At 46.9% G+C, this 144,179-nt stretch overlaps 1 protein-coding gene across 2 annotated transcripts; it reads right to left on the reverse strand.

Annotated features, from left to right (window-relative positions):
• Positions 1 to 9,254: 9,254 nt before the first annotated feature.
• CBX6 (chromobox 6) lies at positions 9,255 to 117,743 on the reverse strand. Of its 2 annotated transcripts, none has more exons than XM_063940492.1 (5): positions 117,554 to 117,743; positions 26,257 to 26,300; positions 25,316 to 25,381; positions 16,616 to 16,682; positions 9,255 to 15,250 (listed from the first exon to the last, which is right to left on the reverse strand). In XM_063940492.1, exons 1-5 carry the CDS (start codon positions 117,620 to 117,622, stop codon positions 14,405 to 14,407), a joined length of 1,092 nt encoding a protein of 363 aa, XP_063796562.1. In that variant the 5' UTR covers positions 117,623 to 117,743; the 3' UTR covers positions 9,255 to 14,404. The 2 variants fall into 2 exon arrangements, with proteins under 2 accessions (XP_063796562.1, XP_063796563.1); XM_063940493.1 differs by lacking the exon at positions 117,554 to 117,743 and adding an exon at positions 116,814 to 117,242.
• Positions 117,744 to 144,179: the final 26,436 nt, after the last annotated feature.

A 144,179-nucleotide genomic window follows, 5' to 3' on the forward strand; every position in this document is an offset into this window, starting at 1 on the left:
GAAAGGACTGTACCTGAAAAAACAGTGCTTTCTTAGGCTGTGAGGAAACCTGAGGTAAAAAATTTTCTTCCCAGCTGTTGCTGTGGATACGAGGTCCCAGAGACCATCCCCAAACAATTCCTCACCCTTATAAGGCAGAATCACCATGTGCCTTTTATAGGCAGCATCACCTGTCCACTGCCGGGTTTCTAATACCTTCCTGGCAGAATGGACATTGCATTAATTCTGGATGCCAGCCGGCAAATATCCCTCTGTGCATCCTTTATATCTAAGACGACGTCTTTTATATGCTCTATGTTAGCAAACTATTATGTCTTAGAGTATTAATATTATCTGACTGGGTATCAGACCACGCTGCAGCAGCACTATTTATGCTGAGGCAATTGCAGGTCTCAGTATATAACCTGAGTGTGTATATACAGACTTCAGGATAGCCTCCTGCTTTTTATCCGCAGGCTCCTTCAAGGTGGCCGTATCCTAAGACGGCAGTGCCACCTTTTTTGACAAACGTGTGAGCGCCTTATCCACCCTAAGGGATATCTCCCAACGTGACCTATCCTCTGGCGGGAAAGGGTACGCCATCAGTAACTTTTTAGAAATAACCAGTTTCTTATCGGGGGAACCCACGCTACTTTACACACTTCATTCATTCATCTGATTGGGGAACAAAACACTGGCTGCTTTTTCTCCCCAAAAATAAAAACCCCTTTTATGTGGTACTTGGGTTCATGTCAGGAATGCGTAACACATTTTTCATTGCCGAGATCATGCAACGGATGTTCCTAGTGGATTGTGTATATGTCTCAACCTCGTCGACACTGGAGTCAGACTCCGTGTCGACATCTGTGTCTGCCATCTGAGGTAACGGGCGCTTTTTTGAGCCCCTGATGGCCTTTGAGACGCCTGGGCAGGCGCAGGCTGAGAAGCCGGCTGTCCCACAGCTGTTTTACGTCTTCCAGCCTTCTATGTAAGGAGTTGACATTGTCGGTTAATACCTTCCACCTATCCATTCACTCTGGTGTCGGCCCCACAGGGGGCGACATCCCATTTATCGGCCTCTGCTCCGGCTCCACGTAACCTTCCTCATCCAACATGTCGACACAGCCGTACCGACACACCGCACACACACAGGGAATGCTCTGACTGAGGACAGGACCCCACAAAGTCCTTTGGGGAGACAGAGAGAGAGTATGCCAGCACACACCAGAGCGCTATGTATTGCAGGGATTAACACCATAACAGAGTGATTTTTCCCCCAATAGCTGCTTGTATAAACAATATTGCGCCTAAATTTGGTGCCCCCCCCTCTCTTTTTAACCCTTTGAGCCTGAAAACTACAGGGGAGAGCCTGGGGAGCTGTCTTCCAGCTGCACGGTGAAGAGAAAATGGCGCCAGTGTGCTGAGGGAGATAGCTCCGCCCCTTTTTCACGGACTTTTCTCCAGCTTTTTAATTATTTCTGGCAGGGGTATTTATCACATATATAGCCTCTGGGGCTATATATTTTGATATATTTGCCAGCCAAGGTGTTTTTATTGCTGCTCAGGGCCCCCCCCCCCCCAGCACCCTGCACCCTCAGTGACCGGAGTGTGAAGTGTGTATGAGGAGCAATGGCGCACAGCTGCAGTGCTGTGCGCTACCTTGGTGAAGACTGATGTCTTCTGCCGCCGATTTTCCGGAACACTTCTTGCTTCTGGCTCTGTAAGGGGGCCGGCGGCGCGGCTCCGGGACCGAACATCAATGGCCGGTTCCATGCGGTCAATCCCTCTGGAGCTAATGGTGTCCAGTAGCCTAAGAAGCCCAAGCTACCACCAGTTAGGTAGGTTCGCTTCTTCTCCCCTTAGTCCCTCGCTGCAGTGAGTCTGTTGCCAGCAGATCTCACTGTAAAATAAAAAACCTAAAATATACTTTCTTTCTAGGAGCTCAGGAGAGCCCCTAGTGTGCATCCAGCTCAGCCGGGCACAAGAATCTAACTGAGGTCTGGAGGAGGGTCTTAGTGGGAGGAGCCAGTGCACACCAGGTAGTCCTAAAGCTTTCTTTAGTTGTGCCCAATCTCCTGCGGAGCCGCTAATCCCCATGGTCCTTACGGAGTCCCAGCATCCACTTAGGACGTCAGAGAAATTTATATATATATATATATATATATATATATATATATATATATATATATATATTCCATCTATCGTGATAATTGTTCTTCCCCTTTGGGGTCACAGCAAACATCACAGACAGATAACCTGGGGTATCTGTCCGATGTTTGCTGTGACCTCCAAAGCGGAAAAACAATTATTGTGCCATCAATCTTTTAAGAACATTTTAATAATTTACATTGGACTTTTAATTGTGTTTGTATCATCATACAAGGACCGAGAAGAGGGCAACTAAGATTGTGACCCTGGTACCGGCGCCATACCACTATTGTTTCTATACTCTACCTTGTGATTCCCACCAACAGGGAATTGAAGTGGTAATAGGCTGCCTATCTTAATATTTTGAATTAGCGTGAGCAGGGGTATTGTATTGCTATTAATAGATGTAATAAACCTTTTAAATAAAACAAAACAAAAATGATATGCAATGTCAACATGAGGTTTAGTACCTGTCCAAATGCCCAATAAGTTGAATGTTACATAGTAACATAGTAACGAAGGTTGAAAAAAAAAAAAAAAACACAATTGTCCATTGAGTTCAACCTATTTGTGGTCTCCTATGCAGTCTTATTATAGGACTAGTTATTTTTATGTTAGGACTTGGTATATTAACTATAATGCGTGCTTACGCACCATAACCCTGAATATTTTTACCCAATAGGAATTTATCTAACCCATTCTTTAAGGTGTTGACTGAGTCCACCATTACTACTCTCTCAGGCAGGGAATTCCAAACACATTATCCTTACTGTGAAAAAACCTTTTCACCTTAATGTGCGGAAACTCCTCTCCTCTAAGCTAAGCGAGTGACCACGTGTCCTGATCTTATAGAAAACAGATCCCTCCCAAGCTCGGTGTATTGCCCCTTATATATTTGTAGATGTTGATCATGTCCCCTCTTAGTCTCCTCTTTTCCAATGTAAACATGCCTAGCCTTGCAAGCCTTTCCTCGTATTCCAGCGTCTACATGCCTTTGATTAGTTTGGTCGCCCGCCTCTGAAACTTTTCTAGCTCCAGGATATCCTTTTTGTAATATGGTGCCCAAAATTGCACACAGTATTCAAGATGTGGCCTCACTAGTGATTTATATAATGGGAGTATAACACTCTCGTCCCTTGCGTCAATTCCCCGTTTTATGCATGCTAATATCTTAGCAGCCTTCTTTGCTGCACTCCTACTTAATTTGTTATCTATGTGAACCCCTAGTTCTTTTTCCAGTACAGAATCCCATCAGCTTTTAACTCTCAGTGTACAGGATGTGTTTCAAAAATGACAATTATTTTTCTCCACTTTATCCAAATATTCCCCCTAAGCTTAAGGGCACCAACATATTGATGAAACAATAAAAGACTTCCTACTCATTTGTTTTTGGAATGTAATTTTATTTAGATTCTTTATCCTGAAAACCAATAAAACACTGAGTGCAGCAGATAATGTATAGATATATTTATATATATATTTATATGCAGTATAACAGATATATAAAATCCAGAAAACACAGGCAAAATACATAGATGCAGGCTTGGCCTGCTAATATCAAACCCACAAGACTATTATTGCCAGCTAGGCACCAAATTCTGACACACAATATTAATTTCTTTGTTATACACATACCATTGAAAAGACAAAAACAACCCCTGTTCCATGCAAGAAAACAAAATAAAAAAAATATATATATTAAACATGGTAATTACAAAATACATTTTATCATCATTTGTTTTTAAAATGGATTAATCCTTCATTCGCATCATAACATTTGTATAGGGTATCCAAGTGTAAAAAATAAACGGCAAGAAAATATATAATTGAAAAGGAATTAAAAGTTTTTTCATCTTCAGTGTATATGTTCGTTTTTTAGATCTGGTACCATCTTTGCAAACAAAATTAAGCTTAATTGCAGGTTTACAGAAAAGAAGGAAAGCGTATGTAATTATATACACACTAAATATGGTAAATGTAACAGATTATTAGATGCGTATATCACTATTAGAGAAACATGAAATCATATTAAAATGCAGGTCTACCAGAAATGACCGAGAGGGAGGGATCTAAAAGCATTGCTTTCTGGCTTTCAAGTTGTACAAGGCATCTTGACTGTCTGTAGTAATGCTGGCCATACACTTGTGCGATTGCTTTCGACGCAAGATCGGGCCCGATTTCCCTTGAAGCTCACTTTGAGACAAATCTCATCGAAAGTGCATTTTTACTGCATTCGATGCGCATACAATCCTGAGATTTAGCTCATGCCCCTTATGACCGGAAATAGAGTGAGGGGAAGAGGAGTGGCCAGGAAGTCATCTCCTGTCTTCACATATCGCACATCGCGATGTGATAAATCGAAAGTTGTAAAAAACAGCATGCGATCACGCCCCGATTCGATAAATATTAAGTGCAGCACATAATATCTTGAGACGCGGCATTCGGCCGGCGTGCCCGCGCATCGCGTCAAAAGGTACCTTAACTGTGCATACAATCCCCCGATTTCTCTGACAGATGTGGTCGAAATCGAAGGATAGTACCGATAATCTCACAAGTGTATGGGCACCATTACCGTTACAGTTTGAGATTTATAAAGACAGGCTTTAAGATAACAAAATGTTAAAAAATACTTACAGGAAATAGAATGTACTTGATTCACAAAATCTGGGACTGTTGGGCAATACTTCTACAGAGATCAGATAAAAATAGGCTGTGTAGAGGGATTTTAAAAATACACAAGTCTTTTTATATATGTGTACAGTCGATCAGCTACTGTACTACATATACAGAACAGTTTTCTTGCACGTTTTACTACTTAAGACTCATTTATAAGTTTGTGACAAGATTTAAATGAACAGATGATCCTCCCTTGAAAGAAAAAAATAAATAAATAAACTTATTTTCCTTCACCAGTTGTCTCTGACAGAATACAAACTGTGTCAGAATCAGCACCATCACGGCAGTAACTACCGGTGTACAATATATAACAAAACAGAAAACACAGGCAATATGTATGTATGTATGTATGTATGTATGTATGTATATATATTTATTTATTTTATGTCTAACTATTTGGGTTTCAATATTCTTCCAGGCCAAACAGCCGGGTTTCCCCTTTTCTGTAACTTATAATAGTTCACACAGCACCAACATGGAGAGATATTATAAATAGCAACATAAATATTGCAGAGTCCCATTTGCATCTGAAAAGAAACAGATAAGGTCAAAAGACTGGCTACATTTCCAGGGGATCGGCAGTCCTGGCCACAGGATTTAATAGAGCAATAAAACTAAATGCAAAACCAGGAGTGCATTGCTTGTACTGCCCTTTCAAATCCTGCAGACAGAACCAGCGGCGCTTAGTAAATATACCCCCAAAAGGTGAACAGAGCCTACACAAATGTTCATAAATGGTAGAGTGCAATAGGAATAAAGGACAGTTATTTCCTTTAAAGCACAGTAAACCCGAATACATCTAGATGAACAAGATATATTGTTAGCTACATTTCTGCAATACTTTGCACTACTAGGACATGACATTACTTGGACATATTTCATAATATCCAACAAAAATCTCAGTTTAAAAAGAGAGCACAAGCAAAGCAGGCCATATCTGTTACTATACATGGAGCCTCCCAATACATTCTTATTGTAAACTTTCAAGATGAACACAATCACTTGCAGATAGAGAAGGTATGTAGGCCAGCGAAAAGGTTTGGTTTTTCATATGCTAAAAAGTGTATCTCAGACACTCCTAAAATAAAACTAATCTTGTTACAGCTTCTACATACAGCACTGTTATTACAATGTGACCAGCCCAGTGCAGCATTTCATTGTAGTTGCACTAAAATTGTACGAATATAGGCTGCTGGTTGGCATGTGAGTGACCATGGACCCATGAATCACAGGCCAAGCTACAGACAGTGAAAACTACAAGCAGCCTAAGCTATGTAATGGAATGCCAGAGCACGCTAGCAGCAACTGCCTGCTGCTTGTACAATATAGGGGATCCGGTCTGAAGATCGACAGTATCTAGGTCGACAATGTTTAGGTCGACATGGATGGAAGGTAGACAGGGTTTCTAGGTAGACATGTGCTAGGTCGACAGGTCTAAAGGTCGACATGAGTTTTTCAAATTTTTTCATACTTAACGATCCACGTGGACTACGATTGGAACGGTAATCTGTGCCGAGCGAAGCGAAGGCACCATGCCCGAAGCATGGCGAGCCATGCGAGGGGACGCGGTGCACTAATTTGGGATCTCGGTCACTCTACGAAGAAAACGACACAAAAAAAAAATCCTCATGTCGACCTTTAGACCTGTCGACCTAGAAACCCTGTCGACCTTCCATCCATGTCGACCTAGTGACTGTCTACCTATAGTGGTCGACCTAAACATTGTCGACCTAGATACTGTCGATTTGATGAACCACACCCCAATATCGACCCAAAACAAATACATTTCCAGATCAGCCCACTATATGCTTACAACCTTCAGATCTGTGGCTGCTGTTCTGTTTTCAGCTAATTGAAATTTGAATAACTTAAAATTTTCTTTCTGCGTATTTTCTTAAACTGTAGCGCACAAAAAGTCGGTATTGCCCTTCTCAATACACAAAGCTTCTCTAAATCATAAACACCACTAGGCATCTTAAACAGTGGGAAAGATACATATCTATTACTTTAAACAAATCTATTTGGTAAACGTAAAAATTCCTGCAGACATGTTCTCATGTTGTATTTTGCATTGGTCATCTCCACACTATAAAGGGACCACAAAAACCATGTCAATTTGTAACATAATTGAAAGTTCAGCTAGATCTTACAATTACCACTATATATGTGACTAAATAAACAGAAGTGGAATAATATTGTTGTTAGGGGGGAAACCCCCCCGGAAACCCCCCCCCCTCAAAAAAAAAAAAAACCCGAACATGAGGAAAGCATAAATGCAAACTAAGCTATAACTAAAATGGGGAAATGGACGCCACAGGCCCTGCTTACATTGTCCTGTATTATTTTGCCTAACAGTTATTACATTCTGTGCATTTCACTTTTCATTTGCAATCTTATTTTTGAGTTCTAACATCAAAGCCTAAAAGACATCCAATGTAAGTTCTAAGCCAACATGCAAGGGTTGCATATAATTCATGATATTTTAAATATTTTTATTCTATATGACTATTATTTGAGTTAAACAAAGGACTCCCATATTGCATAATTTTAGACCAACTGACAATTATCTTTTGGCTGATAAAGCTTCATGCTGCAGTCCCTTCTAATAACCTGCAAGGGGCGACAGGTTGGTCATCACAAGCAATAATACAATTGGACAATGTGAATGCTCCAGACTGCAGAATGTAGGTCCCAAAAGGTTGATACTGTCCAGGATAAAAATCTGATAGTTGATGATAACAATGTAGGATTTATATCTGCTTCTGGTAGAGAAAGGTATAAAGTCTAAAATGGTTCTCCAATTAGTCACTCTGGGAACAGCTTTTGTCCATGATTAAGAACGCTGCATTCACGAGTGCCTGCTAAAATAAGACTTACAGTTATGGCTTCCTAAATCTACAGTAGGACAGTCATTACTGTCAATCTTATACCTAACAAAGGATTACAGTATATAAACAGCACCAGGAAATATGCCCCATTTTTGTGATTGGTACATTCAGTCCATATAATCTGGCACTGTGTGTGTCAGTTGCTAATAGGACAGGACTGTACTGGTGTTAATAGCTAGCGAATTCAGAGCAATCAATTTTATTTTAACTGTCATTCTTCTAGTAGTTTGAAAAATGTAAAAAAAAAAAAAAAAAAAAAGACAAATATGTTGTAATAAATTACTGTACCACCTGTGCACCAATTCTCAAACCTATTCCATCAATAGGTGCCTAATTAATTACTGAGATGCAGCTACCACAACCATTTTTAGCAAAAACTGTTGAGGCAGCAAAGCACATTCTTCATGATGTAGACAAAAAATAAGCCCCCAACAATATAGTCCACATTCAAGTAGCAGTAATGTGTGTCGTGATGGCACATATCATTGCTTAATACGGTATCCGTAGTTTCTGCTGTGCAACTATATGTGATATGATGAAAATCTGCGAAAATCTGCTGACAACACAGATGAGAAGATGGAACCTCATGAACATCATTGCTAACTGAATACATCCCTTAAAAGTCTTCCCATAAACATAGCACAAAAGCATCAAATTAAACGGACAATGCCATGTATTACTAGAATTACATAGAATTATCTTTTTAAATTATGGAGGTCACATGCCACCTACTTAATTTTGCATTACATATGCATTTGGAAATAATGTGCATTGTTAAAAGTGTTAAAAGATTATTTATGTATTCCAAGGGGGGCATTCAATTGTTTGAAAAGTCAGTTGGGTGTCTTCCCCCCCCCGTCTATTAGATAGGAAAAAAACAGAGACATCCAACCGACTCTTCAAACAACTGAATACTACCCAAAGTGTCTTCAAAACATACATAACTGGGAATTCAGTACTAGTATTAACAACCAAGCACACACTAAAAAACAAAACAAAAACCACACACAAACAATAGTTGATATGATGACACAAAAAGTGTTAGACCAATCTGCATGAGTTTTACTAGCATCTAATTATATGGATGTTTATTAAAAAAAAAAAAAAAAAAAAAAAAAAAAAAAGATATATAGATATAGTCTATATGTCTGCTGCAGTGCCCGGCACTCCTGGTACTAAGTGGGTCAATCTTTAAACGTATATATAAAAAAAAACACAATTCCATTTCCCAACGTTTCGGGGCCCGTAGCCCCTTTGTCAAGGTGTGAATTGTGATATATATTTTTTTTATACACTTTTAAGATTTTACCATTTTACAAGACCTGGAGTGACACCGCCTCTTTATTACTATACTAAATCTCGCTGCGGAGGGCACCCAGGCTATTGACCCACTTAGTACCAGGAGTGCCGGGCACTACAGCAGATAGAGATATATATATATATATATATATATATATATATATATATATATATATATATATATATATATATATATATATATATATATAGAGAGAGAGAGATATATATATATATATATATATATATATATAGAGATATATATATAGAGATATATATATTTATTTTATATATATTTATATATATATTTTTTTTTTCAAGCAGAGACTCGGCACTACCATATATAATCAGCAAAACTTGGTCCGGTGCCCTCATAATAATATAGAATCCTCACCAGCGGCACACAGGATACAATCACAGAGACATTGGATCACAATGTCTCTGATTGTGTCCTGTGTGCCGCTGGTGAGGATTATATTATATAATTTTTTTTTTGACCATGACAAATAAAGGCAGCAATGAAAACTCAATACAAATTGGTTGCATATTGTCATCTGCTACTTTTAGTCCTATTTTGGTACATCCCCATCAACACCAGGGCAGCCAAATTGGTTGATGACTCCTAATGTGAAAGGAAATCAAGCCCAATACTGCACTTTCAGAAAACTTGGTGTTCTGAAGCAGGTGTAAAGCAATGGCTGCCTAAGGATTTGATTCCGATTTGTATGGTATTGTGCAGCCACATGGAAGTGGCTGTGCAAAATGTAGCAGGAGGAGGCATCTGTAGGAAAAAGAAACCTCTTGCCAGCATCTGCAATCTGAGCACTGTGTCTCCATCTACATAAGGCGAAGCTTATTCAGACTGGCAATCGGAAATGGTCAGTCAGATGACACAGACACTGGGCACAGTACACCTACAAATTAGCGTTTTGTAGAACGGTCTAAGACACCGTACCCCAAACGCTGTATGTCAATCATGCTACGGCTACGGGGACTAGGAGCGATCACACAGGACTCATTCTGCACATGTGCAGTCCATACACCATTGAGTTTGTATGTAAGTCACTGTGTTTACATACAGTTTTGAATCTAGCCCTAAGCTCGCAGTTCATAGTCAACCATAGATTACGGTTCTGCGAAGACTGAAAATTTTCATTTAAAAATACATCAACTTCAGAGAAGAACTGGAAATATCTTAAATATATATTTGGACATTTTGTGCAAATCATCTCAAATACAGCATCTGTTCTTTTCTCTTAGTTTATGTCTACCTATCGGCTGTATGCCTGTCTAAATTGTCTATCTGCACCGTGTCACTCATTTACAAGAAAAGTGTCCAATGCACAAGTGCATATTGAATATAAGCTATTCAGTTTTTCCTTGTGCAATTTCTAAATCTTTGTACACACATTTAAAACATAATATATTACATATCGAAAGTGCACTGTAGGTTCCTGCTCTTCAGTCTGACAATTATTCAGATGAAATGGAAAGAACATTATCACACTTTTCTGCAGACCAGAAGGAGGAAGAGCAGGGCCAGATAAGAATCTGCCGACTGTGGACGGAAACATAAGTGCAATGTTTGAACATTAACCCTTTAGAACTTCTTCTGATAAGATACGGGATGTTAATACAGTACAACTCTTTTAAAACGCAACTGTGTCGTTTTTACACCTGCTAAATATAATGAATATGAAAGCAGCAACAAAAATGGAGCTGTACAAAGTGTGCAAGGCTTTTGTTTGTTGGTTTACCTTTTATCTTTTCTAAGAGACTTTTTAGGAAGTCACAGTAATGCAGAATATTAATTCTGACAAGTCAGTCGCTATGTTACAAATGTCCTCAGAGTCAAGGTATCAATCTAAAAGAGATAACATACATACTGAGTGAAAAACTATGTTTGGCTTAGCAAAATAAAACTAATATCTGAATGGACTATATTGAACACACCTAAGCTTATGTGCCATTCAATAATTCAAGTTTGCTTAGAGGTGCTAAAAAAGCACTTTACCATGAGCTCAGCCACAATCTATGTGTAACCAAGAGTAATCCTGTGCTAGACAAAGAAAGAAAAAGTACATTAGGGTTCTTATTGCACCTCAAACCAGGAAATAGCTTTTCTGTCCTGTTCAGTATTACACATTTCATTTTACTTCCAACACAAGTACTGGGTGTGGAAAGGACACAATATAGAAGTTACTGACAGAATAGGTCACCTTGCCCCATAGTTTAGCTAGCCATTTTCTTCTGACCCATTAACCCTTCAAATCCCATCCAAAAACAAATACATTATACTAAAATAGCTTTCAGGCTATAGCACCAAGAGAAGCCAAGGGTATTAAAACTTCATTCCCGTGGCAAAACCATTCAATTAATTTGCAGTTAGGATAGAAGACTAACCATTAGGTATCATCATCTTCTAAGTCACGCGTGTGTCCATTAAGAAGTATAAGTGGGTAAACTATATAATTTACCACTCTGTTTACTAGGCAGATGCATTATGGAAGTTTTTCCTCTGTAAATGTAAAAGTACATTGGGATGTTAGCACCAGGTGTCTTCTTAACTTCCGATAGCTGAGAAGTGTAGGAAACATTGCAAAGCGGTGACTGCTTGTGGCACCAGGCAAATCTTAATTGGCTAACCACTTTACCCATGCTGTGATACATTACAAACACCCCTTTATCTGTAAAAGGGACAATAATAGGTGTTAGCACCAGTGAATTATATAACACCATATAGACCTCAAATGTATTCCAGAGATTACATTTTTCCAGGTCCTGAACTAGCTTTCCATAACAAACTTTAAATAGTTAAAAGTGCATTCACTCAAAAGATGATTTTTCAAGTTTTGGCCTAAAAATAAGAATTAATCTTTTAGCCAATAAAAATAGTTCAGCATTTCATCAAAAAGCAATTACCTACCCCACCCTTTCCAGAAACATCTACTTTTTCTCTTTTTCTTTCCTTTGTAATTGCAACTCATTCCTGTTCGTGTGCTTACATTTTGTAAGTATACATGTTGCATCATCCAATTCCCAACAGGAACATAGTGCAAATGTGATGGCAGAGAGGTAACTGTCTTGGTCTCTTTCATTGAAACCACTTTCTATGGACATGTAAGAAATCTAAATTTACACATATGCTACATTACTAACACACAATTACATTTCTAATTCCAAACTTTGGAACCTAGATTTCTGTATTTATAGGGGCTCTTCACTTTTATGAATAGTCAGTATAATCTGAGGGGTGCTGTACAACACATTTTTTTTTGCATATCTGAATTTATTAATATAGAAGCGATCCATTCAAATTGCAAAGAGGTTTGTTATGCCAAAAAATAAACAAACTTGTTTTATTGTATAAATGTCACTGGTCAGAACACATCTTGAATACAGATGTGCCCACCTTCATAGGTGTTGCAATCACATTAAACAGCCCTTCTAGTCGCGTTCTCATTTACTAACGCCGGTCATCATTTTGTGCATTTTTCCCCAAAAATGTCTTATTATACAAAAATTATGCAGAAGCAGACTGAAATGATATGTGGCATGCTTATATTCGGTGTGCACCTGCAGCTCTATCTGCATACTAAATGCAATGTTACAACGTATTCCTGGAAAGCTCTAACGTAGCATTTCATATGCAGATACAGTCACAGTCGCACAGAATATAGGCATGCCGCATATTATTTTAATCAGCAGAGTCTGCTTGTGCGTCTTATTAGAACTTTGATGCAAATAAGATGCATTCTCTGCAATTAAAGGATGCCCGATGTTAGCAGAGTTGCATGGACCTGTGACGGTGGCATATTGAGGCTAGATGTATGAGGACACATCTGTATGGCACAGTTTAGGCCACCTCACTCCAATAAAAAAAACAGACAAACTTAGAAGAGTTCAGAGGCAGACACCCTTATTAATAAAGGAAAAGTAGGGGAAATTATTACAAAAGTTAATAAAAACGAGGATTGCTGCAGTTTATAAATTTGATGGTGGCTTTTTCATCCTTACAGAGTTAAGAATTACGGGGAATTTAGAGGTAGACGCAGGTAAAGCATCAGGCGCTCTGTGACTGCATACAAAATACATTGTGCATGTGTACCGATAGTTACAACCGGGGGATGCAGATCAAAATTGCATGTATTACATTTTGCTGGGCATTAACAGGGGCGGTGCTTAATCGTTAAAGATGTGATGGGGTCAGTTACTGCATCACGCAGTTGAACAGACACCGGCGGCCATGGGCACTCGGACATTCTCTGCTATGGCAAAGGCGCAATGTCTGCTGGTGCGCCAATAGTACATCTTTGTACGCATATCGGCGGATACTAGCCTCAGCCACTGGCCGTCTTAATAGGACGCCCATCGCATTAACATAAAGACGCAGGAGCGCAAAAAAGGCAAAGCTGCTACTACAACTATGTCCACCTCTGAATCATTTTAAAGAGCGCTCACATAATCAGGGAGCAAAATTATGCATAAATGCAAATATGCAAACAAAATAAATGCTGTGAGCATGTCTTCGAATTTTTTTTTACTTGTATACAAATTTCCTTTTTAAATAAATAATTTATCATTCATATTTTAAAATGTGTAAAAGTATTAACCACAGATTGTATAAAATGTATGTTCTATAGATTAAGTATGCCATTACAATATGTGCTTTACAGCTTTGATAATTCAGTTTAAAACGTATATATGCCAATAACTTAACTTTCATATTGCTGTTTTGCTAAATATTATAAAGACGTCAAAACAAAGCCACAATGGATGACGAAGACACTTACTGATTGTGCCAAATGACTGCCATCACATTCTTAAGGTGGGTACACGCTTGCCGATAAAGTAAACAACGTCGCTTATTTTTGTCCTTCCTAAGCGACGTTGTTTACCATAATTACTAGTGTGTATGCTGCCAAGCGGCGAGCGATGCGCGGCCCTGAGGATAGTTTAACGACCCTCGCTGTCGGCTGTGCATGCAGCTCAATTTGAACGGTCGTCCAAAAACTGCATGCACGGCCCGGCCGCGGCATGATGTCACTGAGCGATATCGTTTGCATATTGTTCAGTGTGTATGCACTGCCAACGACCGCCCCGGCATGAAAGGGAACACACAAGGCTACGTCGCTCAAAGCACATCGCCTAGTGTGTACCCACCTTTAGTTTAGATTGTACCATTGTAAGCAAGATAAATAGAGCCTACACTTAATAAGTGTAGCTATTTCTAAGTACATCAATTATCCTAACAGTCAATTCAAGACATGATGTCCACTATCTTACAAAACAGGACCACATATAAATCATGAACTTAAAGAGCTAGCAAATGGATAGGGTGGTGTAGCAATAGCTTAAGAGTGAATTAACCTTTAAATAGTTGAACATTTTTTGTTCCTATAATTCATTATTCTCCTCTATTTGCCAGCAGCTGCTACTTTCTCGAAGTCTTGTGCATTGCAGAACTCCTTTATGGTGACTGTCAACAGGTTGCTGGTGACATCTGTCACTACCACATTGGAGCATGGCGACATTTCTGGACGCCAGTCTCCAGCCTCTTCCTCGGGATCAGATTCATCAGGCTCACCTTGCCCACGCTTGCTTGCTGAGGACTCTGGTGGAATAGAGAGATCCAGTGCCTCAGATTCACGCCAGTCAGGAACAGCAGGACTGAGAGTCTCAGGCAGCAACTTAGGAGGCCGGTCATCTGATGGAGCTGGGGAAGGACAGCCAGAGGTACTGGAACTATCATCGCCACGACGCTGGTGAGCGGTTTCATCTTTGGCCTTCTCTTCATCTGGTCCTCGAAGGGATGGCTTGTTGTACAATGAGAAGCTTCCATATTTCAGATGGCGAATCTGATTGCGAAGCATGCTCTCACTGTACTTCTTGCTTTTGCCAATCACTCTGTTTCGCGATGGTATTTTGGGGCGTCCTAGAGGTGGTTTTGCTCCTTTATCAATCACCTTCAGATTGAGAATGATTCGGTTACGCTTTGGCTCTCGAGGTTTGGCTTTACGGTTGATGATTCGCACAGTCTCTGAAAAAGGCGATACAGGGGGACGGAGGCCAGAACTAGTTCCAGATGGTGCTGTAGGGTCTGGACGGGGAAGGGGGCGACGAGACATACTATGACAGCGCCGGATGTCCTTCTTTAAACGATGCACAGCAGCACTGGAGTGCAATTTAGGGGAACAGCTGGAACCTGGCTTAATGCCAAAGTGGACATCACTAATACGAAGAGCTTCAGCCTGGGCTCTGGCCTGTAAATTAGGACAGATTACAATAATTAGAGGCAGTAGCACTTCTTTGTACCCTACAAAATAATTGAACTTGCAAAAAAAAAAAAAAAAAAAAAAAAGGTGTTGGACAAAATAATTTGATTTGGACTGGACCACCAACCTGTGGCACTCATGCAAGTGTCCTGCGGCACCATCCTGAGGCAATCATTTACATGGCAAAACCAGGCTGATTGTGCCATGTAAATGATTACCACTTTAAAACAAACAAAAAAAAAAAACAGGAGAACTCACAAAATCTCTTATTTTCTGATTCTCAAACCCTATTCCATACCACCCCCCCACACCCCCCCCCCAATATATTAGAAATGTTTTCCTATGGGTGCCATAAAAATAAACAAACATTCTCTGAGAGCATTTAGGAATCACTGGTTTAATGAATATCAGTGTAAAGAAACAAAAACAAAAAAAAAACAGCGAGTGTGATGCACGAGACCAGCGTTTGGGAAGCCGGTGGACCAACACCGGTATCCTGATGCTGGGAACCTCCTCCATTCCACCCCTCTGTTCCCGCAGTTTTACCCTAACCCCCCCCCCCCCGCAGCCTAACCTAAACTCTCCCTAGTGGTGTCTAACCCCAACCCCCCTCCTCAGAGCCTAACCCTAACTTCCCACTTCCGCGGTCTAACCTTTACGGTCAGGATTTCAATCACCAGCATCCCGATCGCTGGCATCCTGACCACATCAAGTAACAGCATCACAGTCTAAAAGGTTAATTCAATCAGAGGGGAGTGAGTTGCTGTCGTAATGGCATGGAGACATTATCAATGGCCTTGAAACTTGCCCACCTCACGGGCCAATCTCACGACTCATGAATTTTTGTGTGTGGTCCCATTAAGAGAAATAGTCAGTACTGTAGGTGTGGCATACACCTGCACTTATTTGTGGACACGACTATTTTGCACTTAATGAAATGGACTCATAAATCTGAGATTTTTTTTTTTTTTTTAATAGGATCATTCTTTCACTCAAATGTATTCTTTGGATTTCACACATTTTGCTCTCATTTTTTATCACAACAAATAAAGCAATCCCACTTAGAGGGTAAACTGGGGTGGGGGTGGTCTTGTTGCAATAGCGTGTAGGCAAAGGCATCGGAACTTGCCCTTTTGCGGCTCTCTCTCATCCCAGATTTGTGGGTTTTTGTAAAGCAGGGCTGCAAACAAAAATATGCAAATCCAGCGGTACTGTAAGCGTGACATATAGCCGCACTTAATCGTGGGGATGAGAACATTGTTGCCAATAGGTTTGACCCCAGAGTTTTACCTTTAGATGGTTAGAGAAAGAATTTAAAAAAAAAAAAAAAAAAAAAAGGAAGGCTTTATTTACCTTTAAAAGGAATGTTTTTGGTTTTGGGCCCCTTTTTTTCGGTCCATAAATTTCTTGTTCCCTCTCTCTAAATATATATACATAAAAAGAATATATGTGCAAACAGAGCAAAGGGGCTTTGGTTAGTACATACTGTAAGCAAGTTGTGAGAGCAACATTATGCACACAAATACAGAGCACCCAATACAAGTATGTTGGGTTTTTCCAAACCAAATTAACACAGGTTTCAAAGACAGTTTAAGATTGTAATGAAATTTCGTATAATAAATGCTGCCATGGGCGTACAGAAAACCCCCAAGTCTTAGGCTGATATGCACACTGCTTTTGAAGTTATATGACCTTAAAACTGCATTTTTTTTTTTAAATGGAAAATGTCCTATTAACATTTTCTAAAGTTGCACTTGCAGCTCACCTAATTGAGCTAGAGAGTTGGACAAGTTCTTTTAAACCTCCTTTTATGTGCTTCTATATGATATAACACAGCAGTATGTTTCCATTAAAAAAAAATAAAAAAAAACTTTTTTTTTTGATCAAAAAGCCAATTTTACATTTTTGTACAATATAATCTCAAAATGTGTCCATACTGTTGTTAATAAATCCCCAAAGTTTTATTTTAGGATCATGTTGGGATGATTTGCTACAAGAGATTTCATTTTTGAGTGACTCAAGAAAATTGCATTAAAAAATAAAAAATAAATAATAATATTTTTTCACTATATTAGAGGAATGCACATTCCTCTTCTGGTATGTTTGGGGGCAATATTCTAGACAGCGCCTGCTCCCACTTCTGCGCAGGCGCATGAACTTTAGTGGAAAGATGCTTCAATTGTGCCTTTTATATTTCCTTGGACCACTACAACTGGTCCAAGGACAGGGTGGGCTTTAAATAGTGAAGGAATTGTTGCTATGTTTTTGAAGCGATCATCCAGAAATATTGTTGTCTCAATACGTTCCTTTTGTGTTAAGAAAGTAAAATGCATTCCTGTAATGATTTCCTCTGGCCAGTCAAAAAGTTGTTGTAGTGTAAGAATCTGATCATCATATGGACGTTGCAGGCTTGCTCGAGATGCTAACCTCTTCACTGTGCCACCTACATCATGGCAAGGCCCTTTGCCATGAGCAGTTGTGGAAAAATGCCACTTTGCTTCTGTACAAAAATCATCTTTATGAAAACATACGCTGGAAAAGTCGTTAAATTATGCAGCTGACCCATCAGAGAAGTTGAAAATCTTTTATGGTGATTTTCCAAATTTTACTTCAAGGAGGTTTGAATTTCCTCGGGAAGCAGTAGACTGCAACTGTGTTGTGTTCCCAACAGTGGGGGTAATTCCAAGTTGATCGCAGCAGGACATTTTTAGCAGTTGGGCAAAACCATGTGCAGTGCAGGGGAGGCAGATATAACATTTGCAGAGAGAGTTAGATTTGCGTGGGTTATTTTGTTTCTGTGCAGGGTAAATACTGGTTGCTTTATTTTTACACTGCAATTTAGATTGCAGATTTAACTCCCCACACCCAAATCTAACTCTCTCTGCACATGTTATATCTGCCTCCCCTGCAGTGCACATGGTTTTGCCCAATTGCTAACAGAATTCCTGCTGCGATCAACTCAGAATTACCCCCAGTCTGCAATAACAGCATAGCTAAAATGCTCAGTTTTTGTTTTCCCCTTGTAATACACCACAAATGGGAGAATTGCAGCTTGAGCACTGGTCCAATGATAGCCAAATGACTGAGGCTTCTTCTTGTGAGTATAGTGCTACTCCCAGTCTACCGTGTCTCTCCCTCCCAGCACTCCTCCAAGTTGCTGTTCCTTCCTGCTCCCAGCACACATTCTCCCAGTCAGATACTCCTCTGTAATTAAAACACACCACTTTTTCAAAAGTGACACAAATGATCCAGGGACAGGTTAGGTTTGGGTGGGCCTAAAAAAAAAAAAAAGTGACCAATGGGCTTTTCTTCACTATTTAAAGCCCACCCAAACCTATCCTGTCCCTGGATCACTTGTAGTCCCGGGAAATGTAAAAAGGCGGCCTATTTAAGACAACTGACTTTCCACATAGAGTATCTTTCCACTTAAGTATGTGCGCCTGCGCAGAAGTGTGAGCAGGTGCTGTTTGCAGAAACTCATCCCAAAACACAACTGAACAGGACCAAGCATTTCTCCAATTTGATTTTTTCCAAAATAAAAAAAATATGTTTTGAGAAAAGAAACAATTTGATTTTGAAAATATTTAAAATGTTTTATTTTTATGGAAACATACTGCTGTGCTATATATCATACAATATAGCAATAAAAAAATGAGATTTTACTCACCGGTAAATCTATTTCTCGTAGTCCGTAGTGGATGCTGGGAACTCCGTAAGGACCATGGGGAATAGACGGGCTCCGCAGGAGACTGGGCACTCTAAAAGAAAGATTAGGTACTATCTGGTGTGCACTGGCTCCTCCCTCTATGACCCTCCTCCAGACCTCAGTTAGGATACTGTGCCCGGAAGAGCTGACACAATAAGGAAGGATTTTGAATCCCGGGTAAGACTCATACCAGCCACACCAATCACACCGTATAACTCGTGATACTATACCCAGTTAACAGTATGAAATATAACTGAGCCTCTCAACAGATGGCTCAACAATAACCCTTTAGTTAGGCAATAACTATATATACACAAGTATTGCAGACAATCCGCACTTGGGATGGGCGCCCAGCATCCACTACGGACTACGAGAAATAGATTTACCGGTGAGTAAAATCTTATTTTCTCTGACGTCCTAGTGGATGCTGGGAACTCCGTAAGGACCATGGGGATTATACCAAAGCTCCCAAACGGGCGGGAGAGTGCGGATGACTCTGCAGCACCGAATGAGAGAACTCAAGGTCCTCCTCAGCCAGGGTATCAAATTTGTAGAATTTAGCAAACGTGTTTGCCCCTTACCAAGTTGCAGCTCTGCAAAGTTGTAAAGCCGAGACGCCTCGGGCAGCCGCCCAAGATGAGCCCACTTTCCTCGTGGAATGGGCTTTTACTGATTTAGGATGCGGCAATCCAGCCGCAGAATGCGCCAGCTGAATTGTGCTACAAATCCAGGGAGCAATAGTCTGCTCAGAAGCAGGAGCACCTAGTTTGTTGGGTGCCTACAGGATAAAAAGCGAGTCAGTTTTCCTGACTCCAGCCGTCCTGGAAACAAATTTTCAAGGCCCTGACTACGTCCAGTAACTTGGAATCTTCCAAGCCCCTAGTAGCCGCAGGCACTACAATAGGTTGGTTCAAGTGAAAAGCTGATACCACCCTTAGGGAGAAACTGGGGACGAGTCCTCAATTCTGCCCTATCCATATGGAAAATCAGATAAGGGCTTTTACATGACAAAGCCGCCAATTCTGACACACGCCTGGCCGAAGCCAAGGCCAATAACATGACCACTTTTTTCCACGTGAGATATTTCAGATCCACAGTTTTAAGTGGCTCAAACCAATGTGATTTCAGGAAACTCAACACCACGTTGAGATCCCAAGGTGCCAAAGGAGGCACAAAAGGGGCTGAATATGTAGCACTCCCTTTACAAATGTCTGAACTTCAGGCAGTGAAGCCAGTTCTTTCTGGAAGAAAATCGACAGAGCCGAAATCTGGACCTTAATGGAACCCAATTTTTAGGCCCATAGTCACTCCCGACTGTAGGAAGTGCAGAAAACGACCCAGCTGAAATTCCTCTGTAGGGGCCTTCCTGGCCTCACACCACGCAACATATTTTTGCCAAATACGGTGATAATGGTTTGCGGTTACTTCTTTCCTGGCTTTTATCAGCGTAGGAATGACTTCCTCCGGAATGCCCTTTTCCTTTAGGATCCGGAATTCAACCGCCATGCCGTCAAACGCAGCCGCGGGAAGTCTTGGAACAGACAGGGCCCCTGCTGTAACAGATCCTGTGTGAGCGGTAGAGGCCATGGGTCCTCTGATATCATTTCTTGAAGTTCTGGGTACCAAGCTCTTCTTGGCCAATCCGGAACCACGAGTATCGTTCTTACTCCTCGCCTTCTTATTATTCTCAGTACCTTTGGTATGAGAGGCAGAGGAGGGAACACATAAACCGACTGGTACACCCACGGTGTCACTAGAGCGTCCACAGCTATCGCCTGAGGGTCCCTTGACCTGGCGCAATATCTCTTTAGCTTTTTGTTGAGGCGGGACGCCATCATTTCCACCTGTGGCCTTTCCCAACGGTTTACCAACAGTTTGAAGACTTCTGGATGAAGTCCCCACTCTCCCGGGTGTAGGTCGTGTCTGCTGAGGAAGTCTGCTTCCCAGTTGTCCACTCCCGGAATGAACACTGCTGACAGTGCTAAGACGTGATTTTCCGCCCATCGGAGAATCCTTGTGGCTTCTGCCACGCCATCCTGCTTCTTGTGCCGCCCTGTCGGTTTACATGGGCGACTGCCGTGATGTTGTCTGATTGGATCAGTACCGGCTGGTTTTGAAGCAGAGGTCTTGCCTGACTTAGGGCATTGTAAATGGCCCTCAGTTCCAGAATATTTATGTATAGGGACGACTCCTGACTTGACCAAAGTCCTTGGAAATTTCTTTTTTTTTTTTTTTTTCCTTGTGTGACTGCCCCCCAGCCTCGAAGGCTGGCATCCGTGATCACCAGGACCCAGTCCTGTATGCCGAATCTGCGGCCCTCTAGAAGATGAGCACTCTGCAGCCACCACAGCAGAGACACCCTGGTCCTTGGAGACAGGGTTATCAGCCGATGCATCTGAAGATGCGATCCCGTCCAAGAGGTCCCACTGAAAAGTTCTTGCATGGAACCTGCCGAATGGAACTGCTTCGTAGGAAGCTACCATTTTTTCCAGGACTCGCGTGCAGTGATGCACCGACACCTGTTTTGGTTTCAGGAGGCCTCTGACTAGAGATGACAGCTCCTTGGCTTTCTCCTGCGGGAGAAACACTTTTTTCTGTTCTGTGTCCAGAACCATCCCCAGGAACAGTAGATGCGTCGTAGGAACCAGCTGCGACTTTGGAATATTCAGAATCCAGCCGTGCTGTTGTAGCACTTCCCGAGATAGTGCTACTCTGACAAACAACTGCTCCCTGGACCTCGCCTTTATAAGGAGATTGTCCAAGTACTGTATAATTCTTTCGGCCATTACCTTGGTAAATACCCTCGGTGCCGGGGACAGACCAACGGCAACGTCTGGAATTGGTAATGACAATTCTGTACCACAATTTTGAGGTACTCCTGGTGAGGAGGGTAAATAGGGACATGCAGGTAAGCATCCTTGATGTCCAGTGATACCCTGAAATTCTCCAGGCTTGCAATAATCGCCCTGAGCGATTCCATTTTGAACTTGAACCTTCGTATATAAGTGATCAAGGATTTCAATTTTAGAATGGGTCTCACCGAACCGTCTGGTTTCGGTACCACAACATTTTTGGAATAGTAACCCCGGCCTTGTTGAAGGAGGGGTACCTTGATTTCACCTGCTGGAAGTACAGCTTGTGAATTGCCGCCAGTACTAACTCCCTATATCCGAGGGCAGCAGGCAAGGCTGATGTGAGGTAATGGCGAGGGGGAGTCGCCTCGAACTCCAGCTTGTATCCCTGTGATACTACTTGCAGAACCCAGTGATTCACCTGTGGGCAAGCCCACTGGTCCCTGAAGTTCCCGAGACGCGCCCCCACCGCACTTGTCTGTGGAGCCCCAGCGTCATGCTGTGGACTCAGAGGAAGCGGGGGAAGATTTTTGATCCTGGGAACTGGCCGTCTGTGCAGCTTTTTCCTTCTTCCCTTGTGCAGAAAGGAAGCGCCTTTGGCCCCCTTGCTTTTCTGAAGCCGAAAGGACTGTACCCGATAATACAGTGCTTTCTTAGGGTGTGAGGAAACCGGAGGTAGAAATTTTTCTTCCCAGCTGTTGCTGTGGATACAAGGTCCCAGAGACCATCCCCAAACAATTCCTCACCCTTATAAGGCATAATCTCCATGTGCCTTTTAAAGTCACATCACCTGTCCACTGCCGGGTCTCTAATACCCTCCTGGCAGAATGGACCTTGCATTAATTCTGGACGCCAGCCGGCAAATATCCCTCTGTGCATCCCTCATATATAAGACTACGTCTTTAGTATGCTCTATGTTAGCACCATATTCTCCCTGTCTAGGGTATTAATATTATCTGACAGGGTATCAGACCCTGCTGCAGCAGCACTATTCATGCTGAGGCAATTGCAGGTCTCAGTATAATACCTGAGTGTGTATATACAGACTTCAGGATAGCCTCCTGCTTTTTATCAGCAGGCTCCTTCAAAGTGGCCGTATCCTAAGACGGCAGTGCCACCTTTTATGACAAACGTGTGAGCGCCTTATCCACCCTAAGGGACATCTCCCAACGTGACCTATCCTCTGGCGGGAAAGGGTACGCCAGCAGTAATTTTTTGAAATTACCAGTTTCTTATCGGGGGAACCCACGCTTCTTCACACACTTCATTCACTCATCTGATGGGGGAACAAAACACCGGCTGCTTTTTCTCCCCAAACATAAAACCCCTTTTATGTGGTACTTGGGTTAATGTCAGAAATGTGTAACACAATTTTTATTGCCGAGATCATGCAACGGATGGTCCTAGTGGATTGTGTATATGTCTCAACCTCGTCGACACTGGAGTCAGACTCCGTGTCGACATCTGTGTCTGCCATCTGAGGTAACGGGCGTTTTTTGAGCCCCTGATTGCCTTTGAGACGCCTGGGCAGGCGCGGGCTGAGAAGCCGGCTGTCCCACAGCTGTTACGTCATCCAGCCTTTTATGTAAGGAGTTGACACTGTCGGTTAATACCTTCCACCTATCTATCCACTCTGGTGTCGGCCCCACAGGGGGCGACATCCCATTTATCGGCATCTGCTCCGCCTCCACATAAGCCTCCTCATCAAACATGTCGACACAGCCGTACCGACACACCGCACACACACAGGGAATGCTCTGACTGAGGACAGGACCCCACACAGCCCTTTGGGGAGACAGAGAGAAAGTATGCCAGCACACACCAGAGCGCTATATAATGTAGGGATAAACACTATCACTGAGTGAATTTTCCACAATAGCTGCTTGTATAAACAATATTGCGCCTAAATTTAGTGCCCCCCCTCTCTTTTTAACCCTTTGAGCCTGAAAACTACAGGGGAGAGCCTGGGGAGCTGTCTTCCAGCTACACTGTGAAGAGAAAATGGCGCCAGTGTGTCGAGGGAGATAGCTCCGCCCCTTTTTCGCTGACTTTTCTCCCGCTTTTTTATGGATTCTGGCAGGGGTAATTATCACATATATAGCCTCTGGGGCTATATATTGTGATTATTTTGCCAGCCAAGGTGTTTTTATTGCTGCTCAGGGTGCCCCCCCCAGCGCCCTGCACCCTCAGTGACCGGAGTGTGAAGTGTGTATGAGGAGCAATGGCGCACAGCTGCAGTGCTGTGCGCTACCTTGGTGAAGACTGAAGTCTTCTGCCGCCGATTTTCCGGACCATCTTCATGCTTCTGGCTCTGTAAGGGGGACGGCGGCGCGGCTCCGGGAACGAACACCAAGGACGGGTCCTGCGGTCGATCCCTCTGGAGCTAATGGTGTCCAGTAGCCTAAGAAGCCCAAGCTAGCTGCAAGCAGGTAGGTTCGCTTCTTCTCCCCTTAGTCCCTCGTTGCAGTGAGCCTGTTGCCAGCAGGTCTCACTGTAAAATAAAAAACCTAACATATACTTTCTTTCTAGGAGCTCAGGATCCAGCTCGGCCGGGCACAGAAATCTAACTGAGGTCTGGAGGAGGGGCATAGAGGGAGGAGCCAGTGCACACCAGATAGTACCTAATCTTTCTTTTAGAGTGCCCAGTCTCCTGCGGAGCCCGTCTATTCCCCATGGTCCTTATGGAGTTCCCAGCATCCACTAGGACGTCAGAGAAAATAAAAAATGGTTGCAGCTTTAAAAGGCATACGACTTCAAAACCAGTGTGCATATCAGCCTATGGGGTCAATTCTATTCGGCAACTAAAGAATAGCGCCGGGAATTAGCTCCCGACGCTATTCAATTCTGCTACTAGTTGCCCGCAATTGTCGGGAATTCTTCTCTCATCCCCGGGGGATGAGAGAAGAAACCCGACAAAAGTGCTGCCTCGCGGCCGGCGCGAGGCTGATTCTGTCGGGAATCAGCCTCGCGCCGGGTAGTTAAGTCGGAGAATGTCCGTTCTCCCGACAAAACTACCTGTTAAGTCGGCGAGAACGGGACATCGCCGACTTAACTTTAGCTGAATTGAATAGCGTCGGGAGCTAATTCCCGGCGCTATTCTTTAGTTGCCGAATAGAATTGACCCCTATGATTTAGGGATTTTCTTTACACCTATGGCAGCAATTATTATACCAAATTTCAGCACAATCTGAAATAGTTAGTTTGAAACCGGTGATGATTTGGCGTTGAATGACAACAATGTTCCATTACAAACTGCTGCCTGCATTCTTGGATAAAGCATGCATTATTTTCCTTGCAATAAAGAAATGTGGACATTTTCTATAAATGAGTGTTACCTAGCTTAAATAAGCTTTTGTTTTGTTACAAGTTTGGTTCACCTATGGCAAAATTGCGCAAGAGATACAATAAACACAGGCCAAAAACAAAAGTATACATTATTTCATAACAAAGTTAATGTTAGGCAATCTTTACTAACAGCTGAAAAAAACAACTCACTTTTGCTCAAAGGCTACAATAAGTCGGGAATCCAAAATATTCTCCTCTGGTTCCCAAGTGCTGTACCTGCAGAAATGTATCATCAGGATATACGTTAATAAGAATGTGTTCAGCTCGGTTCATAACCAACATGTTACAGATAACTAAGAGTAACTTAGTTTTAATAAATGCTTGCGTGGAACTGTAAAAATATATTTTGTCATCTTGTACATTGTAAGTTAAATATACAAATGTATGAAGAATGCAAAAAATTGTATAAGAAAAGAAAATATATTATATATCCACACATTCTAAAAAAAAAAAAAAAAAAGTGCTAATTTTAAATTCATATAAAAACTTTGTAAAAATGAAAACATGGTCAGTTAATTGCTCAGTTTTGTTGGCAGCAAGTATACTAATCAACCTTGATCTCCATGCTATATTACAATTAGCACTTTCTTAGAATAAAAAGGAGCTGCGGGCCATTCTACCCAACAAAAGGTACAGTACTATACAGTACCTTATGGGTCTAATTGGTATTAGTATCCTATAGAAATGTTAATTCTGATTGTAGAATAAAACCTTTAAAATACAGTATTACATCTTTTGTAGATGAACATGTCGTTTCTTGACTATCCTCAAATGCCGAAAACTTGGATTACTAGCAAAACAAATCAGACCTTGTTCACAGCCCATTGACAGGTTTCTGTGCAAATCCATCATTTCTCCCAAGTCACTGCCTTGGGTCAATAATATCCTGTCTGAAGCAATGCAGGTGTTTCATTCCCTTTACCTGTTTTCATCTAATTGTTCTGTGCATATAAAAGCACCACGCACTACGTAAATCATTAACAGCCAGTATGCTTTTTAGTTCCATTTAATAAAATACTACTTTTAAAAATCAAGATATTAGAATTAAAATATTCAAACTATGGTAAGAAAAAGAAACAATTGGATCTTACTTGATAGCCCAACCTTTCCATTTCACAAGGTATTCAATACGGCCCTGAAATATAGAATAAACAAGACTCAATGTTTCCACACATTAAACAGATTGGGGGAGATTTAAATGTTGAAAAGTCGGTTGGGTGTCTGTTTTTTCCTGTCTATTAGATAGGAAAAAACAGACACCCAACTGACTTTTCAAACATTTGAATCTCCCCCATTATATTTACATGCACTACATTTTCAGTTTGCTTAGGAGGACACAATTTGGGACAAGAAAAATGAAGAAAAAGAAAATCTTCCACAATGTTTTCTTATTTCTCAGCACTGTACAACTGCTTCAGTATGGAGCCATATTTGTTTAAAAATACACGATGAAGAGTCAACAATTATCTCAGGAGCCAAGGACCATCCAGCTAGGTACAAATACATCACAATATAATGCACACTTAGGGAATGATGAAGAGTTTTACATACGTTTATACTGTGTGAATTCACAGAGTGCATGCTCAAGAAAATAAAAATAAATAAAGGCTATGCGCAAATACGGGCGACTCGTATACTTTTCAATCACATTTATACATGTGTCATAAGAGGCGGAACCACTTTATAATGGGGCAAACAACAGCAAGGCCATACTTGTTTGGATGATGCAGACCTGGAAGTACGCAATATAAGACCTGATTCACACTGATGGTAACGAAGACGACTAAATATGCATGCTTTTGCTGGGTTTTTTTTTTTAGCAATATATGCCCAGTATACTGTACTTCTAATTCTACATCAGGCCTTGAAATGTATGTTGAATACACACACCCTGAAATCCACATGCCAGCACCACGTGAACACCAGATGATGAACAGATATCGGAAAGTACATATACGTTTCTAGAAACATTACCATGGGTTAAAGAACTGCATTCCGTCAGTTCCCCTTGGAGATGGAAAGCAGTTCCGCCTCCTCCAACTCACCTAACCCGATGGGTGCCTTGGGCCGAACGGAGATGCCAGGCGCCCGCTGAGATCGCCCGGCTCTCGCTCTCCACAGCGGAAGCCGGAGCTCACTACTGAGCTCCGGCTTCCGGCCCTGTCAGTTCACGCTATGAGAGAGACGTCATGACATCTCTCTCATACCCCTTTCAAACCTAAAACTGCAGGTCTTACCCGGGAATACGGTCCCAGGATCATACAGGGACATTCCCGGGTAAGACCCCTTGCATACTGCAGTCAGCAGCCCGGCATATTGCCGGGTTGCTGACGTCAGCGGTGACGCGACGGGGGCGGCGCAAGAGATAACATGATCTCTAAGCGCCGCCTGCTACATAGAGAGTGAACGGGAGCCGGGGCACATTGACCAGGTTCCTGGGAAGATGCCGGGACCAACCCTGGAAGATAGCAGGGTTGAAATGCCGGGGCAGGAATCCCGGGATTTTGACCCTGTACCCTTTCACACTGAGAAATTTCCCGGGTTGATGCGCGTTCATGTGTATTAACCCGGGAAATTTTGGCTGGTGTGAAAGGGGTATTATAGTGCCGAAGAGAGAAAGCCGGGGAGGACTGCTGCGGTCGGACGTGGGAGCGAGGCTTGGAAAGTATGGTGGTTTTTTTTATTTTTATTTTTTAAATATGATTCAGTGTAAGAGGCGCTGGTACTGGGAGCAAACTACGAGGGGGCAAACTAGACAGGGGCTAACTACGAGGGGGCAAACTAGACAGGGGCTAACTACGAGGGGGCAAACTCCAGGGGCTCAACTCCTGGGGGCATAACTCCAGGGGCTCAACTCCTGGGGGCATAACTCCAGGGGCTCAACTCCTGGGGGCATAACTCCAGGGGCTCAACTCCTGGGGGCATAACTCCAGGGGCTCAACTCCTGGGGGCATAACTCCGGGGGGCAAACTACAAGGGGGGCAAACTACAAGGGGGGCAAACTACAAGGGGCCAAACTACAAGGGGCCAAACTACAGGGGGCCAAACTACAGGGGGCGGGCCAAACTACAGGAGGCATTACCACTGGGGGGGGGTAAACTACTGGGGTCATAACTGCAGGGGCATTACCACTGGGGGCTAAACTACAGGGGGCATTACTACAGGTGACATTACCATTAAGGGTATTACTAATGAGGGCATTGTAAAGGGGGCACTTCATAAGGGGCATCACTCCTGGGGACATAAGGGGCACTACTACTGGGGGCATTGCATAAGGGGCACCACTACTATGGGCTCTATATAAAGGGACACTACCACTGTGGGCATTATATAAGGGGTGCTACTGCTGTGGGCATGTGTATTAGGGGTGCTTCTACTGTGGGCATTATTAGTATTGTGTGACAACGACCCTTTCTTTTTGAGACCACGCCCCTTTTCGGGGTGCGCGCGAGAGGCGAGTTCCACCACCTCGCTAGGACCACTTTAAGCACTGAACATTACCAGCTGTAATTGGATTATATAATGAAACCCTAAATGATAACTTTGCCCGACAAGGCTTTTTCAAATACGGATGTTTGGGATATACCTCTAAAAACTTCTTTATTAGTAAACCTATTGAAAACAAGTCATAAAAAGCCTACTTTAGACGTCTCATAGTGAAATATATATTCAGATGATGATTACAGTACATAAAAGGAAAAACAACCTGGCGGCTTATCAAACAAGCAATTGAAATTCACAATATCCAACTAATGCTGCAGCTTCCTGTTGGGGATAATTGCCAGCCCCCTAAAAAAAAAAAAAAAAAAATCTTATCAGGAAACACTTCCTGATAGGATTATAGTACGTTGTTACTTGTGCAAATATATTTGCAGGCTTCCTTTACTTTACTGTTTTCAACCATAATTTATTGTATTTGCCTTGTTTTAGAACATGTGCTTTGAAGAGGTTTCTCTTAATACCAACATAGGTTAATTATTAAGGTTTCAGGGAGAGTCCAAAACCAAGGCTACGTTTGTGCGCGTGTTTGTATAAAAACTTTGGGGGGGATTCAAATGTTTCATTGTGTCAAGCTGTGGCATATATCCCATTACTTTAGATGGGGCGATATGCAATTGTATATCGCCGCACTCATTGTTTTTCATGCTTGACGCGCTCAAGAGCACCCAGTTTAGCCAAAGCCTGACTAAAGTATTGGGTGAGACAAGAAAAATGTGTGAAAATAAGATTTTAAACCTAACAGTAAATCTTTTTCTCGTAGTCCGTAGAGGATGCTGGGGACTCCGTAAGGACCATGGGGATAGACGGGCTCCGCAGGAGACATGGGCACTTTAAGAAAGACTTTAGATCTGGTGTGCACTGGCTCCTCCCTCTATGCCCCTCCTCCAGACCTCAGTTAGAGAAACTGTGCTCAGAGGAGACGGACAGTACGAGGAAAGGATTTTTGTTAATCCAAGGGCAAGATTCATACCAGCCACACCAATCACACCGTATAACTTGTGATATACTATCCAGTTAACAGTATGAAAACGACATAGCATCAGTCCAAGACCGATGAGACTATAACATAACCCTTATTTAAGCAATAACTATATACAAGTCTTGCAGAAGTAGTCCGCACTTGGGAAGGGCGCCCAGCATCCTCTACGGACTACGAAAAAAATATTTACCGGTAGGTTTAAAATCTTATTTTCTCTTACGTCCTAGAGGATGCTGGGGACTCCGTAAGGACCATGGGGATTATACCAAAGCTCCCAAACGGGCGGGAGAGTGCGGATGACTCTGCAGCACCGATTGAGCAAACAGGAGGTCCTCCTCAGCCAGGGTATCAAACTTATAGAACTTTGCAAAGGTGTTTGACCCCGACCAAGTAGCAACTCGGCACAGCTGTAGTGCCGAGACCCCTCAGGCAGCCGCCCAAGACGAGCCCACCTTCCTAGTGGAATGGGCCTTAACCGATTTTGGTAACGGCAATCCTGCCGTAGAATGCGCCTGCTGAATCGTGTTACAGATCCAGCGAGCAATAGTCTGCTTTGAAGCAGGGCCGCCAACCTTGTTGGCTGCATACAGGACAAACAGTGCTTCTGTTTTTCTGATCCTAGCCGTTCTGGCCACGTAAATCTTCAAAGCCCTGACCACATCAAGGGACTCGGAATCCTCCAAGTCCCGTGTAGCCACAGGCACGACAATAGGTTGGTTCATATGAAAGTATGAGACCACCTTAGGTAGGAATTGAGGGGCAGATTTATTAAGCCTGGTGAAGTGATAAAGTGGAAGGTGATAAAGTACCAGCCAATCAGTTCCTTACTGTCATTTTTCAAATCCAGTCTGTGGCATGACAGTTAGGAGCTGATTGGCTTTTACTTGATTACCGTGCAATTTATCACTTCACCAGGATTAATAAATCTGCCCCTGAGGACGGGTCCGCAATTCCGCTCTATCCATATGGAAAACCAGATAGGGGCTTTTATGTGATAAAGCCGCCAATTCCGAAACTCGCCTAGCCGAAGCCAAGGCTAACAACATGACCACCTTCCAAGTGAGATATTTCAACTCCACTGTTTTAAGTGGTTCAAACCAATGTGACTTAAGAAAACTTAACACCCCGTTAAGGTCCCAAGGCACCACCGGAAGCACAAAAGGAGGCTGAATATGCAGTACTCCCTTCACAAGTCTGTACTTCAGGCAGAGAGGCCAATTTCTTTTGAAAGAAAATGGATAAGGCCGAAATATGAACTTTAATGGAGCCTTATTTTAGGCCCAAATTCACTCCAGTCTATAGGAAGTGAAGAAAACGGCCTAGATGGAATTCTTCCGTAGGAGTATTCCTGGCCTCACACCAAGAAACATTTTCGACATTCGGTGAGGTTGTTTAGATGTCACGTCCTTCCTAGCCTTTATTAGCGAAGGAATGACCTCATCCGGAATACCTTTTCCGCTCAACCGCCATGCCGTCAAACGCAGCCGCGGTAAGTCTTGGAACAGACAGGGACCCTGTTGCAACAGGTCCTGTCTTAGAGGAAGAGGCCACGGATCTTCTGTGAGCATTTCCTGCAGATCCGGATACCAGGTCCTTCGTGGCCAATACGGAACAATGAGTATTGTTCTCACTCCTTTTTTTCTTATTATTCTCAACACCTTGGGTATGAGAGGAAGAGGAAATACATAGACCGTCTGGAACACCCACGGTGTCACCAGGGCATCCACAGCTACCGCCTGAGGATCTCCTGACCTGGCGCAATACCTTTGTAGCTTTTTGTTGAGACGGGACGCCATCATGTCTATTTGGGGCAATCCCCACCGACTTGCAATCTGTGCGAAGACTTCCTGATGAAGTCCCCACTCTCCTGGATGCAGGTTGTGTCTGCTGAGGAAGTCTGCTTCCCAGTTGTCCACTCCCGGAATGAACACTGCTGACAGTGCGCTTACATGATTTTCCGCCCAGCGGAGAATCCTGGTGGCTTCTGCCATTTCCACTCTACTCTTTGTGCCGCCTTGGCGGTTTACATGAGCCACTGCGGTGATGTTGTCGGACTGGATCAGAACCGGTAGGTCGCGAAGCAATGTTTCCGCTTGCCGAAGGGCGTTTTATATGGCCCTCAGCTCCAGGATGCTGATTTGAATACAAGTTCTTTAACTTGACCCAAAGACCTTGGAAGTTTCTTCCCTGTGTGACTGCTCCCCCACCTCGGAGGCTCGCGTCCGTGGCTACCAGAATCAGTCCTGGATGGCGAACCTGCTACCCTGCAGAAGGTGAGCACTCTGCAGCCACCATAGGAGAGACACCCTGGCCCTACGGGACAGGGTGATTAACTGATGCATCTGTAGATGTGATCCGGACCACTTGTTCCGTAGATCCCATTGGAAAGTCCTTGCATGGAACCTGCCGAAGGGAATGGCCCCGTAAGATGCCACCATCTTTCCCAGGACCCGAGTGCAGTGATGCACTGACACCTGTTTTGGCTTTAATAGGTGTTTAACCAGAGTCATTAGTTCCTGGGCCTTCTCTATTGGAAGATAAACCAATTTCTGGTCCGTATTCAGAATCATACCCAAGAAGGGCAGACGAGTCATAGGAACCAACTGTGACTTCGGGATATTGAGAATCCAGCCGAGTTGCTGTGACACCTTCAGCGAAAGTGACACGCTGTTCAACAACTGCTATTTTGATCTCGCCCTTATTAGGAGATCGTCCAAGTATGGGATAATTGTGACTCCTTGCTTGCGTAGGAGCACCATCATTTCCACCAATTACCCTGAAATTGGTAATGACAATACTGTACCGTAATTCTCAGGTACGCCTGATGGGGTGGATAAATGGGAACATGAAGGTATGCAGCCTTTATGTCTAGATACACCATAAAATCCCCCCCTTCCAGGCTGGCGATGATCGCTCTGAGCGATTCCACCTTGAAGTTGAACCTTTTCAAGTATAGGTTCAGAGATTTTAATTTTAAAATAGGTCTGACCGAACCGTCCGGTTTCGGGACTACAGCCAAGGTTGAGTAATATCCCCTTTCCTTGTTGAAGGAGGGGAACCTTGAGCACCACCTGTTGGAGATACAATGTGTGAATTGTATTTAATATTATCTCCCTTTCTGGGGGAGAAGCCGGTAGGGCCGATAAGGAAAACCGGCGAGGAGGCACCTCTTCGACTTCCAGCTTGTAACCCTGAGAAACAATTTCTATTGCCCAGGGATCCACCTGTGAGTGAACTCAGATGTGGCTGCAGAGTCGAAGACGTGCTCCCACTGGGGCGGACTCCCTTAGCGGAGCCCCAGCGTCATGCGGTGGATTTAGTAGAGGCCACCTGTTCCTGGGAACTAGCTGTGCCCTGCGCCCTTACCTCTGGTAAGAAAGGACGCTCCTCGTACTTTCTTGTTTTTCTGCAACCGAAAGGACTGCATTTGATAATGTAGTACTTTCTTAGGCTGTGAGGGAATATAAGGCAAAAGATCAGATTTACCAGCTATAGCTGTGGAGACCAGGTCCGAGAGCCCTTCTGCACACAATTCCTCACCCTTGTAAGGTAAAACCTCCATATGCCTCTTTTAGTCGGCATCACCTGTCCATTGCATGTTCCACAGGACACGTCTAGCAGAAATCGACATAGCGTTGACTCTAGAACCCAGTAGACCAAGGTCTCTTTGAGCATGTCTTATATATAAGAGAGCATCTTTTATATATCCGAGGGTCAATAACATGGTTTCCTTATCTAGGGTTTCAATCTCCGCTGATAAGGTATCTGTCCACGCTGCTACAGCGCTATAAACCCCTGCCGACACAATCGCCGGTCTGAGTAGTGTACCAGAATGTGTGTAAATGGACTTCAAAGTACTTTTCTGCATGCTATCTGCAGGATCCCTGAGGGTAGCTGTATCTTGGTATGTCAGCGCTACCTTTTGGGTAAACGTGTCAACGCTTTGTCCACCCTAGGGGAGGATTCCCATCGTATCCTGGCCCTAGCAGAGAAAGGATACGCCATGAGAATTCTTTTGGGAAACTGCAGTTTCTTGTCTGGAGATTCCCGCTCTTTTTCACACAATTCATTTGGTTCATGAGAGGGGGGAAATGTTATGTCAGCTTTCTTCCCCTTAAACATGTGTACCCTCGTGTCAGGGACAGATGGGTAATCAGTGATATGCAAAACATCTTTTATTACAATAATCATATATTGAATACTTTTCTGCCAGTTTTGGCTGTAACTTTGCATCATCGTAGTCGACACTGGAGTCAGACTCCGTGTCGGTATCAGTGTATTATTTTGGATAGTGGGCGTTTTGAGACTCTGAAGGTCCGTGTGACATAGGGACAGACATGGGTAGATTCCCTGTCTGTTCTCTAATCTTTTGTGCAATAAATTTACTTCAGCACTTAATTCCACATATCCAGTCAGGTGTCGGCGTTGTCGACGGAGACACCACACACACATTTGCTCCATCTCCTCCTTAGAAGAGCCTTTTACCTCAGACATGTCGACACACACGTACCGACACACCACACACTCAGGGAATCCTCTTATCTGAAGACAGTTCCCCCACAAGGCCCTTTGGAGAGACAGAGAGAGAGTATGCCAGCACACCCAGCGCGAATACCCCAGGAAAAACACACAATGTGTTTACCCAGTAGCGCTGTAATACTATTATTTGCTGCCAATTATGTGCCCCCCCCCCTCTTCTCTGAAACCCCCTTTCACCGTGGATAAGCAGGGGAGAGTCCGGGGAGCTTCCGCTCAGCTGTGCTGTAGAGAAAATGGCGCTGGTGAGTGCTGAGGGAGAAGCCCCGCCCCCTCGGCGGCGGGCTTCTGTCCCGCTTAAATATAATAAAAACTGGCAGGGGCTCTTTATATATACAGTGCCTAGCTGTATATATATATATCTTTTGCCAGAAATTAGGTTTATATTGCTGCCCAGGGCGCCCCCCCTGCGCCATGCACCCTTACAGTGACTGCCATGTGTGAGGTGTGTGGGAGCAATGGCGTACAGCTTAACTGCTGTGCGTTACCTCAGTGAAGATCATGAAGTCTTCTGCCGCCTCTTAAGTCTAATTTTTCTTCTCATACTCACCCAGCTTCTATCTTCCGGCTCTGTGAGGAGGACGGCGGCGCGGCTCCGGGACGAACTCCAGGGTGAGACCTGTGTTCAGACTCCCTCTGGAGCTAATGGTGTCCAGTAGCCTAAGAAGCAGAGCCTTGAAACTCACAGAAGTAGGTCTGCTTTTCTCCCCTCAGTCCCTCGATGCAGGGAGTCTGTTGCCAGCAGGCTCCCTGAAAATAAAAAACCTAAAAAATATACTTTCTGTCAGGAAGCTCCCTGAAGTGCACCCATCTCCTCTGGGCACAGTATCAAACTGAGGTCTGGAGGAGGGGCATAGAGGGAGGAGCTAGTGCACACCAGATCTAAAGTCTTTCTTAAAGTGCCCATGTCTCCTGCGGAGCTCGTCTATCCCCATGGCCTTTACGGAGTCCCCAGCATCCTCTAAGACGTAAGAGAAAAGTTATGTTTTTTTCATATCATTCTGCTCTCCCCCTCAGGAGGGGGTGAGCAGAAAAAGAAGGGTACCGTGGTATGCCTGCCCAATCGGAGCAACAATTATATTGTAAAGTGCAATGGAATATGCTGGAGCTATAAAAGTAACTTAATAAATAAATAAATGGTGCATAACCCTAACATCCCTGTCACATGGTGGTCTCCACTTGACACACACCTCCAGGCCTGGTAACAGTAAAAGGAGGTGGGGTTGGATTATTACTTTCCAAATCTTTAACCTACACCGTTCTACCACAGGTTCCATCACTCGCATTTACATCATTTGAAGTACATTCCATCAGGATTCACACTCCTTTCTCTCTGCGTGTTGCAGCTATCTATTGCCCACCTGGGCAGCCCAAACAATTTCTGGAAGATTTTTCTGCCTGGCTCCCTTACTTCCTATCCTCTGACATATCCACCATCATCATGGGTGATTTCAATATTGCTATTGATAGTCTGAAATCTGCTGCGCATGCCTCCAAACTACTCTCTCTAAACTCCTCTCTTAGCCTCTCCCAATGGACTGACTCCTCTGCTCACCAGGAGGGCCACTGTCTTGATCTAGTATTCCCCAGACTATGCTCAGTTTCTGAATTCACTAACACTCCTTTCCCTCTCTCAGATCACAACCTCATCACCTGCATGCACTCCTCCAGTACTTCAAACTCAGAGTTACTGCAAACACGCATAAATATTAACGCAATTTTGAAGCACTTTCCACCTATCTGCAACAACTGCTCTCACCCATTTCTGCCTTTACTTTTCCTGAGACGGCTATATCATACCTGAATCAGTCTCTAGAAATAGCCCTTGATGAAGTGGCTCCAGTTACCCATCACACTACACATCGGCCTTGATGTCAACCATGGCAATCCAAATCAACAAAAAACATACAAAAACTCTCAAGGAAAGTTGAACGTCAGTGGCGTAAATCTGGTATTCCAAGTAACTCACATATATTGTCTACCACTCTTATTGTAATATCCTGGACACCGCCAAACATATTATCAAACTATCATCGCTGCTCAAGCCTTTAACTCCAAACGACTTTTTAAATCACTTCTGAAACCTCCCTCACTCAACCCACCAGCCTCTATTAAGAAGCAAGACCTTGCTTCCTACTTCAAGGACAAGATTGATAAGATCTGAAATTAAATACTACGCATGAACGAAAATGAAGTATCAACACTCTTCTCATCCTGCTACTCTACTACCTCTCCTCTAAATCCTATACCCTCACAAATAAGTAAATCTGTCTCCTGTGCTCATCCCAACCTTAACGAACATCTGTACGCTCTCACTCTACTGGTATCTTTCCTTCACTGTTCAAGCATGCAGTGATTACTCCCATTCTGAAAAACATCGGATTATACTCACCGATAATTATTATTCTTTGAGAGACTCCATGGCAGCCATGTACTTGCTTCTGTTGTCCGTATTACATACAGTGGCTGTGACAAACTTGTTGCTTTTTTGTAACTCCATACTTCTCCACCATCTAATGTCTACTGTTTTAACTTTACATAATGATGAAGAGGCACTTTTCTCTAAACAAATTTTCCAAGTTTCTGATGTGCCACCTTGCCCATAGCACATTTATAGTTGATGACATCATGCCTAGTAGTCTTAGGGTGTGTACACATGGTGAGATTTTTTCTTAAGATTTTGACTATATAGTCAAAATCGTAAGAAAAGTTAGTGCAGATCGCAAGGTAAAAGTCACCTTGCGATCCCGATGCGCGGTCCCGCCAGGTCGGCATCGCAAGAAAAGATAGACTGTGCAGGCAAGTCAATCCTTGCTAGATCGGTGTACTATCTAGTTCTTCTCACATGTCAATGACATCTCACATAAGCCAAAATCTCACATAAGCCAAAATCGGAAGCACACATAGTACAGATCTCAAGAAAAGTTAGTCAAAATCTGTCCTATCTGGCCTCCGGGCAGTTCAAGGGAAATCGCAAGTAAAAATAGGACATAGCAAGGATCTCACCGTGTGTACACACCCTAACTCTGGTTCGAAGTTGGATTGGTCTGCTCTGCTGCACTTCCCTGGCCAGATTTTGTATCCTCACACATCTTTCTTCTGAAAGTTTGATTTCATAACTTCGGGTATCTATTTGTACCTCTAAAAACTGAATCTTCTGAGCGGCTTCTAGATAACCTCTTTTTCCAGTTTACAACCTAACATTTGTCTGGAGAAATTGTATCATTTGATGCATACTTTTTCCACCATTTCTTCTGTTCTACCTAATATTAGTATATCGTCTAATTATGGCCATATTAGGACACCTAATTTTCTGAAGTGAGCAACCATTACTATCAACACTTTCGTAAACTTCCCTGGTGATGTGGACAGACCAAATGTAAGACATGTGAATTGGTAATGCTTTCCTGCTACAGAAAACTTCAGGAACTTCTAACACTTCTTTTCTTCTATATTGTGGTAATCAATATGATTTACCTCCTGACATCCTATGTATTGTGGAATCTAAATCACTGCCAAACAAAAAACCTCCTTCATACAGTAGTGTTGCCAACATGTTCTTGGAACTTTCATCAGCCATCCATGACCGTAGCCACAGGGCTCTTCTGGCTACCAGTCCCGCAGCCACATAGTTTTGGCTGAGAATGTCATTACATCCAATGATAACTCACAGACACAGTATTCTATAGCTTTCTGTACAATCTCCAGATTTTTCAACTAATATGAATTAGAAATTTTCTCACTAATATATCAGCATGTAATGTCGAACACCATACACTTAACGCACGAGAAACAGAAGCTGTAGTTATACCAGACTTGATAGATACAGCAGTGGAGACATGTAGCTTTTTAAATGTGTTTTCCATTCTCTTATCCATGGTGTCTTTGAATACTGCACCATCCTCAAGTGGAATGGTTGTATTTGCCATTATTTCTGCAACTGCCGCATCCACCTGAGGCAACGCACACCACTTTAATACATCCTTATCCTTAATGGGGTACATACTGTATGATCTATACGGTATAGATTACCTTGTCTTTTATCCATATTCTTCCACTCCTTAACCACAAATGTCTTTTATGACTTTGTGAACAGGAAAAATTCTACACTTCTTTGCTCTATCTTCAAACAAGAAATCATTTACATCTTTCTGCTGCAAATCATCTATCATTGTTTTGTGTATGTTTTTCAAAATGCTTTCCACTAACTCGATATTAAAGGATCTAACATCTTCTCTGATTTCTCCACAGATTTTTCGCTTAAGACATCATTCAACTCTTCCATGGAATTGTATTCAGGTGCCGGATCATCATCATCATCATCTTCAAGGCTTGCCTCTGACCTACATCTTTTACTTTTCTGAAGGGTTAAAAACTCCTCCTTGGACCTTCGCATCCAGTCCATTAACTCTTGCAATTGATTAGGCTGCTGCTCAGATGGGTATCCGGTCTCTAGGTCGACCACTATTGGTCGACAGTAACCTGGGTCAACAGGGTCTCCAGGTCAATATGTTCTAGGTCGACAGGTCAAAAGGTCGACATACGGTTTTTGTTTTTTAGAGGTTATTTTTTTGAACTTTTTCATACTTAACGATCCACGTGGACTACGATTGGGAAAAGTAACCAGTGCTGAGCGCAGCGAGGCACCTTGCCCTTAGTTTGCGAGCCATTGTGCACTAATTGTGGTTCCCGGTCACCGTACGGAGAAAACGACGCCAAAAAAATATGAAATAAAAAAAATGTAACAAACAAAAAACAAAAATACCTCATGTCGACATTTTGACCTATCGACCTAGAAACCCTGTCAACCTAGAAACCCTGTTGACCAATACTGGTCGAAGTAAGTGTGGATGACCATCCATACCACACCCGCTCATGTGTGGGCTCTTTCTGCACACAAACTTCACAAAACACAGTATACTGTATTCCTGAAAATGCTTCATCACAGGCTGCACATACGGGATGCGAAAATCCTGCCACAGAGTGGGAAATAGAACCTGTGTCGAGCACAGCGAGACACTGAGCCAGCAAGAGGCTTTGTTGCGCTCGCCTCCCCCCCCTCCCCTTCCCGCGCCAGGATCCGGGTGTCGGTACTGTGATCGGCGGTCTCCTGACCGCTTGTCACATATATAGGGAAAGTAAATCTGACACCCAAGGCGCAAAACACACTTATGCAGCCACCTGGGAATATAAAGTGCCACCCTTATACAAATGGGAATTCACTGTTCGATTTAGCCAAGTAAAATGCGCTCAGCGTGGTTTCATATAGAAAAATATGAAACTTATGTCCATATGTGTCTATTTGGATGACGAACTCAGCTGTCTTTCTTAGACGTGATGTTTTCTCCTTCACTTCTCTCTCATAAATTGGTCACCATATATAAAAAAAGATAATACAAAGAACCTTTATAAGTTATATAAAAGGTTCTTTGTATTATATATGCGGAATCACACATGATACATTGCGAGTCCGGTACGCATTGTTGTGAAGATTCTGACATTTGGGAAATTAACTGCTCCTTGTGAAATAGGACATATTACACTAGGTTCTTTGTATTATCTTTTTTATACATGGTGACCAATTTATGAGAGAGAAGTGAAGGAGAAAACATCACATCTAAGAAAGAAAGCCGAGTTCGTCATCCAAATAGACATATATGGACATAAGTTTCATATTTTTCTATATAAAACCACGCTGAGCGCATTTTACTTGGGAATTCACTGTTCAATTTCGCCTGTCACACATACCCAACGCACAAATACACACTTTAAATGTTTCTACTTAGCAATCGTCTTTCTTGCTCCCATGTCAGTTACAGGCACACTAGAAACAGAAATCTACTATTACTTTCACCTATTCGATTAGATATATATGCACCCTTGTTTAGAGGTCTTACCTCAACTGAGCACTTTGTGGCTATTTGGATGGAGGCTCTGTATTCTCCATTTTGTTGCACAGATATCCGAACCTCCTTTAGGAGAGAGATTCCTCTTAGCGGTGCACAGCACCATTTTATAGCTTATTAACCTTTAACCTGGTTGGGCACATGTGCAGTGTATGCAGTGTGGCATTATGGTAGCCACGGCACCTTGTTTTCCAGCCGGCGCCTGCACTGTCCAGACTTTTGGACGCCGGCACCATTTTGAAACCAGCTTCCAGCGTCTCCTGCAGCTGGTTACCTTGGGACTAACCCCTGAACAATGCACAGGTATGCCAGCTCCTTATGGCCTCCAGCTGCCACCGCTGAAACTCCAGCCACCCTGCCTCAGGCTGCGTCTAAAGGCCCGTACACACTGGTCGATATATCGGCCGTTCTCTTGAACGGCCGATATATCGCGGGACCGTCGGCCAGTGTGTACGGCCGATACGTCTGTGAACTCCGTCGTTCACAGACGTATCGCGTCGGCCGCGCAGCACAGCCGACGGCCAATATATCTACCGATATATTGGCGCGTCGCTGCGTGTGTACGGGGCGGTCAGCCGACCGCTCGTACACATGCTGCGGCGGCCGGCGGTGATTGACAGCTGAACTGGGCGGGCGTGTGTACACGCCTGCCCAGTTCAGGACGTCAGTCCCCGACGGATCGGGCAGTGTGTATGCACAGCACACTGCCCGATCCGTCCATAGACATATCTGCAGATCAATTGATCTGCAGATATATCTATTAGTGTGTACCCACCTTAAGACAGGTGCACTGGGCGATATTTAGAGGTAAGACCTTGATTATAATAAGATTTTACTTACCGATAAATCTATTTCTCGGAGTCCGTAGTGGATGCTGGGGTTCCTGAAAGGACCATGGGGAATAGCGGCTCCGCAGGAGACAGGGCACAAAAAGTAAAGCTTTTTCCGATCAGGTGGTGTGCACTGGCTCCTCCCCCTATGACCCTCCTCCAGACTCCAGTTAGGTACTGTGCCCGGACGAGCGTACACAATAAGGGAGGATTTTGAATCCCGGGTAAGACTCATACCAGCCACACCAATCACACCGTACAACTTGTGATCTAAACCCAGTTAACAGTATGATAACAGCGGAGCCTCTGAAAGATGGCTTCCTACAACAATAACCCGAATAAGTTAACAATAACTATGTACAATTTATGCAGATAATCCGCACTTGGGATGGGCGCCCAGCATCCACTACGGACTCCGAGAAATAGATTTATCGGTAAGTAAAATCTTATTTTCTCTATCGTCCTAGTGGATGCTGGGGTTCCTGAAAGGACCATGGGGATTATACCAAAGCTCCCAAACGGGCGGGAGAGTGCGGATGACTCTGCAGCACCGAATGAGAGAACTCCAGGTCCTCCTTAGCCAGAGTATCAAATTTGTAAAATTTTACAAACGTGTTCTCCCCTGACCACGTAGCTGCTCGGCAAAGTTGTAATGCCGAGACCCCTCGGGCAGCCGCCCAAGATGAGCCCACCTTCCTTGTGGAGTGGGCCTTTACAGATTTAGGCTGTGGCAGGCCTGCCACAGAATGTGCCAGTTGGATTGTGCTACAAATCCAACGAGCAATCGTCCGCTTAGACGCAGGAGCACCCATCTTGTTGGGTGCATACAATATAAACAACGAGTCAGATTTTCTGACTCCAGCTGTTCTTGCAATATATATTTTTAATGCTCTGACAACGTCCAGTAACTTGGAGTCCTCCAAGTCACTTGTAGCCGCAGGCACTACAATAGGCTGGTTCAGATGAAATGCTGACACCACCTTAGGGAGAAAATGCGGACGAGTCCGCAGTTCTGCCCTGTCCGAATGGAAAATCAGATATGGGCTTTTGTAAGATAAAGCTGCCAATTCTGATACTCTCCTGGCAGAAGCCAGGGCTAGAAGCATGGTCACTTTCCAAGTGAGATATTTCAAATCCACCTTATTTAGTGGTTCAAACCAATGAGATTTTAGAAAATCCAAAACTACATTGAGATCCCACGGTGCCACTGGAGGCACCACAGGAGGCTGTATATGCAGCACTCCCTTAACAAAGGTCTGGACTTCAGGGACTGAAGCCAATTCTTTTTGAAAGAAAATCGACAGGGCCGAAATTTGAACCTTAATAGATCCCAATTTGAGACCCATAGACAATCCTGATTGCAGGAAATGTAGGAATCGACCCAGTTGAAATTCCTCCGTCGGAGCACTCCGATCTTCGCACCACGCAACATATTTTCGCCAAATTCGGTGATAATGTTGCACGGTTACTTCTTTCCTTGCTTTAATCAAAGTAGGAATGACTTCTTCCGGCATGCCTTTTTCCATTAGGATCCGGCGTTCAACCGCCATGCCGTCAAACGCAGCCGCGGTAAGTCTTGAAACAGACAGGGACCCTGCTGAAGCAAGTCCCTCCTTAGAGGTAGAGGCCACGGATCTTCCGTGATCATCTCTTGAAGTTCCGGGTACCAAGTCCTTCTTGGCCAATCCGGAACCACTAGTATCGTTCTTACGCCTCTTTGCCGTATAATTCTCAATACTTTTGGTATGAGAGGCAGAGGAGGAAACACATACACCGACTGGTACACCCAAGGCGTTACCAGCGCGTCCACAGCTATTGCCTGCGGATCTCTTGACCTGGCGCAATACCTGTCCAGTTTTTTGTTGAGGCGAGACGCCATCATGTCCACCATTGGTCTTTCCCAACGGGTTACCAGCATGTGGAAGACTTCTGGATGAAGTCCCCACTCTCCCGGGTGAAGATCGTGTCTGCTGAGGAAGTCTGCTTCCCAGTTGTCCACTCCCGGGATGAACACTGCTGATAGCGCTATCACATGATTCTCTGCCCAGCGAAGAATCCTTGCAGCTTCTGCCATTGCACTCCTGCTTCTTGTGCCGCCCTGTCTGTTCACATGGGCGACTGCCGTGATGTTGTCCGACTGGATCAACACCGGTTTTCCCTGAAGCAGAGGTTCTGCCTGGCTTAGAGCATTGTATATTGCTCTTAGTTCCAGAATGTTTATGTGAAGAGACGTTTCCAGGCTCGTCCATACTCCCTGGAAGTTTCTTCCTTGTGTGACTGCTCCCCAGCCTCTCAGGCTGGCGTCCGTGGTCACCAGGATCCAATCCTGTATGCCGAATCTGCGGCCCTCCAATAGATGAGGACTCTGCAACCACCACAGAAGAGACACCCTTGTCCTTGGAGACAGGGTTATCCGTAGGTGCATCTGAAGATGCGACCCTGACCATTTGTCCAACAGATCCCTTTGGAAAATTCTTGCGTGGAATCTGCCGAATGGAATTGCTTCGTAAGAAGCCACCATTTTTCCCAGGACTCTTGTGCATTGATGTACAGACACCTTTCCTGGTTTTAGGAGGTTCCTGACAAGCTCGGATAACTCCTTGGCTTTTTCCTCCGGGAGAAAAACCTTTTTCTGAACCGTGTCCAGAATCATCCCTAGGAACAGCAGACGAGTTGTCGGCATTAACTGGGATTTTGGAATATTCAGAATCCACCCGTGCTGTTTTAGCACTTCTTGAGACAGTGCTAATCCCATCTCTAGCTGTTCTCTGGACCTCGCCCTTATTAGGAGATCGTCCAAGTATGGGATAATTAATACGCCTTTTCTTCGAAGAAGAATCATCATCTCGGCCATTACCTTTGTAAAGATCCGAGGTGCCGTGGACAATCCGAACGGCAGCGTCTGAAACTGATAGTGACAGTTTTGTACAACGAACCTGAGGTACCCCTGGTGTGAGGGGTAAATTGGAACGTGGAGATACGCATCCTTGATGTCCAAGGATACCATAAAGTCCCCCTCTTCCAGGTTCGCTATCACTGCTCTGAGTGACTCCATTTTGAACTTGAACTTCTTTATGTACAGGTTCAAGGACTTCAGATTTAGAATAGGCCTTACCGAGCCATCCGGCTTCGGTACCACAAAAAGAGTGGAATAATACCCCTTCCCTTGTTGTAGAAGAGGTACCTTGACTATCACCTGCTGAGAGTACAGCTTGTGAATGGCTTCCAAAACCGTCTCCCTTTCGGAGGGGGACGTTGGTAAAGCAGACTTCAGGAAACGGCGAGGTGGATCCGTCTCTAATTCCAACCTGTATCCTTGAGATATTATCTGCAGGATCCAGGGATCTACCTGCGAGTGAGCCCACTGCGCGCTGTAATTTTTGAGACGACCGCCCACCATCCCCGAGTCCGCTTGAGGAGCCCCAGCGTCATGCGGAGGCTTTTGTAGAAGCCGGGGAGGGCTTCTGTTCCTGGGAAGGAGCTGCGTGTTGCTGTCTCTTCCCTCGACCTTTGCCTCGTGGCAGATATGAATAGCCCTTTGCTCTCTTATTTTTAAAGGAACGAAAGGGCTGCGGTTGAAAAGTCGGTGCCTTTTTCTGTGGGGGAGTGACTTGAGGTAGAAAGGTGGATTTCCCGGCTGTAGCCGTGGCCACCAAATCTGATAGACCGACTCCAAATAACTCCTCCCCTTTATACGGCAAAACTTCCATATGCCGTTTTGAATCCGCATCGCCTGACCACTGTCGCGTCCATAAAGCTCTTCTGGCCGAAATGGACATAGCACTTACCCGTGATGCCAGTGTGCAGATATCCCTCTGTGCATCACGCATATAAAGAAATGCATCCTTTATTTGTTCTAACGACAGTAAAATATTGTCCCTGTCCAGGGTATCAATATTTTCAATCAGGGACTCTGACCAAACTACCCCAGCACTGCCCATCCAGGCAGTCGCTACAGCTGGTCGTAGTATAACACCTGCATGTGTGTATATACTTTTTTGGATATTTTCCATCCTCCTATCTGATGGATCTTTAAGTGCGGCCGTCTCAGGAGAGGGTAACGCCACTTGTTTAGATAAGCGTGTTAGCGCCTTGTCCACCCTAGGAGGTGTTTCCCAGCGCTCCCTAACCTCTGGCGGGAAAGGGTATAATGCCAATAATTTCTTTGAAATTATCAGTTTTTTATCAGGGGCAACCCACGCTTCATTACACACGTCATTTAATTCTTCTGATTCAGGAAAAACTATAGGTAGTTTTTTCATACCCCACATAATACCCTGTTTAGTGGTACCTGTAGTATCAGCTAAATGTAACGCCTCCTTCATTGCCAAAATCATATAACGTGTGGCCCTACTGGAAAATACGGTTGATTCGTCACCGTCACCACTGGAGTCATCGCCTGTGTCTGGGTCTGTGTCGACCGACTGAGGCAAAGGGCGTTTCACAGCCCCTGACGGTGTTTGAGTCGCCTGGACAGGCACTAATTGATTGTCCGGCCGCCTCATGTCGTCAAACGACTGCTTTAGCGTGTTGACACTATCCCGTAGTTCCATAAATAAAGGCATCCATTCCGGTGTCGACTCCCTAGGGGGTGACATCCTCATATTTGGCAATTGCTCCGCCTCCACACCAATATCGTCCTCATACATGTCGACACACACGTACCGACACACAGCAGACACACAGGGAATGCTCCTAACGAAGACAGGACCCACTAGCCCTTTGGGGAGACAGAGGGAGAGTTTGCCAGCACACACCAAAAGCGCTATATATATATATCAGGGATAGCCTTATAATAAGTGCTCCCTTATAGCTGCTTTGTTATATCAAATTATCGCCATAAATGTGCCCCCCCCTCTCTGTTTTACCCTGTTTCTGTAGTGCAGTGCAGGGGAGAGACTTGGGAGCCGTCCTGACCAGCGGAGCTGTGAGAGGAAATGGCGCCGTGTGCTGAGATAGGCCCCGCCCCTTTTCTGGCGGGCTCGTCTCCCGCTATTTAGAGAAATCAGGCAGGGGTTAAATATCTCCATATAGCCTCTAGGGCTATATGTGAGGTATTTTTAGCCTTTATAGGTAATCATTTTGCCTCCCAGGGCGCCCCCCTCCCAGCGCCCTGCACCCTCAGTGACTGCCGTGTGAAGTGTGCTGAGAGGAAAATGGCGCACAGCTGCAGTGCTGTGCGCTACCTTTTGAAGACTGCAGGAGTCTTCAGCCGCCGATTCTGGACCTCTTCTGTCTTCAGCATCTGCAAGGGGGCCGGCGGCGTGGCTCCGGTGACCATCCAGGCTGTACCCGTGATCGTCCCTCTGGAGCTTGATGTCCAGTAGCCAAGAAGCCAATCCATCCTGCACGCAGGTGAGTTGACTCCTTCTCCCCTCAGTCCCTCGCTGCAGTGATCCTGTTGCCAGCAGGAATCACTGTAAAATAAAAAACCTAGCTAAACTTTTTCTAAGCAGCTCTTTAGGAGAGCCACCTAGATTGCACCCTTCTCGGCCGGGCACAAAAATCTAACTGGAGTCTGGAGGAGGGTCATAGGGGGAGGAGCCAGTGCACACCACCTGATCGGAAAAAGCTTTACTTTTTGTGCCCTGTCTCCTGCGGAGCCGCTATTCCCCATGGTCCTTTCAGGAACCCCAGCATCCACTAGGACGATAGAGAAAAAATAAACTTCCCTGCTCTGTACCATATTTTCTGGAGACCGGAAACAAAACAAAACCAAAACCAAACCAAGAAGACATGCAATATGCAGTCCCTGAAAAAACTTCCTGTCTTTGTTGGGGGGGGGGTCCTATTCCCAATGTGTGGATGCCATGAAGAACAAAGAAGAAAAACAAAATGCTGACCCAATTCTCTCAAACTACCATTCCATCTCTCAACTCCCATGCCTCTCCAAGCTACTTGAGACTTGCCTACACACGCCTCAAATACTTTCTTAATTCACACAACTTAATGACACACTTCAGTCAGGCTCTCATTCCGAACACTCCACAGAGACAGCACTGACTAAAGTAGTGAATAATCTGGTCACTGCGAAGTCCAAAGGCTGTTACTCACTTCTTATTCTTCTAGATCTCTGACCACTCTCTTCTCATACATACAAACAATACAATACAATGGTCTTCAAGACACAGCCCTTTCTTGATTCCCTTCAGTGTAAGTTTTCAGTTGGAGTACCGCTAGACTATTAGGCCCTACACACTGGCCGATTTTCAGAAAGATATGAACGATCTCGTTCATAAATGAACGAGAACTCGTTCATATCTTTCAGTGTGGAGACTCCAGCGATGAACGATGCGCGTCCCCGCGCTCGTTCATCGCTGGTCTCCCGTCGGCTGTGCATGCAGGCCAATATGGACGATCTCGTCCATATTTGCCTGCACTTCAATGCAGCCGCGTGACGGGGGGAGTGAAGAAACTTCACTCCCCCCGTCACTGCCCCCCCCCCGCCGCCGGGTCGCTCGTCGGCCGTATCGGCCGTCGGGCACCTCGGCGGTGCATCGTGATATGTGTAGGGCCCATAAGTCTTAGGTCCTCTGCTTTTCTCCATACCACACCTCTTTTGCAAACTTATCAGCTCTTTTGGATTTCAGTATCATTTCTACGCAGATGATACTCAAATCTACATATCCACCCCAGATGTCACCATCTGTATTGGTTCGTGTCACTGAATGCCTTTCTGCCATTACATCTTGGATATCATCTCGTCCACTCATACTTAATATTTCCAGAACAGAGTTAATTATATTTCCACCGGACAATAGTAGTTTCCAACATGATCTCCATCACTATTGAGAACTCAGCAATCAATCCTACCCCGCAAGCTCGCTGCCTAGGTGTCATACTTGACTCAGAACTGTCCATGGTTCCCCACATTCAATCATCTCAAAATCATGTTAAATGCATAAAAAAAAAAAACATAAAAAATATGACCATATCTTACATAAGACATTGCAAAAACTGTAATCCATGCTATCATTATCTCCCACATTGATTATTGCAATATTCTTACCAAATAAACTCTCACCACTACAATCCATTATGAATGCAGCAGCAAGGCTAATCTTCCTCGCTAGATGTTCATCGGCTGCAGATCCACTCTGACAGTCCCTCCATTGGTTACCTGTATTCTATATAAAATACTTACACACACACACACACACACACACACACACACACACACACACACACAAGGCCATTAACCTAACTACACCTATGTACATATCTTTGCTCATCTCAACCTTACCTCTCCGCTCTTCACAAGATCTACATCTCTCATCCACACTCATAATTTGCAGGACTTTCTTTGGGCTGCGTCCACTCTGTGGCATGTCCTACGACACACAATAAGACTCTCCTCTAGTCTCCAAATCTTCAGACATTCCCTAAAAACTCACCTATCCAGGCTAGCTTATCACATTACAGAACCGCTCACTCAACCTTCAAAAGCTTTCCAACCCAGTTACATCCCCTCTGTACAGTCCACACATATTTTCTCTTTTTTCACTTTCCTGTCCTTTTGACCCTTGGCCAACATCACTGTGTGACCATATCATACAGCCCACCAAGAAGAGTTGTAATCTGGCAGACAATTATGCAATAGATAGCACCTATCCTTGTTTATCAATGCCTATTTCCCTATAGATTGTAAGCTTGCGGCAGGGCCTTCCTACCTCTATGGCTGTTTGTTATTACCCAGTTTTGTTATATCATTGTTGTTTCCAATTGTAAAGTGCAACAGAATATGCTGCGCTATATAAGAAAAAGATTTAAAAAAAAAAAAAAAAAGGAAGAAAAGAAAGGATTAATAAAAAGAGATTAGAAAGAGAAAGAAAAACCCCTTCTATTGTCATCCCGTGATTTTCAACCTTTTTTTTTTACTCGCGGCACACCGAACAATATTTTAAAATTGCCAAGGCACACCATCGGTTCCCCACAGTAAAAAAAAAAAATCCACACATACATACATACATTGGCCTACACAGAAAAAAACAATCACATTGCTCCCCACATAAATCATGTTGCTCCCTACATAAATCCTATTGCTCCCCACATAAATCAATCACATTGCTCCCCACATAAATCCTTATTCTCCCCACATAAATCCTATTGCACCCCACAGGAGAAACAACAAATATTAGCCCCTACCGGTCAGCTGTCCTCCTCCCTGTCCCTCAGTGGCGGGGATTGTTCATAGTAGAGTTCTGCTAATACTGAGCAGCGGGCGGTCGGGCAGGTGTGGATGTGGGTGTGCAAAGAAAGCTGTGTATGCAGGCATGAACTGTAAGATGTCTATGCAGGTGGGTGGGCTGGCTGGGTGGTGAGACGCGGCAGCCGTGACCTATGATATCACACCGTTGCGTCTTCAAGGCATAGGTCACGGCCGGAGCATGACTGATCCTCTCAGAAGAGCCTTGCCAACAGTTCACTCTGAAGGTGCAGGAAGCTGCTCTGGCTCCGCGGCACACCTTGCAACTGGTCGCGGCACACTAGTGTGCCACGGCACACTGGTTGAAAAAGCTTGATCTAACCCTAAACCTCTGCTGCTATTCCAAGCACAATGTTGACATTTCAGATGTCAACATTTTGCATGTGCCGACATGTTCAATGTCAACATTTGAACAATGTTGACAATATAAATGTCAACATTGTGACTAAATCCCATTTCTATTCAGACACATTGGCCGCCTAAAGGGAGAAATTGGTACAGACCTATGACATCAAAAGGGTTCAGTTTTCTATTTTTCTGGGTAATGTGCATTTCTCTATCGTCCTAAGTGGATGCTGGGGTTCCTGAAAGGACCATGGGGAATAGCGGCTCCGCAGGAGACAGGGCACAAAAAAGTAAAGCTTTACTAGGTCAGGTGGTGTGCACTGGCTCCTCCCCCTATGACCCTCCTCCAGACTCCAGTTAGATTTTGTGCCCGAACGAGAAGGGTGCAATCTAGGTGGCTCTCCTAAAGAGCTGCTTAGAGAAAGTTTAGTTTAGGTTTTTTTCTTTACAGTGAGTCCTGCTGGCAACAGGATCACTGCAACGTGGGACTTAGGGGGAAAGTAGTAAACTCACCTGCATGCAGAGTGGATTTGCTGCTTGGCTACTGGACACCATTAGCTCCAGAGGGATCGAACACAGGCCCAGCCGTGGAGTCCGGTCCCGGAGCCGCGCCGCCGACCCCCTTGCAGATGCTGAAGCGTGAAGAGGTCCGGAAACCGGCGGCTGAAGACTCCTCAGTCTTCATAAGGTAGCGCACAGCACTGCAGCTGTGCGCCATTTTCCTCTCAGCACACTTCACTGGGCAGTCACTGAGGGTGCAGAGCGCTGGGGGGGGGCGCTCTGAGAGGCAAATATAAACCTTATACAAGGCTAAAAATACCTCACATATAGCCCATAGGGGCTATATGGAGATATTTAACCCCTGCCTGACTGGAAAAATAGCGGGAGAAGAACCCGCCGAAAAAGGGGCGGGGCCTATCTCCTCAGCACACGGCGCCATTTTCTGTCACAGCTCCGCTGGTCAGAACGGCTCCCAGGTCTCTCCCCTGCACTGCACTACAGAAACAGGGTAAAACAGAGAGGGGGGGCACATTAATGGCTATATATATATATATTAAAGCAGCTATAAGGGAGCACTTAATATAAGGATATCCCTTGTATATATAGCGCTTTGTGGTGTGTGCTGGCAGACTCTCCCTCTGTCTCCCCAAAAGGGCTAGTGGGTCCTGTCTTCATTAGAGCATTCCCTGTGAGTTTGCGGTGTGTGTCGGTACGTGGTGTCGACATGTATGAGGACGATATTGGTGTGGAGGCGGAGCAATTGCCAAATATGCAGATGTCACCCCCCAGGGGGTCGACACCAGAATGGATGCCTTTATTTGTGGAATTACGTGATGGTTTATCTTCCCTTAAACAGTCAGTTGAGGACATGAGGCGGCCGGACAATCAATTAATGCCTGTCCAGGCGCCTCAAACACCGTCAGGGGCTGTAAAACGCCCTTTGCCTCAGTCGGTCGACACAGACCCAGACACGGGCACTGATTCCAGTGACGACGGTAGAAATTCAAACGTATTTTCCAGTAGGGCCACACGTTATATGATTTTGGCAATGAAGGAGACGTTACATTTAGCTGATACTACAGATACCGTAAAACAGGGTATTATGTATGGTGTGAAAAAACTACAAACAGTTTTTCCTGAATCAGAAGAATTAAATGACGTGTGTGATGAAGCGTGGGTTGCTCCTGATAAAAAGTTGATAATTTCAAAAAAGTTATTGGCATTATACCCTTTCCCGCCAGAGGTTAGGGCGCGCTGGGAAACACCCCCTAAGGTGGACAAGGCGCTCACACGCTTATCCAAACAAGTGGCGTTACCCTCTCCTGAGACGGCCGCACTTAAGGATCCATCAGATAGAAAGATGGAAGTTATTCAAAAGAATATATACACACATGCAGGTGTTATACTACGACCAGCTATAGCAACTGCCTGGATGTGCAGTGCTGGAGTAGTTTGGTCAGAATCCCTGATTGAAAATATTGATACCCTAGATAGGGACAATGTTTTACTGTCGTTAGAACAAATAAAGGATGCATTTATCTATATGCGTGATGCACAGAGGGATATTTGCACACTGGCATCTCGGGTGAGTGCTATGTCCATTTCAGCCAGAAGAGCCTTATGGACACGACAGTGGACAGGCGATGCGGATTCAAAACGTCACATGGAGGTTTTGCCGTATAAAGGGGAGGAGTTATTTGGAGTTGGTCTATCAGACTTGGTGGCCACGGCTACTGCCGGGAAATCCACTTTTTTACCTCAAGTCACTCCCCAACAGAGAAAGGCACCGACCTTTCAACCGCAGCCTTTTCGCTCCTACAAAAATAAGAGAGCAAAGGGCTTGTCGTACCTGCCACGAGGCAGAGGAAGAGGGAAGAGACACCAACAGGCAGCTCCTTCCCAGGAACAGAAGCCCTCCCCGGCTCCTGCAAAAACCTCAGCATGACGCTGGGGCCTCTCAAGCGGACTCGGGGACAGTGGGGGGCCGTCTCAAAAATTACAGCGCGCAGTGGGCTCACTCGCAGGTAGACCCCTGGATCCTGCAGATAATATCTCAGGGGTACAGGTTGGAATTAGAGACGGATCCTCCTCATCGTTTCCTGAAGTCTGCCTTACCAACCGTCTCTTCCGAAAGGGAGAGGGTGTTGGAAGCCATTCACAAGCTGTACGCTCAGCAGGTGATAGTCAAAGTACCCCTATTACAACAAGGAAAGGGGTATTATTCCACTCTATTTGTGGTACCGAAGCCGGATGGCTCGGTAAGGCCTATTCTAAATCTGAAGTCCTTGAACCTCTACATAAAAAAGTTCAAGTTCAAGATGGAGTCACTCAGAGCAGTGATAGCGAACCTGGAAGAAGGGGACTTTATGGTATCCTTGGACATCAAGGATGCGTATCTACACGTTCCGATTTACCCCGCACACCAGGGGTACCTCAGGTTCATTGTTCAAAACTGTCACTATCAGTTTCAGACGCTGCCGTTCGGATTGTCCACGGCGCCTCGGGTCTTTACCAAGGTAATGGCCGAGATGATGATTCTTCTTCGAAGAAAAGGCGTATTAGTTATCCCATACTTGGACGATCTCCTAATAAGGGCAAGGTCCAGAGAACAGCTGGAGACAGCTTTAGCACTATCTCAAGAGGTGCTAAGACAACACGGGTGGATTCTGAATATTCCAAAATCCCATTTAATCCCGACAACTCGTCTGCTGTTCCTAGGAATGATTCTGGACACGGTTCAGAAAAAGGTTTTCCTTCCAGAGGAAAAAGCCAAGGAGTTATCCGATCTGGTCAGGAACCTCCTAAAACCAGGAAAAGTGTCAGTACATCAATGCACAAGAGTCCTGGGAAAAATGGTGGCTTCTTACGAAGCAATTCCATTCGGCAGATTCCATGCAAGAATATTCCAAAGGGATCTGTTGGACAAATGGTCAGGGTCGCATCTGCAGATGCACCTGCGAATAACCCTGTCACCAAAGACAAGGGTGTCACTTCTGTGGTGGTTGCAGAAGGCTCACCTATTAGAAGGCCGCAGATTCGGCATTCAGGATTGGATCCTGGTGACCACGGACGCCAGCCTGAGAGGCTGGGGAGCAGTCACACAAGGAAGAAACTTCCAGGGAGTATGGACGAGTCTGGAAAAGTCTCTTCACATAAACATTCTGGAACTAAGAGCAATCTACAATGCTCTAAGCCAGGCGGAACTTCTCCTGCAAGGAAAGCCGGTGTTGATTCAGTCGGACAACATCACGGCGGTCGCCCATGTAAACAGGCAGGGCGGCACAAGAAGCAGGAGTGCAATGGCAGAAGCTGCCAAGATTCTTCGCTGGGCGGAGAATCACGTGATAGCACTGTCAGCAGTGTTCATCCCGGGCGTGGACAACTGGGAAGCAGACTTCCTCAGCAGACACGATCTTCATCCGGGAGAGTGGGGTCTACATCCAGAAGTCTTCAACATGTTAATAGACCGTTGGGAAAGACCAATTGTAGACATGATGGCGTCTCGCCTCAACAAGAAACTGGACAAATATTGCGCCAGGTCAAGAGATCCACAGGCAATAGCTGTGGACGCACTGGTAACTCCTTGGGTGTACCAGTCAGTGTATGTGTTTCCTCCTCTGCCGCTCATACCAAAGGTATTGAAGATCATACGGCAAAGAAGAGTAAGAACAATACTAGTGGTTCCGGATTGGCCGAGACGGACTTGGTATCCGGAACTTCAAGAGATGCTCACGGACGAACCGTGGCCTCTACCTCTGAGAAGGGACCTGCTACAGCAGGGTCCCTGTCTTTTTCAAGACTTACCGCGGCTGCGTTTGACGGCATGGCGGTTGAACGCCAGATCCTAAAAGGGAAAGGCATTCCAGAAGAAGTCATTCCTACCTTGATTAAGGCACGGAAGGAAGTCACCGTGAAACATTATCACCGCATTTGGCGAAAATATGTAGCGTGGTGCGAGGATCGGAGGGTTCCGACGGAGGAATTCCAACTGGGTCGTTTCCTACATTTCCTGCAATCAGGATTATCTATGGGTCTCAAATTGGGATCCATTAAGGTTCAAATTTCGGCCCTGTCAATATTCTTCCAAAAAGAATTGGCCTCTGTCCCTGAGGTCCAGACTTTTGTCAAGGGAGTACTGCATATACAGCCTCCTGTGGTGCCTCCGGTGGCACCGTGGGATCTAAATGTAGTTTTAGATTTCCTCAAATCCCATTGGTTTGAACCATTGAAAAAGGTGGATTTGAAATATCTCACATTGAAAGTGACTATGTTACTAGCCCTGGCCTCTGCCAGGAGAGTATCTGAATTGGCGGCTTTATCTTATAAAAGTCCTTATCTAATCTTCCATTCGGATAGGGCAGAACTGCGGACTCGTCCGCATTTTCTCCCTAAAGTGGTATCAGCATTTCATCTGAACCAACCTATTGTGGTGCCTGCGGCCACTAGCGACTTGGAGGACTCCAAGTTGTTGGACGTTGTCAGAGCCTTAAAAATATACATTGCAAGGACGGCTGGAGTCAGAAAATCTGACTCGCTGTTTATATTGTATGCACCCAACAAGTTGGGCGCACCTGCTTCTAAGCAGTCGATTGCTCGTTGGATTTGTAACACAATTCAACTTGCACATTCTGTGGCAGGCCTGCCACAGCCTAAAACTGTAAAAGCCCACTCCACAAGGAAGGTGGGCTCATCTTGGGCGGCTGCCCGAGGGGTCTCGGCATTACAACTCTGCCGAGCAGCTACGTGGTCGGGGGAGAACACGTTTGTAAAATTTTACAAATTTGATACCCTGGCAAAGGAGGACCTGGAGTTCTCTCATTCGGTGCTGCAGAGTCATCCGCACTCTCCCGCCCGTTTGGGAGCTTTGGTATAATCCCCATGGTCCTTTCAGGAACCCCAGCATCCACTTAGGACGATAGAGAAAATAAGAATTTACTTACCGATAATTCTATTTCTCGGAGTCCGTAGTGGATGCTGGGCGCCCATCCCAAGTGCGGATTATCTGCAATACTTGTACATAGTTATTGTTAACTAATTCGGGTTATTGTTAAGGAGCCATCTTTAAGAGGCCCTTTCTGTTGTCATACTGTTAACTGGGTTTAGATCACAAGTTGTACGGTGTGATTGGTGTGGCTGGTATGAGTCTTACCCGGGATTCAAAATGCCTCCCTTATTGTGTATGCTCGTCCGGGCACAGTACCTAACTGGAGTCTGGAGGAGGGTCATAGGGGGAGGAGCCAGTGCACACCACCTGACCTAGTAAAGCTTTACTTTTTTGTGCCCTGTCTCCTGCGGAGCCGCTATTCCCCATGGTCCTTTCAGGAACCCCAGCATCCACTACGGACTCCGAGAAATAGAATTATCGGTAAGTAAATTCTTATTTTTTAAATGAATGCATCTGCAATTGTCAGCATTTTTCTAGTCTGTCAACCAAAAATTATATGCATTCTTTATATTATTTGTAGAGTGCTTTTAAATAAATATTATATATTTTAATATGTAAAATTAAATCTCTGTTTTGCATAGGATTGTCACAATAAATGGCAGATGTATGGGGTTCACAATTGCCGATTCAGATTTAAAAAAAAATAATATTGATATGAATTGCCAAACCGGGTTTTTAAACCCGTTTAATGTTTGCAACCAAATCTGGGTTTTAGAGTGCTAGTGTATGGTGTTTATCTATCTACCGTTTTGCTGATAGAACTGAAAGACCATCGACTCTCAATTGTTGTTGGTAGGGCCTATCAAGCGCCTCCTGTGGTGGTGGGGCCGGATCCAACTGCCAATGCGGTGGGACACAGCATAGGCTGCGGGCATGGTGGTTGGGGATGGATCCGGAGGATCCATTACTGCAGAAATCTGCAGTGGGTGTAGGGCTGCAGTGGTGGGTGGCCCATATATAATGATGGCATTGTTAGCCGTTACTGGCTCACATACAGTGCCATTTAAAGAAATCCATGGCAAGCCAGTCATGGCTCACCATGTCATAACCCCATCCCCTTCGGCTGGCTAATCCAGCGCAAGTCAGGAGCATGGAGTCTGATGGTGGAGGAGCTGACAAGAGCTCCTGAAGACGTCAAAGGAAGCCCTGTTGAGGTGGCAGACATGCAATAGAGCTTACAGACATGTAGCTATTGATCCTATCCCGAGAAAAATAAAACTGACCCAAACTCTCAGCTCACTCACCTGTCTTTCAACTCTATTTCCCTATCCCATTGAGCTTCTTGAGAGATCTACACTTGCATTATACAACCAGAGGAACCCTTTTTGTCAGACATGCTTTCATTCGTAACACTCTAGAGACCGCACGGTCTGAAGTGGTCAATGATTCAATTTTATGCTATTTGGAATAGGACATTTACATACTTCTAATTCAACAAAACATCTCTGCTAGATTTGACACAATTGAGCTCGATAAAGGGCCTGGAGCCCGAAACGCGTTGGAAGCACTGTTACACAGACCGCAAGTCCAAGTGTACTCTTTTTCAGACAGAGCACACTAAAAAAAGCCGCCACCAAAGCCGGATCCTGAACAATTACGGAGCGCAGCACGGCGCACGGGAGACGCGGCCAGAGTGAGCGGCGCTACAAAGCAAGGGAGCCAAGCCGCACGGAGAACCAGTCCTCGCCCCACCGCCAGTGAAAACAAGGTGGGTAGTATAGGGACAGATAGGGCTGGAACTGCTACCAAATACTTCTCCCCCTTCTTGCCAAACATTGGAACCCGCATATACACAAAGGACTACAGAATCACTTAAAAGGGCTGTAAACATTTTTAAACTAATAGGCCCTACACCAGGCATTCCCAACCACGGTCCTCAAGGCACACCAACAGTGCAGGTTTTAGTGATATCCAGGCTTCAGCACAGGTGACTTAATTAGTAGCTCAGTTATTTTGATTTAAACATCTGTGCTGCAGCCTGGATATCACTAAAACCTGCACTGTTGGTGTGCCTTGAGGACCGTGGTTGGGAATGCCTGCCCTACACACTCGGCGATGTGCAGCCGAGCTGCCCAACCGCCGATACGGGCGACGAGCGACCCGGCGGCGGGGGGGCAGTGAAGTTTCTTCACTCCCCCCGTCACCCGGCTCCGTAGACTTGCAGGCAAATATGGACGATCTCGTCCATATTGGCTTGCATGCACAGCAGACAGAGCACCAGCGATGAACGAGCGCAGGGCCGCGCATCGTTCATCGCTGGTGCCTCCACACTGCACGATATGAACATTATCTAGTTCATTAATGAACGGGATCGTTCATATCGTGCAGTGATATCGGCATGTGTGTAGGGCCCATAACCCTTTCTTTTTTCCAACAGGTATTGCACTAAAACACTTGGCAACTTTGTTTCCAGCAATTGTTGCAAATACACAATATATTGTTACAAGCGCCTTGCTTCATATAAATATTAGTCAAGATAGACTGTGCAGGCAAGTCAATCTAGTGTACTACTATCTAGTATAACATATAGTCAAGATTGGCACTTAGTCAAAATCGTACATAGATAAAATCTCAAGCACAGATAGTCAAAATCTGTACTATCTTGGCTCTGGGGGAGTTTAAGGGACATCGCATAGTCAAAATCTTTACACTCTTGGGCAACTGCAGCTCTAGCTGTAGGAATGATAAATCCCGTAACAATAAGAGGGAAAAACATTAGTGGGAAATAATGTAGAAGAACTGCGGCAGGAAAAAACGTAAATCTAAATCACGCATCTTGCTTAACTAGATTTAGGTTGCCATTTTTGTATTATTTAAACATTTGGTTAGTTTTAATTTACTTCTTTCCAGTGTTTTTCTGTGAATATAAATTGTAGCATTTTTTCATCCACAGAATTTGCATTAAAGTTTTTCTGGTTATCTGTGCGAGAAAAATTTTGGGGTTAACTGCGCACTGAGGCCCTCTAATGTTCAGATGAGCTGCTGCACTTAAAAGGTGACCAGCCTAATCAACAAGTAAAGAATTATTAGTGCTGCGCTCAATCCTAATGTTATTTATGGTAATTGTTGGTATTCGTAAACAATTATTGCTGTTTGTTTCACATATGCAATAGCTGCTAGATGTATCCTTGTCTATCTGTCCCCTTTACCTCTGAAAATTTCTCTTAAACCTATGATAAGGGTCGTGATGCGTGAGCTGACCAAAAAGAAACAATAAAGTGCAAAGATGTGTGAATGAAAGATAAACAATGACCAGTAAATGTAAATGAATGGTAAATGAGTGACGACCAGTGTATATCCTTTTGAGCACTGCTGCTAGCTCATTTTTTTGATTTTTTTTAGTCCACTTAAAAGAAAAAAAATTGTGAGACAATTTCTTTTTTCTTTTAAGTGGACTAAAAAATAAAAAGGATATACACTGGTCATCACTTATTTTTCCATTCATCTACATTTACTGGTCATTGTTTATCTTTCATTCACACATCTTTGCACTTTATGGTTTCTTTTTGGTCGGGTCACGCATCACGACCCTTATCATAGGTTTAAGAGAAATTTTCAGAGGTAAAGGGGACAGATAGACAAGGATACATCTAGCTATTAAGCCCAGTACTCACGGGCCGATATAGGAGAGATGTGTGCTGAGCGAAGCGCTCAGCACACATCTCTCCTGCCGCTCAGCACAGCGCGATCTGTGCTGAGCGTGCGGGGGGAGACGGGGGGGCCGCTCACTTCTCCCAGCGGCTGTAGTGAGCGACCCGCTAGATTGGCCTGCATGCAGGCCAATCTAGCAGCGGCGATAGCGATGTGCGGGGCCGCGCATCGCTATCGCCGAGGGGGCTACACACGGAGCGATCATCCCGATATTCTAAGCAATCTAGTCAGATTGCTTAGAATATCGCTCCGTGAGTACCCCCCTTTACATATGTGAAACAAACAGCAATAATTATTTACGAATACCCACAATTACCATAAACAACAACATTAGGATGGAGCGCAGCACTACTAATTCTTTACAACATGGAACAGTTTTCATAAATATTCTTTGGTGTACCTGGTATTAAATTAAATATATATTTTAATTGCCCCTTATAAAGTACGTTTGGTAGATTTGCTGGAATTTAGATTGTAAACTCTCAAGCGGGGCTCTATAGCTACAGTCTCACATTCTGCACCTTTTTTGTTCTTTATTGCAATTTTTAGTTCAAATATCTTAGAAACATACAAATATTTAACAGCAAGGCATCAGCAATACATTATGGCCCAGATAGATCAAGCCTTAGAGAGAGATAAATAGCACGGTGATAAAGTACCAACCAATCAACTCCTATCATTTTTCAAACACAGCCTGTAATACGACAGTATGAGAACCCGGACTCCAAAGGAAGCATCCTGGGGAGGCGGAGGTATCAAAAGGCATAGAACCTAATAAAACGTGTTCATTGAGGACCACGTAGCCGCATTGCACAATTGTTCATCGGACGTGTCATGGCAGGCCGACCAAGAAGGTCCAACAGACCGATTAGAATGGGGTTTTAATAAACAGCAGGAGCTGGGAGTCCAGCCTGCGCATAAGCTTGTGCAATCACAATTCTAATCCATCTGGCCAAGGTTTGCTTAATCGCAGGCCAGCAACGTTTGTGGAAACCAAACGGTACAAAAAGGGAATCTGACCTCCTGATAGAGGCAATCCTCATCACATAAACACAGAGAGCCCTTACCAGAAAGAACGCTCTTTGGAAGACAAGTCTGAAGAGATAAAGGCCAGAACAACAATCTCTTGGTTAAGGTGAAAAGATGACACCACCTTAGGCAAATAACTCGATCGAGTTCACAGAACTGCCTGGTCATGGTGAAAAATCAAAGAGTGGACGACAGGACAAAAGCGCTTAAGTCAGACACCCGTCATGCAGAGGCAATAGCCATCAAAAACAGGACCTTGGCCGTGAGCCATTTAAGGTCCGCCGACTCAAGAGGTTCAAATGGAGACTCTTGCAGGGCTTTTATTACAATAGTCAAATCCCATGGGGCCACAGGAGGGACATAGGGAGGCTAAATCCTAAGTACACCCCGAGTGAAATTCTGAACGTCATAGACGCAATTTTTCTCAGAAACCATACCGACAAGGCAGATATGTGAAGCTTGAGGGAGGCCAGACCGAGACCCAAGTCAAGGCCTCGTTGCAGAAAAGCCAGAAGCCTGGAAGTTCTGAACGTAGAAACATCATTCTTATCAGCACACTATGTGAAGTAAGAATTCCAAACCCAGTAAAAAATCCGGGTTGAGAACGAAACACAGTCTGGATAACCGCCTCAGAGAAACCTTTGACTCTCAGGAGTGATGCTTCAAGAGCCATGTCGTCAAAGCCAGTCTGGTCAGGTCTGGGTAGACACTAGGACACTACGAGGAGGTCTGAGCGCTGAGGAAGTAGGAGGGGATTCTCTGTTGACAGACCCTGCAGGTCTGAGAACCATTGCCTTCAAGGCCACGCTGGAGCCTGGGCAGGAAGGACACTGGAGGGAACACGTAGGGCAGCCGAAAGTTCCATGCCAGTGCATCCATGAACACTGCTTGAGGATCCCTGGTCCTTGATCCAAAGATCGGAACTTTGTGATTGTGTCGAAACACCATTAGGTCTACGTCCGGTAGGCCCCATCTGTCCACTAGGAGTTGAAAGACTTAAGGATGAAGACTCCACTCTCTGGCGTGCACGTCCTGGCGACTGAGGAAGTCTGCTTCCCAGTTGAAGACACCCGGAATGAATACTACAGATATGGCTGGCAAATGGCGTTCCGCCCAACAAAGGATTTTTGACAATTCCATCATTGCCATTCGGCTTCGAGTGCTGCATTGATGGTTTATGTATGCCACCGTGGTGGCGTTGTCTGATCCTACTTGAACAGGCCTGTTCTGTACCAGAGGCAGGGCGAGAGATAATGCCTTGAACACAGCCCTCAACTCCAGAATGTTTATTGGGAGGAATGATTCCTCCTTGGTCCAACGACATTGAAACAAGTGTTGCTCCAATACCGCACCCCATCCACTTAGAGTGGCGTCTGTTCAAAAGGGACGGCCCTTGCTCAATCGCTGGTCCTGTAGCCACCAGGTCAGTGACAGACGAACCTCCGGATTCAATGTGATCATCTGAGATCTGATCAGATGAGGTAGATCGTCCCATTTGGAAAGGATTAACTTCTGTAGTGGGCAGGAATGAAATTGAGCCTACTCTACCATGTCGAATGCTGACACCATGAGGCCAAGTACTTGCATCGCCGAGTGTATCGACACTCTGGGGTGACAAAGGAAGCATCTTATCCTGTCCTGAAGCTTCAGGACCATTTCTGGGGACAGAAACAGCCGTTGACTGCATGTCCAGAAGTTCCCACAGGTGCACCATGCTCTGAGCTGGGACCAGCGAGGACTTCTTCCAATTGATAAGCCATCCGTGGGCTTGCAGGAAGTTTACCGTCAATAGCAGATGACTGAGGAGTACATTGTGGGAATTTGCCAGGATCAGCAGGTTGTCCAGATACGGCAGGATTCTGATCCCCTGGCGACAGATGTGCTGTCATCACGGCCATGACCATGGTGAAGATCCGCGGAGCCGTAGCCAGTCCAAATGGTAGAGCCTGGAATTGAAAGTGTAGGTGTCACTAGCAAACTGCAGAAACTGCTGGTGTGACATGGCAATAGGTATATGCAGGTATGCATCCTGTACATCCAAGGATACCATATAGTCTCCGGGTTCCATAGCCCGTACAATTGAGCGCAGTGTTTCCATACGAAACCTGGACACTCACAAACTTGTTCAGGGATTTGAGGTTGAGTATTGTCCGGAATGACCTACTTGGTTTCGGGACAAGAAACAGGGTCAAGTAATAACTTCTGCTTCTCTGGGACTGAGGTACCGGCACAACCACTCCTGTACTCGGGAGAGAACCGAAACTCGTTTGCAAAGCTTGCAGTCTTTTAACGGATCCAAAGGTAGAACCGTGGTGCAAAACTGGCAAGGGGGACATCTCATGAAAGAGATAGCGTACCCGTGAGAGACAACTTCCAACACTCATGTGTCTGAAGTGGTCTTTAACCAGGCCTGGGCAAACTGAAGAAGTCGGGCTCCCACCCTGGGGTCCCCCAAGGGGAGTCCCGCCCCATCATGCAGAAGGCCAGGATTGTTTGGCCTTGGGCTTTGTGGTTTTGGAAGCACGAAATTGTCTCGGGAATGCCTGACCTTTTGCATTCCCTTGAGGCTGAAAGGAACGAAAGGTGAAACCTTTGGCCTTCTCTGCAGAAGAATTAGTATTTGGTAGGAAAGCAGTATTAGCAGCTGCTGACTCAGACACAATTTTATTCAGGTCTTCACCAAACAAAATGTACCCAGTAATGGGGATTACCTCCAAGGTCTTTTTGGAGTCTAGCTCCACCTTCCATGATCTCAACCACAGAATACGGTGAGCCAGGACAGACGTAGTCGACGCCTTGGCCGCAAGCACACCAGCCTCAGGGGACGCCTCCTGAATGTAGTAGGCGGCGGTGGTGGTAATGCGAGACAGGCAGTGTCTGGCACTGTCAGATATATCCTCGGGCAGCTCTTCCTCTAAAGCCTGAACCCACGCTTCAATACAGTTTGCAGCCCAAGAGGCCGCAATAATGGGTCTATGCACAGCTCCTGTAAGGGAGTAAATAGATTTCAGGCATACCTCCATACGCTTATCTGTCGGTTTCTTCAGTGAGGTGACAGTGGTGACAGGCATTGTTGAGGAAACCATGAGTCGGGTGATGTGAGAATCCACCGGCAGTGAATTTTTCCACTTGCTACATGGCTCGTTATCCTCTCCCTGCAGAGATAAAGCCCGCTTATGCATAGGGAATATCTTCCCTGGAGTAGACCAGGGTTCCCTTCTGACGTCCACTAAACGGTCAGAATGGGGCAACAGAGTTTTAACCACTTTCTGCCATTCAAACATATCAGTTTTCTTTGCCACAGTAGTGGAATCCTCATCAGAGATTTGTAGGCTTTGTTTAATAGCAACCACTAAGGCAGGGACATCAATTTGCAAGGGAGAATTCTCATCAGTAACACCAGATTCAGTGTCTGACAGGACTGTATGCTCCCTCTCCTCTGCAGATGAACATCAGAGGGGTATGTGGGCTGAGGAGGAAGTAGCCCGCTTAAATGACCCAGAGACACGAGAGTGACCTGAAGTGGATTTCTGTCTAATCCAAGACTGATTTAATTGTTGCAGCTGGTTAGATAAATTTTCCACCCACGGCGGATTTACCATCGGGACATGATGTAGTGGCACAGGTGGTACCATAGGAGGCGTAAGGCTTTCTACCAGAGTATATAGTGGCAGGTGCTTAATTAGCTTAGTGATATCATTCAGGTGCTTGAAGGGGAGGGGTATTTCTAAGCAAGCACCTGAATTATATCACTAAGCTAATTGAGCACCTGCCACTATATAGGTCTGTTGTGAGAGCTTAGATATATTCAAGTAAGGAGCCATTATCATGTGGCTCCTTGCTGGTTAACCATAGACCCAGCTTGGGATAATGGGGGTGTGGCTGAACTGGATGGCTTTAGTGTGGCATACCTTTACAATCTATTAACACTTATCACTTACTAATTTCTTTAACACTATTTCTCCATTTTAATTACATATTTTTGTATCACTTTCTTTATAGCTTCGGCTTCCCAACACTAACGTTTTTTCATATGATTGCAACAACAAAGCGACTTGGTACGAGAAAGCCAGACAAAGTACAATACCTGCGAATAAATCCGGTATTATGGGACACAGTATAATATACGTATAAATAGTGTGTGTGTGTGTGTGCGTGCGTGTGTATATGTGTATGTGTAATATTATATATATATATATATATATATATATATATATATATATATATATATATATATATATACATACATACATATATATACATACATACATACACACACATACATGTGATGACACAGCTGGCGCGTCGTGTCGCTCAGTGGTAAAAGACACGTGGTTACTTTCCTAGCCCTGGTCCTACACATGGACTTCATCAATTGCCAATATGTTATTAGTTATATGTTAGGCAATATTGTATTATATTGTATGATATTATTGTTACAAGGGTACAGTTATGTTTTCAATGTATATATATGAATGTATTGGTTATTCTGCTATAGTTTGTAAAATAATGTTTGCCCCATGTGACTGATCAGATAACCTGTGTATTTGCTGTTGGGTAGATACAGCCAGTCTCAGATGTCAGGCCATACACCCCCCTCATTCTTCCCCACACAATGGATTCCAGGCCACACAATCAGATTAAGTAAGGTTCATTTAGTTAACATCTATTGTGGCCTAGGGGACATGCCTGGGCATGTGAAAGTATGTTTGCTCTGAAACTGTTCTGGGGGTGTCGCCTTATTGTAGGAAAGACAAAGGTTTTGATAATAGCAAACAGGGGAGGTGAGAGAGATCTGGACAGAAGATGAGAGAGTGGCAGGAGACTGACTAAGTAGTAATGTTCTGTCAGGAGTTCCAGGAGCGAATTGTCGTGTAGAATTGGATCACAGAAGTGTGCTGAGCTGTTTATAACCCAATCTGTTCAATAAACCACTGTTGGTTTTTCATCTACCACCGTGACTGAGTGATTTTGAACCCAGTATCTTCACATTTGGTGGCAAGCAGAGGGATCACTCAGGTTACAAGCATGGATGCAAGATATTACAGCAGATTGGAGGCAGCAGCACAATATTACAAAGACATCAAGAAGGGAGTCCTGCAAGGACTGTGTCATGGAAGAAAAATTGTAATCAACACAGTGGATACCAAGGAATCCCTAATTGGAAAACTGGCTCAATGGGACGTTGAGCACCCTTGTGATAAGGAGGAAGAAGAGTATATGGTCCAGGCCTCAGCGGAGGAGACCAGTAATGGAACCAGGGCAGTGGAGCTTGTGGTTGGTAGTTTGTCAGCATATCGGCAGGCTGGGAAGCCGGATCTTTTATTTATAGTTTCCAAAATGCAGTACATTTGGGAGTACTGGAATGAAGCTCAGTGGGAAATCAGCAGGTGGAGAGTATCCAGCATACAGGACAAGTTGTGTCATCTGGGGAATGCGTTCATGCACTGCAGAAGTGAAGCAGCCACATGGAATCTGCTGGGGGAGCCAGAGTTTGAGGAATTCAGGGAGGAAGTGATCGCCACAGTGGCCCAAATGACACAAAGGATACAATATACAGAGACGGAAGGGCAAGTGCAGAGTAAATTGCCTTCCCGGACAGAGCCAGAGGAAGTGGCATTGGATCGGGGGCCCCTGGATAACCCAGCATGGCGAGGCCAGTGTTACAGGGTGGATGCGGAAAGGCACCACCTGCAACAGCTTCTCCCATACCCAAGGGAAGAAGTTGCCCAGTGGTCTATACGGAAGGAAGCACACGAAGTGAAGAAAGCAGTGAGCACAATCCAGGCACCCCAGGAGGAACTGCACTACAACTTCCCTGTTGCTGAGACGGAAGATGAGGACTTAGTGAGAGAGCGTCAAGAACTGTCTGCCCAGTATGTTACACTGGAAAAGGATGAGCTTGTCCAGGTGGATGCAAGGAAGCACTGTCTGCAACCCGTTGTCTTGTCCCTGGGGGAATGTCGCAGTAAAACACTTGGTGACCAGTCTGAGCTGTGTTACAAGTGGCCATTTGCGGGCTTGGAGGATATAGAAACCATCGCAGAGTGCCAGCGAGACATTGAGGAAGAAGTCGCTACTATCACCCGACCACCACTCGAGCAACAGAGCCTCCAAGGGAATCCTTCAGGTGAGCACCAACCAGTCCAGGCTATTGAGCCATTTACAGTGTTGTGTTTGGGGGAGGCTACTGAAAATGAGAAGGAAGTGGGGTCTGTCATCCAAACACCCCAGGAGAAGATGCACTATACCTTCCTATTGGCAGAGGTGGAAGAGGAGATCTCTGCGAGGGCAGCAGTAGGTGGTAATGTCCCAACTATAAGCATGGCTAGTGCAGACAGTGTCTCACTGCAGGCTGATCAGCATATTCGGCTGAGGGAGGCCTATTGTGAAGCTATGTTCATGGCTGCCCCAGTTATTTTATCAGAAAAGGATGTTCAGGAAGGGCCCAGTGTATCCCCAGCTATTGTATCTCTCCCAGAAGATTCTGGAGGTCTGTTCCCATTCAGTGAACTTGATGGTAAAGAGCTGCAGTCTGAATGCCAGAATCTTCCCTGTGACTCAGTGAAAATCCAGGTATCAGACCTGGTGAAAATAGCTTCAGCTCAGGAACATGTTGCTCTACTCTAGGGCACCTGAGTGTGTTTTGGACTGGCATTGTATGCAAGGTGAAATGACTGACTCTAACCAGGACAATGGTGTTCAGCCAGGACATGTAGCAGTGACTGGAGAAGGTAATGCCACTGTCCCTGTGAACCTACATCCATGTTCCAGTACAACGATGGTCGAGTTGGTGGTTACACACAAGGAAGCTGAGCAGATTGTACTCCAGGCCAAAGCATACAAGACTCAGAGTAGGATCCCACAAGTTACCCAGCCAGCCAGGCTGGAGGAAGCATTTACCCAGGATAGCACAGAAGAAACTTCTGGCATGAAGGAATCCCCATTGTGCCCTGACATTTACCATACCCGTGGTTCATGTTTGGGGGAGGGAAGCCACTGTCCTGATGTACCAGAGGTGATGGAAGTGGGGTTCCCAGGGAATACATTGTTGGGGAGGGAGAGTGAGGGCCCCAGAGATCAGATTTTGTTTATGGAGGAAAATTGTGACTATCTGAACTATGAGGTTACCCAGTTGGGTGTAGGGGAATTAAGTCCCCAGGTGCAGTTATTGGACTTACTGAATTATACTGTTGCACATGCTGTTACCCCAACCCAGCGGCTGTCTACAAAGGGGACTTTGATTAATGTGTTTGGATGGGACACTGGGGGGGGGAAATACAAGAACTATGGACTGCTGATCACGTTTCCACCGGACCCTGGTAAGACTGTATTGATTTATGTACTGTGGGCCACACACCCACCAGACCGGGGAAAGAAATTCCCACACAAGCCTCATGACAATTACCACAGACTTTGGACCTGGGACGCTGGTGGGCTCCGTACAAACTGTAAAATGCTATTCACAAAAACCACCAGACCCACAAGAGAAACCAGCCAGTCATTGTTATGATGGGGCACAGACTGTCTGATGTAGAAGAGCATCACTGCGCTCAGCAAGCTTAAGCTACTTAGGACACAGGGCGAGAAAGTAGGGGAAGGTAATGTGACGACATGTGATGACACAGCTGGCGCGTCGTGTCGCTCAGTGGTAAAAGACACGTGGTTACTTTCCTAGCCCTGGTCCTACACATGGACTTCATCAATTGCCAATATGTTATTAGTTATATGTTAGGCAATATTGTATTATATTGTATGATATTATTGTTACAAGGGTACAGTTATGTTTTCAATGTATATATATGAATGTATTGGTTATTCTGCTATAGTTTGTAAAATAATGTTTGCCCCATGTGACTGATCAGATAACCTGTGTATTTGCTGTTGGGTAGATAGACAGCCAGTATCAGATGTCAGGCCATACACCCCCCTCATTCTTCCCCACACAATGGATTCCAGGCCACACAATCAGATTAAGTAAGGTTCATTTAGTTAACATCTATTGTGGCCTAGGGGGTGTCGCCTTATTGTAGGAAAGACAAAGGTTTTGATAATAGCAAACAGGGGAGGTGAGAGAGATCTGGACAGAAGATGAGAGAGTGGCAGGAGACTGACTAAGAAGTAATGTTCTGTCAGGAGTTCCAGGAGCGAATTGTCGTGTAGAATTGGATCACAGAAGTGTGCTGAGCTGTTTATAACCCAATCTGTTCAATAAACCACTGTTGATTTTTCATCTACCACCGTGACTGAGTGATTTTGAACCCAGTATCTTCACTATATATATATATATATATATATATATATATATATATATATATATATATATATATATATATATATATATATATATATATATATATAGAGAGAGAGAGAGAGAGAGAGATATAGAGAGATAGAGAGAGAGAGAGAGACACACACACAAAGTGAAACCGCACAGCAGACACAGGCAATGCAGAAATTATTACAACAATAAGGCTGCACTGGATTAGAATATATACACAGCACGGTCCTAGACCGGAGGTATATATTAGAAAATTCGTACAATATATTCTATGACAGGTACACTCTTTCTTGACGAACGCTGTCTGTATAAAGACGTGTAGAATACTCAAGTGTTGGTAAAGTCACAGCGCTGCATACAGGCTTTACAAGGGAGACCTTGCCCTGCAGTCCCGGAGACCAGCCTCAGCTATGCTCAGAAGATGGCGCCCAGCGTCTCAGTTAGGGAGTGAGGGAGAGTGTGAGGCAACTCCAGGGTGGGAAAATCTACTCAGAGTTGGCGCCCTGGGACAGGGAAGGGGCTACAAATCAAGTACCACCTCCCCTGAACTTCCACCCCGGGTACTGTGAGTCTTATTAAATGGGGTGTTAGTACACCTGACCTGTACTCAGACGCCCCTGTGGTCTAGTGGGATCCTTGCTCGGAGAGTGTTCACGCCAGCGCCGTGACCCTTCTACCTAGGTCGTGGACAGAATGCGATTTAATGGCGGGTCCCACCTGGGGAACCCTCTTACCTCCTCCTCGCAGCAGCCATGTGAACCCCGAGAGCGTCTCCGCCGCAAGTACCCGGGAACTAAGCCGCAGGAGTATGCAACAACGCTTGGGAGGTAATGGAGCTGCAGCGCTGAAGTGTCGCCCTGACATACAGCGCTGACAGCTCAGAGAAGAAATCTTCTTTAGAAAGCATTTTCAGGGCTACCTGCTGCTGCAGGCACCAACTCAAAACTGAGCTCTCAGTGCCTGGAGGCGGGGTTTATAGAGGAGGCCCCAAGGCATCCTGGGACAGCTTAAAGCTTTAGCCTGTTGTTGCCTCTGGATCAAGATCCACTCTACACGCCAATGTTTTCCTGTGGAAACCAATGTATACTGCTGCAGAAACAGGAGTTTTTTTCCCAATTTTTAACCAATTTTTTTTTGGGGGGTATCCAATTAGATCTCACCGTAAAAAAAACAAACGAGTTTTATGGTAAGAACTTACCCTTGTTAAAACGCTTTCTGCGAGGTACACTGGGCTACACAAGTCTGGACAATGGGGTGTAGAGTAGGATCTTGATCCGAGGCACCAACAGGCTCAAAGCTTTGACTGTTCCCAGAATGCACAGCGCCGCCTCCTCTATAACCCCGCCTCCCAGCACAGGAGCTCAGTTTAGTTAACCAGCCCAATGCAGTAGCAGGAAAAGAGACAACGGTTAGTAGCCACATACACCACACTCACGACGAGAAGTGTCAGCGGCTAATGTCATATCAACCCAAAGAAGCTAAGTGCGTCAGGGTGGGCGCCTTGTGGAGCCCAGTGTACCTCGCAGAAAGAGTTTTAACAAGGATAAGTTCTTACCATAAAACTCGTTTTCTGTTGCGGGGTACACTGGGCTCCACAAGTCTGGACAATGGGGATGTCCTAAAGCAGTTCCTTATGGGAGGGGATGCATTGTAGCGGGCACAAGAACCCGGCGTCCAATGGAAGCATCCTGGGAAGCGGCAGTATCGAAGGCATAGAACCTTATGAACGTGTTCCCGGAGGACCACGTAGCTGCCTTGCACAATTGATCAAGGGTCGCACCACGTTGGGCCGCCCAAGAAGGTCCAACAGACCGAGTAGAATGGGCCGTAATGTGAACAGGAGCTGACAGACCAGCCTTCACATAAGCATGCGCAATCACCATTCTAATCCACCTGGCCAGGGTCTGCTTGTGAGCAGGCCAGCCACGTTTGTGAAATCCAAACAAAACAAGGAGAGAATCAGACTTTCGAATAGAAGCAGTTCTCTTCACATAGATACGGAGAGCCCGTACCACATCCAAAGACCGCTCTTTGGTAGACAAATCAGGAGAAACAAAAGCTGGAACCACAATCTCCTGATTAAAGGTGGAACGAAGAAACCACCTTAGGTAAATATCCGGGACGAGTCCTAAGAACCGCCCGGTCATGGTGAAAAATCAGATATGGGGAACTACAAGACAAGGCACCCAAATCCGACACTCTTCTAGCAGAGGCAATAGCCAGCAAGAACACCACCTTAACGGAAAGCCACTTAAGGTCAGCTTGAACCAAGAGGTTCAAATGGAGGCTCCTGCAACGCCTCCAAAACCACCGACAAGTCCCAAGGAGCCACAGGCGGGACATAGGGAGGTTGGATACGCAACACACCCTGAGTGAAAGTATGAACCTCAGGTAAAGTCGCAATTTTTCTCTGAAACCACACCGACAAGGCAGAAATATGAACCTTGAAAGAGGCCAGACGCAGGCCTAAATCTAGGCCCTGCTGTAGAAAAGCCAAAAGTTTGGCTGTACTAAACTTGGAAGAGTCATAATGGTTAGATGCGCACCAAACAAAGTAGGAATGCCAGACCCGATGGTAAATCCGAGCAGAGGCCGGTTTCCGGGCCCGCAACATAGTTTTAATGACCTCTTCAGAAAAACCCTTAGCTCTTTAGACGGAAGCTTAAAGAGCCACGCCGTCAAAGACAGCCGGGCTAGGTCCTGGTAGACACAGGGGCCCTGAACGAGGAGGTCTGGGCGTTGTGGAAGTAGAAGTGGACGCTCTGACGATAGGCCTTGCAGGTCTGAGAACCAGTGCAGTCTGGGCCACGCCGGAGCTATGAGAAGCAGATTTCCTTTTTCTTGCTTGAACTTCCGAATTACCCTGGGCAGGAGTGACACCGGAGGGAACACGTACTGCAGCCGAAACCTCCACGGCACTGCCAGCGCATCCACAAATGCTGCTCGAGGATCCCTTGTCCTTGTTCTGAAGACCGGAACCTTGTGATTGTGTCGAGACGCAATCAGATCCACATCTGGAAGACCCCACCTTTTCACGAGGAGTTGAAACACTTCTGGATGGAGGCCCCACTTGCCGGCATGCACGTCCTGATGACTGAGAAAGTCCGCTTCCCAATTCAGGACTCCCGTAATAAATATTGCCGATATTGCCGGTAGATGGCGTTCTGCCCAACGTAGAATCCGTGAGGCTTCCTTCATTGCCAAACGGCTTCGAGTGCCGCCTTGATGATTTATGTAAGCCACTGTGGTGGCGTTGTCCGACTGTACTTGAACATGACGGTTCTGAATCAAATGCTGGGCTAGGTTCAACGCATTGAAGACCGCCCGCAATTCCAGAATGTTGATCGAGAGGAGAGATTCCTCCTTGGTCAACCGACCCTGCAAGGAGTGCTGCTCCAGCACCGCGCCCCAACCTCTTAGACTGGCATCTGTCGTCAACAGGACCCAGTTGGATATCCAGAAGGGACGGCCTCTGCACAATTGTCGGTCCAGGAGCCACCAGAGCAGCAACAGACGGACCTCCGGAGTCAAAGAGATCATGTGAGACCTGATCCGGTGAGGCAGGCCGTCCCACTTGGCTAGAATCAGCGTCTGGAGGGGGCGAGAATGGAATTGAGCATACTCCACCATGTCGAATGCTGACACCATGAGGCCCAGCACCTGCATTGCCGAATGTATCGACACTTGTGGACGAGAAAGGAAGCAACGAATCCTGTCCTGAAGTTTCAGGACTTTCTCCTGAGACAAGAACAACCTCTGGTTGTGAGTGTCCAACAGCGCTCCCAGATGCACCATGCTCTGAGCAGGGACCAGGGAGGATTTCTTCCAGTTGATGAGCCACCCGTGGGCTTGTAGAAACCGGACCGTCATATCCAGATGACGCAGGAGAAGAAGATCTGGGGAATTTGCCAGGATTAACAAGTCGTCCAGATACGGCAGTATCCTGACCCCTTGACGGCGGAGTACCACCGTCATAACTTTGGTGAAGACTCGCGGAGCCGTTGTTAAACCAAAAGGTAACAACCGAAACTGGTAATGGAGGTTGCCAATAGTGAACCTTAGGTATTGTTGATGTGACACTGCTATAGGAATATGCAGGTAAGCATCCTGCATGTCCAGGGAGACCATGTAGTCCCCAGGTTCCAAGGCCAGAACTATAGAGCGAAGGGTTTCCATACGGAACTTGGTAACCTTCACAAATTTGTTCAGTGCCTTGTGGTTGAGAATGGGCCGGGAGGCCCTATTCAGTTTCGGAACTAGAAACAGCGGAGAATAGTACCCCCGGCCCCTCTGAGCAAGAGGCACCTGTACTACGACTCCTGTATCCAGGAGGGTCTGTACCACCGAATGCAGAGTGTTTGCCTTTGTCTGGTCCGACGGGACGTCCGTCTGGCAAAATCGATGAGGGGGGTCGGTTTTTGAAGGCTATGGCGTAACCTCGAGTGACGACTTCCCGTACCCAGGCATCTGAAGTGGTCTTCAACCATTCCTGGGTATACCCTAGAAGCCGGCCCCCCACCCTGGGATCCCCCAGGGGGAGGCCCGCCCCGTCATGCGGCAGGCTCATTGGTCTTGGCTGCTGGCTGACGGGCAGCCCAGGCTCTTTTGGGCTTAGGCTTACCAGGTTTGGAAGTGCGGGCCTGCTTATGGTACGCCTGACCTTTTGCTTTACCTGAAGGACGAAAGGGGCGAAAGGACGTGCCTTTGGCCTTCGACACAGAAGGAGCTGTATTAGGCAGACAGGCAGTTTGGGCAGAAGCCAAGTCAGCCACTATCTTATTTAAGTCCTCCCCAAACAGAATATCCCCCTTGAAAGGGAGTACCTCCAGGGTTTTTCTAGAGTCCAGATCCACAGACCAGGATCTCAACCACAATATCCTGCGAGCCAGGACTGACGTAGTAGAGGCCTTGGCTGCTAGGATACCGGCATCAGAAGCCGCCTCTTTAATATAGCGAGAAGCTGTGACAATATATGACAAGCATTGTCTAGCATGGTCAGAGGATATTTCAGCCTCTAACTCCAAGGCCCATGCTTCAATAGCCTCTGCCGCCCATGTAGCTGCAATAGTGGGCCTGTGTGCAGCACCCGTGAGGGTGTAAATCGCTTTTAGACAACCCTCGACACGTTTATCCGTAGGCTCTTTTAGAGACGCGACGGTAGTGACAGGTAGAGCTGAGGAAACCACCATCGTAGCCACATGAGAGTCTACTGGAGGAGACGTTTCCCAATTCTTAGACAGCTCTGGCGCGAGGGGATAGCGAGCCAGCATCTTCTTTTGAGGCACAAACTTCGTACCCGGGCTTTGCCAGGGTTCCTGACGTATATCCACTAAGTGGTCAGAGTGAGGTAAAACTTGTTTAATCACCTTCTGACGCTTGAACCTATCTGGTTTCTTAGGAGGAACGGATGGCTCGGGATCATCCGTAATCTGCAGAATTAACTTAATAGCCTCCAAAAGATCAGGAACATCCACATGTGAACTACCCTCCCCATCAGCCGTATCTGAGTCAGAACCTGTGGGGTCAGTGTATGTGCGGTCTTCATCAGACGAGGTGTCAGTGACAGCAGTGGATTGTGAGGAAACGAGCGCTCGCTTAGAGGACCTCTTGGACTTATGCGAGCGTTGGTCAGACTTTTTAGTAGTCAGGGACTGGTTCAACTTCTTTAATTGAGCAGATAAATTGTCTGCCCACGGCGGGTAAGCTGCAGGGACCACATACGGTTGTACCGGCACTGGGGGTCCCATAGGGGGTGTTAGTTTATGAACTGGCGTATGCAGAAGCGTGGAAAAAGCGGCCCACGGAGGGTCAGTATGTGCCTCCGTTGCCACAGTCCCACTGGGGGGCAAGGAGCCCCCAGAACCAGAGCCCACAGCTGCTATATTCTCCCTATATGTGCCTGTTCAGCAACACCAGCAGTGTGTTCCGCCCCAAAATATACGTAATACAGTATATCTTTGTGAAAATCCTATATTAAATAACACCTGATGCACCAAGCCCCCTCAGGTTATAGAATATAGGGATAGCAAGTTGAGTGAAAGACACGAGATGGACACCACTCAGCTATCAATGCACACACAAATAGTCACAGTTTGTACAATGCAGAGGTTATTACAGACAATACTGCACTGGACTAGCTTACACAGCTATATAGTCAATAGATATAACACTACACAGTAAGAAACTGGATGTATATCACAGGGTAATTGTACTATAAACCCCTGACTAAATGCACTCTTTCTTACGAACACTGACTAAAAAGGCAGGTAGAATACTTAAGTGTCATGTAAAGTCACAGCACTGACAACCAGGCGGCTTTACATAGGAGGATTTGCCCAAGCAGTCCCAGGAACAGTGAGCTGAGGAGTAATGGCGCTGCAGACACTGACAGGGAGGAAAGACAGACAGAGATGCAGCTCCAGGGCGGGAACACTTGCTGGAAATGGCGCACTGGGGCTGGGGGAGGGGCTTCAGGTCTAAGCCTTATCCCCCTTGCTGGCAAAACCACCGGGTACTGTGGGCGATATTAAAATCGGTTTTAAGAGAAAACCTGACCTGCGCCCATGCCCTGGTGATCTAGTGGGATCGCCTGTATCCACCGCCAGCGCACGCGGCCCGCCTTCCACTGACCGCGCCGGATCGCGATAAAGACAGTGTCCCGCGAGCGGGACCCACTTACCACCTCCCAAAGCGCGGCCACGTGATCCTGGAGAGCCCCAGCCGTGTGTGCCTAATGTGCTAATGTGAAGTAAACCGGAGCCTCCGCTGTAGGTACCCGGCAACCAGGGCTCGGGAGTGTACAGCGCCGCTGGGGAGAGCTGGAGCTGCAGCAGAGAATGTCAGAAGACATTTACCCCTGCTGCTGCCCTTGAAGTCTTCACTTCACAGCAACCAATCAGTATACAGGTAGCATTTATGAAGTACATGCTATATAATGATAGGTAGAAGTTGATTAATTGCTATGGGCAACTTCTCAACTCTCATCACTGCTTAAACCAAATAACCTGTGAAGTAAGTACATTTTTACATTGGGCAGGTCTCACTATACCTGAATGTCCTAAAACTTGAGCAGCTCATCAATGGCAGACATGTGTAATCCCTGGCTGGGCCCACACCCTAAAAAGGTGATAAAGGACAATTCTGCAGGGAAAATGGTTTGCACACAATGGTATCTACCGTATGTGGACAGCAAGGCAGAAACACACTCTTGTTCTGTTTCAACCAATATGTTTTTATACCCTCTGTCTGGCACTATACAAATAAATGATTATGTATGTGGAGTAACAATTAAAAGTCCTGATCATCTCTAGACAGTCTGGATTTAACAGAATTCTGTCTGCAAGCTGTTATTTTACAATCTACAGATTTCCTAGGTTCCAGCTTCCCTGACACATAGGGGGAGATGCAAATGTTTGAAAAGTCAGTTGGGAGTCTGTTTTTTCCTATCTAATAGACAGGAAAAAAGCAGACACCCAACCAACTTTTCAAACATTTGAATTCCACCCTTAGTGTGCTAATATAGAGAACACTATGAAATACGCAAGTGCCATCATAGTATAGCACATTGCAATCAGGTAGAAGGAGAGCTTGGCCACAACTCATTAAACACAGACACTGCTCGCATTTTACTTATAAAAGTGAACAAGATTGCAAAATTACATTTAATTGGGGGGGGGAGTTTCATGTTTGTGCTCTCTGATTTGAATAGTATTTCTTGCAGCTATTTCTGTTTACTGAAAAGTGTACACAAAAGTAATTGCTCCTACACATCTGCACTTATACAACTTAAGTTCTTGAACTGTCAAAGAGCACTATTTATCTAATCCCTAGGGCTATAAAAGGTTTATTATGCTAACACTTGAGGATTTAAAAGCGGAGTAACAATGAAGTGGAAAGAGAAATAATCCTAAAAGGGCTGGCAGCCATTCTAGCTGCTATGATTGAGGACATCATTTTTTAATTATTGCTTGGCCACCACTTGAAACATGTCTTGAGCTGCTGCATTCCAAAACTAAAATGTAAAAAATAAGATTTTACTCACCGGTAAATCCATTTCTCGTAGTCCGTAGTGGATGCTGGGGACTCCGTAAGGACCATGGGGAATAGACGGGCTCCGCAGGAGACTGGGCACTCTAAGAAAGATTTAGTACTACCTGGTGTGCACTGGCTCCTCCCTCTATGCCCCTCCTCCAGACCTCAGTTAAGGAAACTGTGCCCGGAAGAGCTGACATTACAAGGAAAGGATTTTGGAATCCAGGGTAAGACTCATACCAGCCACACCAATCACACCGTATAACTCGTGATAAACTTACCCAGTTAACAGTATGAACAACAAACAAGCATCACTCAACTGATGCCACATAACATAACCCTTTAGTAAGCAATAACTATATACACGTATTGCAGAAAGTCCGCACTTGGGATGGGCGCCCAGCATCCACTACGGACTACGAGAAATAGATTTACCGGTGAGTAAAATCTTATTTTCTCTAACGTCCTAGTGGATGCTGGGGACTCCGTAAGGACCATGGGGATTATACCAAAGCTCCCAAACGGGCGGGAGAGTGCGGATGACTCTGCAGCACCGAATGGGCAAACTCAAGGTCCTCCTCAGCCAGGGTATCAAACCTGTAGAACTTTGCAAATGTGTTTGAACCCGACCAAGTAGCAGCTCGGCAAAGCTGTAATGCAGAGACCCCTCGGGCAGCCGCCCAAGAAGAGCCCACCTTGCTTGTGGAATGGGCTTTCACTGATTTTGGATGCGGCAATCCAGCCGCAGAATGAGCCTGCTGAATCGTGCCACAGATCCAGCGAGCAATAGTTTGCTTTGAAGCAGGAGCACCCAGCTTGTTGGATGCATACAGGACAAACAGCGAGTCAGTCTTCCTGACTCCCGCCGTTCTGGTCACATAAATCTTCAAAGCCCGGACTACGTCAAGCAACTTGGAATTCTCCAAGTCACAAGTAGCCGCAGGCACCACAATAGGTTGGTTCAAATGAAAGGATGACACCACCTTTGGCAGAAATTGCGGACGAGTCCGCAATTCTGCATTATCCATATGGAAAACCAGATAGGGGCTTTTACATGACAAAGCCAATTCTGACACACGCCTAGCCGAAGCTAAGGCCAACAGCATGACCACTTTCCACGTGAGATACTTTAGCTCCACGGTCTTAAGTGGCTCACACCAGTGGGATTTCAGGAAACTCAACACCACCTTAAGATCCCAAGGTGCCACTGGTGGCACAAAAGGGGGCTGAATATGCAGCACTCCCTTAACAAACGTCTGAACCTCAGGCAGTGAAGCCAGTTCTTTTTGGAAGAAAATAGATAGGGTCCATAAAGGTCCAGATTTCGGCCCTAATTTTAGGCCCATAGTCACTCCTGACTGTACGAAGTGCAGGAATCGACCCAGCTGGAATTCCTCTGTAGGGGCCTTCCTGGCCTCACACCAAGCAACATATTTTCGCCATATACGGTGATAATGCTTTGCGGTCACGTCCTTCCTAGCCTTTATCAGCGTAGGAATAACTTCATCCGGAATGCCTTTTTCCGCTAGGATCCGGCGTTCAACCGCCATGCCGTTAAACGCAGCCGCGGTAAGTCTTGGAACAGACAGGGCCCCTGTTGCAACATGTCCTGTCTTAGAGGCAGAGGCCATGGGTCCTCTGTGAGCATTTCTTGCAATTCCGGGTACCAAGTCCTTCTTGGCCAATCCGGAACAATGAGTATTGTTCTCACTCCTCTTTTTCTTACAATTCTCAGCACCTTTGGTATGAGAGGAAGAGGAGGAAACACATAGACCGACTGGAACACCCACGGTGTTACTAGTGCGTCCACAGCTATCGCCTGAGGGTCCCTTGACCTGGCGCAATACCTTTTTAGCTTTTTGTTGAGACGGGACGCCATCATGTCCACCTGTGGCAGTTCCCATCGATTTGCAATCTGCGTGAAGACTTCTTGATGAAGTCCCCACTCTCCTGGGTGGAGGTCGTGCCTGCTGAGGAAGTCTGCTTCCCAGTTGTCCACTCCTGGAATGAACACTGCTGACAGTGCTAGTACGTGATTCTCCGCCCAACGAAGAATCCTGGTGGCTTCTGCCATTGCCACCCTGCTTCTTGTGCCGCCCTGGCGGTTTACATGGGCCACTGCAGTGATGTTGTCTGACTGAATCAGCACTGGTTGATTTCGAAGCAGAGGCTCCGCTTGACTCAGGGCGTTGTATATGGCCATTAGTTCCAGGATACTGATGTGCAGACAAGTCTCCTGACTTGACCACAGCCCTTGGAAGTTTCTTCCTTGAGTGACTGCCCCCCATCCTCGGAGGCTTGCATCCGTGGTCACCAGGACCCAGTCCTGTATGCCGAACCTGCGGCCCTCGAGGAGGTGAGCACTTTGCAGCCACCACAGAAGAGACACCCTGGCCCTGGGGGACAGGGTGATCAGCTGATGCATCTGAAGATGCGATCCGGACCACTTGTCCAACAGATCCCACTGAAAGATCCTCGCATGGAACCTGCCGAAGGGAATGGCTTCGTATGACGCCACCATCTTTCCCAGGACTCGCGTGCAGTGATGCACAGATACCTGTTTTGGTTTTAGGAGGCCTCTGACCAGAGACACGAGCTCCTGAGCCTTCTACTCCGGGAGAAACACCTTTTTCTGGTTTGTGTCCAGAATCATGCCCAGGAAGGGCAGACGCGTCGTAGGAATCAGCTGCGACTTTGGAATATTCAGAATCCAGCCGTGCTGTAGCAACACTTCCTGAGAGAGTGCTACGCTGATCAGCAACCGCTCCCTGGACCTCGCCTTTATGAGGAGATCGTCCAAGTATGGGATAATTGTAACCCCTTGCTTCCGAAGGAGCACCATAATTTCCGCCATCACCTTGGTAAATATTCTCGGTGCCATGGACAGGCCAAACGGCAACGTCTGGAATTGGTAATGACAGTCCTGTACCACAAACCTGAGGTACTCCTGATGAGGTGGATAAATGGGGACATGTAAGTACGCATCCTTGATGTCCAGAGACACCATAAAATCACCTTCCTCCAGGCTTGCAATGACCGCCCTGAGCGATTCCATCTTGAACTTGAATTTCTTCAGATAAATATTCAGGGATTTTAAATTCAAAATGGGTCTGACCGAACCGTCCGGTTTCGGTACCACAAACATGGTGGAATAGTAACCCCCTCCCTGTTGAAGGAGGGGAACCTTCACTACCACCTGCTGGAGATATAGCTTGTGAATTGCTGCCAACACTACCTCCCTTTCCCTGGGGGAAGCTGGCAAGGCCGATTTTAGGTAACGGTGAGGGGGCGTCACCTCGAATTCCAGCTTGTATCCTTGTGACACAATTTGTATAGCCCAAGGATCCACCCGTGAGCGAACCCACTGGTGGCTGAAATTTCGGAGACGCGCCCCCACCGCTCCTGGCTCTGCCTGTGGAGCCCCAGCGTCATGCGGTGGATTTAGTGGAAGCCGGAGAGGACTTTTGTTCCTGGGAACTAGCTGCATGGTGCAGCTTTTTTCCTCTACCCCTGCCTCTGGCAAGAAATGATGCACCTCTGACTTTCTTGCTTTTCTGTGAACGAAAGGACTGCATTTGGTAATACGGTGCTTTCTTTGGCTGTGAGGGAATATATGGGAAGAAATTTGACTTCCCAGCCGTAGCCGTGTAGTGTTCACTCTAAGCTTCTTTTGCAGGGCGCTGCGCCCTGCCCCTTTTTTGAGTGACAGAATGCCGCCCTGCCCGTTTGTGCCCGCCCTGCCGCCCTGCTAAGGACTGCTCTTCTCCCCCCGCCGCGCTGTCACTTCTTTCCCCCGCCGCGCTGTCACTTCTTTCCCCTGCCGCGCTGTCACTTCTCCCCCCCGCCGCGCTGGCACTTCTCCCCCCCGCCGCGCTGGCACTTCTCCCCCCCGCCGCGCTGATAGCTCTCAGCTGAAGGCGGAGACAGGGCCAGCGTGCAGTGGGGAGGAGCAGCCAATCAGAGCCTGCGGTGTCTCCCGCCAGTCCTCCGGCATGGTTTGATTCCCCCTCACCATGGCGCTGCGCGCTGACCTGGGCTCCGCCGTCAGCATCAAGAGACCGACCCCGCTGACCCGGCACAGCGCTTTCCTCCGCAACTGTGAGTGCCGCTCTGCATCTGCCCTGTGCCCGTCCTCCCCTTCCTCCTAGTGTTCTCTCCCTGTTACAGTGTGCCTCAGTGTTCTCTCCCTGGTGCAATGTGCCTCAGTGTTCTCTCCCTGGTGCAATGTGCCTCAGTGTTCTCTCCCTGGTGCAGTGTGCCTCAGTGTTCTCTCCCTAGTGCAGTGTGCCTCAGTGTTCTCTCCCTAGTGCAGTGTGCCTCAGCGTTCTCTCCCTAGTGCAGTGTGCCTCAGTGTTCTCTCCCTAGTGCAGTGTGCCTCAGTGTTCTCTCCCTGGTGCAGTGTGCCTCAGTGCTCTACCTGCCGCAGTGTGTATAGGAGGTTCTACCTGGTGCAATGTGTATAACGTGCTCTATCTGGCGCAATATGTATAACGTGCTCTACCTGGCGCAGTGTGTATAGGAGGTTCTACCTGGTGCAATGTGTATAACGTGCTCTACCTGGTGCAATGTGTATAACGTGCTCTACCTGGCGCAATATGTATAACGTGCTCTACCTGGCGCAGTGTGTATAGGAGGTTCTACCTAGTGCAATGTGTATAACGTGCTCTATCTGGCGCAATATGTATAACGTGCTCTACCTGGCGCAGTGTGTATAGGAGGTTCTACCTGGTGCAATGTGTATAACGTGCTCTACCTGGCGCAATATGTATAACGTGCTCTACCTGCCGCAGTGTGTATAGGAGGTTCTACCTGGTGCAATGTGTATAACGTGCTCTATCTGGCGCAATATGTATAACGTGCTCTACCTGGCGCAGTGTGTATAGGAGGTTCTACCTGGTGCAATGTGTATAAGCAGCACTATTGTGTGGTATAATGTGATTTGGTACTATTATGTGGTCACGCCCCTTCCCCACGAAACAACTCCCCTAAATTTTTGCTGCACGCCTCCGGCGCGCACTGTCCATGCTTTCACCTATAGGAATGGGAGCACCAAGCATTATAGTATGTACCTGATTTGGCCCTTCTAACTTAAAAATGTGCCCTCACGAATGAAAAATGTGCCCTCACGAATGAAAAATGTGCCCTCCCCGTGATCAGCACCCTGCCCTAAAAAAATCCTAGAGTGAACACTAGCCGTGTAAACTAGGTCAGAGAGACCGTCCCCAAACAATTCCTCACCCTTATAAGGCAACACCTCCATGTGTTTTTTTTAGAGTCGGCATCACCTGTCCATTGCCGAGTCCATAAGACCCTTCTGGCAGAAATCGACATTGCGTTTATTCTAGAGCCCAGCAGGCAAATGTCCCTCTAGGCATCCCGCATATATAGGACAGCGTCTTTGATATGTCCTAGGGTCAGTAAAATAGTCTCCCTGTCCAGGGTATCTAACTACTCAGAGTATCCGTCCATGCTGCTACAGCACTACACATCCAGGCCGCAGCAATTGCTGGCCTCAGAAGGGTACCAGAATGTGTATAAACAGACTTCAGGATACCTTCCTGCTTCCTATCCGCAGGATCCTTTAGGGCGGCCGTATCCTGTGACGGCAGGGCCACCTTCTTAGATAAGCGCGTCAACGCTTTGTCTACCCTAGAGGAGGATTCCCAGCGTAACCTATCCGTTGGCGGGAAAGGATACGCCATAAGTAATCTTTTGGAAATCAGTACTTTCCTATCAGGGGAATCCCACGCTTTTTCACATAACTCATTTAATTCATGTGGAGGGGGAAAAGTCACTTCTTGCTTTTTCTCCCCAAACATATAAACCCTCTTGTCAGGGACAGGGTTTTCCTCCGATATGTGCAATACATCCTTCATTGCTATAATCATGTATCGGATGGCTTTAGTCATTTTAGGCTGCAACTTTGCCTCATCGACACTGGAGTCAGAATCCGTGTCGACATCTGTGTCAACCAACTGGGATAGTGGGCGCTTTTGAGGCCCTGAGCTGTAGAATCAGACACGGGTTGAGACCCTGACTGATTATCCAACCTTTTATGCAAGGAGCTTACGTTATCATTTAACACCTTCCACATATCCATCCCATCAGGTGTCGGCGCAGTCGGCGGCGACACCACATTCACTTGCACTTGTTCTGCCTCCACTTAACCGTCCTCGTCAAACATGTCGACACAAACGTACCGACACACCGCACACACACAGGGAATGCTCTGAGGACAGGACCCGACAAGGCCTTTTGGGGAGACAGAGAGAGAGTATGCCAGCACACACCCCAGCGCTATATAACCCAGGGATTACACACTAATTTAGTGTTTACCCAGTAGCTGCTGTTTATGATAATTTGCGCCTAAATTTATGTGCCCCCCCTCTCTTTTTACCCTTTTTCTACCTTGATACTGCAGGGGAGAGCCTGGGGAGCTTCCGCTCAGCGGAGCTGTGAAGAGAAAATGGCGCTGGTTAGTGCTGAGGAAGAAGGCCCCGCCCCCTCAGCGGCGGGCTTCTGTCCCGGGTCTGTGTAATAAAATGGCGGGGGCTCGTACATATATACAGTGCCCAGCTGTATATATGTGTCTTTTGCCAAGAGGTATCCTAATTGCTGCCCAGGGCGCCCCCCCCTGCGCCCTGCACCCTACAGTGACCGGAGTGTGTGGGTAGTGTGGGCGCAATGGCGCACAGCTGCAGTGCTGTGCGCTACCTCATGTGAAGACAGGAGTCTTCTGCCGCCGATTTCGATGTCTTCTTGCTTCTGCCGGCTTCTGACTTCTGGCTCTGCGAGGGGGACGGCGGCGCGGCTTCGGAAACGGACGACCAAGGTTAAGATCCTATGTTCGAACCCTCTGGAGCTAATGGTGTCCAGTAGCCTAAGAAGCGCAACCTAGCCGCAGTTAGTAGGTTTGCTTCTCTCCCCTCAGTCCCACGTAGCAGAGAGTCTGTTGCAAGCAGAAGCTCTCTGAAAATAAAAAAACCTAACTAAAATACTTTCTTATTAGCAAGCTCAGGAGAGCTCACTAAAAGCACCCAGCTCTGGCCGGGCACAGATTCTAACTGAGGTCTGGAGGAGGGGCATAGAGGGAGGAGCCAGTGCACACCAGGTAGTACTAAATCTTTCTTTAGAGTGCCCAGTCTCCTGTGGAGCCCGTCTATTCCCCATGGTCCTTACGGAGTCCCCAGCATCCACTAGGACGTTAGAGAAATGTTAAAATTTTAGTCAAATATTACTCACAGAGCATGCATGTACAACCATTTGTTCTTGTAGTTTGCGAGCTGTGTTTTCCACAGGTTCTATTTCCACTCTATGGGTGTCGTGGTCATCTACAAGTAGGATTAGTCCCTGTTAGTTGGCATGTTGGGATTTTGAGGTGGCGGGATGTAGGTGTAGGTATTGTGACCGGACATAACTACATCCCGTCTCTGCCATTCTTTTCTGTTCCTTTATCTATTCCCAACAGGTTCTTTCCTTATGCGAGTTCTATTAAAAACGATGTGGATGATAGATAAAATACAGCATTAATTGTTACTGTAGATATCTTTTTAAAATAATGTTTAGGTAAAGAAGGCTTTAAAAAGTTATAATTGCAGTCTGTAGCGGCTCTACTCGGCAGCTTTGAAGCCGTCTCCGGCGAGGCTACATCGGTCCTGGCCAAGCAACACGATGCAGGCTGAATTCTGGGGCACCCTTCACACACAAGCAGTCCTGTCCAGTGGTACACCCAGGCTATTAATGTGTGAGATTTGGGCTCTGCTGTAAAGGACACCTTTAAACACAGTGTGTTGTGGACTCATAACTCATACTTCTTTCACATTGAGCTTTTGACCTGGGTTATTGCTTGTCACGGCTTTGTGTGAAACGGTCCCCTGAAAATAACCCAGGTGAAGTGACTTGGCAATCCAACGCAGGTTACAGGACAGTGTGGGCGGTACTCCGCGTCACCCGATACATGTCCCATTCACATTGTATGGAGAGCCAGCTCACCGACACTTAGAGGTAATGTCATCTTGAAGCCCCAGCAATATCCCGGGTCCAGCCTGCGGTGTGAACGGGTTTCAAGCTGCCGTGACATGGCTTGAGACCCGTATGCAATTACCCAATTTTGGTGTGAAAGGGGTATCAGTCTGTCAGGATGCCATGATTGCTCCTCCATGACAACCAGACGCCTGGTTGCCAGGACCAAAGGAGCATCAGACTATACAGCTGAAAAACTCGTTAGGAGGACAGCTGTGAAAGGTTTGTTTTTATATGTTTGCAATTTTGCACAGTAGTGTTGAATTTTACAACTGAAGGTAAATTAATTGATTTTTTTTATTCCTTTGTCTCACTTTTGGGCAGTACGGCTGGTGTAATGGTTAGCATTATTGCCTCACATCACTGAGGCCATGGGTTTGATTCCCACCATCGCTCTGTGTGGAGTTTGTATATTCTCCCCGTACTTGCGTGGGTTTCTTCCGTGTACTCTAGTTTCCTCACACAATCTAAAAATAATAAGAATTTACTTACCGATAATTCTATTTCTCGTAGTCCGTAGTGGATGCTGGGAACTCCGTAAGGACCATGGGGAATAGCGGCTCCGCAGGAGACTGGGCACAAAAGTAAAGCTTTAGGACTACCTGGTGTGCACTGGCTCCTCCCCCTATGACCCTCCTCCAAGCCTCAGTTAGGATACTGTGCCCGGACGAGCGTACACAATAAGGAAGGATTTATGAATCCCGGGTAAGACTCATACCAGCCACACCAATCACACCGTACAACCTGTGATCTGAACCCAGTTAACAGCATGATAACAGAGGAGCCTCTGGATAGATGGCTCACAACAACAACAACCCGATTTAGTTAACAATAACTATGTACAAGTATTGCAGACAATCCGCACTTGGGATGGGCGCCCAGCATCCACTACGGACTACGAGAAATAGAATTATCGGTAAGTAAATTCTTATTTTCTCCGACGTCCTAGTGGATGCTGGGAACTCCGTAAGGACCATGGGGATTATACCAAAGCTCCCAAACGGGCGGGAGAGTGCGGATGACTCTGCAGCACCGAATGAGAGAACTCCAGGTCCTCCTCAGCCAGGGTATCAAATTTGTAGAATTTGGCAAACGTGTTTGCCCCTGACCAAGTAGCTGCTCGGCAAAGTTGTAAAGCCGAGACCCCTCGGGCAGCCGCCCAAGATGAGCCCACCTTCCTTGTGGCATGGGCTTTTACAGATTTTGGCTGTGGCAGGCCTGCCACAGAATGTGCAAGCTGAATTGTACTACAAATCCAACGAGCAATAATCTGCTTAGAAGCAGGAGCACCCAGCTTGTTGGGTGCATACAGGATAAACAGCGAGTCAGATTTTCTGACTCCAGCCGTCCTGGAAACATATTTTCAGGGCCCTGACTACATCCAACAACTTGGAGTCCTCCAAGTCACTAGTAGCCGCAGGTACCACAATAGGTTGGTTCAGATGAAACGCTGAAACCACCTTAGGGAGAAAATGAGGACGAGTCCTCAATTCCGCCCTGTCTGAATGGAAGATCAGATAAGGGCTTTTACAGGATAAAGCCGCCAATTCTGACACGCGCCTGGCCGAGGCCAGGGCCAACAGCATGACCACTTTCCATGTGAGATATTTTAACTCCACAGATTCAAGTGGTTCAAACCAATGTGACTTTAGGAACCCCAAAACTACATTGAGATCCCAAAGTGCCACTGGAGGCACAAAAGGAGGCTGTATATGCAGTACCCCTTTTACAAACGTCTGAACTTCAGGAACTGAAGCTAGTTCTTTCTGGAAGAAAATTGACAGGGCCGAAATTTGTACCTTAATGGACCCCAATTTTAGGCCCATAGACACTCCTGTTTTCAGGAAATGCAGGAATCGACCTAGTTGAAATTCCTCCATCGGGGCCTTACTGGCCTCGCACCACGCAACATATTTTCGCCAAATGCGGTGATAATGCTTTGCGGTTACATCCTTCCTGGCTTTGATCAGGGTAGGGATGACTTCATCCGGAATGCCTTTTTCCTTCAGGATCCGGCGTTCAACCGCCCTGCCATCAAACGCAGCCGCGGTAAGTCTTGGAATAGACAGGGTCCTTGCTGGAGCAGGTCCCTTCTTAGAGGTAGAGGCCACGGGTCCTCCGTGAGCATCTCTTGAAGTTCCGGGTACCAAGTCCTTCTTGGCCAATCCGGAGCCACGAGTATAGTTCTTACTCCCCTCCGTCTTATAATACTCAGTACTTTTGGTATGAGAGGAAGAGGAGGGAACACATACACTGACTGGTACACCCACGGTATTACCAGAGCGTCCACAGCTATTGCCTGAGGGTCCCTTGACCTGGCGCAATACCTGTCCAATTTTTTGTTTAGGCGGGACGCCATCATGTCCCCCTTTGGTTTTTCCCAACGGTTTACAATCATGTGGAAGACTTCTGGGTGAAGTCCCCACTCTCCCGGGTGGAGGTCGTGCCTGCTGAGGAAGTCTGCTTCCCAGTTGTCCACTCCCGGAATGAACACTGCTGACAATGCTATCACATGATTTTCCGCCCAGCGAAAAATATCTGCAGCTTCTGCCATTGCCCTCCTGCTTCTTGTGTTTACGTGAGTGACTGCCGTGATGTTGTCCGACTGGATCAGCACCGGCTGACCTTGAAGCAGAGGTCTTGCTTGGCTTAGGGCATTATAAATGGCCCTTAGCTCCAAGATATTTATGTGAAGTGATGTCTCCAGGCTTGACTACAAGCCCTGGAAATTCCTTCCCTGTGTGACTGCTCCCCAGCCTCGCAGGCTGGCATCCGTGGTCACCAGGACCCAGTCCTGAATGCCCAATCTGCGTCCCTCTAGAAGATGAGCACTCTGCAACCACCACAGGAGAGACACCCTTGTCTTTGGTGACAGGGTTATCCGCTGATGCATCTGAAGATGCGATCCGGACCATTTGTCCAGCAGGTCCCACTGGAAAGTTCTTGCGTGGAATCTGCCGAATGGAATTGCTTCGTAGGAAGCCACCATTTTTCCCAGAACCCTTGTGCACTGATGCACTGACACTTGGCCTGGTTTTAGGAGGTTTCTGACTAGTTCGGATAACTCCCTGGCTTTCTCCTCCGGGAGAAACACCTTTTTTCTGGACTGTGTCCAGGATCATCCCTAGGAATAGAAGACGTGTCGTCGGGATCAGCTGCGATTTTGGAATATTGAGAATCCAACCGTGCTGCCGCAACACTACTTGAGCTAGTGCTACCCCGACTACCAACTGTTCCCTGGATCTTGCCCTTATCAGGAGATCGTCCAAGTAAGGGATAACTAAAACTCCCTTCCTTCGAAGGAGTATCATCATTTCGGCCATTACTTTGGTAAAGACCCGGGGTGCCGTGGACAAACCAAACGGCAGCGTCTGAAACTGATAGGGACAGTTCTGTACCACAAACCTGAGGTACCCTTGGTGAGAAGGGTAAATTGGGACATGGAGATAAGCATCCTTGATGTCCAGAGACACCATATAATCCCCTTCTTCCAGGTTCGCAATCACCGCTCTGAGTGACTCCATCTCGAATTTGAACCTTTGTATGTAAGTGTTCAAGGATTTCAAATTTAAAATAGGTCTCACCGAGCCGTCCGGCTTCGGTACCACAAACAGCGTGGAATAATACCCCTTTCCCTGTTGTAGGAGGGGTACCTTGATTATCACCTGCTGGGAATACAGCTTGTGAATGGCTTCCAATACCGCCTCCCTGTCGGAGGGAGACGTCGGTAAAGCAGACTTTAGGAAACGGTGAAGGGGAGACGTCTCGAATTCCAATTTGTACCCCTGAGATACCAACTGAAGGATCCAGGGGTCCACCTGTGAGTGAGCCCACTGCACGCTGAAATTTTTGAGACGGGCCCCAACCGTGCCCGAGTCCGCTTGTAAAGCCCCAGCGTCATGCGGAGGACTTGGCAGAAACGGGAGAGGGTTTCTGTTCCTGGGAACTGGCTGTTTGCTGCAGCCTTTTTCCTCTCCCTCTGCCACGGGGCAGAAATGAGGAGCCTTTTGCCCGCTTGCCCTTATGGGGCCGAAAGGACTGCGCCTGATAATACGGCGTCTTCTTATGTTGAGAGGCTACCTGGGGTAAAAATGTGGATTTCCCAGCCGTTGCCGTGGCCACCAGGTCTGTTAGACCTACCCCAAATAACTCCTCCCTTTTATAAGGAGATACTTCCATATGCCTTTTGGAATTAGCATCACCTGACCACTGTCTTGTCCATAACCCTCTTCTGGCAGAAATGGACAGCGCACTTACTCTTGATGCCAGTCGGCAAATATCCCTCTGTGCATCACGCATATATAGAAATGCATCTTTTAAATGCTCTATAGTCAGTAATATACTGTCCCTATCTAGGGTATCAATATTGTCAGTCAGGGAATCCGACCAAGCCACCCCAGCACTGCACATCCAGGCTGAGGCGATTGCTGGTCGCAGTATCACACCCGTGTGAGTGTATATACATTTTAGGATATTTTCCTGCTTTCTGTCAGCAGGTTCCTTAAGGGCGGCCGTATCCGGGGACGGTAGTGCCACCTGTTTAGACAAGCGTGTGAGCGCTTTATCCACCCTAGGGGGTGTTTCCCAACGTGCCCTATCCTCTGGCGGGAAGGGGTATGATGCTAATAACTTTTTAGGAATTAACAGTTTTTATCGGGGGAAACCCACGCATCATCACACACTTCATTTAATTCCTCAGATGCAGGAAAAACTACAGGCAGTTTTTTCTCACCCAACATAATACCCTTTCTAGTGGTACTGGTATTATCAGAAATATGTAAAACATTTTCCATAGCCTCAATCATGTAACGTGTGGCCCTACTGGAAGTCACATTCGTCTCTTAATCGTCGACACTGGAGTCAGTATCCGTGTCGGCGTCTGTATCTGCCATCTGAGGTAACGGGCGTTTTAGAGCCCCTGATGGCTTTTGAGACACCAGGACAGGCACAGGCTGAGTAGCCGGCTGTCTCATGTCATCAATCTTTTGTAAAGAGCTGACACTGTCACGTAATTCCTTCCATAAGCTCAGCCACTCAGGTGTCGACTCCCTAGGGGGTGACATCTCCATTACAGGCAATTGCTCCGCCTCCACACCATTTTCCTCCTCATACATGTCGACACAATCGCACCGACACACAGCACACACACAGGGAATGCTCTGATAGAGGACAGGACCCCACTAGCCCTTTGGGTAGACAGAGGGAGAGTATGCCAGCACACACCAGAGCGCTATATATATACAGGGATAACCTTATAGAAGTGTTTTTCCCCTTATAGCTGCTGTTTTATTAATACTGCGCCTAATTAGTGCCCCCCTCTCTTTTTTAACCCCTTTCTGTAGTGTAGTAACTGCAGGGGAGAGCCAGGGAGCTTCCCTCCAACGGAGCTGTGAGAGAAAATGGCGCCAGTGTGCTGAGGAGATAGGCTCCGCCCCTTTTTCGCGGACTTTTCTCCTGCATTTTTATGGATTCTGGCAGGGGTTAAAATACATCCATATAGCCCTGGGGGTTATATGTGATGTATGTTTGCCAGCCAAGGTGTTTTTATTGCTGCTCAGGGCGCCCACCCCCAGCGCCCTGCACCCTCAGTGACCACAGTGTGAGGTGTGTATGAGGAGCAATGGCGCACAGCTGCAGTGTTTTTCGGACCTCTTCTTGCTTCTGGCTCTGTAAGGGGGCCGGCGGCGCGGCTCTGGGACCGGACTCAGAGGCTGGGCCTGTGTTCGGTCCCTCTGGAGCTAATGGTGTCCAGTAGCCAAGAAGCCCAAGCTGGCTGCAAGCAGGCAGGTTCGCTTCTTCTCCCCTTAGTCCCTCGATGCAGTGAGCCTGTTGCCAGCAGGTCTCACTGAAAATAAAAAACCTAAAACTAAACTTTCACTAAGAAGCTCAGGAGAGCCCCTAGTGTGCACCCTTCTCGGCCGGGCACAAAAATCTAACTGAGGCTTGGAGGAGGGTCATAGGGGGAGGAGCCAGTGCACACCAGGTAGTCCTAAAGCTTTACTTTTGTGCCCAGTCTCCTGCGGAGCCGCTATTCCCCATGGTCCTTACGGAGTTCCCAGCATCCACTAGGACGTCAGAGAAATACTGGTAGTTTAATTGGATCCCAACAAAATTAACCCTAGCGTGAATGTGTGTGTACATGTGGTAGGAAATATAGATTTTAAGCTCCACTGGGGCAGGGACTGATATGAATGGCCAAGTATTCTCTGCAAAGCACTGCTGAATATGTGTGCGTTATATAAATAACTGGTAATAAATAAATAAAATAGTTCCTTCAGAGAGGCATATTTAGTAAACTCATTTTTAATAAAATTTTGCAGAAACTACATGTATTCTGTATCCCCTCTATGTAATATCAGTTTAATGTAGTTTGAGGTTGAAGAAAAAAAAAACCAAAAAAAAAAACCAATTACTCTATCGAATTTGACCTATTTGTTGTCTCATATGCTGTATTATTTTTAGGACTAACTTTGTCTGTTGCTAATGTCGGCTGTTGGGCTTATTTCACTTTTTTTTTTTTTTTTCCAACTATAGTGTGTGACTACGCACCATAACCCTGTATATCCTTATCCATTAGGAATTTATCTAGCCCATTCTTAAACATGTTGACAGAGTCCGCCATTACATCTCTCTCAGGCCGGGAATTCCAAACACGTATTATCCTTTACGCCTCTGTGTACGAAATCTCCTCTCCTCTAACCTAAGCGGGTATGCACTAGATCTCACAGACATCTCTTGCAAAAGGCTCATAAGCGCTGCAAAACGCAGTCCTCCTTTTTCCACAGTGCCTATGGACCACACGCCAAAAAGCATAGCTTTTCAGAGTTTGGCTCCATTGGTTGAACGAATAGAGTTACTGCCTTATACCTATGGAGGCATTTTCGCAGGAGAGGGATCCACAGCCTTTGAGGTGCTCCTGCAACTGACACTGTGCAGCGGTTACTGTAAGTTCATTTTGAGATATAGCTGGTAAAACATGCCATGATACGGGCTCATAGCCTGACCTTAAAATGTCTTTCATTATATATACAGAAAATGTCTTTCAGTATATTCAAGCATATTTGTTTTGGTATTTTAAATTAAAAAAGTATTTCCTAAAAGATCTAAAGTTAAAGTTAATGTTGTATGACCCACACTTGATACAAGATTAGTTTGTACATTCCAACGGGTTCACTACGATATGCCGGCGGCCGGGCTCCCGGCGACCAGCATACCGGCGCCGGGAGCCCGACCGCCGGCTTACCGACAGTGTGGCGAGCGCAAATGAGCCCCTTGCGGGCTCGCTGCGCTCGCCACGCTACGGGCACGGTGGCGCGCTGCACTATATTATTCTCCCTCCAGGGGGGTCGTGGACCCCCACGAGGGAGAATAAGTGTCGGTATGCCGGCTGTCGGGGCTCCCGGCGCCGGTATGCTGGTCGCCGGGTGCCCGACCGCCGGCATACTGAAGACCACCCCATTCCAACATTTAATTTCACGTGTAGTACAATAGAGAATATTTGTGTGAAAATATAGACGTAGAGCTCAGGTTTATCAATGATACTATGTATTTGCATTTAATGCGAGTGTAGCAGCCTTGAAGGAAGCAGAAACAAAAGCCAAAACAAAAAAACACTGGACGCAATGCAGAGAACACGGGGTGAGTGATCCCTATTCTAAGGCTCCGTTTCCCAACACAAACAGATACCAAGTGCATATGTGTATAGAGCCTTACTTTACTCAATTAGCACAATAGACGCTGGCAACAGGTCTGAAGCGAATACGTTTTATTAATGCCGATTCTCAGCTGTAGGAATTTATCTTTTTCCTTATAGTAAATTGGGCGGTGATTTTCAGTAATACTTTTCACAAGCGTCCCATTCAAAATAAGTTTGAAGGTGGGACACCATGTAAAAAGCTGGACGTGTGTTAAGCTCTGGTTGCATTTCCCACACTGAAAAAGCAAATTCTGAATCAAGCAGAAGAAATTAAATACCATATGTACTACAGACGAGAACATTAATTCACAAATTTGAACTACAAGGATTGCCCATGTTTGTACAATATTTATTTAATGTAATCTTCCCTATTTATATAGCAAATGGGGAGGATGTAAGAACTGGAGACACAGATACAGCAGAACCAAAAAGACACAGCACAACAAAAAACTCTTAAGGGGGGTACTCACAGGAGAGATGTGTGCGGAGCGATCTTAACACAGATCGCTCAGAACACATCTCTCACCCCGCTCAGCACAGCGCAATGTGCTGAGCGAGGGGGAAAGCAAACGGGGGGGCGCTCACTTCACACAACGGTGAAGTGAGCGACCCGCTAGATTGAGCCTGCATGCAGCTCAATCTAGCATCGGCGATAGCGATGCGCGGGGCCGCGCATCGCTATCGCTGGAGGGCATACACACGGCAGATCCGTGCTTAAAATCTAAGCAATCTAGCAAGATTGCTTAGATTTTAAGCACGGATCTCTCCGTGTGTACCCCCCTTTAGTTTCAGGTTATAGGGAGAGCTCTTGGGAAACATAGGGGGAAGGTTTTATAGAAAAGGGAGGAATGCTTATAAATGTGTTTTTTTTTCCACCAATTATAAATTTCCAGTTGCAAGCACAAAACTTGTCTTACTATCCACGCTTTTGGACGTGGTAACACAAAAATAATCTCACCAAACACATTTACCATGCTCTTAGGGGGTAATTCTGAGTTGATTGCAGCAGGATTTTTGTTAGCAGTTGGGCAAAACCATGTGCACTGCAGGGGAGGCAGATATAACATGTGCAGAAAGATAGATTTGGGTGGGTTATTTTATTTCTGTGCAAGGTAAATACTGGCTGCTTTATTTTTACACTGCAAATTAGATTGCAGATTAAAAACCCACCACACCCAAATCTAACTCTCTCTGCACATGTTGTATCTGCCTCCCCTGCAGTGCACATGGGGGGTAATTCCAAGTTGATCGCAGCAGGAAATTTTTTAGCAGTTGGGCAAAACCATGTGCACTGCAGGGGGGGCAGATATAACATGTGCAGAGAGAGTTAGATTTGGGTGTGGCGAGTTCAATCTGCAATCTAATTTGCAGTGTAAAAATAAAGCAGCCAGTAGTTACCCTGCACAGAAACAAAATAACCCACCCAAATCTAACTATCTCTGCACATGTTATATCTGCCTCCCCTGCAGTGCACATGGTTTTGCACAACTGCTAAAAAATTTCCTGCTGCGATCAACTTGGAATTACCCCCCAAGTTTTGCCCAACTGCTAACAAAAATCCTGCTGCGATAAACTTGGAATTACCCCCCCCCATGTGCACTGCAGGGGAGGCAGATATAACATGTGCAGAGAGAGTTAGATTTGGGTGTGGTGAGTTCAATCTGCAATCTAAATTGCAGTGTAAAAATAAAGCAGCCAGTATTTACCCTGCACAGAAACAAAATACCCCATCCCAAATCTAACTCTCTCTGCACATGTTATATCTGCCTCCCCTGCAGTGCACATGGTTTTACCAATCTGCTAACAAAGTTCCTGCTGCGATCAACTCAGAATTACCCCCTTTGTGCTATGCTCTCTCCAGATCAAACAGCAGACAACCTGTGAGGCAAACTTGTGACTCTCCAGTTGTTGTGAAACTACAATGCTAAAACTGAGGCAGGGCATGCTGGGATGTGTAGTTTCACAACAAATGAAAAGCCACAGGTTACCCAGGCCTGCTGTAAAGGTGTAGACGAGGCAGGCAGAGAATCCAATGCACAACGATCACTCTGCCAGCTTCCTCCATAGTTCACTCTTTTTGGTGCACACATGGTCTCAGGAGAACCCCCCTCCTCTTTGTTGGTGACTGCAGTAGTATAGTAGAGCAGTAAAATAATAGCTTTTGTAAGTAAAGGATCATAAAGAGCACTAAGGGGTCAATTCAATTAGCTGCAAGAGGAGCAAGTTTCCATTGCAACGGTGTGGAAACGCAACCTCAACACGCACCCCTTGTGACCCAACTGCATGTTTTGGGGTTTTTTTTGTACACAGTGCTACGGGGCTGCACACAAAAAGTTGTTAGTTCAAAGCTATCCATAGGGTGTGTACACACGGTGAGATCCTTGCTATGCCCAATTTTCACTTACGATTTCCCTTGAACTCCCTGGAGCCCAGATAGCACAGATTTTGACTAACTTTTCTTGAGATATGGACTATGTGTGCTTACGATTTTGGCTTATGTGAGATGAACTAGATAGTACACCGATCTAGCAAGGATTGACTTGCCTGCACAGTCTATCTTTTCTTGCGATGCCGACCTGGCAGGACCGCGCATAGGGATCGTAAGGCGACTTTCACCTTGCGATCTGCACTAACTTTTCTTGCGATTTTGACTATATAGTCAAAATCGAAAGAAAATATCTCACCGTGTGTACACACCCTAAGAGTGGTATATGGGCAAATATACACACGTGAGCAGTGTTGCAATGTATTAAACCGAACCCTAAGTGTAGAATGCAAACAAAGACATTTTCTGACATTCAACTGTACGCTGACATGGATTATAATATTTCACATTGCATTCATCCTTGTTGTTTAGTTCACTGTAACCCATTTTCTTCTTATCTTAAGGCTCGAGTAAGCCGTCTGTGAAGCGTTGTAGTGATCTTAATGTAAGGAACTCATGCAGACCACTATTACTGTACTTCTCTCACGATAAATCTTATGGTGCCCATACACTTGTACGATGCCCTGCAACGCGGCATCGCGGGGCATCGCACCGGCAGTTCAGGTGCGATGAAATCACACCTGAACTGCCAAAGTAATCACCATGCATTCAATCGCACGGTAATCACGTGATGGGCACGTCACCGCTGAGTGGGAGCAGCCTCCGTCCACTCCCGGCAGGTGCCCATCGCGCATCGCAGTGCGATATATATCGCATGTGTTTTTAAAACACAGGCGACCACACTGCGATTCGATAAATATTAAGTGCAGCACATGCTATCTTGAGACGAGAGATTCGACCGGTGTGCCCGCGCATCGCGTCGCAAGGTACCTAGAATGTGCATACAATCCTTCAATTTCTCTCACAGATCCAGTCGAAATCGGAGGTTAGCACCGATTATCTCACAGGTGTATGGGCTACATTACCTCTTCATTCGCAAATGTTATGCATAACTATTTCTCTAACGTCCTAAGTGGATGCTGGGGACTCCGTCAGGACCATGGGGTTTAGCGGCTCCGCAGGAGACAGGGCACAATAATAAAAGCTTTAGGATCAGGTGGTGTGCACTGGCTCCTCCCCCTATGACCCTCCTCCAAGCCTCAGTTAGATCTTTGTGCCCGGCCGAGAAGGGTGCAATCTAGGTGGCTCTCCTGAGCTGCTTAGAATAAAAGTTTAAGTTAGGTTTTTTATTTTCAGTGAGTCCTGCTGGCAACAGGCTCACTGCTACGAGGGACTTAGGGGAGAGAAGTAAACTCACCTGCGTGCAGGATGGATTTGCTTCTTAGGCTACTGGACACCATTAGCTCAAGAGGGAGTCGGAACACAGGTCTCACCCTGGGGTTCGTCCCGGAGCCGTGCCGCCGACCCCCCTTGCAGATGCCGAAGTTGAAGAGGTCCAGAAACAGGCGGCAGAAGACTTTCAGTCTTCATAAGGTAGCGCACAGCACTGCAGCTGTGCGCCATTGTTGTCAGCACACTTCATACCAGCGGTCACTGAGGGTGCAGGGCGCTGGGGGGGGCGCCCTGGGCAGCAATGTATTATACCTTTTTTATGGCTAAAATACATCACATATATAGCCCTTGAGGCTATATGGATGTATTTAACCCCTGCCAGATCTCACAAACTCCGGGAGAAGAGCCCGCCGTTTTAGGGGGCGGGGCCTATTCTCCTCAGCACACGGCGCCATTTTCCTGCTCAGCTCTGCTGTGAGGAAGGCTCCCAGGCTCTCCCCTGCACTGCACTACAGAAACAGGGTTAAAACAGAGAGGGGGGGCACTTATTTGGCGATATGATTACATATGTGAAAATGCTATAAGGGAAAACACTTGTATAAGGGGTTGTCCCTGTATAATTATAGCGTTTTTGGTGTGTGCTGGCAAACTCTCCCTCTGTCTCCCCAAAGGGCTAGTGGGGTCCTGTCCTCTATCAGAGCATTCCCTGTGTGTGCTGTGTGTCGGTACGTGTGTGTCGACATGTAGGAGGACGATGTTGGTGAGGAGGCGGAGCAAATTGCCTGTATTGGTGATGTCACTCTCTAGGGAGTCGACACCGGAATGGATGGCTTATTTAGGAATTACGTGATAATGTCAACACGATGCAAGGTCGGTTGACGACATGAGACGGCCGGCAAACAAATTAGTACCTGTCCAGGCGTCTCAGACACCGTCAGGGGCTTGTAAAAACGCCCATTTACCTCAGTTGGTCGACACAGACAGACACTGACTTCAGTGTCGACGGTGAAGAAACAAACGTATTTTCCTTTAGGGCCACACGTTACATGTTAAGGGCAATGAAGGAGGTGTTACATATTTCTGATACTACAAGTACCACAAATAAGGGTATTATGTAGGGTGGGAATAATCTACTTGTAGTTTTTCCTGAATCAGATAAATTAAAGTGTGTGATGATACGTGGGTTTCCTCCGATAGAAAATTATTTGAGGTATACCCTTTCCCGCCAGAAGTGAGGGCGAGTTGGGAAACACACCTTAGGGTGGATAAGGCGCTCACACGCTTATAAAAACAAGTGGCGTTACCGTCTCCAGATACGGCCGCCCTCAAAGAGCCAGCTGATAGGAAGCTGAAAAATATCCTAAAAAGTATATACACACATACTGGTGTTATACTACGACCAGCAATCGCCTCAGCCTGGATGTGCAGCGCTGGGGGGGGCTTGGTCGGATTTCCTGACTGAAAATATTGATACCCTTGACAGGAACAATATTTTATTGACTATAGAGCATTTTAAGGATGCATTTCTATATATGCGAGATGCGCAGAGGGATATTTGCATTCTGGCATCAAGAGTAGATGTGATGTCCATATCTGCCAGACGATGTTTATAGACACGACAGTGGTCAGGTGATGCAGATTCCAGACGGCACATGGAAGTATTGCCGTATAAAGGGGCGGTCCATCGGACCTGGTGGCCATGGCAACAGCTGGAAAATCCACTTTTGTTACCCCAAGTCACATCTCAGCAGAAAAGGACACAGTCTTTTCAGTCTCAGTCCTTTCGTACCCATAAAGGCAGGCGGGCAAAAGGCCAGTCATATCTGCCCAGGGTTAGAGGAAAGGGAAGAAGACTGCAGCAGGCAGCCCATTCCCAGGAACAGAAGTCCTCCACAGCTTCTGCCAGGTCCGCAGCATGACGCTGGGGCCATACAAGCGGACTCAGGTGCGGTGGGGGGTCATCTCAAGAGTTTCAGCACGCAGTGGGCTCACTCGCAAGTGGACTCCTGGATCCTACACGTAGTATCCCAGGTGTACATTGGAAATTCGAGACGTCTTCCCCTCACAAGTTCCTGAAGTCTGCTTTACCAACGTCTCCCTCCGACAGGGAGGCAGTATTGGAAAAAAATTCACAGGCTGTATTCCCAGCAGGTGATAATCAAAGTACCCCTCCTACAACAAGGGAAGGGGTATTATTCCACACTATATTGTGGTACTGAAGCCAAACGGCTCGGTGAGATCTAAAAGATTTGAACAATTACATACAAGGGTTCAAATCAAGATGGAGTCACTCAGAGCAGTGATAGCGAACCAGGACGATATGGTGTCACTGGATATCAGGGACGCTTACCTACATGTCCAAATTTTGCCCTTCTCACCAAGGGTATCTCAGGTTCGTGGTACAGAACTGTCACTATCAGTTCAGACGCTGCCGTTTGGATTGTCCACGGCACCCCGGGTCTTTACCATGGTAATGGCCGAAATGATGATTCTTCCTAAAAGAAATATGGACGCTTTCCTGATAAGGGCAAGGTCCAGAGAACAGTTGGCGGTCGGAGTAGCACTATCTCAAGTAGTTCTACGACAGCACGAGTGGATTCTAAATATTCCAAAATCGCAGCTTTTTCCGACGACACGTCTAATGTTCCTAGGAATGATTCTGGACACAGTCCAGAAAAGGATGTTTTCTCCCGGAGAAGAAGACCAGGGGGTTATCCGAGCTAGTCAGGAACCTCCTAAAACCAGGAAAAGTATCAGTGCATCATTGCACAAGGGTCCTGTGAAAAATGGTGGTTTCTTACAAAGCGATCCCATTCGGTAGATTTCACGCAAGAACCTTTCAGTGGAATCTGCTGGGAAAATGGTCCGGATCGCATCTTCAGATGCATCAGCGGACAACCCTGTCTCCAAGGACAAGGGTGTTTTCTTCTGCGGTGGCTGCAGAGTGCTCATCTATGAAAGGGCCGCAGATTCGACATTCAGGACTGGGTCCTGGTGACCACGGATGCCAGCCTGAGTGGCTGGGGAGCAGTCACACAAGGAAAAAATTTCCAGGGAGTGTGATCAAGTCTGGAGACTTCTCTCCACATAAATATACTGGAGCTAAGGGCAATTTACAAGGCTCTAAGCTTAGCAAGACCTCTGCTTCAAGGTCAGCCGGTATTGATCCAGTGGGACAACATCACGGCAGTCGCCCACGTAAACAGACAGGGCGGCACATGAAGCAGGAGGGAAATGGCAGAAACTGCAAGGATTCTTCGCTGGGCGAAAAATCATGTGATAACACTCTCAGCAGTGTTAATTCCGGGAGTGGAAAACTGGGAAGCAAACTTCCTCAGCAGGCATAACCTCCACCCGGGAGAGTGGGGACTTCAGCGGGAAGTCTTCCACATGATTGTAAACCGTTGGGAAAAACCAAAGGTGGACATGATGGCGTCCCGCCTGAACAAAAAACTAGACAAATATTGCGCCAGGTCAAGGGACCCTCAGGCAATAGCGGTGGACGCTCTGGTAACACTGTGGGTGTACCAGTCAGGGTATGTGTTCCCTCCTATGCATCTCATACCAAAAGTACTGAGAATCATAAGAAGGAGATGAGTAAGAACGATACTCGTGGTTCCGGATGGGTCAAGAAGGACTTGGTACCCGGAACTTCAAGAGATGCTCACGGAAGAACCGTGGCCTCTACCTTTAAGAAAGGACCTGCTCCAGCAGGGGCCTTGTCTGTTCCAAGACTTACTGCGGCTGCGTTTGACGGCATGGCAGTTGAACGCCGGATCCTGAAAGGGCATTCCAGATGAAGTCATCCCTACCCTGGTCGAAGCCAGGAAGGATGTAACCGCAAAACATTTTCACCGCATTTGGCGAAAATATGTTGCGTGGTGTGAGGCCAAGAAGGTCCCTACAGAGGAATTCCAACTGGGTCGTTTCCTACATTTCCTGAAAACAGGACTGTCTATGGGCCTAAAATTAGGGTCCATTAAGGTTAAAATTTCGACCCTGTCAAATTTCTTCCAGAAAGAACTGGCTTCAGTGCCTGAAGTTCAGACGTTTGTAAAAGGGGTACTGCATATACAGCCTCCTTTTGTGCCCCCAGTGGCACCTTGGGATCTCAATGTTGTTTTGAGTTTCCTAAAGTCACATTGGTGATCCACTCACCTCTGTGGAATTAAAATATTTCACATGGAAGGTGAAGATTCTATTAGCCCTGGCTTCAGCCAGGCGTGTGTCAGAATGGGCGGCTTTATCATATAAAAGCCCTTACTTAATTTTTCATTCTGACAGGGCAGAATTGAGGACTCGTCCTCAATTTCTCCTTAAGGTGTTTTCTGTTTTTCACATGAACCAACCTATTGTGGTACCTGCGGCTACTAGGGACTTGGAGGACTCCAAGTTACTTGACGTTGTCAGGGCCCTGAAAATATATGTTTCCAGGACGACTGGAGTCAGAAAATCTGACTCGCTGTTTAGCCTGTATGCACCCTACAAGATGGGTGTTCCTGCTTCTAAGCAGACGATTGCTCGCTGGATTTGTAGTACAATTCAGCTTGCACATTCTGTGGCAGGCTTGCCACAGCCAAAATCAGTAAAAGCCCATTCCACAAGGAAGTGGGCTCATCTTGGGCGGCTGCCCGAGGGGTCTCGGCTTTACAACTTTGCCGAGCTGCTACTTGGTCAGGGGCACACCCTGACTGAGGAGGACCTGGAGTTCTCTCATTCGGTGCTGCAGAGTCATCCGCACTCTCCCGCCCGTTTGGGAGCTTTGGTATAATCCCCATGGTCCTGACGGAGTCCCCAGCATCCACTTAGGACGTTAGAGAAAAATAAGAATTTACTTACCGATAATTCTATTTCTCGTAGTCCGTAGTGGATGCTGGGGACTCCGTCAGGACCATGGGGATTAGCGGCTCCGCAGGAGACAGGGCACAAAACTAAAGCTTTAGGATCAGGTGGTGTGTACTGGCTCCTCCCCCTATGACCCTCCTCCAAGCCTCAGTTAGGATACTGTGCCCGGACGAGCGTACACAATAAGGAAGGATATTGAATCCCGGGTAAGACTCATACCAGCCACACCAATCACACCGTATAACTTGTGATCTGAACCCAGTTAACAGTATGACAAACGTAGGAGCCTCTGAACAGACGGCTCACCAATAACAACCCGAATTTGTTTGTAACAATAACTATGTACAAGTATTGCAGACAATCCGCACTTGGGATGGGCGCCCAGCATCCACTACGGACTACGAGAAATAGAATTATCGGTAAGTAAATTCTTATTTTCTCTAACGTCCTAAGTGGATGCTGGGGACTCCGTCAGGACCATGGGGATTATACCAAAGCTCCCAAACGGGCGGGAGAGTGCGGATGACTCTGCAGCACCGAGTGAGAGAACTCCAGGTCCTCCTCAGCCAGGGTGTGCCCCTGACCAAGTAGCAGCTCGGCAAAGTTGTAAAGCCGAGACCCCTCGGGCAGTCGCCCAAGATGAGCCCACCTTCCTTGTGGAATGGGCATTTATATATTTTGGCTGTGGCAGTCCTGCCACAGAATGTGCAAGCTGAATTGTACTACACATTCAACTAGCAATCGTCTGCTTAGAAGCAAGAGCACCCAGTTTTTTGGGTGCATACAGGATAACAGCAAGTCAGTTTTCCTGACTCCAGCCGTCCTGGAAATCTATATTTTCAGGGCCCTGACAACATCTAGCAACTTGGAGTCCTCCAAGTCTCTAGTAGCCGCAGGTACCACAATAAGCTGGTTCAGATGAAACGCTGACACCACCTTAGGGAGAAACTGGGGACGAGTCCGCAGCTCTGCCCTGTCCGAATGGACAATCAGATATGGGCTTTTGTGAGACAAAGCCGCCAATTCGGACACTCGCCTGGCCGAGGCCAGGGCCAACATCATGGTCACTTTCCATGCGAGATATTTCAAATCCACAGATTTGAGCGGTTTAAACCAACGTGATTTGAGGAACCCCAGGACTACGTTGAGATCCCACAGTGCCACTGGAGGCACAAAAGGGGGTTGTATATGCAGTACTCCCTTGTCAAATTTCTGGACTTCAGGAACTGAAGCCAATTCTTTCTGGAAGAAAATCGACAGGGCCGAAATTTGAACCTTAATGGACCCCAATTTGAGGCCCATAGACACTCCTGTTTGCAGGAAATGCAGGAATCGACCGAGTTGAAATTTCTTCGTGGGGCCTTCCTGGCCTCACACCACGCAACATATTTTCGCCACATGTGGTGATAATGTTGTGCGGTCACCTCCTTCCTGGCTTTGACCAGGGTAGGAATGACCTCTTCCGGAATGCCTTTTTTCCCTTAGGATCCGGCGTTCAACCGCCATGCCGTCAAACGCACCCGCGGTAAGTCTTGGAACAGACATGGTACTTGCTGAAGCAAGTCCCTTCTTATCGGCAGAGGCCCTGAGTCCTCTGTGAGCATCTCATGAAGTTCCGGGTACCAAGTCCTTATTGGCCCATCCGGAGCCACGAGTATAGTTCTTACTCCTCTACGTCTTATAATTCTCAGTACCTTTGGTATGAGAAGCAGAGGAGGGAACACATACACCGACTGGTACACCCATGGTGTTACCAGAACGTCCACAGCTATTTCCTGAGGGTCTCTTGACCTGGCGCAATACCTGTCCAGTTTTTTGTTCAGGCGGGACGCCATCATGTCCACCTTTGGTCTTTCCCAACGGTGCACAATCATGTGGAAACAACTTCTCGATGAAGTCCCCACTCTCCCGGGTGGAGGTCGTGCTGAGGAAGTCTGCTTCCCAGTTGTCCACTCCCGGAATGAAAACTGCTGACAGTGCTATCACATGATTTTCCGCCCAGCGAAGAATCCTTGCAGTTTCTGCCATTGTCCTCCTGCTTCTTGTGCCGCCCTGTCTGTTTACGTGGGCGACTGCCGTGATGTTGTCCCACTGGATCAATACCGGCTGACCTTGAAGCAGAGGTCTTGCTAAGCTTAGAGCATTGTAAATTGCTCTTAGCTCCAGTATATTTATGCGGAGAGAGGTCCCCAGACTTGATCACACTCCCTGGAAATTTTTTCCCTGTGTGACTGCTCCCCAGCCTTTCAAGCTGGAATCCGTGGTCACCAGGACCCAGTCCTGAATGCATAGAAACATAGAATTTGTCGGCAGATAAGAACCACTTGGCCCATCTAGTCTGCCCCTTTTTTTTTTTTTATATATTATTTTTTTTTATCACTAACCTTATTTGATCCTTATTTCTTTGTAAGGATATCCTTATGTCTATCCCATGCATGTTTAAATTGCTCTACTGTCTTAGCCTCTACCACCTCTGATGGGAGGCTATTCCACTTGTCCACTACCCTTTCTGTGAAATAATTTTTCCGCAAATTTCCCCTGAACCTCCCCCCCTCCAGTCTCAGTGCATGTCCTCGTGTCCTATTGCTTCTCTTCATTTGGAGAATGTTTCCCTCCTGGACTTTGTTAAAACCCTTCATATATTTGAAAGTTTCTATCATGTCGCCCCTTTCTCTTCTCTGCTCCAAACTATACATATTGAGATTTCTTAGTCTTTCTGGGTATGTTTTGTGATGTAGGCCATGCACCATTTTAGTTGCCCTCCTTTGTACAGTTTCTAATGTATTAATATCCTTTTGAAGATATGGCCTCCAGAACTGAATACAGTATTCTAGATGAGGCCGTACCAATGACCTATACAGTGGCATTATTACTTCTTTCTTTCTGCTGCTGATTCCTCTCCCAATGCAGCCAAGCATCTGACTAGCCTTCCTCATTGCCTTGTTACATTGCTTACCTGCCTTTAAGTCATCTGAAATAGTGACTCCTAGATCCCTTTCCTCCTCAGTAGTTTCCAGTATAGTGCCATTAATACTGTATTTAGCTTTAGGATTTTTGAGACCCAAGTGCATGATTTTGCATTTTTTGGCATTAAACTGTAATTGCCAGACTCTTGACCATTCCTCTAGTCTACCTAGATCCTCAATCATTTGTTTTACCCCACCTGGTGTGTCTACCCTGTTGCATACCTTTGTGTCATCTGCAAAAAGGCATACTTTCCCTTTAATCCCATTTGCAATGTCACCAATAAAGATATTGAAAAGCACTGGTCCAAGTACAGATCCCTGGGGTACTCCACTGGTAACATTTCCCTCCTGTGAATGCACTCCATTTACCACAACTCTCTGTTTTCTATCCTTCAACCAAGATCTTATCCATTCAATAATCCTAATATCCAATCCCAAACTTTCAAGTTTATTTAGCAGTCTGCGATGTGGAACTGTGTCAAAAGCCTTACTAAAGTCAAGATAAGCTATATCCATGGCTCCACCTTTATCCATCACTTTAGTCACACAATCAAAAAAGTCAATAAGATTTGTTTGACATGATCTTCCCCCAGTGAATCCATGCTGTTTGGGATCCAGTAAATTGCCGGATTTGAGATGATCTACAACTCTTTCTTTTAAGAGTGTTTCCATCAATTTCCCTACTACTGATGTAAGACTCACTGGTCTGTAGTTGTTTGCCTCTTCCTTGCTTCCACTTTTGTGCAGTGGGACTACGTTTGCTCTTTTCCAGTCCCCTGGAATTTCTCCTGTAGCTAATGACTGGTTGAATAATTCTGTCAATGGTGCTACCAGCACCTCTTTAAGTTCTTTTAGTATCCTTGGATGTATCCCATCTGGCCCCATAGATTTGTCCACTTTCAGCTTTGAGAGTTCTGTTAGGACCTTCTCCTCTGTAAATGTACTTGTTTCATTTTCCTGAATATCCCTGCAACTTAACTGTGGCCCCTTCCCCTCTCTTTCAGTAGTAAATACTGAGCAAAAATAATCATTAAGATGATCTGCTATTAAATTGTCTCCCTCAACAAGATTCCCAGTGTCCGTCTTTAGTTTTATAATTCCGCCTTTTGTTTTTCTTTTTTCGCTTATATACCTAAAAAAAGTTTTGCCTCCTTTACCCACTGACTGGGCCATTTTCTCCTCAGCTTGTGCCTTTGCACATCTGATTACCTTCTTTGTCTCCTTCTGTCTAACAAGATATATCTTTTTGTCTTCATTATTTTGTGTCTGCTTATATTTCCTAAAAGCCATCTTTTTTGCTCTCACAATATTTGCTACTTCTTTTGCAAACCACACTGGCTTCCTTTTCCTTGTGTTTTTCCTAACAGTTTTGATACAAAGGTCTGTTGCCTTCAATATTGCACATTTGAATGTTTTCCACCTCTCCTGCACTGTTTCCAAGTTCCTCCACTCTGCCAAAGAATCGCTTACACATTTTCCCATCCCTACAAAATCAGCCTTCCTAAAATCCAACACCTTTGTTTTTGTATGGGACGAGTCAGTCTCTGTCTTAATGCTGAACCATACTGCTTGATGATCACTGGATCCGAGGTTTTCACCCACTTTTACGTCTGATAATCTGTCTCCATTTGTAAGTATTAAGTCTAATATTGCGTCTTTCCGAGTGGGCTCCCTCACCAATTGGTGGAGGGATGCTCCCTGAAGGGAATTTAAAATGTTCCTACTTCTAGTGGAACTAGCAACAGACACCTCCCAGTTTACATCAGGAAGATTAAAGTCTCCCATGATTATTACCTCTCCTTTTAATGCCATTTTAGTTATGTCCTGCAATAGGTTCTTGTCAAGTTCCTCTTCCTGACCTGGTGGCCTGTATATCACGCCAATACGAATAATCAACTTTTCCCCTGTTTCTATGGTCACCCAAAGGGCCTCAGTTTTTTCTTCAATACTTTGTATTAATGTAGTATTTATGGCATTTTTTACATACATTGCTACCCCTCCCCCGATTTTTCCAATTCTGTCCTTCCTAAACAAAGTATATCCCGGTATAGCTATGTCCCAGTCATGATTTTCATTGTACCATGACTCTGTAATTGCCACAATGTCTAGATCATCCCTTGTCATTATTGCAGTTAGTTCTGGGATTTTATTTCCTAAGCTCCTAGCATTTGCACACATAGCTTTTAGAGTTTTGTTTGTGCTTTTTCTGTTCCTAGCTATGTTCTTCTCTCTGCCTATTTTTATTTGGTTTTGTTCTGAATTATCTTCTGTTGCTGTGGATATGCTTCCTATTCCCTTTGCCTGCAGAAACAATACCTCTGTGTTGGGGGAGCAGATTTCTTTATTCCTATGGCACTTTAGTAGATGAGCACTCTGCAGCCACCACAGAAGAGACACCCTTGTCCTTGGAGACAGGGTTATCCGCTGATGCATCTGAAGATGCGATCCGGACCATTTGTCCAGCAGATCCCACTGAAAAGTTCTTGCGTGAAATCTGCCGAATGGAATCGCTTCGTAAGAAGCCACCATTTTTCCCAGGACCCTTGTGCAATGATGCACTGACACTTTTCCTGGTTTTTGGAGGTTCCTGACTAGCTCGGATAACTCCCTGGCTTTCTCCTCCGGGAGAAACAGCTTTTTCTGGACTGTGTCCAGAATCATCCCTAGGGACAGCAGACATGTCGTCGGAGACAGCTGCGATTTTGGAATATTTAGAATCCACCCGTGCTGTCGTAGAACTACTTGAGATAGTGCTACTCCGACCTCCAACTGTTCTCTGGACCTTGCCCTTATCAGGAGATCGTCCAAGTAAGGGATAATTAAGACGCCTTTTCTTTGAAGAAGAATCATCATTTCGGCCATTACCTTGGTAAAGACCCGGGGTGCCGTGGACAATCCAAACGGCAGCGTCTGAAACTGATAGTGACAGTTTTGTACCACGAACCTGAGGTACCCTTTGTGAGAAGGGCAAATTTGGACATGGAGGTAAGCATCCTTGATGTCCAGGGACACCATATAGTCCCCTTCTTCCTGGTTCGCTATCACTGCTCTGAGTGACTCCATTTAGAATAGGTCTCACCGAGCCGTCTGGCTTCAGTACCACAATATAGTGTGGAATAATACCCTTTTACTTGTTGTAGGAGGGGTACTTTGATTATCACCTGCTGGGAATACAGCTTGTGAATTGTTACCAATACTGCCTCCCTGTCGGAGGTAGACGTTGGTAAAGCAAACTTCAGGAACCTGCGAGGGGGAGACGTCTCGAATTTCCAATCTGTACCCCTGGGATACTACTTGTAGGATCCAGGGGTCCACTTGCGAGTGAGCCCACTGCGTGCTGAAACTCTTGAGACGACCCCCCACCGCACCTGTTTGTACGGCCCCAGCGTCATGCTGAGGACTTGGCAGAAGCGGTGGAAGGCTTCTGTTCCTGGGAATGGGCTGCCTGCTGCAGTCTTCTTCCCTTACCTCTATCCCTGGGCAGATATTATGGGGACGAAAGGACTGAGGCTGAAAAGACTATGTCTTTTTCTGCGGAGATGTGACTTGGGGTAAAAAAGGTGGATTTTCTAGCTGTTGCCGTGGCCACCAGGTCCGATGGACCGACCCCAAATAACTCCTCCCCTTTATACGGCAATACTTCCATGTGCCGTTTGGAATCTGCATCACCTGACCACTGTCGTGTCCAGAAACATCGTCTGGCAGATATGGACATCGCACTTACTCTTGATGCCAGAGTTTCGCATATATAGAAATGCATCTTTTAAATGCTCTATAGTCAATAAAATACTGTCCCTGTCAAGGGTATCAATATTTCCAGTCAGGGAATCCGACCAAGCCACCCCAGCGCTGCCCATCCAGGCTGAGGCGATCGCTGGTCGCAGTATAACACCAGTATGTGTGTATATACTTTTTAGGATATTTTCCAACCTCCTATCAGTTGGCTCCTTGAGGGCGTCCGTATCTGGAGACGGTAACGCCTTTTTATAAGCGTGTGAGCGCCTTATCCACCCTAAGGTGTGTTTCCCAACGCGCCATAACTTCTGGCGGGAAAAGGTATACCGCCAATAATTTTCTATCGGGGGAAACCCACGCATCATCACACACTTCATTTAATTTATCTGATTCAGGAAAAACCACATGTAGTTTTTTCACACTCCACATTATACCCTTTTTTGTGGTACTTGTAGTATCAGAAATATGTAACATCTCCTTCATTGCCCTTAACAAGTAACGTGTGGCCCTAAAGGAAAATACGTTTGTTTCTTCACCGTCGACACTGGAGTCAGTGTCCGTGTCTGTGTCGACCGACTGAGGTAAAAGGACGTTTTAACGCCCCTGACGGTGTTTTAGACGCCTGGACAGGTACTAATTGGTTTGCCGGCCGTCTCATGTCGTCAACCGACCTTGCAGCGTGTTGACATTATCACGTAATTCCTTAAATAAGCCATCCATTCCGGTGTCGACTCCCTAGAGAGTGACATCACCATTACCGGCAATTGCTCCGCCTCCTCACCAACATCGTCCTCATACATGTCGACACACAAGTACCGACACACAGGGAATGCTCTGATAGAGGACAGGACCCCACTAGCCCTTTGGGGAGACAGAGGGAGAGTTTGCCAGCACACACCAAAAACGCTATATTATACAGGGACAACCTTTATATAAGTGTTTTTCCCTTATAGCATTTTTATATATATATATATATATATATATATATATATATATATATATATATATATATATATATACATATACATATACACACACATATCGCCAAATAAGTGCCCCCCCCTCTCTGTTTTAACCCTGTTTCTGTAGTGCAGTGCAGGGGAGAGCCTGGGAGCCTTCCCACCAGCCTTTCTGTGAGGGAAAATGGCGCGGTGTGCTGAGGAGAATAGGCCCCGCCCCCTTTTCGGCGGGCTTCTTCTCCCGTTTTTCTGAGACCTGGCAGGGGTTAAATACATCCATATAGCCTCCAGGGGCTATATGTGATGTATTTTTAGCCAGAATAAGGTATTATACATTGCTGCCCAGGGCGCCCCCAGCAACGCCCTGCACCCTCCGTGACCGTTGGTGTGAAGTGTGCGACAACAATGGCGCACAGCTGCAGTGCTGTGCGCTACCTTCATGAAGACTGAAAAGCCTTCTGCCGCCGGTTTCCGGACCTTCAATCTTCAGCATCTGCAAGGGGGGTCGGCGGCGCGGCTCCGGGACGAACCCCAGGGTGAGACCTGTGTTCCGACTCCCTCTGGAGCTAATGGTGTCCAGTAGCCTAAGAAGCCAATCCATCCTGCACGCAGGTGAGTTGAACTTCTCTCCACTAAGTCCCTCGATGCAGTGAGCCTGTTGCCAGCAGGACTCACTGAAAATAAGAAACCTAAAAACTTTTTCTAAGCAGCTCCTTAAGAGAGCCACCTAGATTGCACCCTGCTCGGACGGGCACAAAAACCTAACTGAGGCTTGGAGGAGGGTCATAGGGGGAGGAGCCAGTACACACTACCTGATCCTAAAGCTTTAGTTTTGTGCCCTGTCTCCTGCGGAGCCGCTAATCCCCATGGTCCTGACGGAGTCCCCAGCATCCACTTAGGACGTTAGAGAAATAAGAATTTACTTACCGATAATTCTATTTCTCGTAGTCCGTAGTGGATGCTGGGCGCCCATCCCAAGTGCGGATTGTCTGCAATACTTGTACATAGTTATTGTTACAAAAATCGGGTTATTCTTGTTGTGAGCTATCTTTTCAGAGGCTCCTTCGTTGTTATCATACTGTTAACTGGGTTCAGATCACAGGTTGTACGGTGTGATTGGTGTGGCTGGTATGAGTCTTACCCGGGATTCAATATCCTTCCTTATTATGCACGCTCGTCCGGGCACAGTATCCTAACTGAGGCTTGGAGGAGGGTCATAGGGGGAGGAGCCAGTGCACACCACCTGATCCTAAAGCTTTTATTATTGTGCCCTGTCTCCTGCGGAGCCGCTAAACCCCATGGTCCTGACGGAGTCCCCAGCATCCACTACGGACTACGAGAAATAGAATTATCGGTAAGTAAATTCTTATTTTATTTTTTTTTATCCTTTATTTAGTTGGCAACACAAGGGGTCCACAGCACCTTACAAAGTACATAAACCGTATAAAAAGCTTTCTAAATTCAACTGTATTACAATACTCACACACATTTCAAGAGATGACTCAACTATATGGAAATTTTATTCTAGAAAGGTTTTTTTATTTCTCATTTTCACGCTATTCTGTTGAAACTTGATGACCGTGGGTTTGTGAAGCAAGAGTGGGAGTAGCTCCCTGAAGGTGGCAGCAGTTTCAGGGAGATAAGTGCTACAGTACATACATTAGTACAGAGAGAAAAATGTATAGAAAACAGATATATTTTATGTCTACCTTGTCACAGAGGCTTCTGGAAATTATCAGAACTAGGCTGAGTGGGGGAGGACATATTTTATGAAGAACTTTCTACTTGTAAAGCTATACAAAAGCAGAGCAGCAAGACTTTCAATGCCTAAAATGGCCTGCTGTAGATTAACCAGAGTGACATCAATTTAATAGACTGAATTAATTTTTTCATAGGCAACTTTCAAGTTTTATCTTTTTATATCGGACCAGACATTATAGAATATTGCCTTTAATTCACACAGACATTCAAATGTGACAAATGAGCCTTACTTAATTTTCTTCTAATGTAAATGAAAACATCTAAAAGAAAAAAAAGAAAGCAACAATAACTTCAACAACTAAATACTTTTCATAATATATATGGCCCTAAAACAGAGTCTATAACAATAAACTAATTATACAAGACATTACTTTGTATCAGGTTTGCAAGAATGAGGCATACGCTTCAAGATACTGTGTGAGTAGTGGTGTGTACACACGGTGAGATATTGTCTTACAATTTTGACTACATAGTCTAAATCGTTAGAAGAGTTAGTGCAGATCGCAAGGTGAAAATCACCTTGCGATGCCGATGCGCGGTTGGCATCGCAAGCCTAGATAGACTGTGCAGGCAAGTCAATTTTGACTATCTCATAGAAAAGATAGTTAAAATTGACATTTAGCCAAAATTGCACATAGCCAGTGTCGCAAGCACAGTCATGTGCTTGCGATGCCGACCTAGCCCCTGTCGCATAGTGAGAATCAGGGTTAGCCCGAATCTCACCGTGTGTATGCACCTTAAAGGGCCCTACACACTGGTAGATAACACTGCACGATATGAACGTTCTTGTTCATTAATGAACGAGAAGTCGTTCATATCGTGCAGTGTGTAGGCACCAACGATGAACGATGCGCGTCCCTGCGCATCTGCATCGTTGGTGCCCCGTCGCTTATACATGCAGGCCAATAGGGACAATCTCATCCATATTAGCATGCATTGCTATGGCGCCAGAGGGAGTGAAGAAACTTCACTCCCCTTGTCACCGGGTCGCCTGTATCTGCCGTTAGGCAGCTCGGCGGTGGATCGCAGAGTCTGTAGGGGGCATAAGATAAAATGGCACTGGAATGAGATTTGTTTTAAATGCTATACAAACATAGACGCTAGGCATAGCCAAAAGAAAAATACACTTCAGTTTGGCCCAGTGCCAGAAGTGATGTACTGTTTACTTACTCTATATAGCATTAGCGTGACTCAAGACTTGTCCCCATTTTAACTTTGAAATGAAACAAGCCAAATCAGCAATAAATAAATGTATATGTTTGCCACAATGGATACTTTCTAATATCAAGAAAATGATTTTTTTTTTTGTGATATTCAAAGAGTCATAAATCTATAATTGAATGAGGTTAGTATTAACATAAGATGAAAATCTGGAGGAATAGATAGATACACATCAGCATAAAGTAGGATTGTGTTGTCAAAAAATTCTGTAGTTTAAATCTACTGTAAAGTAACACAAAGTAACACATAATAAGAATTTACTTACCGATAATTCTATTTCTCGTAGTCCGTAGTGGATGCTGGGGACTCCGTCAGGACCATGGGGAACAGCGGCTCCGCAGGAGACAGGGCACAAAAATAAAGCTTTAGGATTAGGTGGTGTGTACTGGCTCCTCCCCCTATGACCCTCCTCCAAGCCTCAGTTAGGATACTGTGCCCGGACGAGCGTACACAATAAGGAAGGATATTGAATCCCGGGTAAGACTCATACCAGCCACACCAATCACACCGTATAACTTGTGATCTGAACCCAGTTAACAGTATGACAAACGTAGGAGCCTCTGAACAGACGGCTCACAACAATAACAACCCGAATTTGTTTGTAACAATAACTATGTACAAGTATTGCAGACAATCCGCACTTGGGATGGGCGCCCAGCATCCACTACGGACTACGAGAAATAGAATTATCGGTAAGTAAATTCTTATTTTCTCTGACGTCCTAAGTGGATGCTGGGGACTCCGTCAGGACCATGGGGATTATACCAAAGCTCCCAAACGGGCGGGAGAGTGCGGATGACTCTGCAGCACCGAATGAGAGAACTCAAGGTCCTCCTCAGCCAGGGTATCAAATTTGTAGAATTTTGCAAACGTGTTTGCCCCTGACCAAGTAGCAGCTCGGCAGAGTTGTAATGCCGAGACCCCCCGGGCAGCCGCCCAGGATGAGCCCACTTTCCTTGTGGAATGGGCCTTGACAGATTTAGGTTGTGGCAAGCCTGCCACCGAATGTGCAAGTTGAATTGTGCTACAAATCCAACGAGCAATCGTCTGCTTAGAAGCAGGAGCACCCATCTTGTTGGGTGCATACAATATAAACAGTGAGTCAGACTTTCTGACTCCCGCCGTTCTTGAAATATATATTTTCAATGCCCGGACCACGTCCAACAACTTGGAATCCTCCAAATCGTTAGTAGCCGCAGGCACCACAATAGGCTGGTTCAGGTGAAACGCTGACACCACCTTAGGCAGAAAATGAGGACGCGTCCGCAGTTCTGCCCTGTCCGTATGGAAAATCAGATATGGGCTCTTATATGATAAAGCCGCCAATTCTGATACTCTCCTGGCTGAAGCCAGGGCCAGTAGCATGGTTACTTTCCATGTAAGATACTTCAACTCCACCGATTTGAGCGGCTCAAACCAATGGGATTTGAGAAAATCCAAGACTACATTAAGATCCCACGGTGCCACTGGGGGCACAACCGGGGGCTGTATATGTAGTACTCCTTTTACAAAAGTCTGGACTTCAGGAACTGAAGCCAATTCTTTCTGGAAGAAAATCGACAGGGCCGAAATTTGAACCTTAATGGACCCCAATTTGAGGCCCATAGACAATCCTGTTTGCAGGAAATATAGGAATCGACCCAGTTGAAATTCCTCCGTGGGGGCCTTCCTGGCCTCACACCACGCAACATATTTCCTCCAAATGCGGTGATAATGTTGTGCAGTCACCTCCTTCCTGGCTTTTACCAGTGTAGGAATGACCTCTTCCGGAATGCCTTTTTCCCTTAGAATTCGGCGTTCAACCGCCATGCCGTCAAACGCAGCCGCGGTAAGTCTTGGAATAGACACGGTCCCTGCTGAAGCAGGTCCCGTCTTAGAGGTAGAGGCCACGGATCCTCCGTGAGCATCTCTTGAAGTTCCGGGTACCAAGTTCTTCTTGGCTAATCCGGAGCCACTAGTATCGTTCTTACTCCCTTTTGCCGTATAATTCTCAGTACTTTTGGTATGAGAGGCAGAGGAGGGAACACATACACTGACTGGAACACCCACGGTGTTACCAGAGCGTCCACAGCTATTGCCTGAGGGTCTCTTGACCTGGCGCAATACCTGTCCAGTTTCTTGTTGAGGCGGGACGCCATCATATCCACCATTGGTTTTTCCCAACGGTTCACAATCATGTGGAAGACTTCTGGATGAAGTCCCCACTCTCCCGGGTGTAGATCGTGTCTGCTGAGGAAGTCTGCTTCCCAGTTGTCCACTCCCGGAATGAATACTGCTGACAGTGCTATCACATGATCTTCCGCCCAGCGAAGAATCCTTGCAGCTTCTGCCATTGCTGTCCTGCTTCTTGTGCCGCCCTGTCTGTTTACGTGGGCGACTGCCGTGATGTTGTCCGACTGGATCAACACCGGCTGACCCTGAAGCAGGGGTTTTGCCAGACTTAGAGCATTGTAAATCGCTCTTAGCTCCAGTATATTTATGTGAAGAGACATCTCCAGGCTTGACCATACTCCCTGGAAGTTTCTTCCCTGTGTGACCGCTCCCCAGCCTCTCAGACTGGCATCCGTGGTCACCAGGACCCAGTCCTGTATGCCGAATCTGCGGCCCTCTAACAGATGAGCACTCTGCAACCACCACAGAAGAGACACCCTTGTCCGTGGCGATAAGGTTATCCGCTGATGCATCTGCAGATGTGATCCAGACCATTTGTCCAGCAGATCCCACTGAAAAGTTCGTGCGTGGAATCTGCCGAATGGAATCGCTTCGTAAGAAGCCACCATCTTTCCCAGGACTCTTGTGCATTGATGCACAGACACTTTCCCTGGTTTTAGGAGGTTCCTGACAAGTTCGGATAACTCCCTGGCTTTCTCCTCCGGAAGAAACACCTTTTTCTGAACCGTGTCCAGAATCATTCCCAGGAACAGCAGACGTGTCGTCGGGGTCAACTGAGATTTTGGAAAATTCAGAATCCACCCGTGTTGTTGCAGCACTAGTCGGGTTAGTGCTACTCCGTCCTCCAGCTGTTCTCTGGACCTTGCCCTTATCAGGAGATCGTCCAAGTAAGGGATAATTAATACGCCTCTTCTTCGCAGAAGAATCATCATTTCGGCCATTACCTTGGTAAAGACCCGAGGTGCCGTGGACAATCCAAACGGCAGCGTCTGAAACTGATAATGACAGTTTTGCACCACGAACCTGAGGTACCCTTGATGTGAAGGGCAAATTGGGACATGCAGGTAAGCATCCTTTATGTCCAGGGACACCATAAAGTCCCCTTCTTCCAGATTCGCTATCACTGCTCTGAGTGACTCCATCTTGAACTTGAATTTTTGTATGTACAGGTTCAAAGATTTCAGATTTAGAATAGGTCTTACCGAGCCGTCCGGATTCGGTACCACAAATAGCGTGGAGTAATACCCCTTTCCCTGTTGTAGGAGGGGTACCTTGACTATCACCTGCTGAGAAAACAGCTTGTGAATGGCTTCCAATACCGTCGCCCTGTCTGAGGGAGACGTTGGCAAAGCAGACTTTAGGAACCGGCGAGGGGGAGACTTCTCGAATTCCAACCTGTAACCCTGAGATACTACCTGCAGGATCCAGGGGTCCACCTGTGAGCAAGCCCACTGTGCGCTGAAATTCTTGAGTCGACCCCCCACCGCTCCTGAGTCCGCTTGTAAGGCCCCAGCGTCATGCTGAGGGCTTTGCAGAACCCTGAGAGGGCTTCTGTTCCTGGGCAGGGGCTGCTTGCTGCCCTCTCTTACCCCTTCCTCTGCCCCGAGGCAGATATGACTGTCCTTTTGTCCGCTTGTTCTTATAGGAACGAAAGGACTGCGGCTGAAAAGACGGTGTCTTTTTCTGTTGGGAGGGGGTCTGAGGTAAAAAGGTGGATTTTCCGGCAGTTGCCGTGGCCACCAGATCCGATAGACCGACGCCAAATAATTCCTCCCCTTTATACGGCAATACTTCCATATGTCGTTTGGAATCCGCATCACCTGACCACTGTCGCGTCCATAAACTCCTTCTGGCAGATATGGACATCGCATTTACTCTCGATGCCAGAGTGCAAATATCTCTCTGAGCATCTCGCATATAAAGGAAAGCATCCTTTAATTGCTCTAAAGTCTGTAAAATACTGTCCCTATCCAGGGTATCAATATTTTCAGTCAGGGAATCCAACCAGACGACCCCAGCACTGCACATCCAGGCTGAGGCGATGGCTGGTCGCAGTATAACACCAGTATGTGTGTATATACTTTTTAGGGTAGTTTCCAGTCTCCTATCAGCTGGATCCCTGAGGGCGGCCGTATCAGGAGACGGTAACGCCACTTGTTTTGATAAGCGTGTGAGCGCCTTATCCACCCTAGGGGGTGTTTCCCAGCGCGCCCTAACCTCTGGCGGGAAAGGGTATAATGCTAATAACTTTTTTGAAATTAGCACTTTTCTATCTGGGTTAACCCACGCTTCATCACATACATCATTTAATTCCTCTGATTCAGGAAAAACTACAGGTAGTTTTTTCACCCCCCACATAATACCCCTTTTTGTGGTACTTGCAGTATCAGAGATATGCAAAGCCTCCTTCATTGCCGTGATCATATAACGTGTGGCCCTACTTGAAAATACGTTTGTTTCATCACCGTCGACACTAGATTCAGTGTCTGTGTCTGGGTCTGTGTCGACCGACTGAGGTAAAGGGCGCTTTACAGCCCCTGACGGTGTCTGAGACGCCTGGGCAGGTACTAACTGGTTTGCCGGCCGTCTCATGTCGTCAACTGATTTTTGTAATGTGCTGACATTATCACGTAATTCCATAAACAAAGCCATCCATTCCGGTGTCGACTCCCTGGGGGGTGACATCACCATTATCGGCAATTGCTCTGCCTCCACACCAACATCGTCCTCATACATGTCGACACACACGTACCGACACACAGCAGACACACAGGGAATGCTCTTATCGAAGACAGGACCCCACTAGCCCTTTGGGGAGACAGAGGGAGAGTTTGCCAGCACACACCCAAGCGCTATAATATATATGGGAACAACCTTATATAAGTGTTGTTCCTTATAGCAGCTTAAATATATCAAAATATCGCCAAAAAATGCCCCCCCTCTCTGTTTTACCCTGTTTCTGTAGTGCAGTGCAGGGGAGAGTCCTGGGAGCCTTCCTCACAGCGGAGCTGAGCAGGAAAATGGCGCTGTGTGCTGAGGAGAATAAGCCCCGCCCCCTATTTCGGCGGGCTTTTCTCCCGGAGTTTTAGATATCTGGCATGGGTTAAATACATACATATAGCCTCAATGGCTATATGTGATGTATTCTTTTGCCATAAAGGTATTAAATATTGCTGCCCAGGGCGCCCTGCACCCTCCGTGACCGCTTGGTGTGAAGTGTGTGACAACAATGGCGCACAGCTGCAGTGCTGTGCGCTACCTTCATGAAGACTGAAGAGCCTTCTGCCGCCTGTTTCCGGACCTTCAATCTTCAGCATCTGTAAGGGGGGTCGGCGGCGCGGCTCCGGGACGAACCCCAGGGTGAGACCTGTGTTCCGACTCCCTCTGGAGCTAATGGTGTCCAGTAGCCTAAGAATCCAATCCATCCTGCACGCAAGTGAGTTGAAATTCTCTCCACTAAGTCCCTCGATGCAGTGAGCCTGTTGCCAGCAGGACTCACTGAAAATAAAAAACCTAAAAACTTTTTCTAAGCAGCTCTTTAGGAGAGCCACCTAGATTGCACCCTGCTCGGACGGGCACAAAAACCTAACGGAGGCTTGGAGGAGGGTCATAGGGGGAGGAGCCAGTACACACCACCTAATCCTAAAGCTTTATTTTTGTGCCCTGTCTCCTGCGGAGCCGCTGTTCCCCATGGTCCTGACGGAGTCCCCAGCATCCACTTAGGACGTTAGAGAAAAAGAAGGTAAGGCATGTCATTAAGCTGTGGTGGGTGTGCGAGATCATTATATAGTGGTCACAGCAGTGAGCCTTACCTGTACCATGGTGACATGTCAGTAGACAGTGGAGGGCATGTGATGGGAGGCTCAGCAGGGAATGCTACCTGCACTAATCCGACATATCAGTAGACTGCGGAGGACATGTGAGGCATGACTATAGGGGGCGCAGCAGGATACGCTACCTGCACTAGCATGTCAGTAGACGGCAGAGAGCATTTGGGATCACACTATAGGGGACACAGCAGGACATACTATCCTGCACTAACATATCAGTAGACAGCAGGGGCATATGAGGTCACACTACAGGGAACACAGCAGCGAATACTACCTGCACTAATGGGACATGTCAGCAGAGGGCATGTGAGGTCACACTATAGGATGCACAGCAGAGAACGCTACCTGCAATAATGTGACATGTCAGCACATTAAAAAAAAAAAAAAAAAAGATAAATCTATGAAACAACATTAGGTCACATAATATAGCGAGGCTGCCGTGAGTGACCGGGGCTATATCTTGGAGAAGACTTCTGGTTACACAGACGCTGCTGAGAGGCGATCCGGTGATATTGGGCCAGCCCCTGGACACAGCCCCGTACTCAGGGCCGCTATGGGAAAGACCGGAGAGACGCCGAGACGCGCCATTGCGGGCCTGCGCTTTGGACTCTGACTGCGCAGTTCGCTGGCTAAACAAGGAGCAGAGGCGACGAGAGGGATGACGTGCCGCACAGCTTACCGACCCCGCGGCAGTGCTGAGAGGGGCCACTCGCAGGTCTCACCTTCCTTATGCGGCGTTTAATGATGGATTCGGCAGCGAAAACCCGCTCCCCGACTGCAGACAGCTCCATGATCAGCGCGATCCCGGCAAGGACTAAGCAAATGCTACAACAGCGGCAGCCAGCAGATAGCTCCTCCCTCCATATACGCCGCTGTCACCTCGGTTATGGCCGCGCCCCTTCCCGCTGTCAACGTGTTGATCCCTCCCACCCCCTGTCAATGTGACCGAGCCTCCGTCTTCTTCCCGCCTCCTCCCGCCTATTTTAAAGAGCTGAATTCTACGTTCTCCTTCCCGTCTGCCTCCAGCCCCTTTCCCCGGGCGCGCGCTCTTCCTGGACCCCGCCCCACTCAGGGAACCTGTGTCGCGCGCTTCTTCAGTGCGAGCCGTCCGTGACTGAGGGCTAGCGCTCGCTCGCTTATGTATATGCTATATATATATATAACGTTGGCGGGAACTGGGAAGGTCATGCACGCTTCCGCATCTTATCTGCTCTCGATGAATGCTTTTTTGGGGGTTAGATGTATTATATTGTGTTTCTATTCGTCATCATGGCAACATAATTTCTACATGAGTATGTGAGCATGGTCTGTCGTTATGTCAACAGAGAGCATGACGTGTTCATGATGTTGATATTGGTCATGTCAACTTTCAGCATGTCACACTGATGTCCTAACAAAAGTGTACTGCGAATGTCAACATTTCTCTAACGTCCTAGTGGCTGCTGGGGACTCCGTAAGGACCATGGGGATAGACGGGCTCCGCAGGAGACTGGGCACTCTAAGAAAGATTTAGTACTACTGGTGTGCACTGGCTCCTCCCTCTATGCCCCTCCTCCAGACCTCAGTTAGAATCTGTGCCCGGACAGAGCTGGGTGCATTTTAGTGAGCTCTCCTGAGCTTGTGAATAAGAAAATACTCTCTCTGTCTCTCCAAAAGGCCTTGTGGGGGTCCTGTCCTCATATAGAGCATCCCCTGTGTGTGTGGTGTGTCGGTACGCGTGTGTCGACATGTTTGACGAGGAGGGCTATGTGGAGGCAGAGCAGGTGCAGATGAATGACGTGTTTCCGCCGACGGCGCCGAAACCTGATTGGATGGATATGTGGAAGGTGTTAAATGATAATGTAAACTCCTTGCATAAAAGGTTGGATAAAGCTGATGCCTTGGGACAGTCGGGGTCTCAGCCCATGCCTGATCCAACAGCGCTGAGGCCGTCAGCGCCCACTATCCAAAATTGTTGACACAGATATCGACACGGATTCTGACTCCAGTGTCGATGACGATGATGCAAAATTGCAGCCTAAAATGGCTAAAGCCATCCGCTACATGATTGTAGCAATGAAGGATGTATTGCACATTTCTCTAACGTCCTAGTGGATGCTGGGGACTCCGTCAGGACCATGGGAATAGCGGCTCCGCAGGAGACAGGGCACAAAAATAAAGCTTTAGGATCAGGTGGTGTGCACTGGCTCCTCCCCCTATGACCCTCCTCCAAGCCCCAGTTAGGTTTTTGTGCCCGTCCGAGCAGGGTGCAATCTAGGTGGCTCTGCTAAAGAGCTGCTTAGAAAAAGTTTTTAGGTTTTTTATTTTCAGTGAGTCCTGCTGGCAACAGGCTCACTGCATCGAGGGACTTAGGGGAGAGAAGTCAACTCACCTGCGTGCAGGATGGATTGGCTTCTTAGGCTACTGGACACCATTAGCTCCAGAGGGATCGAACACAGGCCCAGCCATGGAGTCCGGTCCCGGAGCCGCGCCGCCGACCCCCCTTGCAGATGCCGAAGATGGAAGAGGTCCAGAAGCAGGCGGCAGAAGACTTTTCAGTCTTCCTGAGGTAGCGCACAGCACTGCAGCTGTGCGCCATTGTTGTCAGCACACTTCACACAGCGGTCACGGAGGGTGCAGGGCGCTGGGGGGGCGCCCTGGGCAGCAATGTATAATACCTTTTCTCTATCGTCCTAGTGGATGCTGGGGTTCCTGAAAGGACCATGGGGAATAGCGGCTCCGCAGGAGACAGGGCACAAAAGTAAAGCTTTCCGATCAGGTGGTGTGCACTGGCTCCTCCCCCTATGACCCTCCTCCAAGCCAGTTAGATTTTTGTGCCCGGCCGAGAAGGGTGCAATCTAGGTGGCTCTCCTAAAGAGCTGCTTAGAGAAAGTTTAGCTTAGGTTTTTTATTTTACAGTGAGTCCTGCTGGCAACAGGATCACTGCAACGAGGGACTTAGGGGAGAAGAAGTGAACTCACCTGCGTGCAGGATGGATTGGCTTCTTGGCTACTGGACATCAGCTCCAGAGGGACGATCACAGGTACAGCCTGGATGGTCACCGGAGCCTCGCCGCCGGCCCCCTTGCAGATGCTGAAACATGAAGAGGTCCAGAATCGGCGGCAGAAGACTCCTCAGTCTTCTAAAGGTAGCGCACAGCACTGCAGCTGTGCGCCATTTTCCTCTCAGCACACTTCACACGGCAGTCACTGAGGGTGCAGGGCGCTGGGAGGGGAGCGCCCTGGGAGGCAAATGAAAACCTATTTGGCTAAAAAATACCTCACATATAGCCTCCGGGGCTATATGGAGATATTTAACCCCTGCCAGAATACACTAAAGAGCGGGAGACGAGCCCGCCGGAAAAGGGGCGGGGCCTATCTCCTCAGCACACAGCGCCATTTTCCTTACACAGCTCCGCTGGTCAGGACGGCTCCCAGGTCTCTCCCCTGCACTGCACTACAGAAACAGGGTAAAACAAGAGAGGGGGGGCAAAATAGTGGCAAAAATTATATTATAAAAGCAGCTATACAGGGAGCACTTATTATAAGGCTATCCCTGTCATATATAGCGCTTTTGGTGTGTGCTGGCAAACTCTCCCTCTGTCTCCCCAAAGGGCTAGTGGGGTCCTGTCTTCGTTAAGAGCATTCCCTGTGTGTCTGCTGTGTGTCGGTACGTGTGTGTCGACATGTATGAGGACGATATTGGTGTGGAGGCGGAGCAATTGCCAAATATGGGGATGTCACCTCCTAGGGGGTCGACACCAGAATGGATGCCTTTATTTATGGAATTACAGGATAGTGTCAACACGCTAAAGCAGTCGTTTGACGACATGAGACGGCCGGACAATCAGTTAGTGCCTGTCCAGGCGCCTCAAACACCGTCAGGGGCTGTAAAACGCCCTTTGCCTCAGTCGGTCGACACAGACCCAGACACAGGCACTGATTCCAGTGGCGACGGTGACGAATCAACCGTATTTTCCAGTAGGGCCACACGTTATATGATTTTGGCAATGAAGGAGGCGTTACATTTAGCTGATACTACAGGTACCACTAAACAGGGTATTATGTGGGGTGTGAAAAAAATACCTATAGTTTTTCCTGAATCAGAAGAACTAAATGATGTATGTGATGAAGCGTGGGTTGCCCCCGATAAAAAGATGCTAATTTCAAAGAAGTTATTAGCTTTATACCCTTTCCCGTCAGAGGTTAGGGCGCGCTGGGAAACACCTCCTAGGGTGGACAAGGCGCTCACACGCTTATCTAAACAAGTGGCGTTACCCTCTCCTGAGACGGCCGCACTTAAAGATCCAGCAGATAGGAGGATGGAAAATATCCAAAAAAGTATATACACACATACAGGTGTTATACTACGACCAGCTATAGCGACAGCCTGGATGTGCAGTGCTGGAGTAGCTTGGTCAGAGTCCCTGATTGAAAATATTGATACCCTGGATAGGGACAATGTTTTACTGTCTTTAGAGCAAATAAAGGATGCATTTCTTTATATGCGTGATGCACAGAGGGATATCTGCACACTGGCATCACGTGTAAGTGCTATGTCCATTTCGGCCAGAAGAAGTTTATGGACGCGACAGTGGTCAGGCGATGCGGACTCAAAACGGCATATGGAAGTTTTGCCGTATAAAGGGGAGGAGTTATTTGGAGTCGGTCTATCAGATTTGGTGGCCACGGCTACAGCCGGGAAATCCACCTTTTTACCTCAAGCTACTCCCCAACAGAAAAAGACACCGACTTTTCAACCGCAGCCCTTTCGTTCCTTTAAAAACAAGAGAGCAAAGGGATATTCATATCTGCCACGAGGCAGAGGAAGGAGGAAGAGACAGCAACAGGCAGCTCCTTCCCAGGAACAGAAGCCCTCCCCCGCTTCTACATAAGCCTCAGCATGACGCTGGGGCTTCTCAAGCGGACTCGGGGGCGGTGGGCGGTCGTCTCAAGAATTTCAGCGCGCAGTGGGCTCACTCGCAGGTAGATCCCTGGATCCTGCAGATAATATCTCAGGGGTACAGGTTGGAACTAGAGACAGATCCGCCTCGCCGTTTCCTGAAGTCTGCTTTACCAACGTCCCCCTCAGAAAGGGAGACGGTTTTGGAAGCCATTCACAAGCTGTACTCTCAGCAGGTGATAGTCAAGGTACCTCTTCTACAACAGGGAAAGGGGTATTATTCCACTCTATTTGTGGTACCGAAGCCGGACGGCTCGGTAAGACCTATTCTAAATCTGAAGTCCTTGAACCTGTACATAAAGAAGTTCAAGTTCAAAATGGAGTCACTCAGAGCGGTGATAGCGAACCTGGAAGAAGGGGACTTTATGGTGTCCTTGGACATCAAGGATGCGTACCTCCACGTTCCAATTTACCCCTCACACCAGGGGTACCTCAGGTTCGTTGTACAAAACTGTCACTATCAGTTTCAGACGCTGCCGTTCGGATTGTCCACGGCACCTCGGGTCTTTACAAAGGTAATGGCCGAGATGATGATTCTTCTTCGAAGAAAAGGCGTATTAATTATCCCATACTTGGACGATCTCCTAATAAGGGCAAGGTCCAGAGAACAGCTAGAGAGGGGATTAGCACTGTCTCAAGAAGTGCTAAAACAGCACGGCTGGATTCTGAATATTCCAAAATCCCAGTTAATGCCGACAACTCGTCTGCTGTTCCTAGGGATGATTCTGGACACGGTTCAGAAAAAGGTTTTTCTCCCGGAGGAAAAAGCCAAGGAGTTATCCGAGCTTGTCAGGAACCTCCTAAAACCAGGAAAGGTGTCTGTACATCAATGCACAAGAGTCCTGGGAAAAATGGTGGCTTCTTACGAAGCAATTCCATTCGGCAGATTCCATGCACAAATTTCCCAGAGGGATCTGTTGGACAAATGGTCAGGGTCGCATCTTCAGATGCACCAGCGGATAACCCTGTCTCCAAGGACAAGGGTATCTCTTCTGTGGTGGTTGCAGAGTGCTCATCTATTGGAGGGCCGCAGATTCGGCATACAGGATTGGATCCTGGTGACCACGGACGCCAGCCTGAGAGGCTGGGGAGCAGTCACACAAGGAAGAAACTTCTAGGGAGTGTGGACGAGCCTGGAAACGTCTCTTCACATAAACATTCTGGAACTAAGAGCAATCTACAATGCTCTAAGCCAGGCAGAACCTCTGCTTCAAGGAAAACCGGTGTTGATCCAGTCGGACAACATCACGGCAGTCGCCCATGTAAACAGACAGGGCGGCACGGGAAGCAGGAGTGCAATGGCAGAGGCTGCAGGGATTCTTCGCTGGGCGGAGAATCATGTGATAGCACTGTCAGCAGTGTTCATCCCGGGAGTGGACAACTGGGAAGCAGACTTCCTCAGCAGACACGACCTTCACCCGGGAGAGTGGGGACTTCATCCGGAAGTCTTCCACATGCTGGTAACCCGTTGGGAAAGACCAATGGTGGACATGATGGCGTCTCGCCTCAACAAAAAACTGGACAGGTATTGCGCCAGGTCAAGAGATCCGCAGGCAATAGCTGTGGACGCGCTGGTAACGCCTTGGGTGTACCAGTCGGTGTATGTGTTTCCTCCTCTGCCTCTCATACCAAAAGTATTGAGAATTATACGGCAAAGAGGCGTAAGAACGATACTAGTGGTTCCGGATTGGCCAAGAAGGACTTGGTACCCGGAACTTCAAGAGATGATCACGGAAGATCCGTGGCCTCTACCTCTGAGGAGGGACTTGCTTCAGCAGGGTCCCTGTCTGTTTCAAGACTTACCACGGCTGCGTTTGACGGCATGGCGGTTGAACGCCGGATCCTAAAGGAAAAAGGCATGCCGGAAGAAGTCATTCCTACTTTGATTAAAGCAAGGAAGGAAGTAACCGTGCAACACTATCACCGCATTTGGCGAAGATATGTTGCGTGGTGCGAGGATCGGAGTGCTCCGACGGAGGAATTTCAACTGGGTCGATTCCTACATTTCCTGCAATCAGGATTGTCTATGGGTCTCAAATTGGGATCTATTAAGGTTCAAATTTCGGCCCTGTCGATTTTCTTTCAAAAAGAATTGGCTTCAGTTCCTGAAGTCCAGACTTTTGTTAAGGGAGTGCTGCATATACAGCCTCCTGTGGTGCCTCCAGTGGCACCGTGGGATCTCAATGTGGTTTTGGAATTTCTAAAATCTCATTGGTTTGAACCACTAAAAAAGGTGGATTTAAAATATCTCACATGGAAAGTGACCATGTTACTAGCCCTGGCTTCGGCCAGGAGAGTGTCAGAACTGGCAGCTTTATCTTACAGAAGCCCATATCTGATTTTCCATTCGGACAGGGCAGAACTGCGGACTCGTCCGCATTTTCTCCCTAAGGTGGTGTCAGCATTTCATCTGAACCAGCCTATTGTAGTGCCTGCGGCTACAAGTGACTTGGAGGACTCCAAGTTACTGGACGTTGTCAGAGCATTAAAAATATATATTGCAAGGACAGCTGGAGTCAGAAAATCTGACTCGTTGTTTATATTGTATGCACCCAACAAGATGGGTGCTCCTGCGTCTAAGCAGACGATTGCTCGTTGGATCTGTAGCACAATCCAACTTGCACATTCTGTGGCAGGCCTGCCACAGCCTAAATCTGTAAAGGCCCACTCCACAAGGAAGGTGGGCTCATCTTGGGCGGCTGCCCGAGGGGTCTCGGCATTACAACTTTGCCGAGCAGCTACGTGGTCAGGGGAGAACACGTTTGTAAAATTTTACAAATTTGATACTCTGGCTAAGGAGGACCTGGAGTTCTCTCATTCGGTGCTGCAGAGTCATCCGCACTCTCCCGCCCGTTTGGGAGCTTTGGTATAATCCCCATGGTCCTTTCAGGAACCCCAGCATCCACTAGGACGATAGAGAAAATAAGAATTTACTTACCGATAATTCTATTTCTCGGAGTCCGTAGTGGATGCTGGGCGCCCATCCCAAGTGCGGATTATCTGCAATAATTGTACATAGTTATTGTTAACTAATTCGGGTTATTGTTAAGAAGCCATCTTTCAGAGGCTCCTCTGTTATCATACTGTTAACTGGTTTTGATCACAAGTTGTACGGTGTGATTGGTGTGGCTGGTATGAGTCTTACCCGGGATTCAAAATTCCTCCCTTATTGTGTACGCTCGTCCGGGCACAGTACCTAACTGGCTTGGAGGAGGGTCATAGGGGGAGGAGCCAGTGCACACCACCTGATCGGAAAGCTTTACTTTTGTGCCCTGTCTCCTGCGGAGCCGCTATTCCCCATGGTCCTTTCAGGAACCCCAGCATCCACTACGGACTCCGAGAAATAGAATTATCGGTAAGTAAATTCTTATTTTTATGAAATACATCACATATAGCCCTTGAGGCTATATGGATGTATTTAACCCCTGCCAGATCTCACAAACTCCGGAGAAGAGCCCGCCGAAATAGGGGGCGGGGCTTATTCTCCTCAGCACACAGCGCCATTTTCCTGCTCAGCTCCGCTGTGAGGAAGGCTCCCAGGACTCTCCCCTGCACTGCACTACAGAAACAGGGTAAAACAGAGAGGGGGGGCACTTTTTTTGGCGATATTACTATATTAAGCTGCTATAAGGATACAACACTTATATAGGGTTGTTCCCATATATATTATAGCGCTTGGGTGTGTGCTGGCAAACTCTCCCTCTGTCTCCCCAAAGGGCTAGTGGGGTCCTATCTTCAATAGAGCATTCCCTGGGTGTCTGCTGTGTGTCGGTACGTGTGTGTCGACATGTATGAGGACGATGTTGGTGTGGAGGCAGAGCAATTGCCGGTAATGGTGATATCACCCCCCAGGGAGTCGACACCGGAATGGATGGCTTTGTTTATGGAATTACGTGATAATGTCAGCACATTACAAAAATCAGTTGACGACATGAGACGGCCGGAAAACCAGTTAGTACCTGCCCAGGCGTCTCAGACACCATCAGGGGCTGTAAAACGCCCTTTACCTCAGTCGGTCGACACAGACCCAGACACGGACACTGAATCTAGTGTCGACGGTGAAGAAACAAACGTATTTTCCAGTAGGGCCACACGTTATATGATCACGGCAATGAAGGAGGCTTTGCATATCTCTGATACTACAAGTACCACAAAAAGGGGTATTATGTGGGGGGTGAAAAAACTACCTGTAGTTTTTCCTGAATCAGAGGAATTGAATGATGTATGTGATGAAGCGTGGGTTAACCCAGATAGAAAAGTGCTAATTTCAAAAAAGTTATTGGCATTATACCCTTTCCCGCCAGAGGTTAGGGCGCGCTGGGAAACACCCCCTAGGGTGGATAAGGCGCTCACACGCTTATCAAAACAAGTGGCGTTACCGTCTCCTGATACGGCCGCCCTCAAGGATCCAGCTGATAGGAGGCTGGAAACTACCCTAAAAAGTATATACACACATACTGGTGTTATACTGCGACCAGCCATCGCCTCAACCTGGATGTGCAGTGCTGGGGTGGTCTGGTCGGATTCCCTGACTGAAAATATTGATACCCTGGATAGGGACAGTATTTTACAGACTTTAGAGCAATTAAAGGATGCTTTTCTTTATATGCGAGATGCTCAGAGGGATATTTGCACTCTGGCATCGAGAGTAAGTGCGATGTCCATATCTGCCAGAAGAAGTTTATGGACACGACAGTGGTCAGGTGATGCGGATTCCAAACGGCATATGGAAGTATTGCCGTATAAAGGGGAGGAATTATTTGGCGTCGGTCTATCGGATTTGGTGGCCACGGCAACTGCCGGGAAATCCACCTTTTTACCTCAGACCCCTCCCAACAGAAAAAGACACCGTCTTTTCAGCCGCAGTCCTTTTGGTCCTATAAGAAGCGGGCAAAAGGACAGTCATATCTGCCCCGAGGCAGAGGAAAGGGTAAGAGAGGGCAGCAAGCAGCTCCTTCCCAGGAACAGAAGCCCTCCGCGGGTTCTGCAAAGCCCTCAGCATGACGCTGGGGCTTTACAAGCGGACTCAGGAACGGTGGGGGGTCGACTCAAGAATTTCAGCGCGCAGTGGGCTTGCTCACAGGTGGACCCCTGGATCCTGCAGGTAGTATCTCAGGGTTACAGGTTGGAATTCGAGAAGTCTCCCCCTCGCCGGTTCCTGAAGTCTGCTTTACCAACGTCTCCCTCAGACAGGGCGACGGTATTGGAAGCCATTCACAAGCTGTTTTCTCAGCAGGTGATAGTCAAGGTACCCCTCCTACAACAGGAAAAGGGGTATTACTCCACACTATTTGTGGTACCGAAGCCGGACGGCTCGGTAAGACCTATTCTAAATCTGAAATCTTTGAACCTGTACATACAAAAATTCAAGTTCAAGATGGAATCACTCAGAGCAGTGATAGCGAATCTGGAAGAAGGGGACTTTATGGTGTCCCTGGACATAAAAGATGCTTACCTGCATGTCCCAATTTGCCCTTCACATCAAGGGTACCTCAGGTTCGTGGTGCAAAACTGTCATTATCAGTTTCAGACGCTGCCGTTTGGATTGTCCACGGCACCTCGGGTCTTTACCAAGGTAATGGCCGAAATGATGATTCTTCTGCGAAGAAGAGGCGTATTAATTATCCCTTACTTGGACGATCTCCTGATAAGGGCAAGGTCCAGAGAACAGCTGGAGGACGGAGTAGCACTAACCCAAGTAGTGCTGCAACAACACGGGTGGATTCTGAATTTTCCAAAATCTCAGTTGACCCCGACAACACGTCTGCTGTTCCTGGGAATGATTCTGGACACGGTTCAGAAAAAGGTGTTTCTTCCGGAGGAGAAAGCCAAGGAGTTATCCGAACTTGTCAGGAACCTCCTAAAACCAGGAAAAGTGTCTGTGCATCAATGCACAAGAGTCCTGGGAAAGATGGTGGCTTCTTACGAAGCAATCCCATTCGGCAGATTCCACGCACGAACTTTTCAGTGGGATCTGCTGGACAAATGGTCCGGATCGCATCTGCAGATGCATCAGCGGATAACCTTATCGCCACGGACAAGGGTGTCTCTTCTGTGGTGGTTGCAGAGTGCTCATCTGTTAGAAGGCCGCAGATTCGGCATACAGGACTGGGTCCTGGTGACCACGGATGCCAGTCTGAGAGGCTGGGGAGCGGTCACACAGGGAAGAAACTTCCAGGGAGTATGGTCAAGCCTGGAGATGTCTCTTCACATAAATATACTGGAGCTAAGAGCGATTTACAATGCTCTAAGCCTTGCAAAACCCCTGCTTCAGGGTCAGCCGGTGTTGATCCAGTCGGACAACATCACGGCAGTCGCCCACGTAAACAGACAGGGCGGCACAAGAAGCAGGAGAGCAATGGCAGAAGCTGCAAGGATTCTTCGCTGGGCGGAAGATCATGTGATAGCACTGTCAGCAGTGTTCATTCCGGGAGTGGACAACTGGGAAGCAGACTTCCTCAGCAGACACGATCTACACCCGGGAGAGTGGGGACTTCATCCAGAAGTCTTCCACATGATTGTGAACCGTTGGGAAAAACCAAAGGTGGATATGATGGCGTCTCGCCTCAACAAAAAACTGGACAGGTATTGCGCCAGGTCAAGAGACCCTCAGGCAATAGCTGTGGACGCTCTGGTAACACCGTGGGTGTTCCAGTCAGTGTATGTGTTTCCTCCTCTGCCTCTCATACCCAAAGTACTGAGAATTATACGGCAAAGGGGAGTAAGAACGATACTCGTGGCTCCGGATTGGCCAAGAAGAACTTGGTACCCGGAACTTCAGGAGATGCTCACGGAAAATCCGTGGCCTCTACCTCTAAGACGGGACCGGATTCAGCAGGGACCGTGTCTATTCCAAGACTTACCGCGGCTGCGTTTGACGGCGTGGCGGTTGAACGCCGAATTCTAAGGGAAAAAGGCATTCCAGAAGAGGTCATTCCTACACTGGTTAAAGCCAGGAAGGAGGTGACTGCACAACATTATCACCGCATTTGGAGAAAATATGTTGCGTGGTGTGAGGCCAGGAAGGCCCCCACGGAGGAATTTCAATTGGGTCGATTCCTACATTTCCTGCAAACAGGATTGTCTATGGGCCTCAAGTTGGGGTCCATTAAGGTTCAAATTTCGGCCCTGTCGATTTTCTTCCAGAAAGAATTGGCTTCAGTTCCTGAAGTCCAGACTTTTGTAAAAGGAGTTGTAAAAGGAGTAAAAGGTTGTAAAAGGAGTAAAAGGTTGTGCCCCCAGTGGCTCCGTGGGACCTTAATGTAGTTTTGGATTTTCTCAAATCCCATTGGTTTGAGCCACTCAAATCGGCGGATTTGAAATATCTTACATGAAAAGTAACCATGCTACTGGCCCTGGCTTCAGCCAGGAGAGTGTCAGAATTGGCGGCTTTATCGTATAAAAGCCCATATCTGATTTTCCATTCGGACAGGGCAGAACTGCGGACGCGTCCTCATTTTCTGCCTAAGGTGGTGTCAGCGTTTCACCTGAACCAGCCTATTGTGGTGCCTGCGGCTACTAGCGATTTTGGAGGATTCCAAGTTGCTGGACGTTGTCAGGGCATTGAAAATATATATTTCAAGGACGGCTGGAGTCAGAAAATCTGACTCGCTGTTTATACTGTATGCACCCAACAAGCTGGGTGCTCCTGCTTCTAAGCAGACGATTGCTCGTTGGATTTGTAGCACAATTCAACTTGCACATTCTGTGGCAGGCTTGCCACAGCCTAAATCTGTCAAGGCCCATTCCACAAGGAAGGTGGGCTCATCCTGGGCGGCTGCCCGAGGGGTCTCGGCATTACAACTCTGCCGAGCAGCTACGTGGTCGGGGGAGAACACGTTTGTAAAATTCTACAAATTTGATACCCTGGCTAAAGAGGACCTGGAGTTCTCTCATTCGGTGCTGCAGAGTCATCCGCACTCTCCCGCCCGTTTGGGAGCTTTGGTATAATCCCCATGGTCCTGACGGAGTCCCCAGCATCCACTAGGACGTTAGAGAAAATAAGATTTTACTTACCGATAAATCTATTTCTCGTAGTCCGTAGTGGATGCTGGGCGCCCATCCCAAGTGCGGATTGTCTGCAATACTTGTACATAGTTATTGTTACAAAAAAATCGGGTTGTTCTTGTTGTGAGCCGTCTGTTCAGAGGCTCCTACGTTGTCATACTGTTAACTGGGTTCAGATCACAAGTTGTACGGTGTGATTGGTGTGGCTGGTATGAGTCTTACCCGGGATTCAAAATCCTTCCTTATTGTGTACGCTCGTCCGGGCACAGTATCCTAACTGAGGCTTGGAGGAGGGTCATAGGGGGAGGAGCCAGTGCACACCACCTGATCCTAAAGCTTTATTTTTGTGCCCTGTCTCCTGCGGAGCCGCTATTCCCATGGTCCTGACGGAGTCCCCAGCATCCACTACGGACTACGAGAAATAGATTTATCGGTAAGTAAAATCTTATTATCAGAGGTAAACCCTGTCCCTGACAAGAGGGTTTATATGTATGGGGAGAAAAAGCAAGAGGTGACTTTTCCCCCTTCACATGAGTTAAATGAGTTATGTGAAAGAGCGTGGGATTCCCCCGATAGGAAAGTGCTGATTTCCAAAAGGTTACTTATGGCGTACCCTTTCCCGCCAACGGACAGGATGCGCTGGGAATCCTCCCCTAGGGTAGATAAAGCTCTGACACGCTTATCTAAGAAGGTGGCCCTGCCGTCACAGGATACGGCCGCCCTAAAGGATCCTGCAGATAGGAATCAGGAAAGTATCCTGAAGTTTGTTTATACACATTCAGGTACTCTACTGAGGCCGGCAATTGCGACCTGGATGTGTAGTGCTGTAGCAGCACGGACAGATAATCTGTCTGAGGAACTGGATACCTTAGACAAGGATACCATTTCACTGACCCTGGGGCATATAAAAGACGCTGTCCTATATATGAGGGATGCCTAGAGAGACATTTGCCTACTGGGCTCTAGAATAAATGCAATGTCAATTTCTGCCAGAAGGGTCCTGTGGACTCGGCAATGGACAGGTGATGCCGACTCCAAAAAGCACATGGAGGTTTTACCTTATAAGGGTGAGGAATTGTTTGGGGACGGTCTCTCGGACCTAGTTTCCACAGCTACGGCTGGGAAGTCAAATTTTTTGCCATATATTCCCTCACAGCCTAAGAAAGCACCGTATTACCAAATGATCACAAAGAAGCAAGAAGGTCAGAGGTGCGTCCTTTCTTGCCAGAGGCAGGGGTAGAGGAAAGTAGCTGCACCATACAGCTAGTTCCCAGGAACAGAAGTCCTCCCCAGCTTCCACTAAATCCACCGCATGATGCTGGGGCTCCACAGGTGGAGCCAGGAGCGGTGGGGGCGCGTCTCCGAAATTTCAGCCACCAGTGGGTTCGCTCACAGGTGGATCCCTGGGCTATACAGATTGTGTCTCACGGATACAAGCTGGAATTCGAAGTGATGCCCCCTCACCGTTACCTCAAATCGGCCCTGCCAGCTTCCCCCATGGAACGGGAAGTAGTGTTAGCGGCAATTCACAAGTTATATCTCCAGCAGGTGGTCATAAAGGTTCCCCTCCTTCAACAAGGAAGGGGATACTATTCCACAATGTTTGTGGTACCGAAACCGGGCGGTTCGGTCAGACCCATATTGAATTTAAAGTCCCTGAACATTTATCTGAAAAGATTCAAGTTCAAAATGGAATCGCTCAGAGCGGTCATTGCAAGCCTAGAAGAGGGGGATTTTATGGTGTCTCTGGACATCAAGGATGCTTACTTGCATGTCCCTATTTATCCACCTCATCAGGAGTACCTCAGATTTGTGGTACAGGACTGTCATTACCAATTCCAGACGTTGCCGTTTGGGCTCTCCACGGCACCGAGAATATTTACCAAGGTAATGGCGGAAATGATGGTGCTCCTTCGGAAGCAAGGAGTCACAATTATCCCATACTTGGACGATCTCCTCATAAAGGCGAGGTCCAGAGAGCAGTTGCTGATCAGCATAGCACACTCTCAGGAAGTGTTGCAACAGCACGGCTGGATTCTGAATATCCCAAAGTCGCAGCTGATTCCTACAACGCGTCTGCCTTTTCTGGGCATGATTCTGGACACAGACCAGAAGAAGGTGTTTCTCCCGACGGAGAAGGCTCAGGAGCTCGTGACTCTAGTCAGAGACCTCTTAAAACCGAAACAGGTGTCGGTGCATCGCTACACGCGAGTCCTGGGAAAGATGGTGGCATCATACGAAGCCATTCCCTTCGGCAAGTTCCATGCGAGGATCTTTCAGTGGGATCTGTTGGACAAGTGGTCATCACCGCAGTGGCTCATGTAAACCGCCAGGGCGGCACAAGAAGCAGAGTGGCGATGGCGGAAGCCACCAGGATTCTTCGTTGGGCGGAGAATCACGTGCAAGCACTGTCAGCAGTGTTCATTCCGGGAGTGGACAACTGGGAAGCAGACTTCCTCAGCAGGCACGATCTCCATCCGGGAGAGTGGGGACTTCATCACGAAGTCTTCACTCAGATTACAAATCGATGGGAACTGCCACAGGTGGACATGATGGCATCCCGTCTCAACAAAAAGCTACAAAGGTATTGCGCCAGGTCAAGAGACCCTCAGGCGATAGCTGTGGACGCACTAGTAACACCGTGGGTGTTCCAGTCGGTCTATGTGTTTCCTCCTCTTCCTCTCATACCCAAGGTGCTGAGAATCGTAAGAAAAAGAGGAGTGAGAACAATACTCATTGTTCCAGATTGGCCAAGAAGGACTTGGTACCCGGAACTGCAAGAAATGCTCACAGAGGACCCATGGCCTCTGCCTCTCAGACAGGACCTGTTGCAACAGGGGCCCTGCTTGTTCCAAGACTTACAGCGGCTGCGTTTGACGGCATGGCGGTTGAACGCAGGATCCTAGCGGAAAAAGGCATTCCGGATGAAGTTATTCCTACGCTGATAAAGGCTAGGAAGGACGTGATAGCAAAACACTATCACCGTATATGGCGAAAATGTGTTGCCTGGTGTGAGGCCAGGAAGGCCCCTACAGAGGAATTCCAGCTGGGCCGGTTCCTGCACTTCCTACAGTCTGGAGTGACTATGGGCTTGAAGTTGGGGTCCATAAAGGTCCAGATTTCGGCCCTATCCATTTTCTTTCAAAAGGAACTGGCTTCTCTTCCTGAAGTTCAGACGTTTGTTAAGGGAGTGCTGCATATTCAGCCCCCTTTTGTGCCACCAGTGGCACCTTGGGATCTCAACGTGGTGTTGGGTTTCCTGAAATCCCACTGGTTTGAACCACTTAAGACCGTGGAGCTAAAGTATCTCACGTGGAAGGTGGTCATGCTATTGGCCTTAGCTTCGGCTAGGCGTGTGTCAGAATTGGCGGCTTTGTCATGTAAAAGCCCCTATCTGGTTTTCCATATGGACAGGGCAGAATTACGGACTCGTCCGCAATTTCTGCCGAAGGTGGTGTCATCTTTTCATTTGAACCAACCTATTGTGGTGCCTGCGGCTACTCGTGACTTGGAGGATTCCAAGTTGCTTGAGGGTAGTCAGGGCTTTGAAGATCTATGTAGCCAGGACGGCTGGAGTCAGGAAAACTGACTCGCTGTTTATCCTGTATGCATCCAACAAGCTGGGTGCTCCTGCTTCAAAGCAAACCATTGCTCGCTGGATCTGTAACGCGATTCAGCAGGCTCATTCTGCGGCTGGATTGCCGCATCCAAAATCAGTGAAAGCCCATTCCACAAGGAAAGTGGGCTCTTCTTGGGCGGCTGCCCGAGGGGTCTCGGCATTACAGCTTTGCCGAGCAGCTACTTGGTCGGGTTCAAACACATTTGCTAAGTTCTACAAGTTTGATACCCTAACTGAGGAGGACCTTGTGTTTGCCCATTCGGTGCTGCAGAGTCATCCGCACTCTCCCGCCCGTTTGGGAGCTTTGGTATAATCCCCATGGTCCTTACGGAGTCCCCAGCATCCACTAGGACGTTAGAGAAAATAAGATTTTATTCACCGGTAAATCTATTTCTCGTAGTCCGTAGTGGATGCTGGGTGCCCGTCCCAAGTGCGGACTTTCTGCAATACGTGTATATAGTTATTGCTTAATAAAAGGGTTATGTTATGTTGGCATCTGTTGTTTGATGCTCTGTTGTTCATACTGTTGACTGGGTAAGTTTATCACAAGTTATACGGTGTGATTGGTGTGGCTGGTATGAGTCTTACCCTGGATTCCAAAATCCTTTCCTTGTAATGTCAGCTCTTCCGGGCACAGTTTCCTTAACTGAGGTCTGGAGGAGGGGCTTAGAGGGAGGAGCCAGTGCACACCAGTTGTACTAAATCTTTCTTAGAGTGCCCAGTCTCCTGCGGAGCCCGTCTATCCCCATGGTCCTTACGGAGTCCCCAGCATCCACTACGGACTACGAGAAATAGATTTACCGGTGAGTAAAATCTTATTTTTCCAGGCATCAATATAATGCGTGTTGACATTGTAATATTCTCTGATTCTAAGTGCTCTGTGCACTCTGCTCAGTACATTCTTGCCTACCTGACCCTCTCCATGAGGGAGAAAATGCTCTGTTCCTGGACTTTCCTGGTAATGTATGTTTGCCATCACCTGTGGTGGATCGCCTTTCTTATCAATTAACTAGCTCACCGCTTATTTATTCACGCACGTGTTCTGCACTTTTGCACTACACAGCACTTATGTTTTTGTATGTCACGTCACGTTTTTTTTGTTCGGGGTTTAGGTGAGACCCTTATGGGCCACCCTCTCCCCTAGTTGCCGAGGCCCTCTACTTTTGGGGAGGGCCAGAGGCTGTATCGATCCCCAGGGGGAAGCTTCGGCCAACCTTGGGGATACTTGAGGGTCCCTCTGCGCTTTGGCAAGGGGAGACCCACAGTCCCTTTTTCCCCACAGTAAGCCTTTTGGGTCTGAGGTGCAGGGGAGTAACGGGGCCCTTCTCCTTTTGGAGAGGGTCCAAGAACCTACACCCCCAGCACGTTTGGCACAGACACTGGGTGATGAAGCCACACACCTCGGGTTTCAAGTAAAAACTAAAAAAAAAATACCACAGGTGATGGCAATCATACATTACCAGGAAAGTCCAGGAACAGCATTTTCTCCCTCATAGAGAGGGTCAGATAGGCAAGTATGGCTACGTATCAGTGCATGGAGTTAATGAACGCATCTTTAATGATATGGCCCTGTGATTTCCTCATGTTTATCAGACATGATTAAGCAACTACAGTACACTGCTTTTTCCCCCCTTCTGGCAGTGAATTATTTTGGTGCCCATGCATCCTGGCACCATTAATATTTATCAGCGAACCCAATCAGTAGGTTTTTACAATTCATTACAATTTGATGTGACAGGTTTTTTTTTCTCAGTACTGTGCCAAAGTTTGGTCGAAATAGCTTATGCACTTTGTTTTTCTTCACATTAGCAATGTGCTCTTTCACTACCCATAAATTTCAAAACCATTAACATTTATAAGTGGTTTATTATGGAACGCCATTTGCCCTTATACGTTTAATCTGTTATTACCGACATTCTCAGTTGTAACATAGATTTTGGGGCAATTTATCGAGATCTTCTTGCCAGGATAGTGGCTCTGATAGGAGGGAATAAGAAAGTCATGTCACTCACCGCAGGCAGCGGCGGCCGCGCTTGTCCCTGCGGGTGACCTGGTCTGCCCGGCGCCTCTCTTCCCCCGGCGGTCTCCGGTCCCAGCGGCGGGTCGGCGCGTTCCTCCGGCGGCTTCCCGGAGCGAGGGCGCCGCCATCGTAGTGAGCTCAAGGAGGCGGAGCAGGACTGACGTCACCTGCCTGCTCCGCCAATCAGGCAAGGGCGGGGAATTCAAAACCAGACGCCGGGCAGAGATCCGGTGCCTGAGTATCTTCGTTTCTCCCGCAGAAGCTGTGATTTCCAGAGCTCCCACGTTCCAAGCACCTCCGTGCCTTCAAGCAACCCCGTGCCTCCAAACAACTCCGTGCCTCCAAGCACCTCCGTGCCTCCAAGCACCTCCGTGCCTCCAAGCACCTCCGTGCCTCCAAGCACCTCCGTGCCTCCAAGCACCTCCGTGCCTCCAAGCAACTCCGTGCCTGCAAGCAACTCCGTGCCTGCAAGCAACTCCGTGCCTCCAAGCACCTCCGTGCCTCCAAGCACCTCCGTGCCTTCAGCACTTCAGTGCCTCCAGAGCCTCAGCATTCAGTCTCACTGTGCTCCCGGCACCTTCGTGTCTCAGTACCTGTACTACCAGCACCTCAGTGCCTCCAACACCACAGTGCCTCAGCACTCAGCATTTCTGTGCCTCCGGCACCGCCGTGCCTCAGTACCTGTGTCTCCAGCACTTCAGTACCTCAGCATTCAGTATCTCTACAAGTCTTGTCTTTCAGGAAACCTGCGAGAATTCTTCCGTGCTTCCTGCCTGCCGTCTTAATCCTGCATGAGGAAGACCTACATCCGTCCATCTCTACTGTGACCCAGTAGCGGTTCCTCTTCCCGGTCATCGGAAGAAGCCCCGAGTCCACAACACTCCCAAATCAGGTTAGTGACAAGTCTTAGCTTTTACTATCACGTTGTTGCCAGGTTCAGACCCAGCTTCCTTATTGCATGTGTGGCCATCAGGTTGCACATGCGCAAGTATAGGCTGCCGGGGATGACATATGCTATCAGGGCGCATCTCCAAAAAGCTAAGCTTTCAAGAGCTTAGTAGTGATATCTGGAGGACTGCATTATGCTGCTCATACACTAGCCCTTCCTCGTATTTTGAAAAACAAAACAATTTGGCAAGGAAACGCAAAAAGATCTAGCACACAGGCTGAAGAGAAGATTGACGGTACCGCGATACTGACATTTCTGAGTGTAAACTGTGCATGCACAGCTGGTATGGCAGTTGGTTTCCATCTCTGTTTTGCGTATAAAGGATGCCCAGACCTAGCAATCAGAGCTTAGAGACTGCCCAGTCTAGCTCGTGCCTCTTAACTGTGCATACTATGACCAGGGCCGAAACTAGGATTTTTGGCACCCTGGGCAAGTCAGTAATTTGGCGCCCCGCATGTGCACACACACTTTGGAACGTGTCAAAAACACAGTAATAAACAATTGGTAAAGTGACAACCAGCACCGTCGGGGTGCATCAACCACACATTCCCTAGGAAAATGGATAGGAGCCCAAGAAAACTAACATGCACCTCGGATACAGTATTGTGGGGACTCTGGCCAACTGCTGTAGGACTACAAAGCCTCGCATGCCAGTTAGTACCTAGGACCATTTAAAGAGTAGTACCAACTTTCTGGGGAGGGGGGATACAAAATGTAGGTTATCGTGGCTGCAGAGAGGAGTCCCTAGAACTGACTGGTGTTATATACCTGAGTCATGCAGTCACTGTATCACAATGGGGGAGGGGGACCAATGATGCTGGCTGGCCAACTGCTGTAGGACTACAAAGCGCTGCATGCCAGTTGGGACTTAGGACCACTCTTTGGGAGGCAGCAGCTGTCCTGTCGTATAGAGACCTCACCTCAGTGCCCAGACTAATTATTGGCTGCTGCTGCTTCCTCTCACCCTTTCCTCCTCTGGTGGAGCTGCCGTGCAGGAAGGGGGAGGCACTAAGGAACAGGGGCAGACATAGTTTACACAGGCACAGGAGTGTGTGAACGACCATAAGGGTAGTTGCCGGGAGTTTCGTTTCCCAGGAGTCCACATTGGTGGTACTGAGGAGCTGGGCCCTGCAGTGAGGATTCTGTCTGGGACCAGGCAGTAGGTAGCCCCTTAGGTCTCTGTCCTCTTCTGGTGGAGCTGCATGCAGGAAGGGGGAGGCACTGGGGAACAGGCCTGGGGGCAGACATTGCTTGCACAGGAGTATATGAGTGGCCATGTACCAGCCCGTGGGAAATGAAAGGGGCCAGCTGGAGAGTCCATGGTCACTGCCACTGCCCCATTCATTAGCATTCTAGTTGCTGGGGAGGGGGGAGTTTCCCAAGAGTCCACATTGGTGGTGCTGGGGAGCGGGTACCTGCAGCAAGGGTTCTTGGACCTGGCAGAAGGTAGCCCCTTAGGGCACCATCTCAAATTCTGCACCCGGGGCGCATGCCCCCTTAGTCCCCCCTACTTGCGGCCATGCTATGACCACCGCGATCCTTACCAGATTCCGTTTTCTGTGTACTGACCAGGCTATTGTGTTTCTTTACATCACTTCTCGATTAATCCCATTGCTACTACCACTTGCCTGGAGTGTATCACACCCTTGGATTTGCTAAGAAACAGCAGTCTCAGAGCAAATCAGGATGATACTAGACCCCTAACTTCTGTGAATTTTTCAACTCAGAAATTTTCTCTAAAACTGTTTCAAGGTTGAACAAAATAGGAGTATAATTTTGTTGTTTTCCTACTCTTGTAATAACAAATTATTGTTTTCTTCATACATTGCAGCACAACCAACATTTATCAAGAGGTCCAGCGAACGACTTATGTAAGTTTAAAAACATTTCACTATTAATTTGTGGCATAGACCTTTCCAAACTGGCGAAAATAGCTTATGAGCCGTAATGGTTTCCTCAACTTCTATTGGCACATTGGGGGTAATTCAGAGTTGATCGCAGAAGCAAATTTGTTAGCAGTTGGGCAAAACCATGTGCACTGCAGGTGGGGCAGATATAACATTTGAGGAAAGAGTAATGGTGGGTACACACTGATAGATATATCTGCAGACCAATTGATCTGCAGATATATCTATGGACGGATCGGGCAGTGTGCTGTGCATACACACTGCTCAATCCGTCGGGGACTGACGTCATGAACTGGGCGGGCGTGTACACACGCCCGCCCAGTTCAGCTGTCAATCACCGCCGGCTGCCACAGCTTGTGCACACACACAGCGATGCGCCAATATATATCGGTAGATATATTGGCCGTCGACTGTGCTGCAGGGCCGACGCGATATGTCTGAACGACGGCGTTCACAGACATATCGCCCGTACTCACTGGCCGACGGACCCGCGATATATCGGCCGTTCAATAGAATGGCCAATATATCTGCCAGTGTGTACGGACCTTTAGATTTGGGTGGGTTATATTGTTACTGTGCAGGGTAAATACTGGCTGCTTTATTTTTACACTGCAATTTAGATTGCAGTTTGAGCACACCCCACCCAAATCTAACTCTCTCTGCACATGTTATATCTGCCACCCCCTTGCAGTACACATGGGGGGTAATTCAGAGTTGATCGCAGTAGCAAGTTTGTTAGCAGTTGGGCAAAACCATGGGGGTAATTCCAAGCTGATCGCAGCAGGACATTTTTTAGCAGTTGGGCAAAACCATGTGCACTGCAGGGGGGGGCAGATATAACGTGCAGAGAGAGTTAGATTTGGGTGGGTTATTTTGTTTCTGTGCAGGGTAAATACTAGCTGCTTTATTTTTACACTGCAATTTAGATTGCAGATTGAACTCACCACACCCAAATCTAACGCTCTCTACACGTGTTATATCTGCCCCCCCCCCCCTGCAGTGCACATGGTTTTGCCCAACCGCTAAAAAATTTCCTGCTGCCATCAACTTGGAATTACTCCCCATGTGCGCTACAGGTGTGGCAGATATAACATTTGCAGAGAGAGTTAAATTCGGGTGGGTTATTTTGTTTCTGTGCAGGGTAAATACTGGCTGCTTTATTTTTACACTGCAATTTAGATTTCAGTTTGAACACACCCCACCCAAATCTAACTCTTTCAGCACATGTTATATCTGCCCCCTCCCCCCCCCCCCCTGCAGTGCACATGGTTTTGCCCAACTGCTAACAAATTTACTGCTGCGATCAACTCTAAATTAGGCCCATGGTTTCTCTTACGTCCTAGAGGATGCTGGGGTTCCATTTAGTACCATGGGGTATAGACGGGTTCTTTGGGAGCCATGGGCACTTTAAGAGTTTAATAGTGTGGGCTGGCTCCTCCCTCTATGACCCTCCTACCAGACTCGGTTTAGAAAATGTGACCGGAGGAGCCAGTCACAGCTAGGGGAGCTCTTAGGAGTTTTTCTAGTTTTATTATTTTCTGAGTTTAGTTAGGTATAGGCAGGCTGCTGGCAACAGCCTACCTGCTTCGTGGGACTTAGGGGGGTAGTAGGAACCAACTTTAGAAGTTAATGGTTCTCTATCTCCGCTGACAGGACACTGAGCTCCTGAGGGTGCTGATCGCAAGCCCATGAGGCTACCGCTCACTCCTGCACCTCGGCCGCCACCTCCTAACAGAGCCAGAAAAAATAAGAATTTACTTACCGATAATTCTATTTCTCGTAGTCCGTAGTGGATGCTGGGGACTCCGTAAGGACCATGGGGAATAGCGGCTCCGCAGGAGACTGGGCACAAAAGTAAAGCTTTAGGACTACCTGGTGTGCACTGGCTCCTCCCCCCATGACCCTCCTCCAAGCCTCAGTTAGGATACTGTGCCCGGACGAGCGTACACAATAAGGAAGGATTTTGAATCCCGGGTAAGACTCATACCAGCCACACCAATCACACCGTATAACTTGTGATCTAAACCCAGTTAACAGCATGATAACAGAGGAGCCTCTAGGAAAGATGGCTCACTACAGCAATAACCCGATTTTTGGTAACAATAACTATGTACCAGTATTGCAGACAATCCGCACTTGGGATGGGCGCCCAGCATCCACTACGGACTACGAGAAATAGAATTATCGGTAAGTAAATTCTTATTTTCTCTGACGTCCTAGTGGATGCTGGGGACTCCGTAAGGACCATGGGGATTATACCAAAGCTCCCAAACGGGCGGGAGAGTGCGGATGACTCTGCAGCACCAAATGAGAGAACTCCAGGTCCTCCTCAGCCAGGGTATCAAATTTGTAGAATTTTACAAACGTATTTGCTCCTGACCAAGTAGCTGCTCGGCAAAGTTGTAAAGCCGAGACCCCTCGGGCAGCCGCCCAAGATGAGCCCACCTTCCTTGTGGAGTGGGCATTTACAGATTTTTGGCTGTGGCAGGCCTGCCACAGAATGTGCAAGCTGAATTGTACTACAAATCCAACGAGCAATAGTCTGCTTAGAAGCAGGAGCACCCAGCTTGTTGGGTGCATACAGGATAAACAGCGAGTCAGATTTTCTGACTCCAGCCGTCCTGGAAACATATTTTCAGGGCCCTGACAACGTCTAGCAACTTGGAGTCCTCCAAGTCCCTAGTAGCCGCAGGCACCACAATAGGTTGGTTCAGGTGAAACGCTGAAACCACCTTAGGGAGAAACTGAGGACGAGTCCTCAATTCCGCCCTGTCCGAATGGAAAATCAGATAAGGGCTTTTACAGGATAAAGCCGCCAATTCTGACACGCGCCTGGCCCAGGCCAGGGCCAACAGCATGACCACTTTCCATGTGAGATATTTTAACTCCACAGATTTAAGTGGTTCAAACCAATGTGACTTTTGGAACCCAAAACTACATTGAGATCCCAAGGTGCCACTGGAGGCACAAAAGGAGGCTGTATATACAGTACCCCTTTTACAAACGTCTGAACTTCAGGGACTGAAGCTAGTTCTTTTTGGAAGAAAATTGACAGGGCCGAAATTTGAACCTTAATGGACCCCAATTTCAGGCCCATAGACACTCCTGTTTGCAGGAAATGTAGGAATCGACCCAGTTGAAATTCCTCCGTCGGGCCTTACTGGCCTCGCACCACACAACATATTTTCGCCAAATGCGGTGATAATGTTTTGCGGTTACATCCTTCCTGGCTTTGATCAGGATAGGGATGACTTCATCCGGAATGCCTTTTTCCTTCAGGATCCGGCGTTCAACCGCCATGCCGTCAAACGCAGCCGCGGTAAGTCTTGGAACAGACAGGGTCCTTGCTGGAGCAGGTCCCTTCTTAGAGGTAGAGGCCACGGATCCTCCGTGAGCATCTCTTGAAGTTCCGGTTACCAAGTCCTTCTTTTTATAATCATGTGGAAGACTTCTGGGTGAAGTCCCCACTCTCCCGTTGCAGGAGGGGTACCTTGATCATCACCTGCTGGGAATACAGCTTGTGAATGGCTTCCAAAACTGCCTCCCTGTCGGAGGGAGACGTCGGTAAAGCCGACTTTAGGAAACGGCGAGGGGGAGACGTCTCGAATTCCAATTTGTACCCCTGAGATACCACCTGAAGGATCCAGGGGTCTACTTGCGAGTGAGCCCACTGCGCGCTGAAATTCTTGAGACGGGCCCCCACCCTGCCTGAGTCCGCTTGTAATGCCCCAGCGTCATGCTGAGGGCTTGGCAGAGGCGGGAGAGGGCTTCTGTTCCTGGGAACTGGCTGATTTCTGCAGCCTTTTTCCTCTCCCTCTGTCACGGGGCAGAAATGAGGAACCTTCTGCCCGCTTGCCCTTATGGGAACGAAAGGACTGCGCCTGATAATACGGCGTCTTCTTATGTTGAGAGGCGACCTGGGGTAAAAACGTGGATTTCCCAGCTGTTGCCGTGGCCACCAGGTCTGAAAGACCGACCCCAAATAACTCCTCCCCTTTATAAGGCAATACTTCCATATGCCGTTTGGAATCCGCATCACCTGACCACTGTCGTGTCCATAACCCTCTTCTGGCAGAAATGGACAACGCACTTACTCTTGATGCCAGTCGGCAAATATTCCGCTGTGCATCACGCATATATAGAAATGCATCTTTTAAATGCTCTATAGGCAATAATATACTGTCCCTATCTAGGGTATCAATATTTTCAGTCAGGGAATCCGACCACGCCAACCCAGCACTGCACATCCAGGCTGAGGCGATTGCTGGTCGCAGTATAACACTATAACATTATAACATTATAATGTGTGTAAATACATTTTAGGATACCCTCCTGCTTTCTGTCAGCAGGATCCTTAAGGGCAACCATCTCAGGAGAGGGTAGAGCCCTTGTTTTTACAAGCGTGTGAGCGCTTTATCCACCCTAGGGGGTGTTTCCCAACGCACCCTAACCTCTGGCGGGAAAGGATATAATGCCAATAACTGTTTAGAAATTATCAGTTTTTATCGGGGGAAACCCACGCTTCATCACACACCTCATTTAATTTCTCAGATTCAGGAAAACTACAGGTAGTTTTTCCTCACCGAACATAATACCCCTTTTGGTGGTACTCGTATTATCAGAAATGTGTAAAACATTTTTCATTGCCTCAATCATGTAACGTGTGGCCCTACTGGAAGTCACATTTGTCTCTTCACCGTCGACACTGGAGTCAGTATCCGTGTCGGCGTCTGTATCTGCCATCTGAGGTAACGGGCGCTTTAGAGCCCCTGACGGCCTATGAGACGTCTGGACAGGCACAAGCTGAGTAGCCGGCTGCCTCATGTCAACCACTATCTTTTGTAAAGAGCTGACACTGTTAATTCCTTCCAACAGTTCACCCACTCAGGTGTCGACCCCCTAGGGGGTGACATCCCTATTACAGGCAATTTGCTCCGCCTCCACATCATTTTCCTCCTCATACATGTCGACACAAACGTACCGACACACAGCACACACAGGGAATGCTCTGATAGAGGACAGGACCCCACTAGCCCTTTGGGGAGACAGAGGGAGAGTTTGCCAGCACACACCAGAGCGCTATATATATACAGGGATAACCTTATATAAGTGTTTTTCCCCTTATAGCTGCTGTATTGTTAATACTGCGCCTAATATTGTGCCCCCCTCTCTTTTTTTAACCCTTTCTGTAGTGTAGTGACTGCAGGGGAGAGCCAGGGAGCTTCCCTCCAACGGAGCTGTGAGGGAAAATGGCGCCAGTGTGCTGAGGAGATAGGCTCCGCCCCTTTTTTGCGGACTTTTCTCCTGCTTTTTTATGGATTCTGGCAGGGGTTAAAATTCATCCATATAGCCCTGGGGGCTATATCTGATGTATTTTCGCCAGCCAAGGTGTTTTAATTGCTGCTCAGGGCGCCATCCCCTAGCGCCCTGCACCCTCAGTGACCGAAGTGTGAGGTGTGCTGAGGAGCAATGGCGCACAGCTGCAGTGCTGTGCGCTACCTTGGTGAAGACAGGATGTCTTCTGCCGCCGATTTTCCGGACCTCTTCTTGCTTCTGGCTCTGTAAGGGGGCCGGCGGCGCGGCTCTGGGACCGGACTCCATGGCTGGGCCTGTGTTCGATCCCTCTGGAGCTAATGGTGTCCAGTAGCCTAAGAAGCCCAATCCACTCTGCACGTAGGTGAGTTCGCTTCTTCTCCCCTTAGTCCCTCGATGCAGTGAGCCTGTTGCCAGCAGGTCTCACTGAAAATAAAAAACCTAAACTAAACTTTTCACTAAGCAGCTCAGGAGAGCCACCTAGTGTGCACCCTTCTCGTTCGGGCACAAAAATCTAACTGAGGCTTGGAGGAGGGTCATGGGGGGAGGAGCCAGTGCACACCAGGTAGTCCTAAAGCTTTACTTTTGTGCC

Source organism: Pseudophryne corroboree, chromosome 9, assembly GCF_028390025.1.
Source record: "Pseudophryne corroboree isolate aPseCor3 chromosome 9, aPseCor3.hap2, whole genome shotgun sequence".
Taxonomy (NCBI): Eukaryota; Metazoa; Chordata; class Amphibia; order Anura; family Myobatrachidae; genus Pseudophryne; species Pseudophryne corroboree.

Coding starts and splice junctions, on each gene's coding strand:
- CBX6 (XM_063940492.1), bottom strand. CDS start 117,622: ATGGAGCTGTCTGCAGTCGGGGAGCGGGTTTTCGCTGCCGAATCCATC. Junction 25,382..26,256: donor TGGAAAGGTTGGGCTATCAA/GTAAGATCCAAT, acceptor ACATTTCTGCAG/GTACAGCACTTGGGAACCAG. Junction 16,683..25,315: donor ATTGTAGCCTTTGAGCAAAA/GTGAGTTGTTTT, acceptor ATATATATTTAG/AGAGAGGGAACAAGAAATTT.